At 32.3% G+C, this 144,179-nt stretch overlaps 2 protein-coding genes and 1 long non-coding RNA gene across 4 annotated transcripts; 1 reads left to right on the top strand and 2 right to left on the bottom strand.

Moving 5' to 3' along the window:
* Positions 1-25,495: 25,495 nt before the first annotated feature.
* On the bottom strand, positions 25,496-77,232 carry LOC143074487 (poly(A)-specific ribonuclease PNLDC1-like). Its single transcript, XM_076249926.1, has 21 exons — positions 77,110-77,232; positions 63,980-64,105; positions 63,355-63,394; positions 60,218-60,293; positions 58,649-58,696; positions 57,686-57,780; positions 54,319-54,422; positions 53,873-53,958; positions 52,986-53,068; positions 47,130-47,190; positions 46,343-46,412; positions 45,652-45,737; positions 44,793-44,857; positions 42,526-42,593; positions 41,981-42,034; positions 38,640-38,682; positions 37,678-37,777; positions 36,861-36,950; positions 35,400-35,488; positions 29,930-30,028; positions 25,496-25,629 (listed from the first exon to the last, which is right to left on the bottom strand). Exons 1-21 carry the CDS (start codon positions 77,186-77,188, stop codon positions 25,560-25,562), a joined length of 1,632 nt encoding a protein of 543 aa, XP_076106041.1. The 5' UTR covers positions 77,189-77,232; the 3' UTR covers positions 25,496-25,559.
* On the bottom strand, positions 48,779-52,727 carry LOC143075802 (uncharacterized). Of its 2 annotated transcripts, XR_012978417.1 has the most exons (5): positions 52,096-52,727; positions 51,055-51,260; positions 50,500-50,566; positions 50,114-50,185; positions 48,779-49,145 (listed from the first exon to the last, which is right to left on the bottom strand). It is a non-coding gene; the product is annotated as an uncharacterized LOC143075802 (long non-coding RNA). The 2 variants fall into 2 exon arrangements; XR_012978416.1 differs by lacking the exon at positions 48,779-49,145 and having other exon boundaries at positions 50,103-50,185.
* Positions 77,233-77,335: 103 nt separating the features above from the next.
* LOC143075801 (tectonic-2-like) lies at positions 77,336-116,590 on the top strand. Its single transcript, XM_076251364.1, has 20 exons — positions 77,336-77,484; positions 91,457-91,608; positions 93,075-93,181; positions 93,501-93,590; positions 94,325-94,435; positions 95,899-95,995; positions 96,435-96,528; positions 96,879-96,961; positions 97,512-97,653; positions 99,483-99,547; positions 100,078-100,252; positions 102,390-102,508; positions 105,191-105,438; positions 108,025-108,866; positions 109,914-110,027; positions 111,820-111,937; positions 112,340-112,444; positions 113,868-114,047; positions 114,509-114,646; positions 115,537-116,590. The coding sequence occupies exons 1-20, from the start codon at positions 77,427-77,429 to the stop codon at positions 115,706-115,708; spliced, it is 3,210 nt and encodes a 1,069-aa protein (XP_076107479.1). The 5' UTR covers positions 77,336-77,426; the 3' UTR covers positions 115,709-116,590.
* Positions 116,591-144,179: the final 27,589 nt, after the last annotated feature.

Raw genomic sequence — 144,179 nt, 5'->3', positions numbered from 1 at the left:
TTGTTTAAACTGGTTCCCTCTCATTTTGTTTTGATTTTTTTAACGTTCTTGCATTTGTCATCCATCGTCAATCAGTTAATGAACTAGTATTATTTGTGGTACACATCCTAAAACCCAAGCAGAATTGCTTTTGCTTAAAATGTACATTATATAATTATGTAAATTTTGCGGAACCCGGTGCCTCGCCTACTGTTATTACAAGTCGCAGGCTCAACATAGAATAGAGAGAAAAATATTAAAAAAATGTATCTCTGATCTGACAACAAGAATACGTTTGTTTATCTTTTTTCAGTTTATTTAGTTACATTCGGTCATGTAAATGATTACAAAATATTTTTTTGGGATGTGGTTAGTCATCTTTTTTTATTTTGATTTTATAAAACAGCTGCATGTATGTTACGTATTAACATTAGGACTTCGTAAATTAGTTCATATGCCTATAATTTTAACTTAATTGTATCATGAGTATAACCAGAAAGCTACATTTTGAGTGCTTTAATCTTGTTTATATTTGATTTTGTTTTTATTTTAAACCATTCAATTTCGGATTTTCTATTTTCAATGCTAAATGATGCAATAACCTTATTATGACTGCATTACATTTACTGATTTTTGAAGCATCTTTCTAGAATGAACTTCCAAAATTATGTCAAACATCTTGGAAATTGAAATTAAAAATATAAAATAAGATTGGTGGTAGGCCTCAAACACTTTTGTAAAGCAAAATCAGTAAGATTTCGCAAGGGAACGATCTACCAGGACAGTACAAAACAAAACAGAGAACAAATACATTTAAAGCATACAATAGTCAAAGGGTATATGCTAAAAAGTTATTAAATTTACAGAAGGAAGAAAATTCTTATGTGTTTGATAATACAGCAAATACTGCAAACACATTACATTTTCATGATGTTCCATACAAAATGGATTATTTTTTTAATAAAAATTAATTGATTTTTTTAAGGAAAAACTTAATCGTATAACATCAATGCTAAGTATGATCATATTATTTGTTGACAGGTCACAAAACGCTAACAGTTAGCAAGATAGCAGGATACATAAACTACAAAAGATGGCAGGTTCGGAAAAACTTGGTTTTAAGGTTAAATCAGTTTCTCATTTTTTGAAGCATTTGAAAGAATTAGGAGAAAGATTGTTGCCGGTATTTAAGAAAAAGGTTCGTTATGAAATGAACCAATTTGTTGCTGCTGCTATTGTTTCGCGTAAAGAAATCGAAAATGAAGATATTAGCATTATATACGAAGCAAACCGCAAATTAGATGTCGCCTGCGAATATCTCTCGGATTCTTGTTTTTCATTCAATAGGCTTGTTGTTTTGATGAATACAACAAAACCAGCAAGGCATGGAGAAGCAAGATTATTCGATCCAGATGTGAAAATAAGGAAGGAGATCTTAGGTATACGAGCTATAGGCTTAATGGATGATAACAATACTAACTTCCTTGATAATTTGAAGAGCATGTTTGCCAATGATTTCGAAACCAAACGATTATCATACATAATGTGTATCTTTTCCCATAACATTCCATGCACAGAACAATCACATCAATGTGCACAAATCATAGATGAGTTTGCACGAAAACAGAATACTGAAGTAATCATTGGATATGAAGAGGTATATTTTAAGACCAAAGAAAAAGATGCATTGCAAATAATGAATAGTAATGATAGAATAGTTTGTCTGAAATTGAAAAAGTCAAGTAGCCCGCCTTCGAACACAAAGTCTTCAAGCCAATCTGGTGCATATACTGGAACGAGGAGTAAAATACAAGGGGTGACAGACAGTAGGAGTGCAAAGCAAGCGAGAAAAAGAAGAAAATTACCAAGCCCTTCTATACCCTCTGAGAAGAAAAAACCCAAATCGTATGATAGAGAAAAACCCGAGGAGAATTAATGTGAATGATAAATTTATTTATTCAATTTAAAGGGTACCTAAATAACAATGTTTGGTTTTTTTATTTGAAGTTTTAATGTTTTTGGTATTGAAATATATATATATTGAGTTTTGTAAAATCAATCCGTTATTTATGATTTGCCAGTGAGTCTCATGTGTCTGAAATAACCAAAATAGGTATTCTAATTAAACTTTTTCGTAAAAAGGAATTTTTAGGTTCCTAAATAAAAATATCAGGTTATATTCTTTTATTAAAAATTTTGGCATTTTTGCATTTTAACAACTCAAGGAATATATCCTGCTGGTATCCGTCGTGTTGCTCATGTTATTACAAACCCGGTAAATAGTTTAATTCGGTAGGTCACATTCATGAAAAGGGAAAGAGATTGTAGTTACGACGTAAGGGATATATCCGATATCAAATTACGAAGGGATGATTTTAACTTCACCATTTGGAACTCTTGGTTAAATGGCTTCCTTGTGGGCGGCACCTCTCTACCAAGAAAATCATGATAGAAAGTAAAGCCTGGAGATATCGTATCATTTGGGAGATATATACTCCTCATGCAGGCGCTGTCTGAATATTGCTAGACAGAAATGGAAAGTTCAAAATTGAGAATCTAAAATCATATCTTTATATAGGAAGATGTGGTGTGAGTTCCAATTTCAAATCAAGTAACAATTTATCAAAGTGAACCATTATAGTTCAAGGTACTGCTTTTAACATGAAGCTTTGGCTCACACCTAACAGCAAGCTATAAAGGGCCTTAAAAATTACGAGACGTGCAAAACCATTCAAACGGGAAAACCAATGGTCTAATTTATATAAAAACGAGAAACGAAAAACACTTATGAACTACATAAATAGACGACAACTACTGTACATCAGATTCCTGACTTAGTAAGGATTTTCATATCCCATGAATATTTAACCTTAGCCGTATTTGGAACAACATTTTGGAATTTTCGGTCCTCAATGCTTCTCAACTTTGTACTTGTACAGGTACAAATACTTGCAACTCGAATAAACGTTTAATGGTAACAAATCTATAATCCTCTAGTTCGATGGGATATATGCGTTCAACATAGTCAACGAAATTTGAATTATTTAGTGAGAGAACATCATCTATTTAGCGGCAAGTAAAGTTAAAGGATATTGCTATCTTCTTATCTTTCTTCCTAAGAAGTTCCTGTATGAAACCAGCCTCATAATAATATAGAAAAATGTCGTCAAGTAGAGCGGCATAATTGGTTCCCATTGAAATGGACAGTCTGTTGAAAAACATGTCCTCCGAACTTAACAAATATGTTCTCAATTCAGAAATGAAGCATCTTGCTGATATCAGTTTCAGAGAATTTTTTGTTTGAATCAGAGTGATCCTTTACAAGGTATGATTTATCCCTCCCAAAGAAAAGTATACTTGTATCTACGTTGGCCATTGTTTTTATCAGACAAAGCAATACCACCTCTTTCAATTTATCTTATTGTTTAGAATGGGGGATACGTGTGTAAATTGTAGTAAGTCAAATGTTTTAATACTATTGATATATTAAAGAGTCTTATATTGTATGTACTCTAAACACTGATGACTTGGCTCAAGATATTTCGGACCTTTGGGTAACACATTTCGCATGAAAGTGTTATTAACAATGTTGAGGTCATTGGTAATAGCGTGGCCAGCCGAGTTATATGTGAAGATATATTATATGAGTAAACGCATATTGTGTTGTATGTTTTCCTAGAAGTGCATCCATAAAACACACCAAATTTATATTTGACTTCAAATAACGATAGTGAAGAAAAACAGAAAAAGGTCTAAATCAAAATGTAAACATTTCTACAAATAACCCAGTCTATACAATTTCTGTACGATGTAATATGAATGAGATCATATTTTGTAATTCTTAAAACAATATTGTCGTATAAAAAGATGATAGTATAAAAAAGAAGATGTGGTATAATTACCAATGAGACAACTATCCACAAAAGACCAAAATGACACAAACATTAACAACTATAAGTCACCGTACGGCCTTCAACAATGAGCAAAGCCCATACCGCATATTCAGCTATAAAAGGCCCCAATAAGACAATGTAAAACAATTCAAACGAGAAAACTAACTGCCTTATTTATGTAAAAAAATTAACGGAAAACAAAAATGTAACACTTATACAAACGACAAAGGTTCGTTTGGTTGTAGTGCATGAGTTTGAACAACCACATATGACCGAGTTGTAATAGAAAAGCAGGATTTAATAATCTAAAGAATAGAAAAGCATCACAACATAGAAATACACACTATTTAACATAAATCAAAATTAAAAACCAGTAAAAGATCTATATTTAAAATAAAGTATTTAAAAACATATTAAAATATCAGTTACTATAGCTTTATGATGTATAAATATGAGTTTAAAGCAAAGATCAAAATATAGAACGTCTTATTAACCTATGACCTGGACTTGAATTTCAAGGTCACAAACAAAGGATCTCAAATCAAAATACCCTTGGTCTTTAATATACAATTGAGAAAGGAAATGGGGAATTTGTCAAAGCGACAACAACCCGTTCATAGAGAAAATAACCGCAGAAAGCCACCAATGGGTCTTCAATGTAGCGAGAAACTCCCACACTCGGGTGATAATGGACGTCATACTAAACTCCGAATTATACACTAGAAACTTAAATTAAAAATCATACAAGACTAACAAAGGCCAGAGGGTCCTGATCTGGGACAGGCGCAAAATTGCGGCAGGGTGTAACATGTTTATAATATGTTTGGTTAATGAGTTTTATCATTTTACGCATAATTCTAAATATAAGATGGGGAAAAACTCCAATTTATTGTTTACGCACCGATCCAACCAAAATTTATAAGTAACGACATGTGGCAACTAACAATTTAGTAAAAATAAGTTGTCGATATGTCATAAGTTTTTTTTAAATCAGTGAAAATAAGCCAAAATCAAATTAGAATATGAATTTGACCTTAGATCTTGATCTAGTTTTTATTTTTTGGGACCTAAGATCTCAAATCAAAACACCCTAGGTCTCTATCACTTATGGTTTACCAATCAAAAATGCATATCAGTAAAATGAAATACATAAGGGGAAATAACTTTTATACGGTCTTCAATGTAGCGAGAAATTCCCTCACCCGGCGGCGACTTCAGCTGGCCCCTAAACAAATATATACTAGTTCAGTGATAATGAACGCCATACTAATTTCCAAATTGTACACAAGAAACTAAACTTAAAATAATACAAGACTAACAAAGGCCAGAGGCTGCTGACTTGGGACAGGCGCAAAAATGCGGCGGGGTTAAACATGTTTGTGAGATCTCAACCCTCCCCCTATACCTCTAACCAATGTAGAAAAGTAAACGCATAACAATACGCACATTAAAATTCAGTTCAAGAGAAGTCCGAGTCTGATTTCTGAAGATGTAACCAAAGAAAATAAACAAAATGACAATAATACATAAATATCAACAGATTACTAGCAGTTAACTGACACGCCAGCTCCAGACTTCAATTAAACTGACTGAATGAATATGATTTCATCATATGAACATCAGGCAAAATCCTTCCCGTTAGGGGTTTAGTATCATACCATCATAACATATATGAGAAGAACATAACCCGTGTCATGCCAACAACTGTTTTTAGAATAAATGTGTTTAGTTCCGACGCAAAGACCTTATCAGTGACTCAATGTTAACGCCAAAATATGCAATCTTTAATGACTTGACAACAGTATCGTAATTATATCCCTTCTTAATAAGTCTATTCAAAGGTTTTGTAAGTTTCTGAGTACACATGACACCAGACTTGGGGTCAATTACATTGGAATGTAATTAATTAAATTACACATTACATTGCAAAAATGATGAATTACACTAATTACACATTACACAGTTTTTGAAGTGTAATTAATTAAATTACACATTACATTTCATCATTATACTTTTTAACATACGCATGTATATATAATGCATGTGCAATAAATTAACGGTACCAATTTTCTTGCACTAGACGCGCATTTCGACAATACATGTCTCTTCAGTGATGCTCGTGGCCAAAATATTTGAAATCCAAAGCTTATATAAAAGATGAAGAGCTATAATCCAAAAGGTCCAAAAGGTATAGCCAAATCTGTGAAAGGAATCAGAGCTTTGCAAAATATTCATGTCAGCCTAGTTTAAGCTTTGCATTTGATAATCATTACATGCATTAGTTTTTAATGTTTTGTCATTTAATCTGAATCTGTCTGACCTGAACACTATAACAGCTATTGCAACTATTATAGTCTTTTGACAGGAGAAAATATAGCAGATATTGCTTGATCAGAACATAAAAGTTCCATGATAAGAATATCATCATATTGATAGGAGAGGGAATTGGTTCCTATTAATTTGCCAATACATCAAGGAGTATTTTGACATCTCAGAAATGAACTTTAAATTAAACATATAAAAATATTAAATATGATAAAAATAAAACTATAAATGAATAAAACTTTTTTTTTTACTTTAAAAATAATAAAAAGTGTACTTGTTACAATATTGAAAATATTTTTTAGTATAACAATATATATAATGACTTAATATTAGCAATATTTTGCTAATTAGATAAAAGTCTCATTGCCCCATGACATTTAAATCTGATTGATTGCTATTTGTTTTACAGCCGTTTATTTATATTTCTATAATCCTTTTGTGTATACTAATTTGACAAAATGATTGTGATTTTAAAGTCTAACTGAACTGTCTTAAGAAAGATTTTCACAGTGAAACATTTTTTTGGTTGTTTTTTGTTTAATTATGTGATTAATTACTTATCATTCTATTTAGTTCAAAGATCTTCCTTAAAAACTGAACAGCACTAATATATGATTCTCACATTTTTTTTAAATTATAAGACTACTAAAAAAAAATTATGTCGATTAAATAAATACAAAATATCAGAATCAATTTCAGACTTCATATATTATAAAGTATGTGATAACAATATTTGAAAAAATAAATAAAATTTTACAATTTATATTATTAAACACAAATCCTTATCTTAAACACTATAAAAGTACATGTAATTGAAATGTAATTCAAAAGTAATTGAGCATTACATGCTTTTTTCAATGTAATTAATTAAATTACCATTACATGTAATTACAAAAATGCTCAATTACATATTACATTCAATTACATGGAAAATTGTAATGCATAACACTTAATTACCATTTCATTTTAATTACCCCAATCCTGCATGACACAACATAGAAAACTAGTACGAGAGTAAACAACACGAACCCCAAAACTGTACGATATCATATTCCATATATATAAGAGACATCTTATAAAACAATAGCACAGCGCAAGAGAAACAATTGGCGGAAGAACAAAAAATAATGATTAGAACAAAATCAATAGGTGTCTCTACGGAAAGGTGGAAAGACCTAATTACTTATCTCAATCAAAAGACATATTGATAAAAACACTTAAAAATTGAAAATGGAAATGGGTAATCTGTCTGTTGTGAATTAGTTATAGTTATTTTATACTCTTTTATTTGTTTAACGTTTTACCGCCATTTTACGTAACAATAGGCCCGCAACGTCGTCACTTGCCGACGTCTCTCTTGTATATCATAGACTAGTAAAGCATACGAAACATTGGAGACGCTTTTGTGTTTACTATTATCGATACGTCCAAAACATTGGTGCCGTGACAAAAACAGAAGAATACGAAAGATGAAGACCGCGAAGATGAAGACCAGACGAGCTGGACATCGGGGAGTTCTTAAAAAGTTACTGAAAAAAGTGGAACCGAGTTCCGAGGAACTTTTGCAGGAATATGACGTTAGTGAACTTTCAACCATTCGAGGACTTATTGTGAAGAAGCAGGAAACGATCGATCAACTAAACGAGAAGATTGTGGAGGAACTATTGGATGAGGAAGTGAGCGAGGAAATAGAGGAAGCCGACAAATACACATATGACATAGAAATGAGTGTAACCAAACTTTCAAAAATCATTAAGGAATAGGAAATCACAGCCAAACAGTCAAGTAAGTCACTGCTAAACCCAAATGCACACGAGTTTATTAATTACACAAATCATCAAGAAAGTCAGCCACAGCCCAGTTTCATGCACGCAAATACATCAGCGTCCGTTTTTTCAAACTCCAGCATGTACCACAAACTTCCCAAATTAAATTTACCAACGTTCGGTGAGAATATGTTATAATGGCAACCCTTTTGGGATTCGTTTAGTGCTGCCGTACACGATAACCTGTCTTTAAACGATGTACAGAAATTTAATTACTTGAAATCTCAACTGTTCGGAGAAGCCACCCAATGCATAGCAGGTCTACAAATAATTAACACAAATTACGGACAAGCATTACATGTACTGAAACAAAGATTCGGTCAACCACACAAGATAGTACAAACATACATGCACAGTTTAATCAGCCTTCCTAGTCCAACGTCAAATATTACACATTTGAAAAAATTCTACGACAGTATGGAAAACTACATCCGTGGCCTTGAAAGTATAGGGGAGTCTCACGAGTCGTTCGGCAGCCTTTTAGTGCCCATAATATTAAATAAATTACCTGGCAATATACGAGAAAACATGGTACGTGCCCACGGAGGCGACCACTGGAACTTGCCGTCGTTACGGCAAGCTATTCAACATGAGATAACGATTAAGGAAGCGGGTCAGTCGGTAAACGGTGATGATATAGAGCCAAATTACACACCCACGTCAGCATTCTTTACGGGTACAAATCGCAACTACGTAAATCAGAAAGGGAAAAGAGACATAACCAAGAAGCCGTGCATCTTTTGTCAAGGAGTTCACGCCCCATTAGCTTGTAAAACTGTTACGGAAATTGAAGCTCGAAAACGCATTGTTAAGGAGAAACAGGCATGTTTTAATTGCTTAGGAAATCACAGAGTTGCCGATTGCAAATCCGATAAAACGTGTAAAAATTGTAATAAACGACACCATACTAGCATTTGTTCAAAGAATGAAACACACTTGTATACCAAGTCTAAAGATAGCATTACATCAAAACCAGATACCGATGCCGAAGTCGCAAGCATGCATTCATCAACATCATCAGTTAGATCGCAGGTATTGTTGAAAACTGCGATAGCGCCTATCACGTATGACAAGACACATTTTAACACCGCCAATATACTATTCGACGAAGGAGCCCAGCGAAGCTTTATCACTCAAGAGATGGCCGATTTATTGAACCTGAGACCACACAGGAAAGAAGCGATAACGATATCCGGTTTCGGTGAATCCAACAAGAAGGTTAGAAATTTACAAATTGCTACTATCTATATAAAAGGTCTAACGAATACACTTATCCGTATTGAAGTTCTTATAGTACCACAGATTGCTTATCCGATACATACTTACGCAAGGAACCAGTCGAGTTTTACGCATTTAAATGGATTGAAGTTAGCCCATCCAGCTTTACAAGACGAGGATTTTGAGATATCAATCTTAGTTGGCGCCGATTATTATTGGGATATAGTTGGAGACAGAGTAATTAGAGGTTCTGGACCAACCGCTGTACAGTCCAAAGTTGGATACTTGCTATCAGGACCTACACAAATGAACTCTAACAGTAAAAATCAATAAACGTCATCGATTATGAACATTTTGACCCCACACAGACTAGAAGAATGTGAAATACATAAATTTTGGGAAATCGAATCCATAGGAACAGAAACAGATAGCGAAGTGAAAGCGAAAACGGACTTACAAGAAATGACCACTTACCAAGAGAATAACATACATTTGAAAGACAATAGGTACATCGCCAAGTTCCCATGGAAACCAGAACACCCGGAGTTGCCGAGCAACGAGAGGATCGCCAGAAAGAGAGCATACAACGTGATAAACCGACTTGCTAAAGAACCAGAGATGCTTAAGATATACGGTAACATCATCAACGACCAAGAAAATCGAGGTTTTATAGAGAAGGTTGAGACCCCGGATGAGACTACTAATCGAGTACACTATATTCCGCACCACCCAGTGAAAAAAGATTCATCGACTACACCGATACGTATAGTATATGATTGCAGTTGTCGTCAAGATACAGAATCGCCAAGCTTAAATGATTGCCTTTCTTCTACACCGCCGCAGCTTAATAAGCTAACAGATATACTGACAAGATTCCGCTACGGGAAATACGTCTTAACAACTGATATTGAGAAAGGATTCCTCCAGATTGGACTAGACGAAGAAGACCGCGATTCCACCCGATTTTTCTGGCTTAGAGATCCAAGCAACCCCAAGAGTGAACTTGACACTTACAGATTCAAGGTAATTTTATTCGGAGCGACATGTTCGCCATTTATTCTTAACGCTACATTATTGAAACATTTATCAACGGTTACAAGTACCACAGCTGAAATATTCAAGCGAGATTTGTATGTAGACAACGTACTTACAAGTTTTAATACGGAAGAAGCCGCCCTAAATTTCTTTGAAAAATCTAGAGAACTCATGACAAATGCAGGATTTAATTTGAGAACATGGAAATCAAATAGCAATCAACTTAGCAACGAAGCTACAAAGGCAAACATACTTGATACAGATAGCGAGACGAAAATTCTTGGATTGCGATGGGATGCGACGTCAGACATATTGACATTTGCGAAATTAAATAAAGATCGTAAAGATATTGATAATTCACAAGCGACAAAGAGAGAAATATTGAGTAAATCATCGTCAATTTACGACCCACTCGGAATTCTTGGACCAGTGACCGTAAGAGCTAAGCTACTGGTACAAACATTATGGAAAGAAGGATACGATTGGGACCAGGTGTTGCCTAGCAACATAGTTAAATCATGGTATGAAATTTTAGATGACATCCGAGATGTAACAGTTAATACGAAAATCGCACGACATTATTTCAACGATCAAAATTAGAACGAAAGCAACGAGAAAATCACTTTACATGTCTTTGTTGATGCCAGCCAACGCGCTTATGGAGCCAGTGCCTACTTATGTAAAGGAAACACTTCTTCACTCGTGATTGCAAAAAACCGGATCGCTCCGCTCGCAAAAATGACATTACCAAAGCTAGAATTGATGGCTGCAGTAATAGGAGCTCGAATGGCTAAAAACCTCACGAAAACCCTAAAACCACAACGCACAGTACTATGGAGTGACAGTCAGATCGTTCTGCACTGGATTTCGTCTTTAAAATCATTTGGAAGATTTGTTCAGAATCGTGTGATAGAAATTAAAGAATCGACACAAAATTACGACTGGAAATACGTACCAACAGAATCAAATCCAGCCGACCTTCAAACAAGAGGAATATCATCAACGCAATTCAAAGAATCGACTTTGTGGATGCAAGGACCGTCATGGATATCAGATGAGAACAGTTGGCCTACATGGACCCCACAAATTAAACAAGAGACTCTTTTGTTAACGACAACAGATGACAGCGAAAAGACAAAACCGTGTGCTTTAAATGGAATTTCAAAAATAATCGACCTATCAAGATTCTCGTCATTAAAGAAGTTACTACGAGTTACCTGCTACGTGTTTAAATTTGTGAATATATGTAAAAGTAAGCGACCATATAACTTGAGAAAATATGCTAGACACGGAAAAGATATTACGAAAGATGAAATCGACCGCGCAAATCGTACATGGATTACAGATCTAGATATTCAAAATGTAAAATTCAGTAGTGAAAAGGAGCAACTCGTAAACCCGTCACGTGACAAGAATCTATCGTTAGTAAGACAATTGCGCTTATTCATAGATACAGAAGGTGTTATTCGATGCGCCGGGCGCATACACAATTCACAGTTAGACGACTCCGCTAAGTTTCCAGTGTTACTACCGAAGAAAAATCAATTTACGGACTTAGTTATATTGAACGCGCACCTGCAAATGTTACATTCTGGTGCTGGACAGACAATAACGCAAATCCGCCAATCATATTGGATACCTTCCATTAGACAATGCGTTAACCACATCGTACAGAAATGTGTGAAGTGCCGAAAAGTGACCGGAAAAGCATTTCCACAGCAAATTTCGCCTCCGCTACCAAAAGATAGAGTCACCGATATGATTCCGTTTACGACAACTGGTGTTGATTTCGCTGGACCACTATTCGTTAAAGATAATGGACTTGTTACAAAATCATATATTTGCCTATTCACATGTGCTTGTATTCGTGCCGTACACCTAGAACTTCTTACAGATATGACAATCGAATCATTCAAATTAGCGTTTAGACGATTCGTTAGTAGGAGAGGAATTCCGAGTACTGTGTATTCCGATAATGCACCAAAGTTTGTTTCCGCCTCACATGACATTCCGAAGGAAATGAACATTCAAATTAATTGGAAATTTATTCCGAAAGCAGAACCGTGGTACGGTGGATGGTGGGAGAGACTAGTTGGAATTACGAAAACGACATTAAAAAAAGTGCTCGGAAAATCACAAGTAAATTCTGACCTATTACGAACAACTTTAATAGAAATCGAACGGGTAATCAACGATCTTCCGATTACGTATGTGTCGTCCGACATTCGAGATCCAGAGCCGCTAACGCCGTCACATCTACTGCAGGGAAGAAGATTATCGCAAGACAACAATTCTGATTCAGAGGACAATAATTTAAATTAAGATTTCACAGAAGCAAACAAACGTTACAACCATAAAGTAACTTTAATTGAACACTTTGCAAAACGATGGGGAATGAAATACCTCACCGGATTAAGAGAATTTCATCGCGTCGCCGGAGACCAAAGCGCACATGTGAAAATCGGTTCCGTCGTACAAATCATGGACAATTCACCGAGAATGATGTGGAAACTAGCTGTTATAGAAGATTTGATCACCGGGAAGGATGGAGTCGTAAGAGCAGTCAAACTACGTACACCAAATGGACTGATTACCACGAGACCAATTGTGAAACTGGTGCCACTGGAAATATGAACTTTAATTGTTAATAGTGTTTTTTCAATACCCTTTTTATGACAAATACATGAACAGTAATTGCATTTTGCGGCCCCCAGAATGTTGTGAATTAGTTATAGTTATTTTATACTCTTTTATTTGTTTAACGTTTTATCGCCATTTTACGTAACAATAGGCCCGCAACGTCGTCACTTGCCGACGTCTCTCTTGTATATCATAGACTAGTAAAGCATACGAAACATTGAAGACGCTTTTGTGTTTACTATTATCGATACGTCCAAAACAGTGTCAAAGAGAAAACAATCTGACCAAAGAGCAAACAACAGCCGAAGGCTACCAATGGGTCTTCAATACAGCGAAAAAAACCCGCACCCGGAGGCGTTCTTCAGCTAGCCCCTTAACAAAAATGTTAACTAATTCAGTGATAACGGAAGTCATACTAAACTCCGAAATATACACAAGAAAATAAAATTTAAAATCATACAAGACTACCAAATGCCACAGACTCCTGGCTTGGGACAGGCTTGCATTGCAGCGGTGTCCAACATGTTTTTCTTAAGATCTCAACCCGCCCCTTTACCTCCAGCCAATGTAGAAAAATCAAACGTACATCAGAACACAGTAAATTTTAGAACAAAAAAGCGCTAGTACGATGTCTGAATAGGTAACAAAAGAAACTAAACAAAATGATAAAGATACATTAATAAACAAAAGAATACTAGCAGGTATGGACAAGCCATTTCCAGATACCAACTAAACTTATTGAAATATTATGTCTTCATCATATGCATATCAAGTAAAATTCCTCCCGTTAGGGCTTCAGTATTATACTATCATAAAATGTATGAGAAGAACATAACCTGCATAATGCCAACAACTGGTTTAAGAATAAATGTGTTTATTTCCGATGCAAAGACCCAATGAGTGAAGCAATATTAAAGGCAAAATATGCAATCTTGAATGACTTGACAACAGAATTGCAACTGTACCCCTTCTTAATAAGTTTGTTTAAAGGTTTTGTTTGCTTTTGAGGTGAATGCCAACATTTTTGTGATTTGTAAAGAATAGCGGTATATTACTGTTGCCTTTATTTACTATAACAAATTGGATGGGAAATATCTGATCGTATAGATAAAGGCAACAGTAATATACCGGTGTTCAAAACTCATAAATCGATAGAAAAAAAACAAATCTTGGTCACAAACCAAAACCGAGGGAAACGCATAAAATATAAGAGAATGACAACACAACATTAAAATGTGACCCGTAATAGGAGAACACAATTGACAAAGACACACACGAATAATATATAATAAAAGGCACCAGGTTTAACATTTAATTTGCCAGAAGTGCGTTTTGACCACACAAGACTTACTAGTGACGGCACGCCCAGATACAAAAGTTTGAAAGCCAAAACAAGTACAAAGTTAAACAGCATCGAGGGCCAAAAGTTCAATAAAGTTGTGCAAAAAACGGTACGGGTTTTCTGTTAGGTACCAGAACATCCCTATTACTTTTGCAAACAATAAATTTGATAAAATTACTATATAAAAGATACACATGTTCATAATAAAACTGAAGTATTAACTAATTTCAGAAAACAACCGAATACATTACATAACCCGACAAAATCAAACACAATCCAACATAAAAAAAAATAGACACACCCGAATTAGCCAAGCTCTCAAAGCAAAGTGACGACACATTTGAAATTGTAAAAAAGGACACAAAACTGACGTCACATTTGAATTTGTAAATAAGCACACCAAAAAAGAAAAATGACGTCTCATTTGAATGAATAAAACTATCAGTCAAAAGAAAGATAGAATTACGATTGATTTTATCATATTTGTACTAAATACTGATATTTCATTTAATAAAAAATGAAAATTACAACATAGATTAGTATCAAACTGAGGTTGGAATTAGACAAGATGTCTGCATGTTGAATTATATTTACGAATGATGTAATTTTTCAGTAATACAAAAATTCTCTCGCTAAAATCTGATACGTTAACATACACTGAACGAATAAAAATAATCTAGTACACAATGTATTACATGCAAAATTAATAGAATAGTGGTTGAGATTGTTAACCAAAATCATTTTGTAGCAAAGAGCACACTAAGAATTAAGAAATATGTTGTTCTTAGAACGAAACAGAAGTGAAAATTTATCGTCATAATAAATACTTGTCAAGCGTTTTCACATCAATAATTGTGCAACGAGATATAAAACAAAATAATTACAAATAAGATCACAAATTTCCATTACAAATTGTATCACCTGTCAAAATTAACACAAAAGTACGATTGGAAAACTTGCATAAATCGAAAGCCAGTTAAAAGCCACAAAAAAAACGAAAATAATGCATCATGGATTAACATATATTGAGTTGCATCTGCATATCAATATCTATATTGCTCATATCAGATCAATATCAAAATTGTGTTTATTACTTACTTAAAACTTTAAGAATTATGTCTACTTCGCGCCATCTTTAAAAAGGTGCAGTATTTCGGTAAGAACTTGACCAAGTTAATCGATAGTTTATATAAGATAACAATGCAATCGATGACATGTTGAATGAATTCTTATAAAACAACCGTCCAACAAAGGTGAGGTGGATGCCAGCAGCCATGTCTGCACATGTCTTCAGGTTATGGGCAAAACAAATAATAACAATATTAAATGTAAAAAAGAAGAAAAAACAAACGTTCTTAGTACCTATAGTATGCTATAACTATATGACAAATATACAGATAATACAGACATTTACCAACGACAACAACTGAATTAGAGTTGGCTATGGAATATCGTTCTGTGAAATTTGGTAACAGGAGACGTGACTCATCAAAAAGGCCAGAAACACAATTCACCAAAAAAAATAAAGCTTGATCTAATAGTATCTGCAGTAACTAAAAGCTAATGAAAGACAATTATTAATAATAAATTTATCATTTATTCCTAGACTTACATATCAATTAGTAAACATAAAATACATCGTGTACATGTAAGCATTTTAATTATTTCACTTATTTGCTGCAAAACATTGCAAAACTAATACATAGTCCATAAACTTCGTGGGAGGTGATGCAGCTGTACTAGGGTGCAGCCGAACACGAGGCGGGTATCAAATGACCAAAGAGGTTGTGGCTAATTCCTGTTGCATCTGCATAGCCACCAAGCATTCTTTGAAGGTTTTATAGATCACTGTTGTGTTCGCTATGGAGATTCGGTATATCGTTAGGCTATTGATATTCCCATGGGAACTAACTGTGCACCACTTATTGTGGACCTGTTTCTGTAATGTTATGAGTTACAATTTATGATTAAAATTATCAAAGACCCATTGAAAACACATTTGAATAAAAAATTAAAAATCACTCTTGGATATTTAGATAATAAACTGACTTCAATCTGTACACTAAAGAGATATATGCTGAACTGGCTTCAAATAAAGCTTATACTTACAATTATTACTGTCCTTACCTGGTATGTATGTCTTAAACAGGAAGCTAAAAAGCAAAATGTATGATCAGAGAGATGATTTTTTCTTCATTTTCTGTTGTTCATTATCCATTTTTAGAAAGTGGCGTTCCCTTCTCACCATCTTATAGTGTTGATATTTCATTTATTATTCTATTATCTATTATTTAGCAATATGTTTGCAAATAAATATCATTTATAACTGTAAAATAATAACATCAGGGTTTTCGATCGCACAAACTAATCAGAATATTTACTAAATTTTAGCATTGGTACAAGGATATCATTCATACATAAATGTCAACATGCAGATATCTTAAACGTTCAGGTATATCAGATCCAATACTTTGTGTAAATATTCTTTACAAAGCAGAAACATGTCGTCAATCACTCAATAGAGGTCTGGAGCTGGAATGTCAGGAACTGCTAGTAGTCCTTTGTTAAGTTATGTATCATTGTCATTTTTCTTAGGGTTTTTTGTTACCTATTCTGACATCGGACTCGGACTTCTTATAAACTGAGTTTGTATGTGCGTTTTGCTATGTGCTTCCTTGTCTACATTGGCTAGAGGTATAGGGGAGAGTTGAGATCTCACAAAACATTAAGAAATTATTCATGGCAGCCCTATAACTGTTTAACCATAGGGTGGGCATTTCTTTTTGAATATTTCATCATTAGCGAAAGGGTTAGAATTGAAAAAAAATACAACAAAGGGGTAAATGGATTATTTCAATTCCAATGAAACGGTATTTTTTTTTCAACTGTGATCATCCTATTCACATAATACTATTTTGGCTGTTCCGTCCTATTCTCCTTAGGTAAAACGGTATTTTCATTATCCTGAATATCCACAAAAAGAGAATCAATACCTAAATTATGTATTCTTCTGACGTTTCAGTCTCGTTGAAATATCGTTCTTGAACTATTTGCAAAACAGTGAACATGTGAACCAGTGGAAAATATCAATGAATTTAAGAAATATTGTAATCTAACACAAACTCTGTGAATAAATTGTGTATTTACAATGAACAGTTTAAGAGTTGTCCAGTTTACAAATTTTACGACCAATCAAGTCAGTCTTTTTACTAAAAATTTTGAGAAAATGGGTTAGGGGTACAAAAATGATTTAACATGAATCGTGTACATCCCATTGGTTTATACGAGGGACACATATATGATACTAGTATAAGAGGATTATTTTCCAAACAACACAATGTGTATCATTTTGTGTCGATCATTTCTCATACTGGTTATGAATAACTACGCTCATTTACCACAAATTACCACACTACTAAGTTAATTGACAAAACTATAAACATATCTATTTCAATGACCTGTCCGATTGTTATTCAAGCTTTCTAATGTTGACACATCATCGTATTAACATTTTAAAACGATATGATTTCATGTTAATGATGTCAACGATGTACACAATATATATATAAGGGTTCAAACAATGTAAACGATGTTCACACAATATCGTGTTAGCATTGTAAATATCGCGATGTCTATATATGTACAACATTGAATTATCATCGTGCACAGGATATGAATGAATATTGCTGTCAATTTCTATAATATTTTTTTAAATTGTAATTGGTGTTGTCAGATTTAACCTATTTTTTTTAATAAATAATGTAGCTCTCGTAAAATGATCAACGTATTTCAAAAACTATATAACAATTATGGCTTTAAAGGAGAAGGAAATCAAAATAAATATCTAAATTTATAGCAAAATTATTATATAAATATATTTCCAACATAGTTTGTGTTAAAAAAGTGTACCGTTATGAAATAAATCAATATTTTAAAATTATCAATTTTGAAATCCCCGCCTCTATGTAGGCGGCCATTTTTGTTTTAGTCCTGAAGTCACTGCTACGGTTCCGGTTTATAGTTCCATCATCTGAAACTTTGCAAAACTAATTGTATTAACACACGTACCGCGATGGAAAACGAAAGTATCAAAAATCAGATGGGGGCTGGGGTTGGGGGGGGGGGGGGGGGGGTGGAGGTCCTTCACAAATTTTAATATTGTCATTTCCTATTAAGTACACGTCGATTAATGATGACAGTTTGAACATTGCTTTCTATAAATTTAAATAGTTATCTCACTTTAAGACAACAAAAAAGTGAATTACAAAAAAAATCTAGTATTGGGTTTTTTCGGTTTTCACCAACAAATGAGTCAGAGTAGGTAAACTGTACACACCGAATGTGACTAATGTTTAATGTTAACATAAAATTAATTCTATAGAAAAGAAAAATTAATATTTGCATGTTCACGAAAGAAATTTCACCTATTTTTCGAGTGTCTTTAAGTGGAATGGTAATTTGAATGTCGTAACCACAATCCCTTCTATTTTTCTTCGAATATGACTTCCCGAAAACAACAAATTTGTACTTATACATAAGACATATATATCAAGCGTCACCTCTTGAGCAGGATCAACCATTCCTACCAGAGTTAAGTGGTTTCTGTTCGCAGTCCTTTGTTTTCAATGATTTATTTTGAGGACTGCTGTTTGCCTAGTTGTCAAATACTCAATATTGGGAGACTTTTTCATAATTAATGCTATTGGACAGATGGAATGGCAGATGGAGTAAAGTGGTAACTATACTTTTTCTCATCTTTCGTGACCATGTAAAATAAATGCATTATTGTCAGTTCTTTTGAAATGTTGATATTTCTTATTTCCAAGATCTATCATATATTTGATGCTTTCATTTGCATTTGTATAATTAATTACAGGCAATCCCGTCATGTTGCTTACAGACAATCTATTTGTTTGATGCTCAAAGGAAAAAAAACTTGGAAAAGTAATTCAGCCATCAGATTCCTTTCAAAACAATCTTCTTAAAATGTTCTTCACATACAACTCTGCCTTTACTACACACAAAGTTTCAATTTTCAGTTTAACATTGCGCAAATGATCTATCCAAAGTTTGCAGAGTTAACGTTTATCGCCAGATTTTAACGGATCTGGTATTTCAAAAAAGCTCTTCCCACACTTTCCTCTTTCATTTACACAATTCAAAGCTTGACTAGACGGTATAATAACGTATTATTAAAAGAAAAATTTGATGACTATGGTTGCTTCTGATTAGACCGGAACAGTAGGGATGACGTGGCAGATAACACCTTCTGTACTCTCCAATACAGAAGAGCTTCTGAAAATGTCGACATCCAGTAATTGGCGTGAAATAAAAAAAATAATATTTAAACTAACCGGTTTGACATTTCTGAGCATGATTTTTAATAACTTTAAACAGTAAACCTTATTATTAATAATAATTCTTTCAATTGAGCTTAAACAAATGGGTTTCCTTCTACTTTAATAATTATGTAAAGATATTTGTCATATCTGTCACAAGTTATAATATATATTAACATTAAAATACAAGCCAAATTTTGCAGCGATCAGCTATCTCAGTTAAAACCCGCTCTGCCATTTCCATATACTAATTAAATGATTGACGCAAATCTGTGTTTATGCATCAGTCATTTTCATAGCAAATCCTTTCAGAGCCATGTTCATCATACCAATGTAGGTCTATATATATATTTAATTCAAAATTCTAAATTTAACTATAGTATTTTATAAAAAAAAAATCGGTGATGTTATGACACTTGCATTTTGATAGCAATGCACGACTTATTTCAAAGTCGGCATTATAATCATTCTTTTTTTTTAATTGAAAAAAGATAAGATTTATTATATCTTATAAAAAACCTCCTTAAGTATATGTCATAACTCACAAGTATATTTGCAAAGTATTATTTTAAAAAATATGGTATTAAAATGCCAACAGTTATATGCCAAAAAAAAGCTATTGACAGCCACACAAAAATGTTCAACACTAGATAAACAGAAAATCGTAAATGTCGGTAAAAAGGAGTAGGTTCAGTAAGATCCTTTTTTGGCCCCAAAATATAGCAGTTTTACAAAACAGTTTAAATGTAAACTTTTAGGTTTTTTTTTTAAAGTATAATGCCTCTGCTACATAAATATGGGCTGTTTTTGGCATAACAATACACATATATCGGGTACTTGCATCAGTAAATCATGCTAAATTACTGAAATCTTCAAAATTTCAGCATGTTAGTTAAATTTTAGGCGGTTCGCGTCATAAATGAAAGTGACTGCATTCGTGTTTATTCTTTATATTAAAATGTAAGTTGGGTTTAATGATAATACATAGCATATATAAAGGTCGAGGATGAACACTGATTCGGCCACTTCCATTTTTGACAAAAACCATCTGAAAAGTGACAGTTTTGGCATATTTGATAGATTTTTCATATTTAAGCTAGAATCGGAGCGTTTTTAATGAGTGAATAAGTTTAAAACTGTAGGTATCAACTTTCTTATCGATTCATATACATAACCAAAAGTGTTAGATTTAAGCGAAAGAAATCTATGTATTACTGAAAAATTATTACACCAGGATTTTCGATATCACAAACTAGTCAAAACATTTACGCAATTTCATCATCGGCACACGGACATAATTTGTAAATATAAACCAACATGCAGACATCTTATACGTTCAGGTATTTCACATTCAATCTTTTGGGGTAATATTCTTAACAAAGCACAAAATTAATATGTCCGGTCATTAAAGATGGCATATTTTGGCTTTAATATTGATTCACTTATAGGGTCTTTGCATGGGAAATACACACTTTTATTTTACCAGTTGTTGACATGATACGGGTTATGTTCTTATCATATATTTCATTATGGTATGATACTTCGCCCCTATCAGGAGAGATTGTGCTTGATACTCATATAGTGAAGACATACTCTTCCAATTGGTATAATTGAGGTTTGGAGCTGGCATGTCATGAACTTCTTATATATGTATCATAAAGTTTCTTTTGTAACCTATTCTGACATGAGACTCGGATTTCTATCCGATGAAACTGAGTTTTACTGAATGTTTTTTTCTGCATTCGCTAGAGGTATAAACATGATAAAGGGAGGGTTGAGATCTATAAAAAAATATTTAGAACGTTATTGAGGTAATAATCACTCACACTTGTTTCAATTTACCAACAATAATAACAATTATTATAGAAGTGTTCCAAACATTTTAATCTTACTTCAATATGACGTGAATCTAACCTTTACCCTCTTTGTCATTAATTAAGCATTTGGATCCAATGAAAATTTTAAAATTCTTGGCACTGCCAATGTATCATTATACCTTTAGCTATGATATTATCAAAACATAAAGATTATAAATGGAAATGATATGTCAGTAGTTTCAGAGAAGAAGATTTTTGTAAAAGATCATGGATATTTACGAACTAGAGGCTCTAAAGAGCCTGTGTCGCTCACCCTGGTTTATGTGAATATTAAACAAAGGAAGCAGACGGATTCATGACAAAATTGTGTTTTGGTGATAGTGATGTGTTTGTAAATCTTACTGCAATAAACAGTCTTGCTGCTTACAATTATCTCTATCTATAATAAACTTGGCCCAGTAGTTTCAGTGGAAAATGTTAATAAAAATTTTCAAATTTTATGAAAATTGTTCGAAATTGACTATAAAGGACAATAACTTCTTAGGGGGTCAATTGACCATTTCTGTCAGGTTCACTTATTTGTAAATCTTACTTTGCTGAACATTATTGCTGGTTTACAGTTTATCTTTATCTATAATAATATTCAAGATAATAACCAAAAACAGCAAAATTTCCTTAAAAATTACCGATTCAGGGGCAGCAACCCAACAACAGGTTGTCAGATTCATCTGAAAATTACAGGGCAGATAGATGCAGATCTGATAAACAATTTGTCAGATTTCCCCTAAATGCTTTGGTTTTTGAGTTATAAGCCAAAAACTGCATATTACCCCTATGTTCTATTTTTAGCAGTGGTGGCCATCTTGATTTGATGGCAGGGTCACCGGACACATTTTTTAACAAGATACCCCAAAGATGATTGTTGCCAAGTTTGGTTTAATTTGGCCCAGTAGTTTCAGAGGAGAAGATTTTTGTAAAAGCTAACGACGACGGACGACGACGGACGACGGACGCTGGACGACGACGGACGCCGGACGCCAAGTGATGGGAAAAGCTCACTTGGCCCTTTAGGCCAGGTGAGCTAAAAATCAATTGCTCCTTCCTTTTTTTTGTAAACACCATGAACACTAATGCATATAAACTCATCAAACCAGGACTAAATTTAGTATAAACGCTAGACGCGCGTTTCGTCTACAAAAGACTCATCAGTGACGTTCAAACCCAAAAAAGCTGAAAAGCCTAAATAAAGTACGAAGTTGAAGAGCATTAAGGACCAAAATTCCTAAAAGTTTTGCCAAATACAGCTAAGGTAATCTATGCCTGAGGTAGAAAAGCCTTAGTTTTTCAAAAATCCATTCTCTGAGAAACTGATATTCACATTTGTCTTTGTAGAAAGTACACTAATTCCATTGGTCAGAAACAAACAAAAAAGAAAAATTCTAAAATGATCTGTAACCTGTCATGTGTTTTTTCTAAGTCAAAGGACCATAACTCTGCAAAAAATCATCAGATCGGAACAAAATTCGAACTTGATTTTAACATGATAAAACTATAAACTATATACTAATAATCAAATCGATTTCTTCAAACACAATAAAAAAAGTGTGGGAAACTGATTTGACAGACTGACAGATGGACACACAGACAGACAGACGTACAGACAGAGAGCAAACCTAGTCACCTTCGAATAAGGAGGGGACTAATAAAGCAATGAATCAAATCATTTTTTTAAATACTGAGTATGAATAAATAAAGGAAACAGTAGTATAATGCTGTTCACAAGTCAATACTGGATAGACAGAAAACAAGTCCTGATAACAACCTAACTAGTGTCGCTCACCTTGGTCTAAGTGAATATACAGATGGATTCATGACAAAATGGTGTTTTGGTGATGGTGATATGTTTGTAGATCTTACTTTATTGAACATTCTTGCTGCTTACAATTATCTCCATCTTTAGTGATTGGCCCAGTTTTTTTCAGTGGAAAATGTTAGCAAAAATTTACAAATTATATGAAAATTGTTAAAAATTGACTATAAAGGCGATAACTCCTTAGAGGGTCAATTGAATATGTTGGTCATGTGGAATATTTTTAGGTCTTACTTTGCTGTAAATTATTGCTGTTTACAATTTATCTCTATCTATAATAATATTCATGATAATAACCAAAAACGGCAAAATTTCCTTAAAATATCCAATTCAGGGGCAGCAACCTAACAACCAGTTGTACAATTCGTGTGAAAATATTGTAGCAGATAGATATTGACCTGATAAACCAAATCACCACCTGTCAGATTTGCTCTTAATGCTTTGGTTTTTGAGTTATAAGCCAAAAACTGCATTTTACCCCTCTGTTCTATTTTTAGCCATGGCAGCCATCTTGGTTGGTTGGCAGGGTCGGCGGTCACAATTTTCAATCTAGATACCCCAATGATGATTGTGGAAAAATTTGGTTTAATTTGGCCAAGAGGTTTCTGAGAAGAAGGTTTTTGTAAAAGATTACTAAGATTTATGAACTGGAGGCTCTAAAGAGATGTGTTTGTACATCTTACTTTACTTAACAGTCTTGCTGCTTATAATTATCTTTATCTATAATGAACTTGGCCCAGTAGTTTCAGTAGAATATGTTAATAAAAATTTACAAATTTTATGAAAATTGTTAAAAATTTACTATAAAGGACAATAACTCCTTAGGGGGTCAATTGACCATTTCGGTCATGTTGACTTATTTGTAAATCTTACTTTGCCGAACATTATTGCTGTTTACAGTTTATCTATATCTATAATATTCAAAATAACCAAAAACAGCAAAATTTCCTTAAAATTACCAATTCAGAGGCAACAACCCAACAACAGGTTGTCTGATTTGTCTGAAAATTCCAGGGCAGATAGATCTTGATCTGATAAACATGTTTACCCCATGTTAAAATTACCAATTCAGGGGCAGCAACCTAACAACGAGTTGTACGATTCATCTGAAAATTTAAGGGAAGATAGATCTTCACCTGATCAACAATTTTACCCTATCAATTTGCTCTCAATGCTTTGGTTTTTGAGTTATAAGCCAAAAACTGCATTTTACCCCTCTGTTCTATTTTTAGCCATGACTGCCATCTTGGTTGGTTGGCAAGGTCACCTGACACAATTTTTAATCTAAATACCCTAATGATGATTGTGGCCAAGTCTGTTTAATTTGACCAAGTAGTTTCTGAGAAGAAGATTTTTGTAAAAGATTACTAAGATTTACGAAAAATGGTTAAAAATTGACTATAAAGGGCAATGACTCCTAAACGGGTCAACTGACCATTTTGGACCTGTTGACTTATTTGTAGATCTTACTTTGCTGAACATTTTTGCTGTGTATAGGTTATCTCTATCTATAATAATATTCAAGACAATGACCAAAAACGGCGAAATTTTCTTAAAATTACCAATTCAGGGCAGATAGATCTTGACCTGATCAACAATTTTACCCCCATGTCAGATTTGCTCTAAATGCTTTGGTTTTTGAGTAATAAGCCAAAAACTGCATTTTACCCCTATGTTCTATTTTTAGCCACGGCGGCCATCTTGGTTGGTTGACCGGGTCACCGGACACAATTTTTAAACAAGATACCCCAATGATGATTGTGGCCAAGTTAGGTTAAATTTAGCACAGTAGTTTCAGAGGAGAAGATTTTTGTAAAGTTAACGACGACGGACGCCAAGTGATGAGAAAAGCTCACTTGGCCCTTCGGGCCAGGTAAGCTAAAAACCAAGGAAAACACATCAACTATTAGAGGAAAAGAAAGGAAGAACAAAAACAAATGACAATGCAACATACATAGACACAAGCTTTTTGATAACAACTGCCATATTCTTGACTTTGTAAAAGACATTTTAGGAAAAAATTGTGGGTTGAACCTGTTTTTTTGGCTTTATAACCAAATGCATACACATGCACTATTACAAATTGGCAATCATACCATATTTTCTTACTTAATTAATTTCATGGAGGAATAAATGAATCAGATATACAGTAACCTCCCATTGTTCTTACTACAAAGCTTTTTTGGTTTGTATTAACCAATAAAATGAATGAAAAGATGAACACATTTATTTTATAGTATCACAGACATTTTTGACTACACTTCATATATTGTCTTCATGCTGGTTGTTTTCTACTGGACCATAACACCCAAGCACACAGTCCACCAGATAATAATGTCCCTGCTCTGAAAGTATAAAAAAATAAAATGCCATTTAATGATTTTAGGTCATGCAGATATAATACTCAGTTTTTATAGTATTTTTCATCCAAATTATGGTCATTTGAAAAACACCTGTACTATTCAAATTACACTTTATATATGTTACTAAAATTACACTTCTATGTTACTATTAAAATTGGTAAATAAACATTTGACTTTCACTCAGTCGTTTTGGTCAAGAAAGCAATACTGTGTCCTACATTTTGGTAAAGGTAATGGTATTAAACCACATTATGGTGACTTGAAAAACACCGGTACCACTCAGATTACAATTCTACCTTGACAGGTAAGTTTGTATCTAGCCTATAAAATACTTATTTAGCCTTGAGAATTGAAAGGTCAGTTTATCCCATTCATACAAAAGAAGTTGGTAAAATTGGCTTCATGCCATTTACCTTGTCCAAAATTAAGGTCACTTTATTGTTATTGTGATATTGTTAAAGTACAAAAGAACCCTATATTCTGACCAATGCTTAAACTTTGTGCATCTTGATTCAATTGTTTAAAATATGTAAATGTTGAATTTTAGGGGTTACTTTCTGCCTTTTTTTTTACGTGTTAGTTTTCTTTTCAGATACCAAATTCTTACGGATTATTAAATTTAGTTGCAAAATATTTTAAACGAGAGCTGAAATTTTTTTTTTATCTTTTAATGTGAATTGAAGGTTAAATAATTATATTTTAATGTGAATTAGAATGAAGAAAACATCTTGGTCCCAAAAAAAATCATCAATCAGGATATAAAATTCCAAATATTAATTTATTATACTAAAATAAGTTCATATAGAATAAACTTTCTAAGATTTTATTGATTCCTTTTAAATTGAAATCTCAAGCCACTGTTTTGCATGTTTAGGTCATGTCCCAACAAAAAATCAATAAATATAACAGTACAATGTACTCTAAGCACAAACACATAAGGTAACTGTGAAATAGACATCTAGGGCAGGAGCAAACTGTCAGTTATACCAAAACAGTTTGACTAGATCTCTAGTTTAAAACCAGTTTGACTGGTGTGGCCTTTTGACAATGTAAATAACATGAGGACCTGAATGGTTTTTTTAATACCTGTATTCTTTAAGTTTTAAGGCATTTTCTTTTAATAGCCTTGAAATAACTCATTCTGTAAAATTCTCATGAAAATGATTTTACTATTTAGTCTTTCTGTTACAAGATTATTTATCAATTATGTACATTGATCATGATTATATTATCAATATTGCATTACAGTTACCTAAGTAACCCTTTATTTTGCACAGTTATTCTTTATACTTTTGCAGTGCAGTAAATTATTCTCTTTTCTTTATTTTGATGTTCATTTTCTCTATTCTCTATTATTAGCTCACCTGGCCTAAAAGGCCATGTGAGCTTTTCTCATCACTTGGCGTCCGTCATCGTCGTCGACGTCGTCGTCGTCGTTAACAATTTTTCAAACATCTTCTCCTCTGAAACTACTGAATGGATTTGAATGAAACTTAACATGATTGTTCCTTAGTATATCCTGCACAAAATGTGCGCTTCGATTTTTGATCCGTCAAAAAACATGGCCGCCGTTACTTAAAATAGAACATAGGGGTCAAATGCAGTTTTTGGCTTATATCTCAAAAACGAAAGCATTTAGAGCAAATCTGACATGGGGTAAAAATGTTCATTAGGTCAAGATCTATCAGCCCTGAAATTTTCAGATGAATCAAACAAACCATTGTTGGGTTGCTGCCACTTAATTGGTAATTTTAAGGAAATTTTGCAGTTTTTGGTCATTATCTTGAATATTATTATAGATAAAGATAAACTGTAAACAGCAAAAAAGATCAGCAAAGTAAGATCTACAAATAAGTTAATATGACCAAAATTGTCAATTGACCCCTTAAGGGGTTATTGTCCTTTAATGACAATTTTTCACAATTTGTTCATCATATTTGCTAACTTTAAAAAATCTTCTCCTCTGAAACTACTGAATGGATTTGGTTAAAACTTAGCATGGTTGTTCCTTAGATTATCCTGCACAAAGTGTGTGCTTTGACTTTTGATCCATCAAAAAACATGGCCGCCGTTACTTAAAATAGAACATAGGGGTCAAATGCAGTTTTTGGCTTATATCTCAAAAACGAAAGCATTAAGAGCAAATCTGACATGGAGTAAAAATGTTCATTAGGTCAATATCTATCAGCCCTGAAATTTTCAGATGAATCAAACATCCAATTGTTGGGTTGCTGCCACTTAATTGGTAATTTTAAGGAAATTTTGCAGTTTTTGGTCATTATCTTGAATATTATTATAGATAAAGATAAACTGTAAACAGCAAAAAAGATCAGCAAAGTAAGATCTACAAATAAGTTAATATGACCAAAATTGTCAATTGACCCCTTAAGGGGTTATTGTCCTTTAATGACAATTTTTCACAATTTGTTCATCATATTTGCTAACTTTAAAAAATCTTCTCCTCTGAAACTGTTGAATGGATTTGGATGAAACTTAGCATGATTGTTCCTTAGATTATCCTGCACAAAGTGTGTGCTTCGATTTTTGATCCGTCAAAAAACATGGCCGCCGTTACTTAAAATAGAACATAGGGGTCAAATGCAGTTTTTGGCTTATATCTCAAAAACGAAAGCATTTAGAGCTTATCTGACAGAGATAAAAATGTTCATTAGGTCAAGATCTATCAGCCCTGAAATTTTCAGATGTATCAAACAAACCATTGTTGGGTTGCTGCCACTTAATTGGTAATTTTAAGGAAATTTTGCAGTTTTTGGTCATTATCTTGAATATTATTATAGATACAGATAAACTGTTAAAAGCAAAAATGTTAAGCAAAGTAAGATCTACAAATAAGTCAATTTGACCAAAATTGTCAATTGACCTCTTAAGGAGTTATTGCCCTTTAAAGACTTTTTTCACAATTTGTTCATCATGTTGACTTACTTTAAAAAATCTTCTCCTTTGAAACTGCTGTATCAATTTCAGCCAAACTTAGGCTAAATGAGTTTTAGAGTTTCAGAGTATCTAGTATAAATTTTATATTTCATTTCCTTGTATGTCAAGAAACATAGCTCCTATGGCTAAAATAGAACATAGGAGAAAATGATTTTTTTTTTGCTTTTGAAGAAAATAGGACAATTCAAAGAACATTTAAATAAATTGAAAAGCCAAAATAATCATTGATATGAGATTAAACCAAAAAAATTCAGGTGAGCGATTCAGGCTCTTGAGAGCCTCTTGTTTTTTGTTGCTATTACATGTATTCTCTATTCTGTAAACCCCATTCTGACCCTCATAGGTAAACTTCTTTTGTATGTATGGGATAAACTGACCTTTCAATTCTCAAGGCTAAATAAGTATTTTATAGGCTAGATACAAACTTACCTGTCAAGGTAGAATTGTAATCTGAGTGGTACCGGTGTTTTTCAAGTCACCATAATGACTATTGTCAATGGGATAAACTGACCATTCAATATGCAAGGCTAAATATCTGTTTTCTAAGTTCATATACCAATCTAATAGGCAACATACAATTTTGATTTGAATGGTACAGGTCTTTTATGAGTGACCATAATAATGAGAAATTTTATCATCTTAGATTTGATTTGTGTAAAAATTAATTGTCCATTTCGACTGCATTGCAAAAAACAGGCATGTTGGATATAGGCAAAAATATTGCCTTGCAAAAGGCTACCTACAGACCCTTAAAAGAGTAGTTGCATGCATATGAGGGTATTCATCATGAACAAGATATCACAATAACAGTTGCATGAAAATCATCAAACAGGATATGATTTCCTGGTCAGGTTTAAAATTGTGCACACTGTACAACTCATAAAACTCTTTTTAAAGTTGCAGACCAAAATGTCAAATAATTCCATACAACAGAAACTGAGTAGCATGCATTTAAAGTTACACATTGATGAAGAAACAGACAATGTGAATCCAGTACAGAGCCCATGACACTAGTGAGGATAATTTCAAACAATAAAAGCTCATTCATTTTTCTTTTCCAGTTGCACACCGAACAAATGTTATCAGAATACAAACATTCAAAGATATGTTTACGTGATTATACTTTAACTTAAAATGTCAGATTTTGATTGGTTCATATGAAGGAGACAATTTACTCTATCCTATGGCTCACTTGAAGACAATTTTTTTTAATGTCACCCTCTCGCACAGACCAATCAAAAGTCAATAACTAAGACAATGCAGTGCTTTAATAATCTGCTCTATCAACCTCTTAGCTAGGTTTTATTTATATACTCTCTTTACTTACATAAAAACATTCCTCACAAACGGAGAATGTTTCCACACACTGTATTTGGATACTGCTATTTTTTCATGTCTTTTGAAATTTTTTAAAATATCTCTAGCACTGGAAAAATAAATACAATATAATGTATTCATCGAGATTAATATCAAAAGGCTATGTAGAAATATTAAAATAAGTATATGTTGTTTGATTGCCAATGAGACAAATATTTACCAGAAACTAAATGTTGAGGATATTTTAACAAAGATTTTTCACAGTTATTACAAAAGTTTATCTGTTTATCTATCTAAGTATGAAAAGGTCTTACTATTCACAGAAAATTTTGGTTTACAATATATATTTGGTTTTTTATCGCAAAATTATCAATCATATAAACTAGAGGCTCTAAAGAGCCTGTGTCGCTCACCTTGGTCTATGTGCATATTAAACAAAGGACACAAATGGATTCATGACAAAATTGTATTTTGGTGATGGTGATGTGTTTGAAGTTCTTACTTTACTGAACGATTTTGCTTCTTACAATTATATCTATAATGAACTTTGCCCATTAGTAACAGAGAACTATATTTGGTTAAAATTTACATAAATTTACCAAATTAATGAAAATTGTTAAAAATTGACTATAAAGGGCAATAACTCCTTAAGGGGTCAATTGACCATTTAGGTCATGTTGACTTATTTGTAGATCTTACTTTGCTGAACATTATTGCTGTTTACAGTTTATCGCTATCTATAATAGTATTCAAGATAACCAAAAACGGCAAAATTTCTTTAAAAATTACCAATTGGAGGGCAGCAACCCAACAACCAGTTGTCCAATTCATCTGAAAAATTCAGGGCAGATAGATATTGACTTGATTAACAATTTTACTTCTTGTCAGATTTGCTCTAGATGCTTTGGTTTCATAGTTATAAGCCCAAAACTGCATTTTACCCCTATGTTCTATTTTTAGCCGTGGCGGCCATCTTGGTTGAATGGCCAGGTCATCGGACACATTTTTCAAACTAGATACCCCAAAGATGATTGTGGCCTAGTAGTTTCAGTGGAGATTTTGTAAAAGATTACTTAGATTTATGAAAAATGGTTAAAGATTGACTATAAAGGGCAATAACTCCTAAACGGGTCAACTGACCATTTTGGTCATGTTGACTTATTTGTAGATCTTACTTTGCTGAACATTATTGCTGTTTACAATTTATCTCTATCTATAATAATATTCAAGATAATAACCAAAAACAGCAAAATTTCCTCAAAATTACCAATTCAGGGGCAGCAACCCAACAACCGATTGACCGATTCATCTGAAAATTTCAGGGCAGATAGATCTTGACCTGATAAACATTTTTATCTCATGTCAGATTTCCTCAAAATGCTTTGGTTTTTGAGTTATAAGCCAAAAACTGCATTTTACCCCTATGTTCTATTTTTAGTGGTGGCAGCCATCTTGGTTGGTTGACCAGGTCACGCCACACATTTTTTAAACTAGATACCCCAAAGATGATTGTGGCCAAGTTTGGATTAATTTGGCCCAGTAGTTTCAGAAGAAGATTTTTGTAAAAGATTACTTTAATTTACGAAAAATGGTTAAAAATTGACTATAAAGGGCAATAACTCCTAAACGGGTCAACTGACCATTTTGGTCATGTTGAGTTATTTGTAGATCTTACTTTGCTGAACATTATTGCTGTTTACAATTTATCTCTATCTATAATAATATTCAAGATAATAACCAAAAACTGCAAAATTTCCTCAAAATTACCAATTCAGGGGCAGCAACCCAACAACCGATTGACCGATTCATCTGAAAATTTCAGGGCAGATAGATCTTGACCTGATAAACATTTTTATCCCATGTCAGATTTCCTCAAAATGCTTTGGTTTTTGAGTTATAAGCCAAAAACTGCATTTTACCCCTATGTTCTATTTTTAGCGGTGGCAGCCATCTTGGTAGGTTGACCAGGTCACGCCACAAATTTTTTAAACTAGATACCCCAAAGATGATTGTGGCCAAGTTTGGATTAATTTGGCCCAGTAGTTTCAGAAGAAGATTTTTGTAAAAGATTACTTTAATTTACGAAAAATGGTTAAAAATTGACTATAAAGGGCAATAACTCCTAAACGGGTCAACTGACCATTTTGATCATGTTGACTTATTTGTAGATCTTACTTTGCTGAACATTATTGCTGTTTACAGTTTATCTCTATCTATAATAATATTCAAGATAATAACCAAAAACAGCAAAATTTCCTCAAAATTACCAATTCAGGGGCAGCAACCCAACAACCGATTGACCGATTCATCTGAAAATTTCAGGGCAGATAGATCTTGACCTGATAAACATTTTTATCCCCATGTCAGATTTCCTCAAAATGCTTTGGCTTTTGAGTTATAAGCCAAAAACTGCATTTTACCCCTTTTTTCTATTTTTAGCCATGGCGGGCATCTTGGTTGGTTGACCAGGTCACGCCACACATTTTTTAAACTAGATACCCCAAAGATGATTGTGGCCAAGTTTGGATTAATTTGGCCCAGTAGTTTCAGAGGAGAAGATTTTTGTAAAAGATTACTTTAATTAACGAAAAATGGTTAAAAATTGACTATAAAGGGCAATAACTCCTAAACGGGTCAACTGACCATTTTGGTCATGTCGACTTATTTGTAGATCTTACTTTGTTGAACATTATTGCTGTTTACAGTTTATCTCTATCTATAATAATATTCAAGATAATAACCAAAAACAGCAAAATTTCCTCAAAATTACCAATTCAGGGGCAGCAACCCAACAACCGATTGACCGATTCATCTGAAAATTTCAGGGCAGATAGATCTTGACCTGATAAACATTTTTACCCCACGTCAGATTTGCTCTAAATGCTTTGGTTTTTGAGTTATAAGCCAAAAACTGCATTTTACCCCTATGTTCTATTTTTAGCCGTGGCGGCCATCTTGGTTGGTTGACCGGGTCACGCCACACATTTTTTAAACTAGATACCCCAATGATGATTGTGGCCAAGTTTGGTTTGATTTGGCCCAGTAGTTTCAGAGGAGAAGATTTTTGTAAAAGTTAACGACGACGGACGACGACGACGGACGACGGACGACGACGCCGGACGCCGGACGCAAAGTGATGGGAATAGCTCACTTGGCCCTTCGGGCCAGGTGAGCTAAAAAATCAAATCCAAATTCCAATAGGTAAATGCACTTCTCCTATTGCTGATATTTTTTTTTACTCAAAATTATTATCAGACCCAGATGGCAAGTGAATTTCAGTTAAATTACATGTCAAAGTCTTTTTCACCTGTCTTTTAAAGAGAAATGAATTCAATGCCATTTTGAGAACAAAATAATTATTAAAATATTACAGGTAGTCTAAACATAACTACATTTGAGTTATAGGAAAGGAAGAAGAAACTTAAACAATTGAAGCCAATTAGCATTTTATTGTCATAATATAAGAGGGGTAACTCTTGATTTTCAGTTTTTAAGTGTGTAATGAATGCATGTCATATTTGAAGTAAATTACAGCATAAATATATAGTGAAAAAATTTATAAACAAGCAATTGACATATGCAATGTTCATTTATCATTGAATAAGGTTTTTTTCTTGTTTACTTTTTATTATAAATATACATTCATAAATAAAAGGTCACCAATATCTGCAGGCATAAGTTCTTGACAACAGCTTGATTTCTTGACAGAAGAGCAGACTAGGCTAACACTATATGCCCTCCCCACTAAGAAGTAGGGAGGGCATATAGAAAAAGATAGCATTCATAGTAACCTAGCAGGTTATATTCATTTTATCTTAGGTAGAAACATTTCATCTGTTCTATGGTTAATATTTTTATATCTCAATTGATATGATGTACACATGCATGTTCCCATTACTGTAAACCAACTTATTTTCCCGAGCGATTTATTTTCGCGACTTTCACGAGTAGAAAAATAACGTGAATATAAATTGTCGCGAATATGTGAATCTTCAATCTTTCCTTATTAAAATTCATCAAATAAATCAGAAAATCACGAAATTAAATAGCAACGGAATGGTCAAGAAAGGGTAAAACGCGAAATAGAGTATAAAAAAAAAGTTGGTTTACAGTATATAGACTTCCTTAATAAATTTAATTATTAAGTGTCACATATTGTAAGCCATGAAACATCTACAACAATTATAACATTTACACCTAAAACATCAATATCCAGCCATAAATACTTACTTATGTGACACTTCATTAACAGAAGAATTACAAAAATTGATGCAACAATTTTTTTTATTACAAAAAACAAATTGGTTTACTGATCCAAAATGTCTGTGTCATCACTAATGAGACATGCATACGTGATTCTGGTGCTAAATCTTTTTTCAAAACATCTCAATAGTCTTATAATCTGTACTGATTGATACAAGTCTATTCTATATCCCAAAATGTTTACTAATCATGGCAGATAATGCATGGATAGCAGGAAAAGCTTACCCTGCCAATGCACCCATATCCATTTCAAGTTTATACAATTCTTTTATTTTTGTTGTTGTGATTATATACCATGGATTTGTTTACCTTTTTTTATGAATACCAACTTTCTTTGATTTTTTGGGTTTGAGGAGGTAAAATTTCTGTAGAGTGGGGTGCTCATTTTTGCCATAATTTTTCATGTTTTCTGCAGTTTATGTTCAGATCTTTATTATGTTTTTTTTTTTAGTATACTGATATTTCTACAAGAAGATAACATCAAAAGCAAAGTATTCTTTGCTTGAAACATGTTTCTTTGAAAACTTGTATGCAGACTTTGACAAAACCACTAAATAAAATACTCATGAAAATAAAAGTTCCAATCACTCCACTAAAATTGATACCCAAGAAAGAAATTAATCTACAGTATTGAAAATGGATCATCCATTAGTTTAAACATATTTATTTATAGTGGATTGAGAAACAAGTTTTGCAACTTATATTAATCCCTTTCCACTTTGCGGGTGCGAGTACTGCCTTATAGCGGCATTAGCCTACTCTTTTTTCGAAATCTACAAGGGTGTCTTTAACGTGCAAGAGATATGGCTCTCTCTTAGCACGTGTCAGCCATTTAAAGTCCCCTTCCAACAGACTATCATCGTTTCCTCAAGACCATACTTGCAAATGGTGTCAAGGGAGAGTCGAAAATTGAGTTCCTGAAATTTTCATCCCAAACAGGAATCAAACCAGGAACCTTTGTGTTAGGATCATCAGTTAACAACTACTGTGGATTCATTTATTTTTGTGGGTACCAATTTTCGTGGTTTGAGGAAAACTTACATATTCATGGATATTTAATTTCATGGTTTTGGCAAAGTCTACACTCATTCCTTTACAAAATTTGTATTTCGTTTAACATTTGAATTCGTGGTTCTCCTGTACCCACGAAATCCACGAAAATTGGTATCCAACGAATATTAATGAATCCACAGTATAGCCTCTTATTTACCACCTACCATCCAAAATGAGATGTTGCTACTAGAGCTGAATTTGGTCCTTTCAAACTTATATCTACAGAACCATAAGGTGAAAACCATCGAGCTATCTGTAAATAAGTAAAAAAAACTATTTAAGGTGGTACCTAACACTACAGGGAGATAACTCTGTAAAGTTAGCTAAACGTTTTAATTACGTTGTGTTGTAAAGGGAATATTAAGCTCAATGATCAAAATTGGTGTTTGTCAAACTGCTATATAACCAGTGTAATTTTTCTGACAAAACGGTTGGTTCAAAAATTTTGAAATTTTTATATTTTTGTTAAAGGGTCAAAGTTAGTACTTTGACAAAATTTTATGAAAATTAAACGAGCCAAATTAATTTGAGTGCAAGTGTTGGGTACCACCTTAAATAGAGTAAGGTAGTTTGATTAATGAATGTCAGTGTTACACCAGTTATATCTCCTAAAGCAAAACTAAAATTTGTCAAAAATGAAATTTACCTATTTTTTTTTTAATGAGAAACAAACTTATTTACTTTCAAAAAGTGTTGGTTGAATGAACCACACTCTCAGAAAGAATAAAGCTTCACTTTTAAATTAATCATTTAAGAACTGTTACTTCTTAACTACATTAAGAGTGAAAATCAACACAATGCCCTATTTTGTCATGAATGAATGAATTAATCTTTATTGCAAAGCATAGACATGCTATGGCAAAATTAACAACATATATTACATAATATAAAACATGAAAAGACAACAGAGAACAATAGTATAATACAATAACATATAAATTAAGTTATGAGACTCTATAAGATCGAATAGTCCATGCAGCTTTAACATAATGACATAATTTGATCGTGAGAGACTTACTAAAAGCTTGTAGTTAATTTAATAGTTTGATATTATTAGGCCAATGACAATAGTACTTGTCATGATAAACAACTTATTCTAAATTGACCTCTGTAGATTCCTCTTTCCAATAAATCATGGATCAAGCACTCAATTTACAAAAAAAATCATCATGATGAACATTACCTTTACTTTGTCAAGAGAAACAACACATTATGATTTGAAAAGGATTGGTCTTATACACTTTATCACTAATCCCAGCTGACCTGGCCGCTTGAACCTTTGACGTCAACAACAATCACTTTTCCATTGTGGCGTCAGATATTTTGTTTTATGACGTCAAAATTTTACGGGAACCTGTGTGATTTCCAGCAATGGCGGACAAATAGCGATAAGGTGTATGGTTTGAGTTGCCCATATGCTGTTCTACCATAAATCAATAATGTTAGATCATATTAAAACTTGGTATTTGCTACTTCTTTCTATACCTACACTGCAGCATTGAAAAGTTAAACCAAACTGGAATCAAACGGAAGTCAACAAATCTTTACTTTACCTCTAAACATAACACTTTTAAAAATAGAATTTAAATTCCACAGACAGCATCTAGTGTATACCCATAAATTACCTGTCCTGCTTCTAGCTTATATGATTTTTTCTTTGATCTAACAAATAACATGTCCGGTCTTTCTGAAACTGGATCTTCACAATCTAAACTCTACAATGTAATTCAGTGCATGTTCTATTAACCAAATCTAAAATCTATAAAAGTAATGCTTAGGGCTATTCCATAAAAATGTATGTGGAAGGGTAGGAAGGGAGTTTAATTATTGAATGTGGATCATTGGTCTATATCCATTATGCAAAATTATCTAAAAAAATATTCTTGGTTGTAGTCCCTTCCTACCATCCCACATACATTTTAATGTAATAATTGTGAATATACAATGTAACTGGCATCCAGGACAGAGAAAAGTCCATTTTCACTTATCTATGGTTAAAAGAGTAAACATTTTTCACTAAAAAAAAGTACTAAAAGTGTTTTGTGAACATTTTTTATGAAAGTACTATTAATATTTTTCATATGTTACAATTAAATGTTTACTTTGTTAATTAAAATTAAGATAGTTTATTCTCATAAAACCATGCAAGTACAAAGGTTACAGAGTTTTTTTTCACAAAAGCAATTTAAAGTCAGTTGTCATAATAAATGCCTTTTCAAATTGATCTTGTATTAGTTCTCTTCCAGTTGTGTTTGTTTTCAGTTAGCTTTTAGTGGCTTTTTTATAACATAAGTTAAGAAAGATGTCATAAAAGAGGTGTTTTGAATTGATCCTGCATTAAATCCTCATAGTCATATTGGGTTTTGATCAGCTGTTGCACACTTCTTATCTCCTACAATATCTTTAACTTTTGTTAATGTCATATAGCAAATATTTTCTTACCAGATAATTTAGATTGGCTCTGATAATATTGATTTTATTTGCATACTTGTTTGTAGAATGAAGATACCTCCTAAATGAACATGGCACAACCTCTGTCGATCTATAAATACATGAAGAGAAAAAAAAAGACTGTTATAAATGCTGTAATGATAAGTTTAGTTTAGTTTCAACATATTTATTTATAGCGGATTGGGAAAGAAGGTGTGCAACTTATATTAATCCCTTTCAACTTTGCAGGTGAGAGTGCTGCATTAGCCTGCTCTTTATCGAAATCTACTAGGGTGTCATTTATGTGCAAGAGATATGGTTCTCTCTTAACACCGATCAGCCATTTATCATCCCCTTCTGACAGACTATAATTTCTTCCTCAAGACCATACTCACAAATGGTGTCAAAGGAGAGCAGAAAATTCAGTCCCTGAAATTTTGATCCTGATGATTTTTTTTATGGTTTATCCATCTTTCAATCTCTTCTCTTTCTCACTATTTTATTTAAATTGAAAGAAGTAAACACATAAACTAGGGATGTCAACAAGTTCTCAAGTAATTGAGTTCTGAATACCAAAACTATACAGGAGTAATTGGTTTCCCTTTTTGCATAAAATGATTTTAATTGAGAGCAATTCTCAGGAAATTAAATAGTTATCTTTAATTAATTAATATTTAAATACCTTTCAAATGTTTGCTCTTAATTGCCATGTTTTTTTTATAAATGAATATCATATACTGTTGTTTGATTTGTTTAACTTTACAATCATTTATATGTTCCTTTTTCAAATATTATGATGAAAAATATTTGGTCTCAAAAACCACTGATGAGAAATTTTAAATGCACAATATTTATTCTTTTCAATGAACTCAGAGTTTCAGATAAACAATATTTGTTCTCGATTACAAAAGGAATAAAATTTGACAATGCACAAATTTATAACTCTATGTCTAGCAATGTTGTATTATACTTACAAGATATCCCTAAACGTCTCAATATGAGCAATTCTTAGAAAAACTGGAAAAGAAAAACCATAGTATGACAAAGACAGCTCAAGAAACAAGTGAAACTGCAAGCTACTGCTCACTGATGATACCCCTGCCGCAAGTGGATAATATTAATAGTGTAAAAATATGCAAGTGTTCGGTAAACAGGAAGTTGTCGAGTGATGAATCTGAAAATGCATCACACGGTATAGCTGACTTATATAAATCCTGAAACCAAATTTCAGAAATCCTTGTATTGTAGTACCTGAGAAAAATGTGACGAAAATTTTCAACTTGGCTATCATGTGTAAAATCATACAAGTGTTCGGTAAACAGGAAGTTGTCAAGTGATCAATCTGAAAACGCATCACACGGTATAGCTGACTTAGATAAACCCTGAAACCAAATTTCAGAAATCCTTGTATTGTAGTTCCTGAGAAAAATGCGATGAAAAATATTCATGGGACGGACTGACTGACGGATGGACGGACGGACGGAGGGATAGACAAGAGGTAAAACAGTATACCCCCCCTTTTTTAAAGCGGGGGTATAATTACAACATTATCTCGCAAGGTATTTAAAAATAGACCATTTTTTATAAATTGATATTTGGATGGTGATTTGTCTCATTGGCACTCACACCACATCTTCCTATATCCATTTTGTTGCCCTTTATTCAAATAAATGAAGAATATGAAGAATGTGCCTGTACGACACAGTGATGCACCTGCTTGCCTATAACGTTATAAAGGGTGTTGTGAATGTGACTTTGTCTTCATGTCCGTAATGTCGCAAAACAGTGTTAACGTTGTTTCCCGTATTATTGACGTTGTGTGATAGTGACGTGAGAGAGGGAGATGTGTTGCCAGAGAGACAAGATGGCTGAATGTTTGTACTGTCGGAGTGTATGCCGTGTATTTTGTATTTTATGTAACGTCTGTATATACATATAGTGTGAATAAATTGTGACTGTTATTTTTCTACAAAGATGGTGTTAAGTTATAAATTTATGAACGCTCGGAATTCTACGTTTACAACATTGGTGGCAGCGGTTTATTTGTTTATTTGACAATACGATTGTGACCAAATGTATACATTACAACAGAAGAACGAAGCACTGGAATACGAAGATTCACCATTTTAAAACTGATATAGGAATTAAAACAGATTCGACCACATAATTCACAGAGAAGTATTTAATCGGCAAAAGTGGACGGAAATTAATTAAACATTTTTGTTCGGTGTTAGCATCAAGGATAAATGACAATCTAAGGTGCAAATTTGAAAGAAATCAACATTGTTACGTTTATCTATAGATAATTGTTGTTTTATGTATGTCTATAACTTATATTTGTCAGCATTTTGATATATATTAACCATGAGCTGGTGTGACTTACCAGAGTATGACGGTATTGAACTTTTTGAAGGTTTCTGGATGAAATTTTCTATCTTTGCTGAACGTTTTAATTGGTCATCTAGTGATATGGCTTTTTATTTGGTTACTTCACTGAGAGGTAAAGCTTTAGAATATGTGTCGTATTTACCACACAGAGATCTTTATAATGTATCTGTTTTGTATTCTGCATTGAAAAGTCGATTTGGTGATATTGAGACTGCTCAGATTTGTAGAATGAAATTGAGAAATATAACTATGCTTACAAGTGAAAGCGTTCAAGAGTACGTATGTAGAACTGAGATAAATGTTCGGAAATCGTTCCCTGGTGTGAACGAAGATTTATTAGTGAAGCTGATTACTGAGTATGCTATATATGGATATCCTGATGGTAACATTGGATATAGAGTTCTGACTAAAGAACCGTCAACAGTTAGTGAACTTATCAAAGAAATATTGTGGCAGGAACATTGTAGACAATCTTTAAAGTCCGTAGAAAAATCACGTTGCACTGAAGACAGTAACTTTGAGAAACATTTTGAAATAGGCAATAAGCGTAATATGAATTTCACAGAGCATGATATTCGGAGGAGTAAAGTTTCTGAAAATACTGAAGTTGATATGCAAAACGACATAAGTTTATATAATAGTAACCAGAAATTGGGAAAAGAGAATTATACTATTGGTAAATTAAATGTACGTAATAATTTCGTTTATCCGAGTGAACAGTCTGTTTATTACATCGCTGAGTCATATGAATTGAAACATGTGGAATTTTGTGACGTTATTGAGGCAACTGAATTTGAAGTTGCGAAAGTTTTGGACGAAGAGATAGCTATCTTGGAACTTCCGCGCGTTGAAAAGCAGACAGTGGTTACTGGTGGAACAGAGATTGTTATCGTTAGAAAGGTTGAATTGAAATATGAGGAACTTAATGAAATTGTTGATGCAACTGAGGTTGCAGTTGCAAGAGTTTCTAAGCTAATGACAACTAACTTTGGAAGTCCAAACGTTGAGCAACAGACGATACCCTCTGGTGAGGTAGAGGTAGTTAGCGTCCGAAAATGGACACCCATTGAGCAAAGTGATGTACAGTTTGATTTTTCTAAAAATGATGATGAAAAAAATTATAACGAACCTAGAGTTTCAACATATACTGGATTATCGAGACCAGTATACGGAAAGGACTTCACATATAAAGAACTTGTACGTGGAAATGGGTTCACCCAATTTAGAGATAGTAACATCTATGAAAACAGTTATACACGTGATGTTTGCTCCTGTGGATCGTCAATGTTACCTGAGATGAACTGGAAAACACGAAAACGCAATTTGTCTTATCTTTTATTTCGAGGACGAAATATTCTTGAAAAGAGGGAGTAGTGTTGTGAATGTGACTTTGTCTTCATGTCCATAATGTCGCAAAACAGTGTTAACGTTGTTTCCCGTATTATTGACGTTGTGTGATAGTGACGTGAGAGAGGGAGATGTGTTGCCAGAGAGACAAGATGGCTGAATGTTTGTACTGTCGGAGTGTATGCCGTGTATTTTGTATTTTATGTAACGTCTGTATATACATATAGTGTGAATAAATTGACTGTTATTTTTCTACAAAGATGGTGTTAAGTTATAAATTTATGAACACTAGGAATTCTACGTTTACAACAAAGGGGCATAATCAGCCTACATTGGAAATGACAATTATCTGATCCACAGATAACTTTGAAAAACAGTACTGTACATGAAGTAAATCTCTTAAAATGTTTCTCATACTGATAAATGGTACATTTAATTTTAACGGTGCTATTGAAGTTTCCAAGAACTTTACTGATTAAAAATAAATAGAAATTATTAAACTGTATTTTGTATGAAGTAGTTTGTAAAAACCCCACTATTCTTTTTCAGTTTAACTCTGCTGTTTATAATGAGTACATACCATAACCACACATGTATGAATCAAACCCAGCTTCATGTGGAAACTCTGCTTCCACTGCAATATACAATAAATATAGATATAATTCCACTGAATATAACTTATATAATTTTAAAATAAATAAAGCATACCTTAAATCCTTCAACAATGAACAATAACCCAAACGAAATCTAGAAATGTAAGAATATTCAATTCACATCGATAAAATGCAGATATATCTGACAAACAGAATTAACAGACTAAACTGCATACATTGACAATAACCCTTTATATACAGGGACAGTAATATGATGGTCACTATCTTGATTATGTTTTTTGCTCCAATGGCTCTTCGTACTTTTAAAGACCAACTGTATATGTATGTCAAAATAAAGGCAAGTTCCCTCAAACTAAAGAAATAGAAAGAGAGATCAAAGTTGATATTCTTTACACCAGATGACAACTTAACTTTACATTTTTATTACCAACACAATGTAACCAGATATTAAAATAAACAAACATGGCTATTAATAAGCACAGTCAAAGCTTTTGAAATATTAATAACTTACAATAATGTTCACAACCGGGTCCCAGTGCTATGCTTGGTGTGTGTATCACATATTGTTGTCCTTTCTGGCTATCACAAAAACAAAAACAAATATTGTTTACTCATATTTTTATATAAATAAGGCCGTTAGTTTTCTCATTTGAATTGTTTTACATTGTCTTATCAGGACCTTTTATAGCTGACTATGCGGTATGGGCTTTGCTCATTGTTGCAGGCCGTACAGTGACCTATAGTTGTTTTAATGTCTGTGTCATTTTGGTTTCTTTTGGACAGTTGTCTCATTGGCAATCATAACACATCTATTTTTTTATATTCTCAATGATTTGAAGAGATTCCTAGTTTCTAATACAAGCAAAGAAATGCATGTTTATTGTGTATTCTGTAACCAATATTATGAAATAAAAACCAGGTGCTCCACAGGGCGCAGTTTTATACAACCACAGAAGTCAAACCCTAAACAGTTGGGGCAAGTATGGACCCAATATTCAAGCTTGATACAGCTCTGAATTTGGAATGTGATAAAATTTTTGACATAATATGAGTTTCTGACACAAAACAAATGTCAAGATCTTACAAATCTATTGCACAATATTGTGCAATTGAAGATTTCTTCTTCCAACTTTTCAAAAATTTGGAATTTGAGAAATTAGGGAAAAAAACTGAAAACTTCTGTCGTATAAAAAGTGCTATATACAGTAGACTCCGGCCAATCGGATACCCAAAATGTCAGCTAAAAATATCCGATTGTCCGATATATTCAATTAGCCGATGAACGTATATTCCTCCAATTTTTTTTCAAAATTGACAGACACAACCCTAAGATACCAATAGCTATTATAGCTGCTTAATTAATGGAAATTTTTAACTAATCTCTATGATTTTTTCAGGTACAAGTTCGGATAATTTGGTTGATTGAGTAATAGATCGATCAGATGATTATAATGTATTTTGTTTATCTGTCAGTCTATTGATTTTTTAATCATGTGTTGATTCTCTGAATAAAATATGTACCTCTTAAATAATGAGACTTGTTGTTTTTGTGTGATTTGTTTCATTTGTGTGTTTAAACAGGTAAAAGCTAAAAATAGTTATGAATTCTCGGAAGTAGGCCACAGGTAAATCTATTAATAGCTACGAATACTCAGATCCAATTTTCTACAGTTTTTTATTTATAAAACACATTTCCAATTTCAAGTAATACAACTATTTTTATGATTATAAAAATTGAACATCAAGATGAGTAAAATTATCCTATCTTATCTGTCGTGGTTCAAAATAAAAGGCTGAATATTATGTAAATTAGGAAAATGGCGTACGTGTGTACAAGTTACATAATTCTATTTCACCTGGGATATGCTATTGACACACGATTCCTTATTTTTACACGGGACTTCTATATATATTTTAATAAATTGTTGAGAAAGAGGTACATTTCATTCATATTTAATAAACATTGATGAACATCACGCACAGTTTATCATTTCTGTTGTGTCCTTGTTTGTGAAGTAAATGATAACGATCACATTTGGATAAACACATAACAAACACATCTTAGGCAAAATATATTATCAGATTCATAAAATAAACAAGACAACAAGAAAAATAATGTTTTATTTGACTATAAAAGATCGTTTTTATTAATAAAATGAAACATTTCTGTACTGAAGTTTTCTTAAACTTCGTAATGGCGCAACTTCCAGCTTCATTTCCTGTCAAGAAAAATATGAAATTATTTCAAAATATTCGATTGTACATGGTTTTCACACATTTTTCATGAATGTTCCTATCCAATTAGCCGATATATTCTAATAACCGATATTCGATTATCCGATGTATTTTGACTGAAATGTATAGGGAATGGTTCGGTGTTTTGAAATAATATTACAATAGCCGATATATTCGTTTAACCGATATCCGATTAGGTGGAGTCTACTGTAATACTAAATACATTAATGTAGAAAGTCTTATAACAACAACACTTTTGGGACTGCTGCAAAAAAATAATTTTGATCTACATTTTTCTTCATGGCACCATCATCAGGATAAAAACAATACAGAAAATTAAGCCTGAAGTAGAAAATCAATGCATTTAGTAGGTAAATTTAAAATGTTCTCTTTTTCCCCATTTCTTTTGTCTTTTGTCTCTGATAGTATGATTTTATCTGCTCACGTTTTATCAACTGATATATCTCTATTTTTTTGGTAGTTGTTCAGGAATTGTTGCAAGTATAAGATCAACTGGTAAATATATCAAAATGTTACTGTTACCTGTGAAATGCCTCATACAAGCTGCCTAGTGCTGTTGATTTTAGTAAATCAGTCTTTTCTAATGGCTGTGAAAGAGAATTATATAATAATTATAATTATAAAGCAAAGTATGATTTGAAGTATCAAATGAAAATTTGTTCTAAAATCTAAAAATTTAAATATAGAACATAGGTCTACATGAAACAGATGACATTTTTATTTCAAACAATCAAAAATAATGCATGTACAACATGTTGTCAAGAAAAATTGTTTAAATAGAAAATTTAGGATATGGGGGTATCTGTCCAAGACACAAAATCAATACATTCACAGCAAAAAAAAACACAAAAAACAAAGAAATAGCACTTTTATTGCTGTTCTTTATCTCAACTAATGTCACAATGAGGCCTTGTTCAGAATGTATACTACAGAATTGTGTGGTCTAAAATATCAGAAATTTGCTTTTATAAATTTTCTATATTTCAACAGAAAATTGAAAAAAAAACAATGTAAAGTATAATATAATATTTAATACCAATAATTTTCTTCAAGCTGCAAATATTTATCCACTTTCTTTTGTTCTGTTATCCTTTTTAAGAATGATTTTTCTTTCAACAAGTGCATATTGATACACTTTTTACAGAAAATTATAATATCAGCTTAAGCATAAACATAAATTTGGTAACTGTAAATGTGAAAGACTATTTTTAGCTTCAAAATAATCAATTATTAATAAAAATGATTTTTCATTGGGAGTAAGACACAAAAATATATATAATTAAAACACATATTGTTGCTACAGATCATTTCAGGCAATAAACTATTATAGAGGTACATTTTTAAAGTGTTTACTATAAATAAAATTTATGCAATTACTTACTTTTCTCAGTGAATTTGTAATGTGTTTTGTATCAATTATAACTGGAAATAATTTGTGTATCTCTGATTTAAACTCTTTATAACTACCTGAAAAATAAAAAGATAAAGGGATCTGTAAAGAAAAAAATATTGTGTACAATTGTTATAACTATTTCAATTTGTCCTGTGTTAAAACCCAAAATGACAAAAGGAATAACCAATAATATTGTTCAACCAAGCATCAACAATCTAATCTCGCCTGCTTTTGTACAGGCACATAATGTTCAGGAGTTAAATCAGATTTGTGTGTATACCAACCTCCCTCTTGCCCTAAATAGACATTATGTATGTATGTGACTGTCCCAAGTCAGGAGTCTGTAATTCAGTGGTTGTCAATTGTTTATGTGTTACATATTTGTTTTTCGTTCATTTTTTGTACATAAATAAGGCGGTTAGTTTTCTCGTTTGAATTGTTTTACATTGTCATTTCAGGGCCTTTTATAGCTGACTATGCGGTATGTGCTTTGCTCATTGTTGAAGGACATACAGTGACCTATAGTTGTAAATATTTGTGTCATTTTGGTCTCTTGTGTACAGTTGTCTCATTGGCAATCATACCACATCTTCTTTTTTAAATAATAGTGGTGATACAGTTATTCATCTATGTATATCCAATATCAGTCTGATATTGAATACTATATAACAGAACTTACGTGGTAAGAATTTGTGAAACTTATCATAATAAAGAAGTAAGTCCATCAACATATTGTGTCCTAGTATTGGCTGAAATAAAGAAAATCAATATAAACTTCAAAACATAGAAAAACATAATGGTCAGATTAAAAATTTTAAGGGTAATTTTTTGTTTGTATCTTCATTTTACTTGTAAATAATGCTTAAATTCTCCCTCGCCCTGCTCGTCCAAATTTAAAGTATTTCTACTCTAAATTCAATAGGCTTTAAACAAAACAAACACAGAAATAGAGTTAGTTGCTCGCAGTAACATCATTATCTTCTCTTGCGATACAAATTTTATTTCACTCTATAATACAAGTTTCTTCAATACAAACAACATAAAATAAATACATGTAATAAACATAGCAGCCATTAATGTGACTAACTTCGTACTATACGACCTAACTGCGAGCACCTTCGATACTAATACATTTAAATGCCAAACTTTATATAGTACCCCACCCGTAGAAACCGCCAAAACTTTTCTCGTGCCTTGTACACGTAACATCAGACTTTATAAATAGTACATACTCTTGCAGAACTAGTTCTAAAACTAGTTACACTAGTTCCCATCTATATATAATTACTACAAATACCTAAAGGGAAAACCCCAATTTCAAACGAAATGAAATATATTTAGCATTAGTTGTTGCTAACATGTGAAGAATGTTTTCTTTGGTTTGTCTCCCTTTTTTAATTTTTTTAAAATAACAACATGGTTCATTTCTTTGTACTAAAACAACACTTCAATAACAACAGTCTTACCTTTTTTGCTTCAGTCAGTAATCTGAAAACTCTGGTAAATCCTACTAAACTATTTTTTAATCTGGAAAAAAAACAGATAAAAAAGATAAGCTCAAGCTTTCATACCTACCAACTGTCATTATTTGCAGGGGTTTTCCCCATGAAAGCTCCCAAATGAAAATTTTTAAAGAGCAATTTTATCCACAATTTTAAACAAGACAGTTAATTTTACAATGGTCAAAGGCTTTTAAAGTATGAAGAAGCTAAAAAACAACATTAAAATGCATTTGAAGGCCCTCTTGAAGGATTTTAAGGACTACAAGAGCCATCCTGTACGTAAAACCCCCATGGGGATTTTAAAAAGTTGGCAGGTATGAGCTTTGCAATTTTCCAAAAGTAAAAAGGGACATAACTCTAGAAGAATAAAAGACTTACTGCAAAAATTTGAACTCTTGAGTCTGACTGCAGCACTATGTGAGTATATCAAAATTTGCATTTAATAGGCAAACTTAAGAAATTTTGCGCAAATGAATAAAATTGCAATTTTCCAAGTTATAAATTTTCATGTCTTAAGGTGGATCCCTACAGATATAGCAAATTTTTTTTCACCATTGAATTTTTCTTAAAATTTGCATACATATACTATGCAATGGCCTCTATGAAAATTTGAGTTAAAAATAGTATGTCACCAGACTCGTTTCCATGGTAACGGTCACCAAAGTTGGTACATCACGTGTATGCATAAATACATACCTGATGTAGAAACTCTGGATTTTTTTCAAGCCTTTGAAAGTATTTTGAAGGGTTTGTTCTTCATTTATTACAAAATTATTATTTAAAATGTAAATAAAACACAAATAATGGCAGTTTTATTCATTTTCATTGATTTCGTCTCTAATTTCATCAACACTGCTCCACAAAAAAAAACACAGATTTTGTTAAAAATTTCTATTTTTCTTAAATTTCCAAAAAAATGGTCCAATGAATATTTTTTTAAATTTGACATAAGATGGTCATAACAATGAGCTTTAAAAAGAAATAAAAAAAAATATGGGTCACCAGACTATTTTTTGCACGAAAAATGTTTTTGTGACCCCTAACGAAACAGTGATCAACAGCAGTTTTTTGTATATCTTTCATTATCGGTGATCAAAGTGTGACATATGTTGTCATATCCTTTGTTAAACTAACACAGAATAATACAGTTTCACAAGGCAATCAAATGAGAACAATTTTTTGGTTTCTATGAACAACGGTTACCATGGCAACAGGACATGACGTTGAAAAATTCAAGTTTTTGCATTGTTCTGATGTGCAAGATTAACAACCTAACAGACAATGGCAGATCAAATACCATGATTTCAGACCAACAACACATGGCTTCTATGTAAATGTAAACAAATATTATGATACATTGTAATGCAGCTTATATTAGCATTACTGTGGTCTTAAATGAGCAAAATAAATTACTCAGAAGTTAGCGAAAATCACCAAATATATTTTTTTTGAAATTATCGATTCATAGGTAACAGTCATGCAAGTAAATGGATTAAAAAAGACTTTGTCACCTTTTCCACAATTAATGATTTAAGTTTGATGAAGCATAATGATAATACATTATATATTTCAGTTGTCATAGTAACATAACCAAAAAATGATGAAATTATAACTTTTTCAAAGGTTTTTCAACTTTCTTTATTTTGAATGCCTCAATAATCAAGCAAACATATAACTGTTATATTTACAAATGTGTAAATAGTTTACTCCTCTGATTCAGTCAAGTACTTATTGATAGTCATAGCATTATTAGAGTTCACTGTGTCACTGTGTGACTCTGTCAGTCAAAATTATCAATCCTTCCATATTGAATAGTACATGTTGCTCCCAGTCAGATATAGCATATTACTATTAGTGGCAATTCTTTTCTTTCAAAATCTTTGTTTTCTGGTTATCTGTTTGCCTCTCTAATTTCTTATTCATACTTTCCCAAATTTTCTACGTAAATTTTCCAGGGGAACATTATGTTGCTGCATTTACCTGAAAGTTTAATTTATTTATTTGTAATGAAAAGGTGTAATATATACTAATAAACTACTAAATCTATATAATATTTCAGTGAGTGCAAAATTAATCCAATCATGCATTACAACATCAATTTAAAAAGATTATATTATACCTGACTAACAAAGGTACTCATTAAGAGTTTTATAATATGATATATGGCCAGGTTTTTGAAGTGATTGCAATAATTAGGTCAGCTGATGGGTATGCATTTTATATTGCTTTTGCATATGATGGCCATCCTTTTTAGTGGTTTTTGTTTTGTGAACAATGGCAATTTGGAATGCAATAATTGACAATATAAATGATATAGGGACCATTATAGGGTCCAATGCAAATAAATTCAAGGTATACATGTATATTTAATAGGTGTGACCTTTACCATATATGTGTACCTTAAATCAAAACAGTTGAACTGTTCTTTTTGGTAAAAATTTACATATACAGCATGTGACCAAGTTTGAAATAAACATAAGTTATCTACATCACATAGTTATCTTCATTGTCAGAATTGTGGCACATAAGAACCAGTGGCAGTCTTGATAATATACTTTGTATTTAAATTATAAAATAAAGTACAAATCAATAGTGTAAAATGTGGATCACTGTGACCTTCTTTTACCTGGAAGCTGAGTTCCTTACTGAGACTCTGAGAGTGTATATATAAGTTTGCATGATCTGACACCTTTTAGTTGCTGAGATATACATTTGTTGTATATGAAATTGGATGTTTAATGTAACCAAAGTCAGTGAAGTGGAAAATGTAGGTCAGTGACATCTGTGTACAAGTTTACATGATCCTACATTTTATAGTTGAGTCTACTGAATATATTGTCCAAAAAGAAATGTTATAAATGCCTGCAAAACACCATTATCAGATTAAAAAACCTAAGTTTTTTTTCAAAGGTAACTACATGTAATTATCCTAAAATGTATGTATTTACCATTGACAGTCATCCTTCATTTTTCTACAAAACTGCTGCTAATAACCTGCTGTTAAATGATGACCATGAGACCTACAATTGATAACAAATATAACAAAAATTAAATAAGTAAATTAATATAATCAGATAATATAGGATTCATAAAAAGTGAGTTTTATATTACTTTTTATCAATGTTGGTTGTTCAATATCAAAATAGTGAAAATAATGATAAAAAAAGCCATATTCCATATAATAACAAGAGCATTGCTAAGTATGGCATCCTTTCACCATAGAAGACTGTTGCTTTCACATGGGTGTTTAGAATTTACAATGTCCACTTTCACCTTGACATTTGGGAATATCTTTTCTATTAATAAAGTTAAAGTCTAAATTCTTTAAATTTACCTGTATTACTTTCATAGTTTCAACCAGTACCAAACATTTGCAATTCTGCAACATAACTAGCTTCAACCTAATGAAAAAAAGTGATAACAAATATATATAAATAAAAGTGCATGCAGTGTTCAAATACTATAGCTAAAACATATTACATTTAAAATTAACTGGAACCTCAGGCTGTTAACAATGAAATTTGTAATAATAATATGTATAAAGGCTTTCAAATCCAAATAGGTTTCATTAAATTTGTTGAAATTATACATTAATATAGATTTCATTTAATAAATTATACATATGTAACTAATTCTAGTTCAATTTTTTTGTTGAAACAAATTCTGTCATGTTCTATACATGAAAGTCTTCAAGTATATATAACAATGCTTTACCACAAAATTGATTTGAAATATTGACCCTAAACTTTATTAAAAAATTATTACCAAGATCTGTTAATTCATTTTTATGACTGCTTAAGTGCAAATATGAATATAATTATGGTCCTCATTATATACTTTATATCTACTTAGGAAAATTTATGAATTATATGACTAAAGGTTTAATTACCTTCCAATTATTCATTAAATTAACCATGTTTAAAACTGTTTCTTCTTTTGAATTTATTTACAGGATTCTTTTGCAACTGCAAATATTTTCTTTCCAGTTTAATTCTCCTTTTTCTTTACGTATGGCTGATGAATTCACAGACAGTACATTCAATTCATTAAGGAAATTGTTGAAATGTGTGGCACAAATTCCTGCATGTATCATTCCTGAAAAATATGATATGAAATGTCAGTCTGCACATGTATTGGTTAATTAGATAAACTATAAACTATTTAGACTTGAGTTCATAATTTTATTTGGAATATACAATTGATTTTTTCAATTTATATTTATATAATATGATTGTGAATTCATGTTTACCTTTATTCTTATAGATCACAGACTCACATTTATTTCTAATAATGTGGAATGAGGGTGGGTGCCCCCCTTCTTAATTTTCTTTTTTGCCTTCATGCATTATCCTGCATTCTACACATCATTCTAAATGACTAAATATGTAAGGTTTCCGACCACTTGGTCTCTGATCACATGCAAAAGATGACTTAATATGAAAATTCTGATTATAAAATAAAGAAAACTAATATTTTGAGTTTGTAAAACATTATTTTTGTGAATGAATCATTGTGACTGCAATTGTTTACTTTTTCAATTCTAATTTTATTTATGGTTATATAATTGCTACCAAATAAGTATTTACAAAATAATCCTCTCCTTTTGGATGCAAAACTAAAAAGCCCCTTATGTATAGATGTCTTTGTGTACATTGCAAAAATGATAAATAACTTCCAGGGGCAAAATTCCAGAAAAATTACTAAGTCCAGCTTCATAAAAAATTTGGGCAGCACTTCCCCTCAAAATAAAGCTTTTTACCCTCAAACCACATAAACCCCAGACCATAAAAGAGGGGAATTAAAGAAAGAAAAAGAGAGGTGTGGGGCAGGTTCATTTATTCAAGACATGAAACCATACACCTTCTCCAACCAGTAAAATGTGTAAAGTCTAAATAGAATATATAATAAAGAGAAAATTGAACTCTCTTACCATGTGCAGCTTTTGAATTGATAACAAATCCACCAGTCCCATTTCCCCCCTCGTTTCTACACTGTCACACATGATATGCAGGTTACATGCACTGCAGCTACAACGATATGGTATGGACAAAATGCTCCACGGCCTCCACCTCCTGGTCCAAGCTTTGAAGGTCGTATTTCCGTTCACAGACAGTATCCGCAGGGGACAGTTTTGCATCTTAACAAACATATTCTGCGCTAGGTGATCAACAGAGCTAGCCGTCGACCTTCTTTCCAGGTTCCGTCAAACATAACATCACTGTCTGTGATCGGACGCCGAATTTCTCCAACTCTCAAAAACTTATATCATATGATATTATAAGTTGAGAATCATTTAAGACTGTGTGAACTTTCAGGCTGAAGCTATTCATATTCTTTATTTTTAAAGAACGCATGCATTTATCCTTTATGATAAACCTTCCTTTCTTCTGAGCGATGAGCTGTAACTTGGAAGTTGTTTACACACGTTGACAACAGACGACATCGGAACTGTTACCGTGACCTAGATATACAGGCGATATATCCTAAATTTTTAAACGGGAACCAGTTTTACATCAGTAAAATGTTGTTATCTCCCTTAGTATCGGAAGTCACCTTAAGGTGAGCTAATGTTAAGTTGGATAAGGAAAATTAAAGTTAGAGAATGAAAGCAAAATATATGAAATTTTTCAAGTTATAAATTAAAGGGAATAACTCTACAATGGTATTTAATCACTGCCCAAATTTCAGTCTGCAAGCTATGGTTCTAAGCATTGTGTAAAAGGAGGAATGTCAAGCGGAAATGTAATGTCCCCTTTGCCTACATGAAGGAAATTTGAACAATTTTTTTATAAATCAAGAATTTCCAACCTGAAAACTTACAATGTAGCTTGTTGTTCTTTTGATTGTACTTCCTCTTTCTCTAATGCTGTTCTCTTCTCTTCACCTACTTTCTCAATTGTAATCTTAAATGAAAAGTATGCACAGTTTTTAAATAATCAATCAATAACGTAATTTTAGTAACAACTCTACTGCAAACTCATTCATAGAGTGAATAAAATCCAAAGGACTTCAAAATTACAAGTGAAAGCTCAAGTTTTTATACACTTTACAAAATATAGAATATGTGGTTATGTTTATGAAGGATTTGATTTATAAAAGAATGTATTAATATTTCTTCTATTTAAATTATAGCTGATAAAAAGTAATGTGATCAAAGTTTTCATTCTTAAAGTATTTTATATGAACTATCCTAAAAATCTGTTAATGAATATTTGTTAATCTAAAAATAAATGGATCTTTACAGATTAATCTTATCTACATGTATATTTAAGAATTTGTAGATTTATGCAATGTCACAAACTTTATATTTAATATGAGTAAACAAGAATGTGTCCATAGTACACGGATGCCCCACTCGCACTATCATTTTCTATGTTCAGTGGACCATGAAATTGGGGTCAAAACTATAATTTGGCATTATAATTAGAAAGATCATATCATGGGGAACATGTGTATCAAGTTTCAAGTTGATTGAACTTCAGCTTCATCAAAAACTACCTCGACCAAAAACTTTAACCTGAAGCGAACGGACGCACAGACAGACGGACGCACAGACGGACGCACAGACGGACGAACGAACGGTGGCACAGACCAGAAAACATAATGCCCCTCTACTATCGTAGGTGGGGCATAAAAATGTGTTATATTGACCAATCAATTTCAAGCTTACATACAACCTCAGAATTATTTTCCTCAATTTGTGTTACCTTAGTTTTATCAATAGTTGTCCATATATCTGGAAATCTGTTTCTTAGTTCTGAATGCAATATATAATCTTGTGTATACAATAAATCTGTAAAAAAGAAATGAGAAATACACTTTTTTTATTTTAAAGACCATATTGAAAAAAACATTTCATTTCTTAAAATTTCTTAACTTTATTTTATGTGTTCTATCAAATTTGGTACAAAACTCTACTGTTCCTTCAGTTTAATGTGCAACTTAATTTGAAAAAGGTATTAAAAACTTTTATCATTTTCAAAAATCATCTTTTTATAATTAATCAGTATTCATAGAAGATAAACTGCTCATACGACTTAGTCACTGAGGCCCCAAAGAATAGTGTAATTGATTGATAAGAGTTTGATTTATGAAGAAAAAACAGATGAAGAGAGTCAACTTATATATATATATAAATAATACTGTCCTTCACCTTCGTCATCTTTAACTATTTCTAGCGGTTTATCAGTTTCTGTACCAAACATCCACTCTGCTACAGTAGATAACAACTTCTGTATAGCTGATTCATCAACATCTCTGCAAAACAAAAAAACAAATCATCAATTTCATCAAAAATGAAAAATTTGAGCTCAAAATAAATAAAAGAACAGAGTTCCAATGTCCCCCACGTTGCACTAACTTAATATTTCCAAGGGACATAAATCTTTTTAAAAAAGTCTATCCTCCACCATTTTAGAACTTGTTTGCGATATTGATGATATTAACCTATAGTACAAGTTTTACAAAAATCTGGCAAGAATTATACCTGTGAAAGCACTAAAGGGGCCTTTTCTCATAATTGAATATTTCCAAGGGACTACCTCTTTTAAAAAAGTCTATTGTCTACCATTTACGAACTTGACCCTGATATTGCTAATATTAACCTATAGTAAAAGTTTTATAAAAATCTGGCAAGAATTGTACCTGTGAAAGTGCAAACAAGACTGAATGGACTAAAGCCAGGTATTACCATGTCCCCAAAAACGTGTTACGTGGGACAAAAAAGATTTTCTAATTATAAGAAAAAGGACATCAAAAGGACTGACAATTAAATGTTTTATCCACTACAATCATGACAATATTTGATATATTTTAAAGGTTAAAGAAATACCAAAGTGATATTATGGGCAAATTAAACCTGCCAGAGGAACATCTGAATATTAGTATTAGTGAACTAGTCTAAAAATAAATAATCTCAATACAATGCTTGTTAACCTACAGGAAAGAGATATTTTTTATTGTTCATTGCAATCAGACTGGTATTATCCAAAAATTATTACCATAAGCTTGTCTTCCTTCTAATTGGTCTTAGGAAATTATAACCAGATGCTCCGCAGGGCGTAGCTTTATTTGACCGCAGAGGTTGAACCCTGAACGGTTGGGGCAAGCATGGACACAACATTCAAGCTGGATTCAGCTCTAAATTTGGATTGTGATTAAATAGTTGACACAGCATAGGTTTCTGACACAGAATGAATGTGTTCTAATGAACTTAAAATTTTGTTTTCTCTTAGAGCAATTCACTATGCTGTTGAATATTAATCCTCTCAAAAAAATGTTTGAAGAAATTTTCTTTTTTATTTATGAAATTTCAAATGAGAAAAATTGAACCCAATTTTTTTAATCACATCCCCCTTTCCCTTATTCCAAAACTAATCTCAATTAAAATTTCTAATGGAGTTTGCAACAATAACTACTCATTTAAATACATCATAAAATATTAAGATGTAAAAAAACTGCTTGTTATCACTGATTGGTAAAGATTATTTTAATTTATCAGTTGGTAGTAAAAAGTGAATATACATTGTATATTGTATATAACAAAGATTTAAGTTGATTCTGGACAAAGAAAGATAACTCCAATTAAAAAAAAATCTTGCTATTGCACAATATTTTGCAATTAGATATTTCTTGCTTACTATTCTGGACAAAGAAATATAACTCTAATTAAAAACAAATTTGCTATTTCACAATATTGTGCAATTAGATATTTCTTGCCATTGCGAAATACTGTGCAATTGAAAAGACTTGCTATTGCACAATACTTAATATAATAATTTTAGATCCTGATTTGGACCAACTTGAAAACTGGGCCCATAATAAAAAATCTAAGTACATTTTTGGATTCAGCATATCAAAGAACCCCAAGATTTCAATTTTTGTTAAAATCAGACTAAGTTTAATTTTGGACCCTTTGGACTTTAGTGTAGACCAATTTGAAAACAGGACCAAAAATGAAGAATCTACATACACAGTTAGATTTGGTATATCAAAGAACCCCATTTATTCAATTTTTGATGAAATCAAACAAAGTTTAATTTTGGACCCCGATTTGGACCAACTTGAAAACTGGGCCAATAATCAAGAATCTAAGTACATTTATAGATTCAGCATATCAAAGAACCTAACTGATTCATTTTTTGTCAAAATCAAACTAAGTTTAATTTTGGACCCTTTGGACCTTAATGTAGACCAATTTGAAAACGGGACCAAAAGTTAAGAATCTACATACACAGTCATGACAGTTAGATTCGGCATATATCAAAGAACCCCAATTATTCAATTTTGATGAAATCAAACAAAGTTTAATTTTGGACCCTTTGGGCCCTTATTATGTTGGGACCAAAACTCCCAAAATCAATACCAACCTTCCTTTTATGGTCATAAACCTTGTGTTTAAATTTCATAGATTTCTATTTACTTATACTAACGTTATGGTGCGAAAACCAAGAAAAATGCTTATTTGGGTCCCTTTTTGGCCCTTAATTCCTAGACTGTTGGGACCTAAACTCCCAAAATCAATACCAACCTTCCTTTTGTAGTCATTAACATTGTGTTTAAATTTCATTGATTTCTATTTACTTAAACTAAAGTTATTGTGCAAAAACCAAGAATAATGCTTATTTGGGCCCTTTTTTGGCCCCTAATTCCTAAACTGTTGAAACCAAAACTCCCAAAATCAATCCAAACCGTTCTTTTGTGGTCATAAACCTTGTGTCAAAATTTCATATATTTCTATTAACTTAAACTAAAGTTATAGTGCGAAAACCAAGAAAATGCTTATTTGGGCCCTTTTTGGCCCCTAATTCCTAAAATGTTGGGACCAAAACTCCCAAAATCAATACCAACCTTCCTTTTGTGGTCATAAACCTTGTGTTAAAATTTCATAGATTTCCATTCACTTTTACTAAAGTTAGAGTGCGAAAACTAAAAGTATTCGGACGACGACGACGACGCAGACGACGACGCCAACGTGATAGCAATATACGACGAAAATTTTTTCAAATTTTGCGGTCGTATAAAAACCAAAACAGTTATTAACATGTCAGACAGGAGGATGAGAACCAGTACATTATGTAATATGCCTCCATGGTTTCAATCTAGTCCCTAGACAATTTTATAAAATTTTATACAGCAAATTTATTATAAGGTATCCCAGAAAAATACTTTTTTTGCCCATGAAAAACAACAAGATACTTGCTAAAATATACAAATTATTTTAGTTTTTTGATTGATTGATTATTTGGTGATAAATGCCACTTTAAACACTAGTATGTTTTTATTAGTAGAGAAAGACTAAGGGCCCAGATTTAACTATCAACCCTCCGTTGGAAAACTGACAATCCTACACCGGTAAGATTGTAGTCTAGCGCAAGTGCTACTTTTGGGATTCCAACTCACAATCTTAGTGTTGACAGGCTAGTGATATAGTTCTAGTAGTATGACTACTTTAATAATAGGCCAATCAGACAAAATAATTTTTCAGGGTAATTGATGCAATATGTTATAAACGTGCAAACCTTTCTACACCTTGGAACAAGTCTTTTCTATCCAGATATTGTTGAATCTGTTGTTCTTGCTCAGCATTTAAGTAGGAAATACCATCATAAATAAACTAAAACACACATTTTTTTAAATTATATGATTGTGATATAAAACCCATTTGATAAAATAAGTCAACAACAAACAGAGTTCCGGGAATTTCTCGCTGTATTGAAGACCTGTTGGTGACCTTCTGCTGTTGTCTGTTCTATGACCGGGTTGTTGTCTCTCTGACACATTCCCCATTTTCATTCTCAATTTTATTATACAGTAAAATCATATCAGAAATTTTGCTTCAATCTTATTGCCTACAAGGAATAAAAACTTCTTATTTAAACTACCATAGTTGACCATAAAATTTTTAAATCAGGCTGTTATTTTTCTCATCAGATTTATTTGGCCAAATTTTGTCATCCCTGGACCATTTAAAGCTGACAGATTATGGGTTTTGGTCATTGTTGATGGCCATAGGGTAACCTATTAATGTTCACATCTTTGATCTTTGGTTTTTGATAGACAATAATACCACATAGAGGACCTCAAGCGAAAAAATTAGTAATAGTAAAATTGTAACTAACTGTGTTTACCCACTTTAAATAAGGAATTTATTATCATAATTATATTACATCTTGTTTTTGTATCATTTACATTTAATAGCTTAGGGCTATTCCAGAAAAACTTGTATGGGGGGTTGGGGGGTTGGAAGGCACTTTTTGTCAGCACCCGCCACCCAGACAATTGTTATTGAGACTTATAGTACATTATAGTGTGAAAAGTTGCTCTGATACCCATCACCCATGTATTATTAATATAATGTGCCTTCCAAACCCCCCATACATTTTTTTCTGGAATAGCCCTTATGTGTTTCGCAAATTCAATTTAAAAATATTTATTGTACAAAACTAAACAGATGGCTTCCGTCTACACTTGTTTTAACTTACCTTATTGAAGTCAAAATTGTACTTGCAAAGAAACCTCAAACTGCTAGCCTGTAATGAGAAGAAATAAAGTTAGGTTGAAATATCTCAACCCTATTTCATAAGGCAAACATATCTTTAAAACATTTAAATTGTTTTGGTATTAACATCAATAAAGGCTATTGGTACATATCTATATCCTATTTTCCAATCATATTTTCATTGAAATGGTTTATTATCAATTTTGATATATTGTTACGATTTAGTGATCGTATCATTAAATTAATGGAACTCGTGTTGTCCATATTCTATAGTAGAAATTTTACGAGTCAGCTGTTTTTGTTTACGTTTTAGCATCGCTATTTTTACGATGGAATATTCATAGTTGGTTGGCAGGTATTTTTATGATACATGATGTGGTAATGTGTTTACTTTATTACCTTATTTATTTTCTTAATGTTATAACTTGGGTGTTAGCCGTAATCGTCTAAATGCCAGCAGTGCCATAGTTTATTTACAAGAGGAGCCATATTTATTTGTGTATTGGCGGTCTAATACAAGAAATTGCCTGTGAACATAACAAACGTTTTGATTGGTTAATCCATTGACCGGAAAATTATAAATAGAAGAATGAAGAAACAAACTTTAGATTTAATCTCACCGCCTGCAAGAGCAGTCGGAATTCAGCCGTCTTCATGTCTTTAAAATTTGGTGTGCAGGTTTTAATTAAAAGAAAACTAAACCTTCTTACACATGGTATTTGTTTGTTTTGAAGAAGAAGAAGACGACCTTCGACCTACGGGAAAGTCCCGTCAGCTTTGTTCCACTTAGTCAACTTTCTATAAATACGATAATATGGAGAGAGGTTTTTTTCTGGAAATCTACTTTCATTTTAGCAGAGAGAAACCGTTCTAGACGGTTACGGCACATTGTATATAAATATAAATGTATGTTTTTATGATCTATTGTAAATATTAGATTATAAAGATGTTATATAAAATACATCTGAACTTTATACCTGACTTACTTATTATTTCAACCATATATACCAACTCAAAGGATCCATGCAAATTATTTTCAAACGAGCCTCCTTATTCAATTTAGCTTTCCACTCGGTTTAAGGGGCGAAATCGTTACAATATTCAAACATTTCAATGTTTGTTTTATAGTAATAGTCTATTTGCCAATTCCCGTAGTTGACCCTGTATTTAGAGATCCCTTTTTTAGTTTTCTCTCTTATGAGGGACAATGGAGAGCTAGCAGAAAGAGCAAATTTACCTGTGCGTAATGTGAGTAAACTTTAAGTTTTTTAAATCTTTTAATTACAATAATTTGTTGTTCAGCTAAATACTTTTGACATCAGAAATGTTTTTGAAAAATTTGTCAAACAGCCACATCACTTTCAATTGATCATGCTTTTCATTTGAAAAAGCCAATTTTGTCCAAAATAGAACCAGTCTACGATTGACAAAGGGAAGTAATTTGTTTAAAATGTGTGTAATAACAGGATAAAATTGATAATTAGCAAATCGACTATTGACATGGTCATAAGTGGAGAAAACAAAGGGGCAATTTTCAATAGTGCATTCTTACCTGACAAGTGAACCTAACATCTACAGGTCCAAATACTGGTGGGTACAGGTAAAAATTAAAGGTGTGTGCTATATATCTAAATAATAAAGATCAAATCAGTATTAAATACAATTCAATATTAAATTCCAGTCTATAATAGGCAAGAAAAAATTACATAGTAAGGTCAACCATGTTTGTGCTGAGGTTATTTTTTCAACTAATTAGTCTAAAAACTGAAAATGTGTACATACTTGTGAATTATCTAAGTAGATTAACATTCACTGTGCTTAAACGGCTTAAGTTACCCACAGCCCAAGATGGCGGACTCTAAACTCGTTGATATTTAATTCATACAAAATGTACCTTTTGCGACGTTTTTCATGCAGAATGTAAATATTTATAGGATTATTGAATAAAGAAATGACTAACAATTACCATAAATTTGTTAATATAGAGTTCACTAAAGCGCAAGGTCAACTTTAAAAAATGCATAAAATGTCCGTAACTTTTTGATCGAAACTAAGAAGACTGTCTGTAACTTTATTTTTAGATGTGGGTAACTTTTGATTTAAAATTTTAAGAATTATAATTTCAACAATTAGAAGACAATTAACATCATATTTGTAACCTTCGCGGCCGTTTATACTACTCATTCACCACCAAATGGGATTTTATTAACGCATCATACTTACAACACAGACGTTTTATGTGGGGTTTGTGGTACTCCATCCTGGTTATGGTTTTAAACTTTTATTTACTGATGTGCGTCTTATCGACGTTTTTCGCTTGTTGTCAGACCAAGGCTTTTCCATACTCTTAAAAGTTTTGAGTTTAATTATATGTTTGCGGTTTACCTTCACCTCTGTTTCTTTCTATGTGTATTTTGATGAATACTCTTTGACGTGGCTCGGTATTTATACATCCCACCAGTTAGTTATAGTGTTATGATTTTTTGAATAGTTTCCTAGTATGTTTTTTTTTCTCTCTTTGTATGTTATCAGGGGTTGTTAGACTATTAAATTACCCTGTTGTCCTACGTAGTTATTCATATTTTTATATACTATGTCGAATTGTTACACTATGTTGACTGGTCTTTTCCTTTTATTGTCACTGACTTTTACCTATTGTGTCTTTTAGTTTTATTCAGTTTAATGAGATTTAATGCAACTTGCATACAAAAGAAATATGCAGCTAGCTGTGAAACTAGGTTTATTCATTTATACAAAATGTCCTTTTTTTTAGTTTTCCCATTTACTGTAAATCTTGGCCAGGGTGCCGCAATATCACCGTGCCCAACGTCCCAGTGTGTCCAGATTGACACCCCTTTTATTTTACTGTCAATGCTGATGGGATTTGTTTTTGTGGGGATGAGAGAAAAGTGTTTTTGGCGTTTTCAAAAAGACGAAAAAAGTTTGTGCACTTGAGTCTCGTATAGTCTATCCACTGCATGCCTGGGCAATTTGGGTTCCCCTCCAAAATCCTGGATTCACGCTACCCTTGTCGTTGCTGGCAGAAAATCAGTAAGTGTATACATGCTACATGTATGTGTAAAAAATACTTGTGTAGTCTACTTGTTCAAAAATAAAAACGAACAATGATGTTTCAACAGTTTATCTGCTATGATCGGAAACAACCTTCCGAACTAGGCGATTCGGGTACCCCAACATTATACAAAATGATACCCGAGTTTTTGCGGATTAATCGTGATTTTTTTCATATTTTTCCCAATTTTGTCTTCCATCGATACAATGAATTATATCATACTAGACATCTACTTCGTTTTGTGAATATGTATTTGATGCAATCTCTATCATCAGTTTAAACATTACATCCGCGTATGTCGATTCTTTGAAAGTTACGGACATCTCTATTGGTATGATGAAAAAAGTTACGGACAAGTTGTTTTGAAGTTACGGACAGCCTAAGTGTTTTTTTAAAATCGTGCTTTGATCGTTTATTTTGTAGAATTTAATCACCTTTCCAGTTTATGGGTTTCCCTAAACGATTAATACAACTTTTAAATTCAGTTGTTTAATTGATGTTTTCGTGGTATTGTTATTCTATAGAAGAAAAGTATCTAAACGATACAAGGCGGCTCCATCTTGGGCTGTGGGTAACTTAAGTTACCCACAGCCGTTTAAGCACAGTGAACATTGACAATTTTTAAATTGTTTAAATTTGAATTTCATTTTTTTTGTTACATTTTTTTTTTATCATTTATTGTACAAATGATAATTCTTATTCATACTTTGGAACAAGCAACAAATATTCATTTTTTCAAAATTGGCTGCATTCAAGAAAAGCTTCAACATATCTAGTTGAGAGGTTTGACCTCTTTCCTATAGGAAGTATCTTTCTCCAACAAGATATGTAATATACACATATGGTTTTTTTTTATTATTTGGCTTGGAACTTATAGCTGTCAGTACTCCTGTGTCTTTCTTGTTGTTATGGATATGTATAAATAAATACCCTGCCATGTCTGGTCTGTGTTTTGGTTAAATGTTTTTCTTCTTTGAAGCAATCTGATACTTTCAGCCCTTTTCCACTGATTTCATAGGGTGTTTTATTTTTTTATTTTGTGCTGTTACACAACTGTCCCAGGTTAGGGGAGGTTGAGCACTCACAATAATGTTTAATCTGGCGACATTCTGCATGGGTCTTTACAATAAGGAGCCTGTAGTTCAATTGTTGTAGTTGGTTCATGTCAGCTATATTTGTTTTTTATCAATTGTTTTGTTATAAATTGAGCTGCTGTTTAGCTGTTACTTTCTCTCAATTGAATTGTTTCATATTTAACATCTCTGGGTCTTTTATCAGCTGAAAATACTGTATGGGTTTTTTCTCATTGTTGAAGTGAATACAGTTGAGATTAATAGCTGTTATCCACTTCATTTGAACTATGGTGGATAGTTGTCTTATTGGCAATCATACCATACCACCATATCTGTATATACATGCATATTACAATCTGCAGTTAAAATGGCAATCAACAAAATAGTTTTTCATATCCTCTTCCCATAGTTAACAGGATAAAAAGTTAAATACAATTTTGAAATCTTTCTTTCTATGATATTTTTATAGGGTATACAGCTTTGACAACTACATAATAAAATATAGCATACACATGATACTTGTACAGTACTAGAAATACCTACTTGTTTTCTGAGTCAGGATCTTTCACAAATGCAGAGACACCTGAAATATAAAAAATCATAGGAATTTACAATCTTCTATAAATTATTTTCTAATGTTTGTTTTTTTTATAACCAAAATTGATGATATAAGCATTACAAGTGAACAGAGCACATAGCATGATGATTGAATAATCCTTTTTTAAATACAATTGATCAATTTAATTGTTAAAAAAGATTTAGAAAACTCTTATTGATACAAAATATTTCTGTATATTTTTTTATTTACTCTCTTAGTCATGTGCTTTTTATATCATTAAATTCAGGGATAGAAATACAAATTTTGCTTCACAAGATATATATACTTATCTTTGTGAACATCAGATGTCAACTGTCTATTCTGTCTTATTTCTTATGAAATAAATATCTCTTGAATACTTAATACATGTATTTATGTAAATAATGTATATATGAAATTGAATATTTTAAATACTTTTTCTTAATTTTGGGATCCATGTACAAACTGACAAGAGTAACACTTTTAATAATGCCCCATCTATTATAGAAGGGACATCAAAAAAATATCTTAATACTTATTTCTTCATTACTTCAAGATTTCAAATTGAAAATATAAGAATTCATCCCATACCTATCTGACATATTGTGATGTTGGATATGGTTCTTCTTAGTTTTGAATATCTTTCTTCACTTGTATCAAATAAAGTACTTTTAGTCTGTTTGTTTAATTGTAATCCAGTAAATTCTGCATCTAAAGCTGAAAAAGAAAGACAAAAGTTTTAGCTTTCAAATTCATTTACAATCATACTATAAAACATTATAACATATTTATACAATGTCTGCTTTCCCGTGAATGTGATATAATTATGAATTTCAAATATCACTGGGTTTGTACTTTCAGGATCAACAGGACGTATTCCACATGACCAGGATCTTCTTACCATTCCAGACACAATCAACCCCAGTTGTAGATTATGTTTGTGATGCACAGTTTTCAGTTTTCTATGTTGTTGTTTTGCAAACTGTTTTCTGTCGTTTTTAGTTTTTTGCAATGGCATTGTCATTTTCTTTTCGACTTATGAGTGATTGTCCATGGAAATCTTTCAATGTTTTGATTTGGTCAACAGGTGTATATGAAAATATACTGAATTGGACACTTAAAAATACAAAAACTAGAGGCTCTCAAGAGCCTGTATCGCTCACCTGATTCTACTTGGGTTTTTGAAATCATATGAAAAAATATAAAATTTGGCTAAAAGTGACAACACAACCTCATTGATAAGGAAAGGAACATGTTTAATTTCATTCAAAAGTCCCCCACTGGCGGCCATCTTGGATGGCGGATCGGCTACAAAGTAACAACACTTGGTCAGCACCTCATAAGGAACATTCATGCCATGTTTGGTTTTATTCCATTCAGTGGTTCTCTAAAAGAAGTCATTTGTATGCATTTCCCATAGGGTCCTATGTTAAACTAAGTCCCCTGCTGGCGGCCATCTTGGATGATGGATCTGCTACAAAGTAACAACACTTGGTCAGCACCTCATAAGGAACATTCATGCAATGTTTAGTTTTATTCCATTCAGTGGTTCTCTAAAAGAAGTCATTTGTATGCATTTCCAATAGGGTCCTATGTTAAACTAAGTCCCTGCTGGCAGCCATCTTGGATAATGGATCGGCTACAAAGTAACAACACTTGGTCAGCATCACATTAGGAACATTCATGCCATGTTTGATTTCATTCCATTCAGTGGTTCTCTAAAAGAAGTCATTTGTATGCATTTCCCATAGGGTCCTATGTTAAACTAAGTCCCATGCTGGCGGCCATCGTGGATGATGGATGGGCTACAAAGAAACAACACATGGTCAGCACGGCATAAGGAACATTCATGCAATGTTTGGTTTCATTCCATTCAGTTGTTCTCTAAAAGAAGTCATTTGTATGCATTTCCCATAGGGTCCTATGTTAAACTAAGTCCCCCGCTGGCGTCCATCTTGGATAATGGATCGGCTACAAAGTAACAACACTTGGTCAGCACCACATTAGGAACATTCATGCCATGTTTGATTTCATTCCATTCAGTGGTTCTCTAAAAGAAGTCATTTGTATGCATTTCCCATAGGGTCCTATGTTAAACTAAGTCCCCCGCTGGCGGCAATCTTGGATGATGGATTGGCTACAAAGTAACAACACTTGGTCAGCACTCCATAAGGAACATTCATGCTATGTTTGGTTTCATTCCATTTAGTGGTTCTCTAGAAGAAGTCATTTGTATGCATTTCCCATAGGGTCCTAAGTTAAACTAAGTCCCCCGCTGGCGGCCATCTTGGATGATGGATCGGCTACAAAGTAACAACACTTGGTCAGCACCCCATAAGGAACATTCATGCTATGTTTGGTTTTATTCCATTCAGTGGTTCTCTAAAAGAAGTCATTTGTATGCATTTCCCATAGGGTCCTATGTTAAACTAAGTTCCCGGCTGGCGGCCATCTTGGATGATGGATCGGCAACAAAGTAACAACACTTGGTTAGCACCTCATAAGGAACATTCATGCCATGTTTGGTTTCATTCCATTCAGTGGTTCTCTAGAGGAAGTCATTTGTATGCATTTCCCATAGGGTCCTATGTTAAACTAAGTCCCCCGCTGGCGGCCATCTTGGATGATGGATCGGCTACAAAGTAACAACACTTGGTCAGCACCCCATAAGGAACATTCATGCTATGTTTGGTTTTATTCCATTCAGTGGTTCTCTAAAAGAAGTCATTTGTATGCATTTCCCATAGGGTCCTATGTTAAACTAAGTTCCCGGCTGGCGGCCATCTTGGATGATGGATCGGCAACAAAGTAACAACACTTGGTTAGCACCTCATAAGGAACATTCATGCCATGTTTGGTTTCATTCCATTCAGTGGTTCTCTAGAGGAAGTCATTTGTATGCATTTCCCATAGGGTCCTATGTTAAACTAAGTCCCCCGCTGGCGGCCATCTTGGATGATGGATCGGCAACAAAGTAACAACACTTGGTCAGCACCTCATAAGGAACATTCATGCCATGTTTGGTTTCATTCAATTCAGTGGTTCTCTAAAAGAAGTCATTTGTATGCATTTCCCATAGGGTCCTATGTTAAACTAAGCCCCCTGCTGGCGGCCATCTTGGATGATGGATCGGCTACAAAGTAACAACACTTGGTCAGCACCCCATAAGGAACACTCATGCTATGTTTGGTTTTATTCCATTCAGTGGTTCTCTAAAAGAAGTCATTTGTATGCATTTCCCATAGGGTCCTATGTTAAACTAAGTCCCCGGCTAGCAGCCATCTTGGATGATGGATCGGCAACAAAGTAACAACACTTGGTCAGTACCTCATAAGGAACATTCATGCCATGTTTGGTTTCATTCCATTCAGTGGTTCTCTAAAAGAAGTCATTTGTATGCATTTCCCATAGGGTCCTATGTTAAACTAAGTCCCCCGCTGGCGGCCATCTTGGATGATGGATCGGCTACAAAGTAACAACACTTGGTCAGCACCTCATAAGGAACATTCATGCCATGTTTGGTTCCATTCCATTCAGTGGTTCTCTAGAAGAAGTTCAAAATGTAAATTGTTAAACGACGACGACGACGGACGACGACGGACGACGACGGACGACGGACGACGACGACGGACGACGGACGCCAAGTGGTGAGAAAAGCTCACTTGGCCCTTCGGGCCAGGTGAGCTAAAAATGATACCACACGAATAAAATTACTTTCATAGTGTATAAATGTTTATCAGGTTTATATTATAGTGCGGTGACAGAAGTGTAAAAAGTCGTCTAGATCGCGAGTTTAATCTCCCCAAATAACACACGGCTAAAAATGGTCTTAACTTAAAGACAAATATGTCTTCTTTAGTTTTTGCCCTGTCGTCAGAATTTCGTACGGTCACATTTTTCTAAAAAGTCGTTTTAATGACTAGTAGTATATAGGAGAGTTTCAACCCCCCTTTTTCAAAATGAAAAATTGTGTATGTTTGCTTACATTTAACTGAAATAGTTTTTCCTGACGCTATTTTCAGATATCGAAATATTCTATTTAGTATTTCATTTTCTTATAATCTATAAAATTTGCGAAGTTTAGACTGTTAAAAATTTAGGTAATTTTAATCGCAAATTCAGACACAAACTTTAGTTTCTTCTTCATCGTAGTAAAACAAATTATCCCGTAATATTTTTAGCATATAGTATTTCATAAAACTAATCAGTGATAAAAAATTCGGAACCAAAATATGAAAAAAACCTTAAGAAATCAATGGAAAAAGAATGGAATAAAAAACTTCAATTTCAACACGGAACTTAATCACTTGCCTTCCGTCACATTTTGTGTATTAGTCAATAATTTGGTCTCAACTGATATATGACATTACTACCTTTTCGCTATTATATACACATATTTGCACTGATATATGCTACAATCTTTGTGTGTATGTGTTTATATTCTATGTTTTTTTGTTATAAAACATTAAATATACTTTGTCAGAAAAGTTTAATTGTAAAATCCAAATAATTTACGGATAGTTTCAGTAAATATTCCGTGATACGTCAAGTCCGTTGCAACTTGCCCCATTAAGTCCAAAGAAAAGACAAACGTTGTTAAATTTTATGCAGTGTTTAATATGCAAAGAAAAGAAAAAATGGACTGACATTTTGAGTCAATTTACCAGTATTGGAAAGTCGATTTTTGTATCTGCATTGAATAAAAGATTAGACGAGGTGAACATCAAGATGTTTCATGCGGAAGCTGTTAATTTACAGAAGTCCGTGCCGGCTGTTTATCGTTGTTCATGCTACAAAAGTTACACAAGTAAACATATTTGTTCCCCCTTTTAGAGCGAGGAAGCTTCTAATCTGATATTTAATGACGACATACAATTTTCGGACTGTTGTCCCTCTGTTTCGGTATGTGTACGCGTTCTAGAATGCAGTCGTTCAACTGGAGCGCTTGTATATTTTGTTGCAACCAAACATTTTAGAAAGATCAAGAACTACTCAAGTTTGAATCAGATGAGCGTATTAAAAATGTTTTAACCGTGTCAGATAAAGTTAAAGTTAAAATAGTTTCCCGTCCCTCTTTTAAACTTCAAGCACTCTGTCATTTTGGTTGCATTACAAATTATTTGCTAAAAACGAAAAAAAAGCAGATATCTCAGATCACGATACTGCTTTTACTAATTTTATTTTGGCTATTGACAACGATGTTATGGTCATTCCTCATGACACCGTTACTAGATAAATATATTACTTAGTAGTAGATCTTTTCTTCCAGCTGATTCTAATTTAAAATATTCTACTTGTAAAATGCAGTCTAAATTCATTGATTTCTATAGAAATTCAGTTGTCAAACAACTTCAACAAGTTCAAGGCAAATATAACAATATTTTGTAGCAAAATAACTATTTAAGATGCCATATCAGCTGCAAGTCAATGGAAAACTGAACTCAAAATTTTAATGTCAAATGTAATAGACAAAAATAACGGACAGATATGTCATTCCGCTGCAAGTATACAATAGAAAAGACATATCTACAAACTGTACAGAAGTATACCCAACTTCGGAAGAATTGTCTTGTTCTTCTTCAATTCAGTCAATGCCTTCGTCTTTATTGCAACTAATTTTATGGTAACTCAATGAAACTGCATAGCCAAAACTATTCTCAGGAAATAGCATCACAGAAATTTCTTAATTGCTAAGCAGTTTTTGCGTCAACCGTTTGTGTTGCCATTTGTTTTTACTGCTTTTCATTTCATATTGGCTTTACAAATGTACAACGAGTTTGGTTCGAAACACCTTGTTGAAATATTGAATGCCAATGGATTTTATGCTTCTAAATAGAGTGCGACGCTATCTAATGTGTTGCCAACCATGAAATTGAGCGAAATGAAGACAGTGTGTACGTCTCATGCATAATGTTTCCCCCATCATCTTTGCAGACAAGCATATGGATGTCATCTCCCCATTTAAGATCTCTGTTAAATCTTGGATGAATTGAAAGGGATGGTTTGAAGCTGGTATTTCTTTGGGAACGAATGTCTTCGGACTTCCTACAATACCTTGTCTGTACTTATAAGAAAATCTCAAAATAACGTGTTTGCTTTGAACAGTACCTTTCATGTGCATACCTGTGGCCATGAGTGAAATGTATAGAAATATTAAAAACATGTCTTGTGACGGTTGGTGAAAATGAAGATGATGGAGATAACGGTTGATTAGGTATATAGCTTGTTGAACTGATACACACGGTCCCACCCCCGGGTTTGGGGAGTGTTGGCGTGCCCTTGAAAAAGTCAACCCCGCCACATTTTGTTTGTGTCTGTTTCAAGTCACGAGACGGTAATGCAGTGTTTGTCGTATGTTTCTTTATAATATATTTTTTTGTTTCTTATTCATTTTGTACATTAATCAGGTCGATAGATTTTTCGTTTGTTTTACAATATTCATTTCGTGAATTGAAGACTATGCAGTATAAATTTTACTCATTGTTGAAGCCCGTACAGGACATATTGTTAATTTATGTCTCATTTGGATGGTTGCCTCATTTGCAATCATATCACATCTTCTTTTTTTTTATATGGAATACTTTTGAAGTTTGTGGTACGTTGCAAGGATAAAAAGGGGGGATATAGGTACAAAACTTATAATGTAATAGATATTAACCAGAGTAAAATACGCAACAACAGATACTACTATATATGGAAGCAGTAATAATTGTGAAAAAAAAACCAAAAGCAACAAATAGTCTATAATAAAACGTAAAGTATCCGCAATTCAATTTGAGGTCATATTTGACTGTAGGGTTCTATTGCTTTGATTTGATACCTCACCCAATATGATAGTTTAAAAAATAATTTTAAAGTATTGTCCTGCATGACACTTGATTTTTACCTGAAATTAAATTTTTTCAAAAGGTTAAGGTGCTCTAAACATTGTATAGGTTAAAAACTTAATTTTTGAGGTTTTGTATATAAAACGTCGTTTTAGGATTTTTTTGATAAAATAAATCTTAATGATTAAGGTTTATGTATAATAACAAACATTAATAAAGCCAAAACAGTATCGTTTGTATTTATGTAGAGTTTAGAAATAGAAAAAAATGTCAAAATTGAAACCCTCCCAAATTTTCACAGATTTTCACGTATGACCTTTGACCTCAATTTAAAAAAATTGTGACCATACCAAATCCTGACGACAGGCATATTATTATAGTACACGATTTCCTCTTTCCAATGATATATTATATCTATGTGTGTGTTCGGTGGGGAGATTAAATTCAAAAAAATCTACCTTCAGTCACCGCACTATTAGAAATATAGGCAATATCATTTTTGAAAATAACCTTAAAACATTTCCATTTGATTGTGGGGTAGAAGCTGGGGGTTATCTAGCAGTAGATGAGGACATGTAACATGTGACCTACCCAATTAGACTTATCACTAAGATGAGTAACATGACAGGTGCTACTTGTAGAGCAGGATCTGCTTACCATTCCAAAGCACCTGAGATCACCCCCAATTTATGGAGGGGTAAGTGTTACTTATTTTTAAGTCCAAATAGTTATGACGTCTTCAAAAGCTATTATAATATCTTTTTGCTTTGACGTCTTACAGCGACGACACATAACGCTGAAGCAATCTTTTTTTGTTGGATTTTGAGAAGGAATTTGTTTTTAACTTTGAGACCCAATTTAGCCATAAAGCTTTTTTTGAAGGCTAGACACTTTTTGCAATATACAAATTCTTACCTTTTCTGTGTTTGTGCAAAATATTTCCAATTATTCTCTAAAGAAATGAGTTACAATGCTATCTTTGGAGGACGATTATCTACTGCTTTTTAAAAATGTTTATCTGATTTCTTTTAGGAGAGTATAAAATAAATTATTGCAACAAACTCAGTAAAACTTGACAGACCTGAATATCCAGAATGTATGTTTTTATATTATTAGGAAATTCAGGTCTGTCAAATTTTATCAAGTTTGGTGCATAGATATATATTTTATACTCCGTAAGCATGGTAAGTAAGGTGTCTTAAGGAGAAAATCAGCTAAATGTTTTAATAATGGACTTGCACCATTTTTTAATTTGGCTAAATACTGTGTCTTCTTTAATTTGATGCTGGGGTACTTGTATTTGGTGATAACATACAGTTTGCATTATGTCAAATTATAAGACAAACACTTATTTAGGTATTCCATTGGACAAGATAGAAGACAAGCCAAAAATATCATATTTGAGTTGATTTTATTGTCTTTGAGGTTCAGTATAAGCTAAGTCTGTTCCATGTTTTCAACAGCATCAAAATTTATTAAAGTAGATGTTTGTACAACTGTTCCATTGTCAGTATCACTTTTAATCATCCGGACATGTTTATTTAACTAGCTAGTTGATAACTAGGTAAATGCCAATCATCTTTTAATGTTGTATATACAGTCTAGTCATTAACACCTTCATTGATTACTCGAGGCTATTTTCCTATTTACCTTTTTGACACAAATTCCATTACAGGAAAGATCCGATTTTCTTGGACTTTTCCCATATCAATTTAGAGTTTCTCAGACTTTTTCACTGTCTGCAGTCTGTATCTATTTTGTAAACAGAAATGTCTACTGAAAATTTTTCGAGATTGGCATTTTCAAAAAGCGGAAGATTTCAAATTTTAACGGGAGGGACGGAAGAGGGTCTGAAAAGCAGGAGATTTTAACTCCCGCTGGAAGAATCACATGTATGATAGATGGACAAACTACCTGTGACTAAACTGTATCTAGAATTAAATTTCTCTCTTTGAATAAAGTACACAATAATAAACTTACTTTTTTAAATTTTGTAACATTATCTTCAGATGTCATTAACCATATTAATTTTGATTTATTTGGGAGGCTTTTAAAGTTTTTGTTAACCTTAAGTAATTTATATACTCAGATCTTTTATTTTCTAAAACAGGACACCAGGGACTTTCTATACTAACGGGACTGGTCACTTATATAACGATGTCTATACAAATTATTAGACTAATCTCGGCGTATATATAGCTGATGTCACGTGACTTTATAGCAAATCATTTTACATTCTCGTGTTTTCTTCATAACTATATATGTTCAAGTTTAACAAAAAATCATTCATATGAAATTTACATTTATCATTGCAAAATGCTGTTTTTCAAAAGATTTCTCGGATCGTTTTTTAAATATTGACCTCTGAACTTTCAGGTATTTGTTCGTTGAATTTCAGTAACCGCTGGCATCTTGTTTGATATGTAAACCATTTTACACAACTGGGACGTTCTTCAAAACGATACGTCTAAGTTTAATAGTTCATCATTCTGTCAAAATCTTATTTTTTTGTCATTGTAAATGGCTATTACTCAGATTTTATATTAACAAATATACTGGTTTAACCCCATTTCGGTGGTCATAATGTTATTCTTCAAATCCAACTGGTGGTCGAGCTAGACAGAACAAATATGATTCAAATAAATAAAATTCAGATATTTAGCTTTACAATGATGCATAATATGCTACCCAATTGTCTAGTTTATTCAGTTCAATAAATGATTGAAAATCGGCGATCACCATCCACCATTGTTTTGTTTATTAACCTCTTTCCAGTGCAAAGATAAAATATAGTATGGGAGACAACTAGAACACTAATGCACCCTATTTTGTGCATCAAATAACCTTAATATTCCAGTAAAGAAGCACAAATGAGCAAAACATTGTTTTATTCAGGACAACTTACATTTGCAAGATGAAAAGTGTTTACAGAGTCAAATGTGCAAGAATTAAAAAAAAAAAATATTGTAAGAATTTTTTATTTTATTTTTTTACTTTTATTGTGAAAAATCCATAAAGATAAATTTATTTGGATGTCTATAAGGAAACAAGGATTTCACAAATTTTCAATATTTGAAAAATTACCTGAATACATAAAAAAAAAGATAATTTTTAAAACAGTTTTAAAACTATTGTGTGTTTGTTTGAATCAGAATAATGGAAAAAATATTGTTCTGTGTTCATGGTGTTGCAGTTTACGTTCGTAAAGAACTATTCCCTCCTCTCAAAACACTAATGTACATAATTATCACTGCATATAATAAAAATTAACACTCATAAACACTTAAAACATGAAAAAATTACCAGTAAAAACTAAAATCTGTTTTGAATCAAATTGTTAGCAAAATGCTGCTTTTCAAAAGATTTCTCGGATCGTTTTTTAAATATTGACCTCTGAACTTTCAGGTATTTGTTCGTTGAATTTCAGTAACCGCTGGCATCTTGTTTGATATGTAAACCATTTTACACAACTGGGACGTTCTTCAAAACGATACGTCTAAGTTTAATAGTTCATCATTCTGTCAAAATCTTATTTTTTTGTCATTGTAAATGGCTATTACTCAGATTTTATATTAACAAATATACTGGTTTAACCCCATTTCGGTGGTCATAATGTTATTCTTCAAATCCAACTGGTGGTCGAGCTAGACAGAACAAATATGATTCAAATAAATAAAATTCAGATATTTAGCTTTACAATGATGCATAATATGCTACCCAATTGTCTAGTTTATTCAGTTCAATAAATGATTGAAAATCGGCGATCACCATCCACCATTGTTTTGTTTATTAACCTCTTTCCAGTGCAAAGATAAAATATAGTATGGGAGACAACTAGAACACTAATGCACCCTATTTTGTGCATCAAATAACCTTAATATTCCAGTAAAGAAGCACAAATGAGCAAAACATTGTTTTATTCAGGACAACTTACATTTGCAAGATGAAAAGTGTTTACAGAGTCAAATGTGCAAGAATTAAAAAAAAAAAATATTGTAAGAATTTTTTATTTTATTTTTTTACTTTTATTGTGAAAAATCCATAAAGATAAATTTATTTGGATGTCTATAAGGAAACAAGGATTTCACAAATTTTCAATATTTGAAAAATTACCTGAATACATAAAAAAAAAGATAATTTTTAAAACAGTTTTAAAACTATTGTGTGTTTGTTTGAATCAGAATAATGGAAAAAATATTGTTCTGTGTTCATGGTGTTGCAGTTTACGTTCGTAAAGAACTATTCCCTCCTCTCAAAACACTAATGTTCATAATTATCACTGCATATAATAAAAATTAACACTCATAAACACTTAAAACATGAAAAAATTACCAGTAAAAACTAAAATCTGTTTTGAATCAAATTGTTAGCAAAATGTTTTTTTTCTTCTCATATATATATCTCAGGTCATAACGCTTACAAACTTTTTCGAGCTGAATTTCAGTATTTATGGTACATTTTCTTATAATGTATATCAAAGATACCAAAACATCAATGCATGTTCACTTTGTTAAGTCATTTTAAATCTTATTAAATATCATTTCATTGCACTTTTAAAGATTTTTATAAATTTGTGTTACTCAGTCTTATGTGCTTTACTTTTTGAGAGAAAATACTACAATCTTAAAACACTAGAATTTAATGTAATTCTTTAAAGTTTGAGACTATGTAGCCTTTAACCATACTATTCTTCATTACAAGGAAATTAAGACTATGATAAAATATAGTAATACAGTTAAAGGAAGTATAAATGTAAAAAATAATTTTCAACTTTTTTTTATAAAATTGTATAAAGGTATAAAAATAATGAAAAGTTATTTTTCAATATGTATTTGAATTTTATATTTTTATGATTTTTAAAATCTTTTTCACCCATAAAACGTAAATATAAGGAATAATTTTGAATGGTGACAAATAAGGAGAAGTAACTCTAGTACAGTTTGTAAACCAATTATGGTGCAATTTATTTACGACCTAAAGCTAAGGTAATTGGTGTTTATTAACAGTGTGTTTGACACCAAAGCTGTCAAGTGTCGTTGAAGTGAAGCCATGCACTTAATGGGTCACTTAATTTGACAGTTTACATAGCTAGAAGAACTTCCTGTTCATGGAAGAATTACGAATTTGCCGGTATTTCAAAGGAATATTCTCGAGGGAATATTACTAATGAAATCAATCTCAAGGCAAGAAATACGGGTGAAATCAGGTCATTTTCGGAATTCCCTGGTTATTTCAATGACCCGGCGGGTGTTCCAGGTGATCCCTCAGAATTGTGAAAATCTCGGGTCACACCCGCAGAATACGGGTCAGTTGACAGGTATGAATTACACCGGAATCAGGTATACACCGGAAAGAGGAGAAGGCAGTATAATAATAATAAATTTACAACAATGTACTGTGATATACGCAAATAACTACTAGCATCATAGATCAGAGATACAAAACTAAGTTTATTGTTGGGTGCTAGCTATAGAGGGGCGGCGTTGTGAATTAATTAAAATCAACAGAGACGAGTCCCTTGAGTGTAGTCTATAGAAAGTCTCTGACGACACTGAAGTCTTCCATCCTCAACTTCGGTGTTGCATAATTTATATATTTTATCCTCCACTCATGTACAAGAAGGTAAATGCTTATCTAAAGGTATTTCAATATATTTTAAAATGTCATTTTACCACATGTAAAAATAATTGTTGGCTGACCAGTGCACAGGTATTTGGGGCATGGACCCCCCTTTTTTGGACCTCACTAAAAAAAATATTGTTTAGTGTTTTTTTTTATTTATTTACAATATTCTACAATGTATAAACATATATCAAGTCTCAACAATCCATTGCTAGTCGATTACAATAACTTTTTTTACTATCCATACGAGCCCAAGTGAAAAAAGAAGAAGGTAATTACCTTCGATGACTGACTTACTTTCACTTTGGAGGATCAGGTCAGGAAATCGATAAAAATTTCATATAAAAACTCACTTACTTTTCATAAAAAGTACATCCTTAGATTCCTGAGATATTTTTCTCGACGTTTAAATAGGTCACATGGTGATCTGCGGAGGTTTTGTGTCTTGTTTTACTTATTTTGTTCTATAATTGTCGTCCGTTTGAACCTCGATGCACGGAAGTGAAAATACAGCGCCATCTGCGTGGTCTTTCGCTATGTTTCTATAACTCCGTTTGACTAAACTGCTTTCCTGTTAAACTGTTTTTTTGAATTTTTAAAAGACCGGCAAAAATACTTTTTTCGAATATCTCTTACCTTTTCATATAGCTACATTGCATTCGGAACCCATCTGTAAAACTGGTAAGCAAAAACAGGAAAGCAGTTTAGTCAAACGGAGTTATAGAAACATAGCGAAAGACCACGCAGATGGCGCTGTATTTTCACTTCCGTGCATCGAGGTTCAAACGGACGACAATTATAGAACAAAATAAGTAAAACAAGACACAAAACCTCCGCAGATCACCATGTGACCTATTTAAACGTCGAGAAAAATATCTCAGGAATCTAAGGATGTACTTTTTATGAAAAGTAAGTGAGTTTTTATATGAAATTTTTATCGATTTCCTGACCTGATCCTCCAAAGTGAAAGTAAGTCAGTCATCGAAGGTAATTACCTTCTTCTTTTTTCACTTGGGCTCGTATGGATAGTAAAAAAAGTTATTGTAATCGACTAGCAATGGATTGTTGAGACTTGATATATGTTTATACATTGTAGAATATTGTAAATAAATAAAAAAAACACTAAACAATATTTTTTTTAGTGAGGTCCAAAAAAGGGGGGTCCATGCCCCAAATACCTGTGGACCAGTGTGATCAAGTTTTGAAATCATTTTGTACTAATTTTTTGGTTGCTACGTGCTATTTCCCAGTGAATCATGTCTCTTTGTATACCTATAAATTCAGCCTTTCTGATAGCAGTTTCTACAGTTGGAAAAACATCCTCAAAGTTTGCTTTTGTAATTCCAACCATGCTGTCTGCTAAAAAAGTTATTCCTTAAAAATATGAGTTTTCTCCCCTTGGAATATTTTTTAATGTTACAAAATTTTTCATTGGTAGATACAAAACTTTAAACCAATCAAAATCAGTCTTATAGAATATCGTTAGTTTCACTTTAGGCATCAACAATGGCGGACAATTTGACAAGAAGATTCTGCTAAACTAAAAATAACAGTCAATCTATCCCCAAGACGAAGCTTACTTCTCTGAAATGTCTTGCGTTAATTACATTTTGATATCATTACTTTTTCAAGTAATTTCAAGTCAGGGTTAGTCTTTACTCCACAGTTATTCACATGTTTCAAAACTAATCCTGTTGCAGCATGTTCAAGTTGCAAGCAATTCAGCTGTCAGAAGGAAACTAGCTCATTTTAAGTAATCATTTAGTTGTTAATATAAAATGAAATAAACCTGGTATTGCCTACAAACTAAAAATCTAAATATTTTATCAATCTAAAATCCTATTTGCAAATTGACAAATTAATATAAAGCTCTAATGTCATGAACATCACAATTGTTTACATAAAACGCTAATCAAAACATTTCAGTCAAATATGAATAGAACTAGAATGAATATAAAATTTTTAAAAAACTTCGCAGCAGGCAGATAGGCAAAGTTTAAAATACTGATCCATTATAAGTCAGTACATATATATCAGTATTTTAAACCTTGCTTTTCTGCCTGCTAAATTTTAGATATTTAACCTGTTTGTAAATAAAGGTTACTTTTTGTGATGCGTTAACATATTGCCATCAATGTGCTGATGGATCATCATAGGATGTAGATTATATGGCAGTTTCTGTTTGTGATGCGTTGTTCTAACATGACATGCTTCTTTCGCTTTGTGAACAAACTCAGTCTCGAAATCCAATAAAATTTGTTTGCACATCCGTATATTGACTTCTTCATAATAATGAATTTTATCAAATTATCATGCACTTAATATAATTCCTTTAACTTTAAAACACTTTCAAACTCTTAAATGGTGCACATGATGTTACTAATTCTTTTATTATGACTGTAATGTGTTGCATTCCGAAATTGACATATTTGACCTAGATACGACAACCGTTCATGCTGGCTGTTCAAACTCCTCCCCCTGAAAATACAAACAAAAAAAGGAGGTTCACGGAAGAGCCTACACCAACGCTTTTAAGCCTTTTACACTTATACTTATCGGACATAGAAATTACCTTAATTGTCCTATTCAGAATCGAAATAATTGATGCAAGCTATACTTTATTGTAGTTTTAACATGGGTAGACATTATATTCGTGTTATTTAGCCCTCACTATCGCTCGGGCTAAAATAATCACGAATATAATGCCTACCCATGCAGTGTTCTCCCCAGAAATTTTGGATAGCATCACATTTTGCGTAAATAAAAATAACTGTATTTTTTTTAATTTCGTTTGTCGCGTCGCGTTGATGCTCTATTTCTTTATATGTTTTAGTTTATATTGTTCAATTCATAACTGAGAATACAATTAAACTATAACCACAAAAACAGTTGTTTCAATTTATGTTTTCTTTATTCATTTATAGTTACAGAATTATTTTTTTCCTCTTGTGCCAAATAAAAATAAATAATTATGTGGTTTCAGTTACCCAACAATAAGTCAAATGAATGAATGGTTCATTATAGATCAACCTGTATATATACAAAACTAAATGTCTAGTACACAAAATTAACTTTTTTTTTTATAGTATATCAAGTAAAGATAAAGTAGCAAAAGTAGCAAAAAAAAAGTCAATTTAAAAACTTTTTTTTATCATGTTTATGAAATTCATTGTTTCATGGCACTTAATGAATTAGTTCCAGTTGTTTCTTTATTTTTACATTAAAATGATATGTATTTTTAACAAAGTTATCTAACAAATAGTCTGTTAAGAGTAGTTTTCTCTCTTGGTTAGTATATTTTTTCTGTCTACTGTCCATCTGTTGTCATTATCGTGAAAATGCGGATTTTTGTTATATCTGGTCCGCTTCCAATCCGTAGTTAACACAAAAATGTGCAATGGCGGCCGTAGAAAAATTTACGAAAATGAGTCCGAGAATAAACATTGTTTGACAAGAGATTGTGAATGAATAAGACGCTTTTAATGCATTAAATGGATTAAACATAAATTTAAGCCAATTATGATAACTTTTTAAAGACGTATTAAACTTATTTTAAACCAAAATTCTCGCTCTCGTATTACCGGAAGAGAAAGAAAGTAATTTTTGGAGAGATGCACAAATAAACGACCTTTTTTAAAAAAAAAAAAATAGTTTCAATCTTTGAAGTTTCGAAATACAAAACTTAGATTTCGAATTGTTTTGTGATTGCATTTTTCCATGTCGAAATTGGTTATTGCAGACACGTGGTATTAGTCGTGTCTCAAGTGTCAGCTTGGGATATTCGCATCCAAACAGTTATCACCTTGAGGGCAATTAACACCTATAGCTATTTAATCTCTTAATTGCCTTTAGTGTCCGACTTAAAGGGATTACAATTAAAGGTGATATAATTTTTATGATCATAATCGATAATAGATGAAAGTTCAAAATTGAGGACAAGTAAAATAGCATCTTCAAAATAATTATACCGTTGCGGGAATAATTATAGCGTCGCGGGAATTATTATAGCATCACGGTGAAAAAATATAGCGTCGCGGTACCGCGACGCTAAAACGGCCTGGGGAGAACACTGCCATGTTAAAACGGTATAGCTTGCATCAATTATTTCTTAAACATATTGCCATCAATGTGCTGGTGGATCATCATACCATGTAGATGTTTATGGCAGTTTCTGTTTGTGATGCGTTAACATACATGTATTGCCAATTTGAGACCAATGACAATGTGGAATATCAAACATCTAACATTCTTGTTGTATAATGAAGCAGATGTATCATGTCAGGGGTACTACTTGTACAAGTAATCTTTATTTACATGACAAGTAGTAATCCTAACTGCCTGTGGAAGAAAGTATTTAGAAGATGTAAAAAATACTCTGTGAATACTTAATTTTTTGGCAAAATTATGGTGACTTGAGTAACACCAGTATCACTCAGATTACAATTCTACCTTGACAGGTAAGTTTGTATCACTGGCAGACCTATTTGGAAAATCACCGTGATTTTTGTAAAAAAATCGGTGTTTTTTGGACAATCTGCGCGGAACGGATAATAAATAGAGGTTCATCGTAAATGTTCCGTTTTACAGAATATTTTGCGGTTCTCCAGAGATTTTCCGTGTCTCAGGGAATTATCCGTTTGTCCGTTAAAACGGGTGTGTATTGAGTCATTGATAGAACCAGTGATGCGTGAGCGACGGTTATTAAAAGGTCGGTTGTATAATCCGTTATGCGTGAGCGACGTTCAATCATTAATTGATCGTTGTATAATCCGTTAAGTGTGAGGGACGGTTGTATTGAGGTACAGATTGTGTTATATGTAGAAGTTTACAGAACTACTAGTATCATTAATTGATTGAGATATAAGGAATTTTAAAAAATTTATCACATAATGTTTTGTAAATTTAGAGAGAAACAGATTATATATTTCTCGGGGTGAAAGGTTTACTTTTATGGTGGAAAAATACATGTGTATTTCTGAGGCCGCAGATCATTTAAACTTCATTGGCAAATAGGAATTTTTAAAACGGTCTTGATCACCTGCTGATCCATTAATCGTTCAGAATGAAATGCACATTTATACCTCTTGGGGTTGAAGGCATATATTAGCAAAATTAACAATATGCTACGATGAGATAATAACAAGTTGCGAATTTTAGTCCGAATGTGTATATATATATGAGCATATGGACATACATTCATCTTTATAATTAATCAGTTCATCTGTCATTTGTTTTATTAAATTACTTTTCAATTGTGGTATAAATACAATTTTATCATTGTGTAAGACGATTTGAGAATAATGCTTTCATCGTAAATACTTCAGAAATTATAATTGATTCAAGAACCGTTTATTGGAACAAAAATAAAATGAACGGCCTGGAGGAAGTTCTAACCTTAGTTGATATCATGGGTTAATTGGTATAGCAGTATGTTACGTAATACAACGATCGTCCATGCATAATATGCATATGTATGTATATAGTATGCATGCAACTGGATTTCGACAACTCGTGGGTTGTCTTTTAGACAAAGAAGTTCCATTTTAAAGATATGAAAGTACGTCAATGCACGTCTTGTAAACTAATCTGTTACTTTTTGAAATATAAATAAGTTATATTTAAAAGATTGGATGGTTATTTCACACGTATCAAAGTTCTTCTGTCATCATTACTGTTTTTCAATTATATTTTGAGAGTTCGATCTTAAAACTAAGTTCGTCCTGACATTTATGGAATATTTGCCACTGGAAGTTAAACAACCAACAATCAATCATCTTATTACAAAATTTAAAATATGCCTGAGCGATAATATTCTTTTAAATTTTAATGTGAAAGACAGTTTCTCCATTTATAAGAAGGCACTTCCAGGTCTAATGTTAAGTGTATCTACATCCCGGGATTGAGATTTATTTACTATACTAGCAAAAAAAAAAAAGAAAAGAAAAGAAATGATGATACGTTTTTTTTTAATAATTAAATAATTAACGTTAAAAATATATGTAATTAACTTGATCTAAAACTTGACCTCGCTCATAATAGAGAATGTTAAAAATCAATTGTGTCGACTGCACGGGATTGTCCAACGGCGGGAAATACCCTGTAACTATAAACACAGGTGATGTTACTGACCGATTGTGGAATGTCAACTCAGGGTTAAAGTGATGTGTAATGATTGTGCACTTGAAAGTTGAGGCTCTAGTCATGCTAGTAGGTTCATTTCAATTGATAATCGATAATCTAAAATCATTTTTTTTCCAAATCAACGATGAAGTTTTGGATATTATGGAAGGGATTTTTTTTAAGGACAACGGAGGTACCTTAAAAGTCTATAGGAAAATATACAAATAAAATAATATAAAATAATTTCGAAGGTCACAACTTGTATCTTATAAATCAATGATAAAGCGACTTCATCAGTATTAACAGTTCAGATGACTTTTAATTTTGTTTGTGTTTCAGGAGTGGGAGTGTATAAGATTACCTTATATTACAATGTTTGTTTATATTGCTTGACCCTTATGGGTGTAATTTTGCAATAAAGATTAAAAATATATACTTTGGATGTTCCATTCTCAGCATTGTTTCTGGTCTGTCTGTTCGTTTGTTCGTTCGTCCGTCTGTCCCGCTTCAGGTTGAAGTTTTTGGTCGAGGTAGTGTTTGATGAAGTTGATATCCAATCAATTTTAAACTTAGTACACATGTTCACAATGATATGATCTTTCTAAAGGAGTAGGTCCGGTAAGGCCTGATTTCGGCCTCAATTTTCAAGTTCATCTAACGAAAAATTTTAGACGCTTTTTAAACACTTAAGTGTCTATTTCAATTGATTCAATTAGTTTATGGGAAAGATTTTAACTGATTACGTCATTAAAAACGCTCCGATTCAAGCTTAAATATGAAAAATCTATCAAATATGCCAAAAATCGTCACTTTTCAGATGGTTTTTGTCAAAAATGAATGTGGCCGCATCCGTGTTCATCCTCAACCTTTATATATATTATGTATTATCATAAAATACAACTTACATTTCAATATTATGGATGAACACGAATGCGGCCACTTTCATTTCAGACGGAAACCGTCTAAAATTTAACTAATATGATCAAATTGTGAAGATTTCAGTAACTTAGCACGACTTAATGATGCTAGTACTCCATATATGTGCATTGTATTGTAAAAAACAGCCCATATTTATGTAGCAGAAGCATTCTACTTTTCAATAAATATCTTAACGATTACATATTCACAATTTTCTAAAACTGCTATATTTTGGGGCCAAAAATGGGTCTTACTGAACCTACTCCTTTAATGCCAAATTAGAATTACCTCATTTCCTCAGTCCACTCAGGGACTTTCTATACTAAGTAAAGAAAGTCCCTGGTCTGTTAAACATAGAAAATGATAGTGCGGATTGGGCATCCGTGTATACTAGTGACACATTCTTTTTTTTAATTTATTTAACTTGTTCTCAGTGGCAGATCCAGATTTTTTTTATATATAAGGAGAGGGGAGACTAACTGATAATGTCATGAGAGGACCAGCTCCAGTCATTCTCAAGTGATTCCCTATATAATACATATTTATTTTTTAACAAAAGGGGGCGGACACCGTGTCATTCCCCCTTTATAGCCGACTGAGAAACTCAAAGGGCTGTTTAGGCAGTCAATGTCGTCAAAAACTTCTATGTGTTGTATAGCCAGTCATTGAGTCAGTGTCGTTAAAAACTTCCATGTATATCAATCAATCAAATCAAGACTTAAAAACTCCCATCAACGCCATTCCCCACTAAATCCGGCTCTGGTTCTATTAATTTCATTACTTCTTCAACATACTAGTATCGGGAGCATGTGAGTATGGTAGCACTCCGTAGATAGGTCTGTAGTTTTGCATGTATGACACTAACAGTTGGCCTAACGTATTAGAAGGCCAGGGTTGGAAGGTTATTCAACATTCTGTGGCTCAATTGTAACTATATTTTCTGTGAAGTGCTACCTAAGCCGTGTCCTGGTGAACCCTACCCATTTTTTTCAAAGGATTTTCCAATAGCACATCGAAACACTTCCAGCATTCTATATTTTTTTCACCAAAAAAATTGTACCTCAGCATAATACAGGTCATGAGGTACATTTGTTTGAGGAGGGGGTTTCAATTACTGTTTAATTTCCTGTTACTACGAATTTTCGGGATTTTTTTTTCATCAGATTTGCCCTGTTGTCTTTTCTTTTAACTCCGTGTAAACCCTCACATGCGATGTTTACAGAATTATTTGTTTGAAAAATTAAATTTGTTGTATTACTTCTTTTATCGAAATAATATTTAGTTAGCTTTATTAGCGCCTTTTCAAAGTCCAAGCATTGAACATTGCAAACACATATAGATATTTTCAAATGAATTAGAAAATATCTTCCCAAATCGACAGAACGAACAGAGAGATATTTGCCACTGGTCTTTACCCAGTTAACGATTCACTCTTAAATGCATTTCTCAAAAAACGATGGGAAACAGAAAAAAACCAGACTATATCTTTTGGATAAACAGCCAAGGACATTTCCAGACATGAATATAACTGCATGGACCATCGCTTACAAGTTTTGTGACAGAACAGGCTTACAACTTTACTATAGTACATGTACAGTGCTTAGAACTCTCATAATGGTTTTATGATAACTGATTTCTGAGGAATATGTTTAACTTGATAATGTAAACTTTATTTAAAGATACGTTTTTTCCAATTGGCGCTAAAGAAAAGCACCATATGAATATTCATGAACCTACAACGATTGCTCAAAATCGTTATTTAAAAATCCTGTTTGTGAGATACAGATTCATTTCAATACCGAAATTTCGTCTATATATTAAGTTTCACAAGTGTATAACACGGAGAAGCTATCAGAAGGTACATTACTCCCATTTTGTTTGGGTGTGAACCATCGATGTTTACAGCAATATCAAAGAATAAGATGATGATGGTAGAAAGAACTATGGGCGTCATGTGGCAAATATTATATGCATATCGGACCATGAGTTGTCAATCTGTATGAAAAGATTTCCAATACAACCATATTATTGAGAAGGAATGTTCACATGCTCTCGTACTAGTATTACAGGGTTCTTGTGTCGTTCACCTTAGACACACATCTTTTTAACGATGTTTAAAAAAAAAGACAGAACCAATTTAATGTCATATATCTCTATTTTTTAATATAACTATAACAAGAATACCCCTATTTAGCGGACAAGCAGTTTATTCTTTTTTCTGTTATTGAATATTGAATACCAAGAAGGAAAATAAATCCCGAAATTAATTTGAAACTTTGATACTCAATAGTTTTCCAGCAAAATATTCACATCCCTTGGGGATAATTAGTGTTTGTCAAGTGGCATATATAACATGCATGTCGGAACAGGAAATTTTGCATAATGTACTTTCAGAACCATGTTCACATCATTATACATTATAGCCAACAATTGTGATGACAACTCCTTCCTTTGTTCGAGAACAATCTTGTTGAAATAGAAATCTGTGATTTTACTATGTCCATAACTTCGATGAACCCAAAGCAAGTTAAATATCGACCTGTATTTAATTCAAATAAGTTCTCTTCTTCTTCTTCGTCCATCGACATCCCATGATAACATACTGTTGTCATACGAGGACTAGTTTATTTACAAAACTTTTAACCCAAATAAACAAAATGTATGTTTCTTTCTTATGTTCAATGTAAAAATGTATATAATTTTGAATTGCAACTATCTATAGTTCCGTAACTTTCTATCAAGGCGTATAAAAGAATGGTCGATAAGTGCGTATATTTTTGTTAAATCAATATTTCTTGTACGTTTCAAACTGTCCTTCACTTTTGAGAACGAGTTCTTACATTTCCCCAAATTTACCCTTGGAAAAAATGTGAAAACAGATTTTTATTTTATCAAATCTTTTTTTTTGGAATTATTTAGATTTTTATAAATAATATTCTTTACAACAGAAATGTAATTTATAAACAAGCTTATGCGTTTAGTAATGACTAGTATATCGGACACGCAAGACAGAGATTTATACTATACACCTGATAGTTCAAAATGGAAAGTTTCAAGTTATCGGTCATATACACTGATCAATACCCTTAGAAGTGAAGCGATGCATGAACTTGCAAGTCCGACAGGAAATCGCTTGAATACCTGAACGGGTCACCTCACAATACATTTGGGAGTAATACCTTTAGCCATGCTGGTGGTCAGACAAGGGAAGGTACAAATTTATTTAAATAAGTTTATTACATAAAAGAATTATGAACAAATTAAATTTTCACGGAACACTTATTTACGCTCATTTATGACTTTGAACTATGACTTTTTCACCAATTCCCATATAAACAGTTAAAAACGACAGACCTTGGTTACCACGGTATAGCCGACTTATATTAACCCTTAAACCAAATTTCAGAAATCCTTGTATTGTAGTTCCTTAGAAAAATGTGACGAAAAATTTTCAACTTGGCTATCATGTGTAAAATCAAACAAGTGTTCGGTAAACAGGAAGTTGTTGAGTGATGAATCTGAAAACGCATCAGCTGACTTATATTAACCCTTAGGAGGAAATTTGAAAAAAATAGGCAGGACAGGAGTTTTGAGTAAAAAAAAGGCAGGATGAGACACTTGCAAAAAAAGAAGTCAGGACGACAATTTAGGTAAAAAAAAGTCAGGATAAACTAAAAAAAAAAAAAGGCAGGACCGCACTGAGTGAAAAATAAAAAGGCAGGACAGAGATCACAGCTAAAAAAAAAATGCAGGACAAAATTTTTCATCCTAGCCCCCCCCCCCCCCCCCCATAAAAATCAAATGGTAGCTCCCTAAACAGGAAGTTGTTGAGTGATGAATCTGAAAACGCATCAAGTTCCAAGTATAGCTGACTTATATCAAGCCTGAAACCAAATTTCAGAAATCCTGGTAGTGTAGTTCCTGACAAAAAATGTGACGAAAAATATTCATGGGACGGACGGACTGACTGACAGACGGATGGACTGACGGACTGACGGAAGGACAGACAGAGGTAAAACAGTATACCCCCCTTTTTTTCAAAGCGGGGGTATAATTAAATATCTTGCAATGCAGTTGTTTGCGATGTGCGATGATGCGTAGCTGCATGGTAGATTACCACGTGAATTAGATCATTTTGATTATCTTTGAATTCACCACAGTCGCTTGAATTTTAGTGATATATGTATGAATTTTTTTTTTTTAAATACTGTTATATGTACAATATATATAACAGTATTTTTTTAATTTTTTTTTTCATACATATATCACTAAAATTCAAGCGACTGTGAATTCACTAACACGTGGCTGTTGACACATTACACACAATATACTTAAAATACCTGGGGCAATTTACACTTCTGGTTTATTGTCCCTTTAACCAGCCAGTGTATCTGTGTATGATGTATTTATCTACCGTGCAAGGGTTGTGTAGCTAGTCAAGGTCGTTAAATGTATCTCTAACTCCATTGACAGACTCCCATAATATATTCGAAAGCGGATCCCGAATGTGGAAGGACGTAAAGACAATTTTACAAATTGGACTAGTGTACATGCAACATTCAATCTATTTCTTGTGTGACAGTTTACTGACTGTCAAACCCGTGTTCAATTTATTATTTTGATATGGTTCCATCATTCGAAAATAAGTTATCAAAATCTCAGTAGGCTAAAAAAAAACTACTGGATTTTACCCACAGAGTGCAACAAGGTCACGGAAATGGTCTCTATACTACTTCAAACTTTGGCAATCTAAAATGAAATCTAATCAGTCAATTTCACAGTATCACAATTTCATGTAACAGACGAAGATGGTGCCTTGAAGATAGCTGAGTAAAATAAATATTTTTTTAAACAAGATATATGTAGGGAGCTCTATTTTTAACCAACCTGCGCATGAACAGATTCATTTTTTCTTGTATTTACTTCCTGAATGACACGACTCTAGAAATGTTTGCCACTGGACATCAATTTAAAAATTAAATAGAATCAGACAGTCATGCTCGAGCAAATAACATTGAGAACGGAACTTTATAGCAAGATATATACTATAGTGTATACAGATTGTATTTGAACACATACGAGGGTCTTGAATATTGTCTTATAGTTGTAAGTAATTTTTCTGTAGTCTTCATATTTTCCCCCATTATTCTATATTCTTTGTTTTCTTGGTGTCTATTTTATTTACTTTTTTGGCCCTTTGTTGTGCACTTTTTGTCCATATATATTCTCTCTTCTTCTATATAAATCCTATTCAAACCCTTATAAACATACACAATCAAAATGTTCAACTCAAAACCCCAGTTGACTTGTCATCCATGGAGTTTTTCTCAACCGTTGAGAATATAACAAATGCTAAATGAGTCCGTTTAAAAAAAAGATGTGGTGTGATTGCCAATGAGAAAACTCTCGTTAAGAGACCATATGCCACAGAAATTAACAACTATACATGTAAGTCACCGTACGGCCTTCAACAATGAGCACAGCCCATACTGCATAGTCGGCTATAAAAGGAGAAAAAGTCTAGGAGTCCATTACTGATATTACATATATATATATGATTAATGTATCACGTATACGTCTGATGCTTAATTGTTGGCTCTGCTGGAAGGCAAAATATTTAGCTCTTTACTGACTAGTATTTAACAACTGAAACTAGATAAGTTATGAAAATCAAGGAATCTATACATGCTATAACAGCAAATTTGAACGGAACCAAAACGCAAATTAGTAAAATAATAAGTATTCTACTTGCATTCCAGCATTTTAATATTGGTAATTATTAATGATGTAATGCGTAAATAAGTTATCCTACACAGTGGAACAAATGGGAAGCCAAAGTACGTTAATGTCTGGATTAATCTTCTGCAAAAACCATGTCATTTTGTTTATTTTATCTGGTTAAATCTTCTGACATCAGACTCGGACTTCTTTAGAACTGAATTTTAAATGTGCGTATTGTTATGCGTTTACTTTTCTACATTGGCTAGAGGTATAGGGGGAGGGTTAAGATCTCATAAACATGTTTAACCCCGCCGCATTTTTCCGCCTGTCCCAAGTCAGGAGCCTCTGGCCTTTGTTAGTCTTGTATTATTTTAATTTTAGTCTCTTGTGTACAATTTGGAAATTAGTATGGCGTTCATTATCACTGAACTAGTATATATTTGTTTAGGGGCCAGCTGAAGGACGCCTTCGGGTGCGGGAGTTTCTCGCTACATTGAAGACCTGTTGGTGACCTTCTGCTGCTGTTTTTCTATGGTCGGGTTGCTATCTCTTTGACACATTCCCCATTTCCATTTTCAATTTTATTTCAATAAACTGACTTAAATAAAATTTAAGCAAGTTAAACTGTAAGCTTGCCGCCGTTGATACCCCCACCGAAATATTTCGGTTCACAGGAAGTTGTTGAGAAATGAATCTGAAAACGCACCACACGGTACAACTTACTTGCATAAACCCTGTAACCAAATTGATAGATACGAAAAAGATAGATACGAAAAAAATTTACTTAAATAAATGTTTAATTTACATGTAATGTATGACGTACTTAAAATCATCTTTGTGTAAAGAAACGTTTGAATTGGCTGATCTTTTTGTAAAGCATGCTATTTTGACGGTTACGGATTCAGACTCATTAAAGATGCATTTCTTTCTAACACAAACGATGCAAACGGCTAAGCTCGCACATGTTTTGATCATTTCTTTCAAACACATACGTTTGCAAAGTTTACATAAACTTTGACAAACTATGCAAACGCTAAAAATGCGTATGCAGTTTGTCGTTTGTTAGTACAAACGCTGCATTTGTTTCTAACTTCAACCTGATTAAACGAAGTATTTGTTTCTACGTTTGTAAAAAAGTCTGATTACCAACAACATGTGCATGCATTATTGAAAATTCAAACAGGGTCATTAAAGATTTATCAAACGATGTATTTGTTTCTACTCGTGTATCGTTTAGAAAACAGTAACACACGCGACACAACGTTTACAAAATTCTTGTAAGAAAGAAATGCGGCCTAAGAAAAATCTTCTTAGAATCACAAGAAGTTCTGATAGGTCGTAAAATAAACTTCCCATCACTTTATTCTTTTCACATGTCAATTTAAAAAAAAAAAAAATCGCAACGATGTCATAATTGAAAGCACGAGGAAGGCTGACCAAAATGTTCAACGTGCGGCTAGTGATTGACAGGTATGATTATATCTTGGGGCTCTTGTGGGGAGCGTGGTGTCGGACGGAAAAAAGATTTCCAGTATTCATATATATATAAATGTCGATCTGATGTGGAAAATTGTGAGTTTTTTTTTAATAGCACAAAGAAAAAGACGTTAGAAGAGTAACAATATGTAACTATAAACGAATTACTCGTTTATAATCTACGAGACTGATCAGATCGAAGTTTGATAAAAAAAAAAAAAAAAAAAAAAAAAAAGCATTCAATATCAAACCTTCTTGGTTGGAGAAAACATGTTCAATGTATACCTGCAAATATGTCTTAATAAATTATATTGTGTATTTAAATTATCTCCATTGAATACAATACAATTTATTAAATGTATCTATGATATCCTCCATAAATAAATATCTGTACAGGTAAAGTTAAATTCGGATCAACAGATTGATTTACGACCTTCCGCTTGTCCATGTTGTATTGCAAAAATATCACAGCAGGTGTTACTCACACTAGACAAGTGTCAAATCAGTATGACATTATGTCGGATTACGGCATCTGCAGTAATTAAGACTCTGCTTTTACTGTTTTTACAGGAACTGATTTATCTTAACATGACAATAAAGAAGAATTTTGTAAGGTGAACATATTTGTAGTATTGCAAAGTTACCACGTGCACTTTTCCTGTTCATTGGTCACATTTAAATAGATTATTCTTTATTGAACTAAATTCGATATTTAAATTGCAAGTAACTTTAATATCAAAACCACCGCTTTTTATTTCTCGACTGAAAAGGGTAATAAGACGGTTATTTTTATCTGACTGTAAACATTGTATATAATCACAACGATCTATTAATAACCGTTGCTCACAGATAACGGATTATACAACGATCTATTAATAACCGTCGCTCACGCATCACTGGTTCTATCACTGACTCAATACACACCAGTTTAATCGGACAAACGGATAATTCCCTGAGACACGCGGATAAATCCCTGAGACACGGAAAATCTCCGGAGAACCGCAAAATATTCTGTAAAACAGAAAATTTACGATGAACCTCTATTTATTATCCGTTCCGCGGAGATTTGCCAAAAATCGCGGTCATTTGCCAAATAGGTCTACCAGTGTATTTAGCCTATAAAATACTTATTTAGCCTTGAGAATTAATACCCCAAAAAAAATGAAATACAGCTTACAACATGTACAATGTACAGAAAGTTAATACATGATGCTGTTCCTGTTATAAGAATTAATTTTTGATGTCCATTTAAAATGTACAGAATAAAGGGAAAAAATAAAGGAACACCCTCCTCCCCAACCCACCCAGCTTTAATACATGTATATAGACAATGATGAACAGAATCTTTTTTCTTAAAATTACTAATCTCTTATTTCTTTTACAGGTATTGGAAAAGTCTATATTGGAACATTGCCAAATAACACTGTGTCATCTCTTTCCTATAATGAGAATTCAGCATTAGCATCTCTTGTGATACCTGTATTCATAGAAAACAAAAATCCTGTGGATAATGCTGATGTTCCAATAACAGGAAATGTATGTATTGACTGTGGTTTCTTTTTTGTGGATTGAGGAAACATTGTATAAGTTATTTTTATGCCCCACCTACGATAGTAGAGGGGCATTATGTTTTCTGGTCTGTGCGTCCGTTCGTCCGTCTGTCTGTCTGTCTGTCTGTCTGTTATTTTTATGCCACACCTACGATAGTAGAGGGGCATTATGTTTTCTGGTCTGTGAGTCCGTTCGTCCGTCTGTCTGTCTGTCTGTTTGTTCGTTCGTCCGTCTGTCCCGCTTCAGGTTAAAGTTTTTGGTCAAGGTAGTTTTTGATGAAGTTGAAGTCCAATCAACTTGAAACTTAGTATACATGTGCCCTATGATATGATCTTTCTAATTTAAATGTCAAATTATAGTTTTGACCCCAATTTTATGGTTCACTGAACATAGAAAATGATAGTGCAAATTTCAGGTTAAAGTTTTTGGTCAAGGTAGTTTTTGATAAAGTAGAAGTCCAATCAACTTGAAACTTAGTATACATTTGCCCTATGATATGATCTTTCTAATTTAAATGCCAAATTATAGTTTTGACCCCAATTTTATGGTTCACTGAACATAGAAAATGATAGTGCAAATTTCAGGTTAAAGTTTTTGGTCAAGGTAGTTTTTTATAAAGTAGAAGTCCAATCAACTTGAAACTTAGTATACATGTTCCCTTTGATTAGATCATTCTAATTTTAATGCCAAATTAGAAAATTTATTCCAATTTCACGGTCCACTAAACATAGAAAATGATAGTGCGAGTGGGGCATCCGTGTACTGTGGACACATTCTTGTTTTAATGAATATTTAATGTTATTTTGCCAAAGTCTGCATACAATATAAAAATAAGGAGATGTTGTATGATTGCCAATGAGACAATTATCCACCATCTCAGTCTGTGCCAAACTGTTTTAGGGTTTGTCTGACTCAAAAGAAATTTGATGTTTTTCTACTCTATACATAATCAACTGAAAAATTCTGTTTGACATTATGACTTTTTGTCTAACATTTTGTCTGTCAGACAGAGTTTGGAATACACTGACATCTACCTCTCAAATTTGTTTCTCTAAAGAATTTAAGACAATTATGTGTAGGTAAACTTGATATTACTGGTTTAATGATCTTTAATAAGATTTTGTTCTACATGTAGAGATTTATTATATCTATGTGACATCATAAGGGATGGTCTCTTGTTTTCCTTAATTCAGATGATAGCTAGAAGACATCGTAATTGAATTTTGACCAATGTAACCAGCCATGCTGTTCTATGGTCAGGTTGTTGTCACATTGACACATTCCCCATTTCCATTCTCAATATTATTGATAATAAAAAAATAATCAATATTCATGAAAATTAAAATTTGCAAAGACTTACACACAAAAAATATTGTTTTTTCACACACTTCACTCGCTAATACATGCATATAGATAAACATAATTCATTTATTTGTGTGATATCATTTCAGATAGTTGTTGGGTGTGAGTTGAGTACAAGTGGAAGTGGATTTAGTTCAGCCACTATACTAACAGTAACTTTAACTCAGGCAAATCGTGGTGGCAATGTTCAATTTAGGTAATATCTCTTAGACTGTTAAAAAAGAAGCATGAAAAAATTTACAGTATAATGTCAAAATTAAAGCTGGTCACAGCAGATTTTTATAGTCTTGAATAAAAATAAATTGCTTTTAATAAATGCTTCAAATTCATTTTTATATGCTTAGCCTATTATCATGAGTAGAGAGATTTTTAAATATTTTTAAAAACAGTTTTAGGAATTTTTATGATGTTAGCCCAGTTTACTTTTCTTTTTTATCATTTAATCCAATTGAATCCACCTGAAAAAAGGAGAGGTTTATATTAATAGATTATCATATAAACTATTTTTGTTTCAGTGCTCCAGTTAAAGGACAGGCAGTAGACATCAGATGTTTTAGTGATTCTGGTCTTCAGTTCAACAAAACAGAATCTATAAGTTCACCATCGTATGTATAAATTAATTATTAGATGACAGTCTTTTTAAAATACTATATCTTTTTTTTATTGCCAAACTTAAAAAACTTTGTGATCAGAACAGAGTAGGACTGAATGTTTATTTCAAAATTGTGTTGCCAATTAATTTTATCCCCAAAATGTGTGGCAATTCTCTTTTTTTTATCAATCAAGATAGACATGAGCTGAAAGCCGTAAAATTTGAAAATTTGGATCGGTTACATGGTGCTTAAGTTTCCTGAAAGGACATTATAGACAAAGTAAAACCACTTGTTATTGCTATTGGTTTGGTAAATTACTGTTACCATTGAGAAAAGGTAATCTATAGAGACTTTAGAGGTAATGTTTTGACGTTAAATTTTCTTGATTTCTTCTAAATTTCTTATTGTAACACCCTAAAAAAAAAGACCATGTCTGATGAAAAATCATTAAATAAACAGATTCCTCCATTATAACTGGAGTATTATGATATTTCTCTAATCTCAACAGTTAAATTTTAATTATTTAAAAGCTCAGCAAGCCTCATGCGTTAAATATATTATAAGAATTTAACACTCTCGAGTGGAGAAATATTGTAACACACTTGTTGAAGTGATGGAATCTACATATATATGTTTAATACAGCTTTAAAAATTACACAATTTATGACTCAAATTTACCTCTGCTGTGTTGTTAAGCTTGCATATAAGTAAGGCTTTAGATTTTATAATATTTTTGTTCATTTCAGATCATTTACCATTGTAAGTGGTCCTACAGTCAGTATTTGTCCTACCGGTACTAAAGATGTAGTGACTATCAACAATCAAAATACTCCACAGCCCTTTAATGTTAGACTAAGGTTTGTTTTTTATATGTAAATAAGATACTGTGTCTTCATTTATCTGCATGTGTAACCAGGGTTCTCACGAAGGCAAGTCCATAAGTCCTTGACTCATAAAATTCTGTCTGGACTTTTTGTTTTTATTTTCATTCTCACTCTGTTGAGTCCAAAGATGCACTAAAAATGTAAAATGTGTTATTAACTGAGCACATAGTAACACATATCATTATTTCAATCACACTTTTTCCTGGTATTACGCAACCTTAAAAAAAAAGATAAAGTGCATTAAATCATGTAAATAGAGATTAATACATGACCTTTTCCATATCAGCCTGGGTATCAGATGATACCCAGGCTAATATGGAAAAGGCCATGTATTAATTGCTTTATCATATACTTCCGACAATAGTTTTATGTAAGGCAAATAAACAAATGCAATAACTCAAACAGTCAAAAACTTTATAAAGAAGTTAAATTAAGAATCAAGTATACTATAATTGTCCAACAACAGCATCACTACCTCCATATATATGTATGGTAACATTTCCTATAGAGGCATTTTGAAACATGGAAAATTTGGAGGAGTTTTATGATCATTATTACTCCATGTTGTACTATAAAATGATTCATAATTGTCAATGGCATTTGTTAGCAAGTACTAAACTATCCCCACAAAAGTTCCCGTAAATTTTGACTTCGTCATAAAAAACATCTGACGTCACAATGGAAAAGTAAACAACCGATACCGGATATACCAGAAGTAACTTGCACGAGAGGCACTCTTATGAGTTTTGTGCACGAGATGCCCTGATATTGGTTATCAACCCGGGTGGGAAATTATGGCTTGTGTACTTCCGCTCATTACACATATACAAAATCTATCATATCAATGCTAAGTATATGATAAACACATGTAAAATACAATATAGTACATGTCACTTTGATATATTTGATTTTACATTAAAAAATAATTTTGAATACTTGACATTCTCAGTCAGATAAAACCCAATAATTTCACTTAAGAATTGAATGCTTCTTTTTGTAAATTCATTGGTGTGGAAAGGCGTGGACCGAAATTCTAAAAATGTGTGTGCACTGTCAACACTTTTACAACCCTATGAACAGCAAGCTATAAACGGCCCCTAAAATGACTAGTGTAAAACCATTCAAACTGGAAAACCAAAAGTCTAATCTAAATTATAATCCTGGTACCTTTGATAACTACTTTATACAAAAAACAGAAATGAAAAACATATATGAACCACATCAACAAACGATAACCACTGAACTTCAAGCTTTATATAGAAAATTTGTAATTTGTTAAACATTTTGTTTATGGTATATATCTGCACAAACAAATTTCAGGAAAATACTTTTTTTTTATGTCTATACTATACAATTTAGTTAAGATAATTCTTGAATTAAGATATAGAGTAATCCTCTGTATTTTTTTACTACATGATTCAATGATATTTTTATAGTGATGTTGTTGCTGTAAGCCCTGTTACCATTACATGTAGTGGAACAGGTTTAACATTCCTTACGGCTACAGCTGTTATTGGCGCCAGAGAAGTAGAGGTTAGTATATAGACATTAATATTAGGTTTTACAATTATTGAGTGAATCAGGTTTTCAGAGTGGTACCAGATACTGTTCACTCTCGAAAAGTATCTGGGCTCTGTATGTTATCTAAAAAGGCTGATTTATAAGTAAAATAGGTCATTTTATATTTTATATCAAAAATTTCAATCCGAGGGAGGGGGTATTTTTGTGAAGGTTCAAATTGATTGATTTATTTGGCTTTAATTGAGGAATTAAATGGTTTGAAGGTTTATTTCGGGAATTATAAATTTTAATGTTTTTATAAAAGAAAATAACTTCAATTACTAAAATTTTTTATTTGATAATGAATATTTTTGTGATGTTTCCCTCTATGAATAACAATTCAGTAAATAGTAATTTAGATAAATCTGGATTAATTAGTGGATCTGAATGATTTTATTTTATTTCTTTGTAGGTAACAGTTACCTTGACAGTAAATACACCTGCCATAGGTACATGTAGAGGACAGTCACAGACAGGTCGTCAGTATCTAACAGGCAATTCAATAGGTAAACATTTTTTTTAATTATATTATATTTACCATCTTTTGGAGTGTATAAAACATATTGAAGAATAACAAACACCCCCTTTTTGACCCATAGACATGTTTTGTTTGTTGGAAATACCAAGTCAGTCAGTCAACAGACAACTGACAGAAACTGTAAAAAACAATTTTAGCATCGTTGGCAAAATATCATGTATATCCAGTGTTTTTATGGTGGAGGAAGCCAATAGCTGGAATTCCGTTAAAGATTGGAGTTTAAAACCATTGGTTGTTTTCAGACTCAAATTCTCAGTCTTGCCTTGCTAGTGATACAGTATGTACATATGTAATGAAAATATCAAATTGTATTTACAGGACCTGCAGTCACATTCCAACTTTTACAACCAGTTTTAGCATTATACCCTCAAAGTCTATCAGTAGCAACTACTTCATTTGCAGTAAGTATCACAGGATTTAAAATAAAATTGAAAATTGTGGACAGATATTTGTGACTTCTTTGATTCTTAATTTATTTACTTATTTTAGTTGCATTGTTCAAGTCAGTATGGGGGTAATGAAAAATAGAACTCTTAAGTTTTATCCATAGACCGATTTCAACTTCTTTTTTTTCTTAATGAGTTAAGCCAATTTCTCCTAGTTTTATTGTTGTAAATAATGTCATGGGACAATTGGTTGGTTGTTACTGTGAGTTAAAAACATAAGCATTGGGACATTCAAAATGTATTGGAAAATACTCAAATTTGAAATTTGTCTTTTGTAAGTTTTTACCACTAGATATATATATATATATATATATATATATATATATATATATATGTAAACTTCTGAAAAAATGGAGGTCTAAAAGATTTGACCATCGAAATTTTGCAAAGGACAGCATTAATTTTGTACTTTGCAATAGAAATGATAGTTAGAGCCATCAGAAAATCAAGGACCACCAGGGAAAAAAGATTTCAAGAACTCTGAAAAGTTTTTGTTTAATTTCAGACAATATTACTTCTGACATCAGCCCCAGGGAGTGCAACAACATTCCGTTGTAGAGCAGATCTCCTGCCTTTGGCAAGTGTTCAGGATGCTTTACAGAATCCCTTGTGTAGGGATGCTACTCCCACCCCCGGTCCCACTGCAGGTCAGTATCATATTATTTATTTGTTTTATATGTAATGGTTTAAAAGCTGGTTAGGTGTATAATTTTGTGGGTTGCTTAATTTATTTTTTTAATTAAAGATTCAAAACAATTCATTAAAATTATATGATTTGTTTGCAACAGTACACAAAAGCAAAACAGCAAAAACAACAATACTTTTATAACATTTTTTTTTGCATTATTGTAGAAATATTGAAATTTATCCCAGTTATGACGATTTTACATCCATATTACTACATGATTGTCTTGCAATTTTAGTCTCACATGTATTTTACATGTATTTGGCAATGAAATTGGAAACTAGTGTTGGAGTGCTCAAAGTATTTAACTAACTACATGAACTAGTAACTCAGTCCTGACTCCTCATGGCCAAAAAATCAAACCCTGCTTTTTCACAATAGATTTAAATAAACATTATATTACATACATGTACATTGTATTTCTTTCTTAAAAAGGAATATTAATAGAATAACTAATTCAAGAATTGAAATAAAGAAAAGTATTCAATGAATGACGGAACAACACATTAATTCACAAATGCGAGTAGCGCATGAGTTAATTATCAGTGTTGTTTGGTCACAAGTTGAATATTTTTCAATATTTCAATTCTTTTACTAGTTTTTCTTTTTATTACATTTGTAAATGGCTTTTTTTATGAAATATAAAGTAGAAAATGTAAGGGACTATATCTTTTTCTACACATTCACAATTTGTTTTGATCTGATGTTATTGATGTCTTGACAAGCCTATTGTTGTATGTCGTCAGAGGAGTGAAATAACTACGTTTATATCTCATGTGGAATTATCATTTTCTTTCATTTCATTGGGAAATCAATGTTGTTCATTGCAACCAATGTCAGAAAAATATTTAACCCTACTGATGAAATCTTATTATTTTTTTACTTTCCTTTATGGATTTTCCTGATGATACTTGTCAATATTGGTGAGTTCTTGCACTGTTAATGATTTTATATTGTCAATACTTTCCTTCCCTTATATTGCATTGTATTGCCAAATGGAAAGAACTGAATTCTAGTGAAAAGCTATTTATATTTGTGCTTATGTTGTTTGTAGTGAATTATTGATATCATTGTAGCAGACACATTTCTAGAATTAAAAAAAATAAATTGATATCTGTAAACATGGTCTAATATATGAAAGTGTGCAATCCTGATGAATGTTCCTGCATAATCTGAATACTAGTACATGTACTGTAAATAGATTAATTATATAGTATTTGCATTTGCTTATTTATGAAGAAGACTTCCTCTTCACAGATTGCAGTCCATTCCAATTCTTTCAAAAAAACTAATCAAGAACAATATGAATAAGTTTTTGGAACAATAGTCATGTCATTAAGTGCTAAGTGGTAAAAAGGAAATTGTTCTATTGTTAAATTTCTAATAAGTGTGCAGTTTTGATGAAATTTGCTTCAGTAGTGCATTGCATGCTTTTGTTAGGTTATATTTAAAATATTTTTATCCAGAAGTTGATTTGCAAAATGCAAGTTTAAATATTTTTTTAAAGTTAGAATGTGTGGATTATTTGTGAAAATAGCCAATAGTCAATCATTTGAAAACTTACAAAATAATCAGAGATTTGAAATAACTTTGGGTGTCATATTGTATAATGGTATTTTATAAAATATTGCAAAAGTAGTTATTTGTATAGTATTTGTAAACATCTCTTTTCATTGTATCGACAAAAGTATGATTTTTCATTTTTTATGCTTAGTGTGTATAACTGATTCCTTTATGTATATCTTGAGAGCTTGTTCCAGTTGATTGATGATATTATCATTTTATTGACAGATAATGCTACAGATACAGTCACGCCTGAGTGGGGAATATTAACTCCTGAGGTCAATCTGGATAACGTAAGTTGGATTCATTTGCTTCAGACTTATTTAAATTACAGCATAAGGATATCAATGGATTGAGAGCAAAAATAATTGAGGATATTTGATGTCATGGTTTTGTCAAAAATGATTAACAAGCCTATAAAAAATTTATACTTAGTTGAACATTTCAAACTATGAATAAAATCAACAAAACAATTCACAGAAAGAAATGGTCAGTTGTTACAATATGACAATGTTTATGTAGAATCATAACTTTGGTATTATAAAGGAAAATACACTTTGGCATTTTCAGTGGAGGAAAAAATTTGAATATAACTTCACTAATTTATACAGATATTGTAAAATCAGATATTTTTGCAAGGTTGTTATTATTAAGAATGTTGTAACTCTGCGAGTATATAATAATAGCTTGCATTTCAATATTTAATACTCATAACATATGCAGATTTTCCAGACTCACCATTTTTAATCATGCTTTTTGGCCCTTTTATTAAATTGCAATAATAATTTCTGAATTTATAGTTTCTATTTATTTTATTTAACAGAGTGTTCACCATGCGTTGTTGAAAGCTACACGTAATGTTGGTGTGAGTGCATCTGTCCAAGAGAATGTAGTTGTTAGTTGTTGTAATACAACAGGCCCCTTTACATTAGAAACTGCAATATTAGCCCATGTCTCATTAACTCCTAATGCTACTGTTGACTGGGAGAAATCTACAGGTATTTATAGAAAAAAATTACATTGTTGTACTGTGGCACAGCTTCAATAAACTATTTTCATATTAACTACATTAACTCTGGATTATATCATTTTTTCGACAGGTAATATTTCGATGCTGGGACGTCCTGGTATACTTGGTCAAATAAGCATTACCAAAACAAGTAAAATCAAACATATAATTGGTGTAATTTTAGGGGAAAGTTTATTATTTTCCGATGATTTTGTTGTGTGAAGATAATATAAAGCAGTTAATTTCCCCAAACATTGTACTGATTGACAGCTTTATTTTACTTCTTTACATTGCTGTTACTTGACTAAGTACAGTGGCGGATCCAGGGGGGGGGGGGGGGTTCCGGGGGTGCGCACCCCCCCTTTATTTTTGTCGATCAATGCATTTGTATCGGGACATATGTTTTGCACCCCTTTTCACCCCCCCTTTGCCCTGGGTTAGCACCCCCCCTTTCGAAAATTCCTGCATCCGCCCCTGAAGTACCAGGATGTTCTAACACAGAATAGATATAAACCTGTCGAAAAAATTTTAATTTCAGAGTCAAAAATTGGTTATATAGAAATGGTCTTAATGAAAACCTATGCTAATGCCGTAGTTATTATAGATTTTTTTAAATGTAAAAAGAAAGAGAACAGACTACACGAATGAATTTTATTTTTACAGGACATTCGGTCTGGTAAGCATCCTAGCTTTACCAGACCCAATATAATTTTACCAGACCAATTTTTTTTTACATCTAATTGTATATTATCCGACAAAAAACAACAAACATATGACTTTGTTGTGCCCTACTCCTCCCCAAAATGCACAAATTAAAACATATATTGTTCATTATCACTGAACTAGTATATATTTGTTTAGGGGCCAGTTGAAGGACGCCTCCGGGTGCGGGAATTTCTCGCTACATTGAAGGCCTGTTGGTGACCTTCTGCTGTTGTTTTTTTCTATGGTCAGGTTGTTGTCTCTTTGGCACATTCCCCATTTCCATTCTCAATTTTATTATGAAAGTTGTGCACAATTGCTTGAATACATTTCAGTGAAGAGTAATGTCCCATTTTATTGGATTTTGACAATGTTTGTGAACTAAACATAATTTAGAGTTTCTGTATAAAATATTATTTCCTGTTTTTTCTTTCTTTTTCATGTATCTTTTGGTTTTCAATTCTAGTGTTTATATTTCATAGCTAAATGTGATCTGCTTGGATTTTTATTCATTTAATGTATTTAATCGGCAAACCCGGAATTATCCTTATCCGTTCCCAGAATCTTATCAGGTTTTATTTACATTTCCGGTTGTGCCAATGATGGCATCCATTGTTGTTTTTGACAGTCAGATATGTTTTTACCCAGATTTACACATTACTGGTTGGCGATGTTCGGCATAAAGCTAGCGGTTGAATAAAATAAACATCGCTGTGATGAATAATAAAGATGAAAATGAATTTGAGATCGTTTGGCAATTGTGCTAGTATGTTAGAAAAATCCATGAAAAAAAACACCGGACATACGGACCGGAATTCAACAAAATTTTACCAGACCGATCCATTATTTACCGGATTTGTCCGACGGTCCGACGTATTTCGTGTAGTCTGAGAGAAAAAAAAACAACAACTGAACTTCACCTTATAATGTTTTAAACAGCTTTGTCTGAATGCAGCAGACTCTCACCAGATGTATAATTCATATTGATTTTTAAGGAACATAAAACCAAATATAACACACAATCTAAACATTGCTAAACTTTCCTTCAAACCCTTCCACATTCATTTCAATGAAATAGCTTTTATTGATATCTTGATAAATACTTATCTCAAAACTATTTACAAGTAATTTAAAATACTGTAAACCAAGTTATACAGATACTTTATTACAAATTAGATCTTTCCTGTAAACTTTGCTGCAATTTGTCATGATTATCTAATTAGTGTTGATCTATTTACATAAAGGATTACCCAAATTTTGAATATTCATGACAATTTCTTTTTCTATTTGCAAAAGTCATAAAAAAGAATTGTTTACAATAATTACAGTGGTTTAAGGGAACAATCTAAACAGAATCTAAAAATGTATATGATCTAATTTTATTTTAACTATTTCTATCAGTTTGACTGTGGGTTTTTTTTCAGACATCAATATAAACTTTACAACACCCAGAACAATACAGAATGTAGCCTTTGTAGAGGTCGCCCCATGTCCTTGTGATTTGACAGGAGGAGTATGTGATATTAATTGCTGTTGTGATACAGTAAGTTGAATTTTATACTGTAGATTCATTTAATTTCGTTGGCACCAATTTTTGTGGATGACAGAAAACTTGTGTGTTCATAGACATTTAATTTCATGGTTTTGTCAAAGTCATATAACAAGCCTTTAGAAAATTTGTCATTCATTGAACGTTTAATTAAGTGGTTCACTTATACCCATGAAAATTAATATCCAATGAATAATGAATCCACAGTATATTAAGGTGGTACCTAACACTACAGTGAGATAACTCTGTAAAATCAGCTAAACGTTTTAATTATGTTGTGTTGGAATATTAAGCTTCTCAATGATTAAAATAAGTGCTTGTCAAACTGCTATATAACAAGTGTAATTTTTCTGATAAAACGGTTGGTTCAAATTTTTTGAAATTTTTGGGGTAAGACGGCTTCAAGCCGTCAATTCCCTATGGGGTTGACCAGAGTGACATTCCCTCACATCATTCATTTTGTTTTTATAGTGTGGAAAACCCAACAACAAATCTTACTTAGATTGAAGAGAAGGAGACCCAGAAATGAATAGTTTGACTTTAAACACTTTTTTACACATTTCCCTTCTGTTTCTAACAAAATTATCGTATCTTGAGCTCTCCTTTACACTATTTACGTTTCTTTTACAATCCGGAAAAATCAGTATGACGAGATATTCTAAATATATCCAACCTACATTGTATTTTATAGTGACGTCATTCTTGGAATGCCACCAGAAGCAGGGATATCCTTCACTGGTTATTTAAATCATTCCCAGAGATATTGTTTACTGTAGATGATTCAAACATCAACATGCAATACTTTAATTTGTAGGTCAGCAACTTTCAAAGTAAACAAAGATCGTGGGGTTACATGAGATAGGGGAGAGAAACGATTTTATTGATTTTTTTCTGTAAAAATTCTGTTTTGAGAATCTTCCTCCAATTCAGGAGCACCTCAACTGATTAGTAATTATCCACTAAAATAAAAGTTAATGTATTTAAACACTTAAAATGTGACATTTCATTGGATTAGTAGTCTTCCATTAAAACTAAATTTTTGTGTACCAACATAATCATTGTAATGGTAAAAAAAAAAAAAAAATTAAAAATGTTGCATTTTGTAGTTTCAACCTATTTATTCATGAAATTTACAAATATTTCAAATTTAGGATTTGGAAACAAGCTTCACACAGTTTACATCAATCATATTGTTTTTTATTAGTACCTGTTTCCCTGTGATGAGAGTTGTAACTGGGAACTTTATCAATGGAAATTTAAAACTGAATAGATTTTTTAGTCCACACTTTCTTAAGAAAAAAATAAAAAAATCCAAGAGTACTGTCACAAAAAATGGAAAATGGCCCTAGCCTCCAGTTCAGTGGTAAACAATCAAGATTTCAAAAAATATTGTAGTTGTTGTGAAATGACAGAATTCAGTTGAATTTTAGATAATTAACTATCAACTTTAATCAAATGTTTAGATTTAGAAGATGCAGATCTCTTCCATTGGTTCAAATTGAATCCTAAACTAAGGAAATGAAATTACATAAACAACAATTGATTTCAATATTGTCAACCTTTCTGCATGTTCTAGCTGTTCTCTTTTATCATTCTTTATATGAAAACTATCAAAAGATACCCCCCCCCCCTTTCCAAAAAAAAATAATTAAATAGAAACAAGGGCCGTCTTTCCCCTCAGAGCTATTCAGCTCTTTGATTATATTTTTGTCAAAGGGTCAAAGTAAATACCTTGTCAAAATTTTATGAAAATTAAACGAGCCAAATTAATTTAAGTTAAAGTGTTGGATACCACCTTAAGTGCATTATACTACAATTTCTCAGGTGTTTCAAAGATTATACAATTTGTACATATTTTAACCTTGGTGTATGAAAGAAACTGCTTTCAGAATTAAAAACGATTATAATCATGAAAATCATATAACTAGATTGAGAAAAAAAAATGAATTCTCCAAAATTAACAGTTGAACTTTCCTTTTAGTTATTTATGCATTATTAACATTGCTGGTATTGTTTGGCTGATAAGGTGAAATATTTTTTTATTTATTTGTTATAATGTCAGATTTGGCTTATTGTATATTTTTTGTAAGTTAAATATTGTAATAGTATAACAAGTAACCAGTTCAGTTCACATTGGTTTTTAGAATCATATTTTCATGGTGCCTTTAAATATTTGAAATCTTGATTATTTTTTTCTCAAAGTTTTTAGTTGGTAAAAAAATAAATATATATAGATTTGTATTACACTCCTAAATATATAGGTTCTATGAATGCAACAATATATTAACAAAATCTTAAAAAACTGAATTTTTAACTAAAAGAGGCTTGACAAATTAATATAGATTTACAGTGTCATGGGGTAAAAATTGTCCCTACAAAATTAATTATAATCACATTTTCATCTGAAAAAAGTATTTACTGTATTTGGTCATGTAAAGTCTGTACTTTTTTACCAAGTTGGGACATGGGTTGCAAATAATACACAACTATAGATGGTTTTTGATTTGTATATTTTTTTTTAAATTTTTTTTTTAAATCGATTTTTCTTCACTACTGTATATATATATTTAAGTTATTTGTTATATTTTATCCATTTATTATTTTCTTCATAATCTAATAATCAAAGTAAGGTGTGACATCCTGCATTCATGAGAAATTTATAAATATTTTGTACAGGACTGTACATCGTCAGAACAAGAGACTTTCAGTAGATGTATACCCTATCTGGATGGTGGACAGGAAGCTGCCTTACCAGAATATATGTGTGATTCTAAACATTTCCACAAAGAAGACTGGTTTCCATTGATGTGTGTTACTAATGAATACAATTCATTACTGGGTTTCTTCTATCAGAATGAAAATAATTTACGAACAACACAAAGTTTATTGACGAAGGTTAATGGTAGAGAAAGCTTTACTTATAAGTAAGTATCTTCTGTTGGAAAAAAAATGCTTTCACATATTCAGTGAAGATAAACCTTTTATTTACTTTTTTTTCTAACTTTAATAGAAACATTAATATAGTTACTTACTCTCATCTATAAGTCTGTTACCTCAAACACAATCTTTTATCTAAGCCATACCTTAGCCATACTTAAACTTAACACAGTGACTTTAATCCTAATTAAAACTATACTGGTATATAGAAAAAAAAAGCTTCTTGAACTGGTATGCATACTTTAGATTCCCTCTGGAGCTATTTAAAAAGATATTTATTAGGAAAATTGATTTTCCTCCAATTTAAAAATTGCTTTCAGATAATTTTAACTTCAATTTTCTTGAGCTACTGAAGCAGTTTTTTATTGGTCAAAATTCACTTATGAAGTCAAATTTCCAAGATATTCTCTGAAATTCCTATGGTGACATTTTGAAAAAAGGCGACCATGTCTCAACATGTTTAAAAAAAAAAAAAACATATCTGTTCTCCACTTTATGCAGTGGTAGAAGCTATATACACAATGTAAATATAAAATTCCCTCAAAAAAATCAATGAAATATTTAATAGCATTATTAGCTCACCTTGCCTAAAAGGCCATGTGAGCTTTTCTCATCACTTGGCGTCCGTCGTCGTCGTCGTCGTCGTCGTCGTCGTCGTCGTCGTCGTCGTCGTCGTTAACAATTTTTCAAACATCTTCTCCTCTGAAACTACTGAATGGATTTGAATGAAACTTAACATGATTGTTCCTTAGTATATCCTGCACAAAATGTGCGCTTCGATTTTTGATCCGTCAAAAAACATGGCCGCCGTTACTTAAAATAGAACATAGGGGTCAAATGCAGTTTTTGGCTTATATCTCAAAAACGAAAGCATTTAGAGCAAATCTGACATGGGGTAAAAATGTTCATTAGGTCAAGATCTATCAGCCCTGAAATTTTCAGATGAATCAAACAAACCATTGTTGGGTTGCTGCCACTTAATTGGTAATTTTAAGGAAATTTTGCAGTTTTTGGTCATTATCTTGAATATTATTATAGATAAAGATAAACTGTAAACAGCAAAAAAGATCAGCAAAGTAAAATCTACAAATAAGTTAATATGACCAAAATTGTCAATTGACCCCTTAAGGGGTTATTGTCCTTTAATGACAATTTTTCACAATTTGTTCATCATATTTGCTAACTTTAAAAAATCTTCTCCTCTGAAACTACTGAATGGATTTGGTTAAAACTTAGCATGATTGTTCCTTAGATTATCCTGCACAAAGTGTGTGCTTTGATTTTTGATCCGTCAAAAAACATGGCCGCCGTTACTTAAAATAGAACATAGGGGTCAAATGCAGTTTTTGGCTTATATCTCAAAAACGAAAGCATTTAGAGCAAATCTGACATGGAGTAAAAATGTTCATTAGGTCAAGATCTATCAGCCCTGAAATTTTCAGATGAATCAAACAAACCATTGTTGGGTTGCTGCCAGTTAATTGGTAATTTTAAGGAAATTTTGCAGTTTTTGGTCATTATCTTGAATATTATTATAGATAAAGATAAACTGTAAACAGCAAAAAAGATCAGCAAAGTAAGATCTACAAATAAGTTAATATGACCAAAATTGTCAATTGACCCCTTAAGGGGTTATTGTCCTTTAATGACAATTTTTCACAATTTGTTCATCATATTTGCTAACTTTAAAAAATCTTCTCCTCTGAAACTACTGATTGGATTTGGTTAAAACTTAGCATGGTTGTTCCTTAGATTATCCTGCACAAAGTGTGTGCTTTGATTTTTGATCCGTCAAAAAACATGGCCGCCGTTACTTAAAATAGAACATAGGGGTCAAATGCAGTTTTTGGCTTATATCTCAAAAACGAAACCATTTAGAGCAAATCTGACATGGAGTAAAAATGTTCATTAGGTCAATATCTATCAGCCCTGAAATTTTCAGATGAATCAAACATCCAATTGTTGGGTTGCTGCCACTTAATTGGTAATTTTAAGGAAATTTTGCAGTTTTTGGTCATTATCTTGAATATTATTATAGATAAAGATAAACTGTAAACAGCAAATATGATCAGCAAAGTAAGATCTACAAATAAGTCAATTTGACCAAAATTGTTAATTGACCTCTTTAGGAGTTATTGCCCTTTAAAGACTTTTTTCACAATTTGTTCATCATGTTGACTTACTTTAAAAAATCTTCTCTTATGAAACTGCTGTATCAATTTCAGCCAAACTTAGGCTAAATGAGTTTCAGAGTTTCAGAGTATCTAGTATAAATTTTATATTTCATTTCCTTGTATGTCAAGAAACATAGCTCCTATGGCTAAAATAGAACATAGGAGAAAATGATTTTTTTTTTGCTTTTGAAGAAAATAGGACGATTCAAAGAACATTTAAATAAATTGAAAAGCCAAAATAATCATTGATGAGAGATTAAACCAAAAAAATTCAGGTGAGCGATTCAGGCTCTTGAGAGCCTCTTGTTTATTGAAGCATAGAGGCATAGACTATTTTCATTATGTTCATTTGAGTGATATATTGTACAGTTTTATATCAGGTATTTTTGTTATTAACAGGGAAGATGAAGAAAGAGTTGAGCCTCCAGCACCAGCCGCAACAACAGGTTATCGTCAGAATGAGAAAGTACTATCTGTCAAAACCAATGCTGCTGGTACAGCTGATAGGAGAGGAGTTGTCTCCCTTCCACAGCGTATCCTGTCTGGTGAATGTTCTACAACTGCACCATTACAGTATCTAAATGATATAGACAGTGATTGTTCATTTCAACTAACAAATGCCATGTGTTCTGGTGATAGTGTGTTTAATGCTTTGTCTTACATACAGTCATCTACAACACGGGATCCCTCCTGTCCAAGTGCTTTTTCAATAATGGGAAATCCTAATACCGGTACACAGAATATTGCAGAAACAATTGTTAATTATTACTGTGTAACAGATGCAACGTCTTATATCAAATCAACAACAACTGCAGCGCCACCTTCAACAAGGTCACTATTCAACTATACTTACCCAGCCGGATGCCCATTGGATAACTGTGGCAGGGAGACGACCAATGAGCCACCATGTACTGGTTATGTTGATGGCACTACTCAGGAAACTCTTCCTCCACGATGTGGGTTCAATGATCACTACACTCAACCACCATCACCTAATATCAATGGTGTTACTTGTGAAAATGCTGTTTTAGATGTAAGGTACAACTTTTATTGGTCTGGTCCCAATATATTGAAACTCAATGCAACAGTATTTCTTGCCAATATAGGGCTTTCTACGCCAACAAATCCAGTGTTAGTTACACAGAAATATAAAGCATCTTTTGTGAACAGTTTTGCAGGAACGCCAGCTGAGGATAACTTCTATAATGTCACTACACCTTTCTCAAGGTCGGGTAAACCAGGTAAGCTTAAATCCAAGGTCATTTCTAAATATAGCTACATATATGATAATTCCATTGAATATTGTTTTTATACACATATGTGCTGCTTGAGATAGGAGTAGGGCAATACATTTTTTAGACTTGTATATTAAATGAAATTTTTCTGATAAAGTGTGTGGTATCATCTACATGTATCACACATAGTGTTAGGGTGGTACTAAACACCTTGACTAAAACTTATTTGGCAAATTATTTACTCTGACCCTTTGACAAAACTATCAAAATTTCAAAAACTTGAACAACACACTTTATCAGAAAAATTTCGTCAGATATATAGCAGTTTCACAAACACTAATTTTGATCATTGAGAAGCTTAGCATTTCCTTAACCAATAAATTGATTAAAACATGCAGCTGAATTTCACACTAGATATCTCTCTTTAGTGTTATGTACCACCTTAAAGTTTTAGTGGAAGTAGTTTATCATGAAATTGTGATCAACTATAACTAACTACTCATGATGTGAACTGTTGAATTGTATTGTTGGTTAAAAAAATGTTTATTTTTAGAAATTATGTCAATTTAAGATATCAAACTAGTTTCAGCAACAGTCTGTTTACTGTATGGACATAAAACAGATCCATGCACTGTAAAACATCCTCACATACATTATACTTGATCAAAACCCTTATTGATTTTTGTCCACAATTTATGAATTAATCAAGTACTGGTAATATTCTACAATTTTTTGACTTCACATGTACATGATGTAGAAAAAAGAACATCTGATGCAACAAAGCGAAACATGACTTCAGTAGTTCAAACTATCAGTTTCTGTTTTCTGTTGTTTTCTGCTCCACAAACTCATTGTACTGAAAATTCATGAAACATTTCCCACTGGATTATGAGCAACCAACAATCAATCACACACTCTCTGTTTAAGTAGCTTGGGCGCTTTTTCAACAAAAATTATCATATGTGATACTAATATGTTCTTGAATTTGCAGTATAATGTTCAGTGATACATGATTTAATACTCCTAATTGTAGAATCAAAATTATATTTATAGGTTATGACATAGATAAACCAATGATCAGTGGTATGGTGATTAGAAATGAAACCGACAATGCCTTTTTATACATGAACTCTAACGCTAGTAGACAGATGGCTCTGTGGAATACAGGTAATTCTTATATGACATGCTTCATTTGCTTTGTGAATAAACCCATGCTCTAAATCAAATCAAATTAGTTTGCACTTGCATATATTGACTTCTGCAAAATAATGAATTTTATCAAATTAGCATGCATTTAATATATTTGATTAACTTAAAACACTTTTAACTTCTAAAATGATGCACATGTTGTTATTAATTCATTTATTATGACTTTAACGTGTTGCAATTCAAAATTGACATACTGTGAAAGTACTTTTATTCGTGGGGTACCAATTTTCATGGTTTTCGTGGATGACTTTATCCACGAATTTAAGTGTCCAACGAAATAAAATAACCATTGTCTAAATCAAGACCTGGAAAGATCCTAATCAGTAGGTTTGACTACTGATATGACATGTATGATCTAGTCTAAGAGAAGATATTGAATAGCACCAACTCTGAGAATACTTTAATAGCAGTCACAGAACTACAACCGCATGCAGGATTATACCCATTTAATCTTTAATAACCTAAAATGTACAACTTTTGTTTTTGATCAATGAAAGTCAGATTTCCGGTATTGATATGCTAGTATGATAAAGTGTTCATTTTATATCCTCATAGTTTTCGTACATATAAGAAATAAAAAAATTATGTTGGTCTTGATTTTGATAAGAATTATTTGGCAATTCATAGCATTTGTTTATGTTACTGTTTTCTTTAGGTGACATGTTAATGGCCTAATTAACACCTTTGATGGTCTTTAATCTGTTGATCACTTTATCATGGGTTAATTAGTGTTATCACTACGATTTACACGGGTCAAATTGAATGTTAACTTTGCAATTTCCTTCAATCTAGACTATTTGTAACCCTAGTTTCTAAAGGCTTCAATTTTTTTATTTTATTTTTTTTAGAAAACTAAAATCCACGAATTTAAAAACCCACGAACATGTAAATATTGCTCAAACCACGAAAACTGATATCCACGAATTAAAGTACTTTCACAGTATTTGACCTAGATACGACCACCGTTCATGCTGGCTGTTCCAAACTCCTCCCTCTGAAAAATCACATTGCCAGTTGTTTGCTTGTTTACAAACAAGAAAGGGAGGTTCATGGAAGAGCCTACAAAAACTCTCTACACTTATACACATTGGACGAAGAAATAACCTTATTTCCTTAATGTTTAGTAGAACATGATAGTCCTAATCAGAATCGAAATAATTGATGCAAACTATACTTTATTGTAGTTTTCACATGGGTAGGCATTATATTCATGTTATTTTAGCCCTCACTATTGCTCGAGCAAAAATAATTACGAATATAATGCCTACCCATGTTAAAACTACAATAAAGTATAGCTTGCATCAATTATTTCTTAAACATTTAAGGTCAATGAATAGTAAATAGGCAATGTCACAGATTTTGCTAAAATATTCCATATAACTTTGACTCGATAAATTATATCTGATAATTCAAAAAATAGAACCTATATCTCTTTCTTTTTTTTTAAATTTCAGTGATGAAAAAAAGGTCCTTCTGATTTTTAAGTCCTAATTATAAACAATTACCAAAATAGCAAGAGAACAACTTGGAAAATTCAAAGACAGTTCAAGGTCAATCATGACTAAAGAAGAGTCATGCAGGCTTGAGTCATTAGAATTGTTACAATTGACAATTAATGAAAATATTGGTTATTTTATAATGACTATACAGTCTGTTCACAATTCCTTACATAGAATTAAATGAATACAATCAGATCATTTTAAAGAATGAGCTTTTGATAAAATTTAACTTCTAAAATATATATCTGTAGGTTTTGATGGTTTGTGTAGTAATGCTGGAAGAAGAGAGATTCTATTTGGTAAAGATACTTTTACCATTTGCAACATTTATATTGGTACATCTGATCTAGAGAATTGTACAGACCTCAGGTATGTTTAGTTATGTAGGGGAGATAATTAACATTGGAAGTACTTTAATTTCTTTCTCCTAAGGAATTCTGTGATTAAAGATTGATGCTGCTTTTTGTTACAATTCAAGTTATAGAATTCATATATCACATTTCAGATATAAAAAAAGAAAAAAAAAGAGGCAAACACACTAAAATGAGATTGAGTTAAGCAAATTTTACTCAGCTAAGATTAACATGCTACTAATAATTTTAAAAAGGTTGATATTACTCTCTTGAAACACATTAATAAAGTTTTCAATGCACTATAATTTTACCTATTCTTCATTTAACACAGATATGTAGCAATTTTTGAGACCAATTTAAATCAATAATGAAATCAAAATTAAATGAAAATAAAAGAGTGTATGAAATTGAATTTCAGCAAACTGATAATAAATCGTCTTGATAACTTGATGCCAGCTGAGAGAATAGGTCGTTATGGTAACAACAATCCATATGGACCTGCACAATGGATAGAAGTCCTGAGGTAAGTAGAATACTGTGGATTCATCTATTTTTGTGAATTAATAATATATTGAATTTTCAAATGTACTTGATTTCAAGATTTTCACAAATTTTTATGTTATAACCTCATAGATGCCAACCATTACGATTTTCCCGTAGTTTTTCCGATTTTGCGATAAAAACTACGCTAATACGGTCAAAGTCGAATAGTTACGGATTCCCAATCATCGACGTTCAATTTTGTAAAACGCGGATTTTTATCATTACTTTTCCGCCCTGGTCCAGTATTTAGGAAACGCAAATGTAATACTTCCGGTTTCTCGAGAGTTATCAACCTATAGTTGGGTAACTAACTGACTTCCGAAGAGGCAAACTTGCATTTTATTAAGTAGCTTTCCCCCTTTCTCTACTTCTCCTTGACAAAACAAAAATGTTTGAGTCGAGAACATCTGGACAATTAATGAATAGAATACATACTACAGACAACAGGTTAAACGACAAATTTTAGTGCACATCACTTTGCAACCACTCGTCAGTAATTTTTATTGGTAAATGCACGTTTATGAATGATTACTGCAAACTTTTCAAAAATACGGAAAATTTGATAGTTTGTTACTGATTGTGTCAAAAGGGGGTTGGCATCTATGTAACCTTTATAAACACTGAATAATGTTCCTCATTTTGCTCTAGTGATATGGTAACTAGAATATATTTTCAGATCTGATTGGACTACTTGAAATACCCCAAAAATGTATTTATTTATTTATTGAAATTCTGCAAAGAGTCATTGCTACCTACATAAAAAAGACTGGATAAGCTTTATTTGGTTGAAACATTAATATCCTTGAATAACACCGACTTTAAACAAATTTTCTGATATTTAAGGAGGTAGACCTAGGTTAAGGGAAATAACTCTTAAAATCATCAGTATGTTTGTGTCAACCATTTTCAAAAATATATTCTAAGCTTCTAGGTTACATAGATTATTTTCAATCTGTTTCAGGTAAATGCTTAAAATACATTGATGAATTGGACTTTTACCAATGCTTAACTGATTTAAAGAGTTATCTCCCTGAACCAAGGTCTACCCCCTTAATTCAAGGAATAACAAAATTTGTAATGGGGAATTTTATATAAAAAAAAATAACGGTTAAAAACTTTTAAACAAAATATCACAGTAGCTTTTGAAGTTTGGATAAAGACAATAATGTGTTTCTAACTGTAAATGCGAACTTCGCCCTTAAGTCTTGGAGTTATTATTGTAATCATTTTTAGTAGACAGTAATAATGTTACAACATAAAAAAGAAAATATTGTGACTTGGGACTTAGGGATAGTCCTGAAGGTCTGCTTGTAATCCATTGCTTATTAATTTGATTAACAATTGTTGAATGATAGGTTAAAACTGTAATTTTTTGTATATTTATGTCACTTTGTTTTTGGTAGAGAGGATTTGACCTCAACTTGTACCAACAGCTTAGAGGCTAACAACCAGACTGTGCTGTCATGGCGATTTTCTGGGTTTTGTACAGATATAATCAGTGGTATCAATTTAGATGTGATGTATGGAGAATCTGGCAAAGCCAATGGTGTGCCTACAAAAGAAATTATAGGAGCATACATCAGGTGAGTGTTTAGGGCTATCCCATTAAAATGTGTTAGGGCTATCCCAATAAAATGGATGTGGGGTGTAGAAAAGGGAAAAAAAGGATCATTACTTGTAATGACCACTTGCTACTATAGATTATCTTTATCCGGTACTCTGTTGTGGTTGTACTACTGCTGTCTGTCTAACATTTACCTCCAAATCAGCTTGTTTCTGTATATAGATTATATGATGTAATTTTGATTGTTATAAAAAAAATTGACTTGTTTTCAATTTTTTTTGACATGCTGTATTCTGTTATGGTTGTGTATAATACAAACATTTTTTTACCCTAGACATTTTGTTGGTAGGGGTATGTATTTCATATATAACTTCAGAAGGTTTTTGATTTTAGATAAAAAAATTTGAATTGTAATGTGGATAAAATGATAATAATGACTGCCGTACATGATCATTCAACATTGTATGTTTTGTTTTACAGCTATTCAAAATCAACATGGCAACTAACATGTGGATCAGGATCACTGTGTACTGATCCATCTTATGTAGAACCATTCCCCATCACAGCCTCTGTCAGGTTTATCAAAGTACCAGCGAATACACCAGAGCCTAAAATAAGGTATGTAAAAACTACAATGGCTCAAAAATGACATCAGTAGATACAGTAATTGGCCTCAACACTCACAATATTCACACAGTCCTTTTTCAAATTAAGTCAAAGTAAGAAAGATCACCATCAATTCATATTGATTTCTTGGGTTCTAATTTTAGTGATTTTTTGGGGGGATATAGGTAAATGTAACAAAAAATTTAGTGTTATACTTTTTTCCTAAAACTATAGTTAGCTTGAATACATAATTTGTCGTAACCACAAAATCAGAAGACTAAGAGCATTCAAAATTCCTCAATCCAGAAAATAATAAAAAGTCAAAAATGGGAGATAACTCTTGATTTAAAAAAAATTGCACATCAGACTAAAAAAATAAAAATTAGAAAACTGAAAATTTTTGTTCAAATTGTCAATGTTATATACAACCCCGCCGCATTTTTGCACAACCGCGCCGCATTTTTGCGCCTGTCCCCAGTCAGGAGCCTCGTGCCTTTGTTAGTCTTGTATTATTTTAATTTTAGTTTCTTGTGTACAATTTGGAAATTAGTATGGCGTTCATTATCACTGGACTAGTATATATTTGTTTAGGGGCCAGCTGAAGGACGCCTCCGGGTGGGGGAATTTCTCGCTACATTGAAGACCTGTTGTTGACCCTCTGCTGTTGTTTTTTATTTGGTCGGGTTGTTGTCTCTTTGACACATTCCCCATTTCCATTCTCAATTTTAAGATTGATTTATTCTCAATTTGTAGCAAGTATTTCTTTATAAGCTAGTATTGTTCACAAGACAAGACAATTTATTACAACTTAGGCACACGGATGGTGCTACAAGAGGATAACAATTATACATTAACAATTACATAATTACACAATTTTACTCTTTGTAAATTTTGTTTTCTAGATGGGAAGAAGAACATCCAGATATATGTTACCAAGATGTATGCTGGGATAACTTTATTTATCCACTAGTACGGGGTTACACTGCCGAACCAAGAAAATATGTCCTAGCTATGTCGCTAATTCTAATTTTATTTTTGTTTGGATTTTTATTCATCACAAGACCATGGTGGTGAAAGAAATGGTAGAGTGGAATTATTATAATGAATTGACACATTTAAAGTCATTGAAAGATTTTAAAAAGTTAAGAATTGTTAAAGAGGTGAATGACATGTTAAAGAAGTATGAGGTTAATTTTAGAAGGTAATGTTGTCTATCAATAACTACAGCACAAAAAGTGGCTACTGTAAACTAACTAATTTTTTGCAAGCAATTTATTTGATCAATTTGTGGAAAAAGAACATTAATGTGAATATAAATGCCAAAATGGATCCTCCCTTATATGTATGAATCACCAAGACAATTAGACCAAGACATTCCAGCTATGTTGACTAGAAATGGCTGAAGCATAAAAAAAGTTTTTTGAAATAGGTTGGGTTACACCTTATTATTTAAGATCATTTGAAATCTGTAGTAGCTGGCTGATTCATGAGTTTTAGAGTTAGCATTATTTATTTGAGTTTTTTGCATTTTTTTCATTAACCACTGACCAATGTAAAGTTGAGGCTTTAGAAAAATTAATGAGAAAGCTTAAAAGTTGTATGGAAATATCTGCCATGGTTAACGAAAATAAGGAGAACTAGAAACATGAGTTTATAGTTTCAATAATTAATCCTTCTGGAGCCTGTTTTTTATATTTTTTTAGTATGAATAGTTGTTCCGTCCATAAGTATGTGTGAAAGTGATGAGCGGTTTTATTAATGTGTACGTTTGATTGGTATGATTTCAGTAGTGAAATTTACAGGATGTTGAGTGAATATTTTTTTAGCTATACCTTATATGGTATATCAGAACTTATCTGAAAAATAATGTTAGTGATCATTTGTCAAGTTATAGTGATATTTTTATATACATTTAATATTTATATATGAATTTTTATAATAAAATTTGTAAAAATTTGTTTTATTATTTATGGAAACCTGAGCCAATGTGACATTTGACATCCATCATTTAAATATACTGTGGATTCATTATTTTTCGTTGGATACAAATTTTCGTGGGTTTCGTGGGTTCAGGTGAATGAAATCAAATGTTCAACGAAATGCATATTTTAAATAGGCTTTGTATACAGAGAAGGTCACAACCACGAAATCAAATATCCACAAATATGCAAGTTTTCAGCAATTCCACAAAATTGATACCCACCAAAATAAATGAATCCACAGTATACATAAAAAATTAAGAATGGAAATGGGTATCCTAATGTTATCGGTTAGTATAACAAACTTTTGCTCTGTAGGGCCAGTTCTTCAAATAAATGTGGTCAAAGCTGATTGTGTTAATTTAGTAGATACTTTTATTCAATTCCTATTATCCTCACGATTTTCTCTTGCGTAAATCAAGAAATATCAAAACATCTGTTGTTGTGCTCAATTTTGACATTGTGTGCAATACGTCATCAGTTCTCGATAGTTGTGAAAAGTATAGTATGGTAAGCATGTTTGATATTAATAGTAGATTAAAAATTACGCAAATTGAAGAAAAGTATCAATTTACTATTATTTGTCTCTAGAAAACATATTTTTTTTTATGAATTTTGGCCTTATCGACCAAAAATATGCATTAAATATTAATTCTAGATGATTTTAAATTATTGAACCAATCCTTATATGTTATAAGATGTTGTAACAGCTGTTAATAATATTTTTCTTGTCACAGTAACAATATTTAAGGGCATTACTTTTCCAATAATTGAATTGAATTAAATTTTATAGTTGATAAGATATGGTCCAAACTGTGTTCCATATATTTTTTTCCACAGCGACGTCACACCACATCTTACAACTGTGTATTACGTATGTGGACTTGACCTTCTTTTCAAGCTGAGTTTTGTTTACATTTGAAAACGTGCTATTTATGAACCGAGGGGATGAAGTTTTGGGTTGTTTTGGGAATAAGCAAAAGTAGGCTAAAATCGAAAAATATTATTTATACTTTTGTAAAATGTCTGAAAACTTGAAATGTTGAAATTAATGCTTGCTTGAAGCGAGTTTTTATTCTGTCCTTGAAATACCGACAAATAGAAAACAGGTGCGATTTCGCAAACTACTTTTATTTTAACCACGCGCATTGCTATCGAGAACTGATTACTATCGAGAACAGATGACTACACGTTAATGTGCCAAAGAGACAACAACCTGACCAAAGATCAGATAACAGACATAGGACACCAATAGGTCTTCAACACAGCAAAAAAATCCCTTAACAAAAGTGTGTACTAGTTCAGTAATACTTATTTAGGTCGCTTAAGAAGTCAGTATTTGGCATTGCAAAATTTCTGCCTCTTTCCACCATGCCCTTGTTTTATGACCCTCTACTTTATAAAGGGGGCAGTATATAGTTCGTTCTTCCTTATTACTAAATTTTGCATCAGTAAATGCTCTTGAACTGCTAGACAACATATTGTGAATCTTTCGCAGAATCTTATTCACATGATGTACTTTTGCACTTACTATTTTATTTCTTCATCTTTATGAGTTTTTGGGTTAATTTTGGAGGGTGACAGGGACATTGTCATACTGCTCACTTTAGTAGTTTTGCAGCTGTTAGGTGTCTGGCAGAAGGTTCCAACTCTTATAGAGCGTGGGAAAAAGGAGTTGTAAACTTCCTTAGTGGCTCTAACCTGTCTAATTCTATGGCAATCCCTTGTTCCTTAGGTGGTAGATAGCTGGTTGTATCTCCACTAGTTTGTTCTGGATCTTGTAGCAAAGGGCAAGTCGCTAGTTTATACGTCTGCTGTAGGGTATCCCACTTGAGTTGGTCTAGTAGTCCAGTGAAACATCCTGGGGAAGTGTCTATGTACTGGTTGTTAACGAATCGTGTGCCCGTTCTAGGTCTTTGATGAAGGTGGTGTGAGGGGAGTTCCACGATGTTGAAGCATACTTGATCATTGCATAGGCTGTGGGTTTTTTTAAATGGCTTACAACGGCCAAGGTTCATGAGGAAAATCCTGGGTCCTGGTTGCTTTTCCAGTGGTGTTGATAATGTGTTTATTCCACTGTAGGTCTTGACTTATGGTTACTCCAAGGTACTTTCCGCTATTAACAACTGCTAGTTGGTGTTCGTGCAATGTGTAAGTTATTTGCAGGGTGTTACGCTTGTTGGATATCCTCATGACAGTGCACTTTTCTGGATGGAAACACATCTGCCACTTGTGTTCCCACTCTTCCATGGCAATGAGGTCTCTGAAGCGTTGCTGCATCATCAGGGTTTCTAATTTTGCAGCAGACCAATCTGGCATCTGAAGATGTACAATTTGATGTCCGGAATAGACTGTACCTTGTGGAACTCCAGATAGAACATCTAAAGGATGTATGTATGTCCTTCTAGGACAACTAACTGGGTTCTACTGCTTTGGAAGTTCTTTATCCAGCTCAATATTGTTCTTTTCATCCCATAGTGTGAAATTTTAAAAGGCAAGCGTTGGTGTGGTACCTTGTCAAAGGCTTTTGACAAATTCAGTAGAATGATGCCAGTCTGGTGCCACTGGTCCATGTTTTTGGCAAACTGGTTTAATAATACTAAAAGTACCACTAATTGGGTATCACAGGATCGGTGACTTCTGAATATACGTTGCTCGTCACAAAGAATTGGGTGTTGATCAAAGTGATCCATTACTGCGCTGTGTATGACATCTACCATCAGTTTGCATGCTATTGATGTCAATGAGACGGGCCTGTAATTTGAGGTTTGGTGTTTCTCTCCTTTCTTGAAGATTAGCACGATGTTCGCTTTGGGCTATTCATATGGAAACTTAACCTGGTCCAGGGAAATCTGAAACTTCCGGGTAAGATATAGACCTTGTGATTCTGCTGCCTGTTTGAAAATGCTTGCTGGAACTTCATCTAGGCCTCTTGCTTTGAATAGTTGGAGTTCCTGTAAGAGTTTGTAGACGCCTCTTTCATGAATGATAATATTGTTCACGATGGAATGTGAATTACCTAGGTCAGGTAACATACTGATATCTTCCTTGGTGTACACTGACTGTAATTGCTGGTTCAGTATAGATGCCTTAGTAACTGTGTCACTATAGAGGAAGTCATCTTTTGACTTCAATGTCACAATCCGTGATGCATCCTGTTTCCGGCTCTCACATGTAACCAGAATCTCTTGGGGTTTTTTTTTCGCTGCTTATGAAATCTTCCATGTAAGTAACATGTGCTTGTCTAGACTCCTTCTGTAGTTGTGCTTTCAGAGTTTTGTATCTCTTCTTGTCTCGTGTTTTACCACTGTTTTTGGTCAGGGTATAAGAAAGTTAAATGCTTAGGGGAGGGTTAGTTCTTTCAAACGTATTTAACCCTGTCACATTCTTTATGTGTCTGTTCCAAGTATAGAACCTGTAGTTTAGAGGTTGTCTTAGGTGCATGTTTGTCATATTTGATTTTCATAAATTGTTTTGTTATTAATTAGACTTTTACTTTCTGTTTTGAATTATTTCATATTTTTCTTGTTAAGGTTTTTCTAACTGACTATACGGTATGGGTGTTTATCATTGTTGACGGATTTACAGTTGTCATAATAACTTTCATCCACTTCTTTTGCATTTTGGTTGATATTTGTTTCGTTTGCAATTATACCACATCTCGTTATTTTCATATTTTCAACTATTGACAAACAGGAATTAAGTTGCTGCACGGTAGATATAGAAATATCTTAAAGTAACAACTCAACAGTATTTAGACCAAATATAAAATTGTTGGCTGCAATAGAAGCCAAGAAATGTTTGATGAAAAGTCTCCCTGTACAATGAGTATTGAAAATGTCACATTGTCTGCCTCCAGAAAGCAGAAAAACAGCATAACTAAAAATTGCTTAAACGTTACAAATCAAAATTATCAAGCTGCTGACTAATTATCAATTCAATGTTTCAGAGAAGAATTGAAAACATAAAAATAAACATTAAACTCTATTCTTTCTGAAGCAGGGACAACATGACATAGCAGCTTAGATTGACTTCTATAGACCTGAAAAACAGTTAATAAATCAGAATCTGTGGTTTCATCTGCCTCAATGGTTATGGTTAAGTATGTCATCGACTTATATTTGTTGATAGCACGTACATAGTATCGACAGGTTGTAGTACCGTTTGGTTTCATATCTATAATTTAAAATTAATACATCTAGAAATGTTTTAATTGATCGAAAACAAAAGGAATGTCATCTTCGTTACCTAAGAGTTACGATCCACCCCGATGCTCTCCGCCCATGGCAGATTAAGCCAATATTTGTGATAACAGTGTTTCGCAAAACTTTTATTAGTTGATTAAGAACGTTTAAATTGTCACTAAATGTCGTCGTATATTTTTTGGGTTAGATACTTGCTGCACAATCAGCGCGTGTCAATTGTTTACCTATTTTATTTTACATTAACACGTGATAAAGTTATAGGCGCCTTCTGACTTGATGCAGCCAGTTAAGACTGCAACCAATGAAAATCATTCCCTCATGGGTCCGAAATTCTCTCTTAGCTAACAAAGATGAAGCAATGCAAGTCCTGATAAAAAATATTCAAGATCTTATGACGTGCTACATTGATATCTTTAAAGAATATGTATTCATCGAGGCAATGGGTTAAGATAGATTGTATATAATTAATAAAATATAAAATAGACAGGCATATGTGTGTTATCAAATGAACACTATAGGAATATACACAGTTTATTGATGATTAGCTGTTGAAACGTACATCTAAAGGATTGGAAATGCAGCATTAATAATCTCATCACAGTTTTAGTAAGTATATCCATCATTTTCTACATTTGAAAATGCCTGTACCAAGTCAGGAATATGACAGTTCTTGTCCATTCGTTTTTGATGCGTTTTGTTATTTGATTTGGCCATGTGATTATGAACTTTCCGAATTGATTTTCCTCTAAGTTCAGTATTTTTGTGATTTTACTTTTTACCGGAACTGTGTTATCCCTCGAATAAATTGCAACTTTTAACAATAAAGAGAAGAACCGAAGTTGAAACATTTTTATCACAACCCACCTTTAAACGGAGATAAGATGCATGCAAGTAAGGTATACAAAGTGTTTAGGGGCATACGATACAGTTTTGAACCTGTATTTACAAGTTGCTGAAAATTTGCATATAGGCTATTTTTTACCTGATTAAATCAAATATGTAATAAAAAATATACCTTCATGTGCTACTTTTTGAGTAAAATGAGGTCGAAATTTTGTATATTTGCTCAAAATTCAGATTTGAGTCTGTATTTTCTTTTTCGAAAGAAAGACATACCTTTTTTGTTTTAAAAGATAAACACAAATTGTTTCTGTTAAATAATCGGTAATTTCTGTATTTTATAAGTATCATTAAACATTATGCAATTTTTATTCCGAAATAACTCTATATTTATCAAATGTTCATGAATAGAGGGAAAAACGTCATTTTTTGCTGCATGTTTATCAAAATTAAAAACATTGCGCTATTTACAGTTTTATAAAATTTGGGTCACATAATCTCCTTGCAAAATGAAACAAATTGCTGTTTTAAAAAATAGGGGTCCATGCACTCGTTTTCAAATTAAATCAGTTTGAATGATAAAAAACAGTCGAAAAATGCATTTTTCCCGATATGTCATAGTTTGACATCGCGAAAATAACATTTTACGTTAGCAACGTCATTACCTTCCCTGTAACTGTATCGTATGCCCTTAACATCAAGTAACAGAGGTACACAAAAAATAGGATCTTAAACCTGGGTTATTGAGGAGTAGTAATCAAGGACTGTGAAATAATAATGTCGATTTTATTAATTATATACAATCTATCTTAACCCATTGCCTCGATGAATACATATTTAGTCTTAGATGCATGATTTTTTTTATTAGTTGTTAGTGGCTTTGAACAAGCTGTCAGGTAATAGCTACACGAGTACTCTCAGATCTGTTCATTGTGTCTTTTTGTGTCGGGATGTATAAGTATCCGGCCACGTCCACCTGTATTTGTGTCCATCTGATGAGTTAAGCCTTTTTCAACTGATTTTTTTAGTTCGTTCTTATGTTTTACTGTTATCCCACTGTCCAAGGTTAGAGGGAGCGTTGGGATCCCGCTAACATGTTTAACCCCGCCACATTATTTATGTATGTGCCTGTCCCAAGTCAGGAGCCTGTAATTCAGTGGTTGTCGTTTGTTTTAATGAACTGATCCATTCAAGTATATAAAACATATTTAACTTTTTATTTAAATTATAATATCACATCTCTACCACTTTTATCATTCATTTTTATTATTTCATCTTAATTTGACAAATAAAAGGAGCAAATGTATTGAGGATGGTATCACATAGCATAACACAAAATAAAACTAAAATGAATAACAAAGTTATAATGAAACGGTAAACGGTTACGACATGTCATCTTAATTTTTTTTCTGGTTTCATTTTGTATATCTGTGCTGCTATCGCTGATGTATATTCCCGATAGAGTTTAAATATTAATATGAATATCTAATTTTCATTAGATCAAATAGTTTGAAAATATGATAAATATTTTTAAAAGAATATGTTCTGTAACTTTTCGATCTATTTTTGACATTGAGTCTAAAACGAACATATTAAGACCTTTGGCTATATTGCTTTTGAATGAACGAAATTTTATGATTTGGAAAGTGCCCTATTAAAGTATTAACGAAAAAGAATTTAACTGCACGATTCCGATCTCATAGAAAAATAAACACAATTGAAAGTAAAATAATTTGCAGGTGAAACGTTGTATTAAAGATGCTGGCAAATATTAAAAATAAACTCCTCATAGATACCAGGATTGACATTTTGTATTTTCCACCATTTTCTACATTAGAAAATGTCTGTACTAAGTAAGAAATATGACAGTTGTTATCCATTCGTTTAATGTGTATGAGCTTTTGAATTTGCCATTTGATAAGGTACTTTCCCTTTTGAATTTTCCTCGGAGTTTAATTGTTTTGTGATTTTATTGATCGTGTCGCAGATGAAAACACAATCGCTGTCAAAACATAGATAATAGCAATAATTTATATTCTCGATTTGGTTATTTTTGTGCAACGTTTGAGGTCATTAGATGAGTCAAAATGTTTTCGTTGGTACAAAAATATATGAAGTAACTGTAAAAATGTCATAACATTTCAGTTTATCTCTCTTCATTATTTTTTCAATATATAAAAAAAACTTTTCTTTTGTATTGTGTGGTCGTGAGACCACAAAACAAAATCATTGTACCCCAACACATTTTGATAAAGTAAGAACACTTCTATATGTATATATACATTTTTTAATTAATCAAATTTTTATTGCACTTTTGCTGTTCACAATGTCCTCAATCTACAGCTTCAATTAAGTATCCCTTAGATTAGTTATTAAATATCTAGGGGAAAATATTCAACACTTTTATACATGTTATATATTAACAGAGAACCATGATGTGATCATTATCTTTAATTATAAACATCAAAGTATATATATAGGGTGAAAACGTGATCAACGATACCAGCCTCACAATTTTGTACGCCAGACGCGGATGCCGTTTTCAAAAGACCCATCAAGGACGCGCGAGAAAATATGGTGTAATTGCTAGTAATGGTGACAATAACGTCGTGCTTAGCTTGGCGAGTTTTCCCCATCACTAAAGAAGGACTTTTCAGATAAAAAGGAGGCGTACAAAGTATACGCCACCCTTAATACGCGACTGACAAAAGACTACTAGTTTTTTTAAATGAGTCCTTATATAGGACCGAACAATAACAATTCAACCGATGTTAAAAATCCTGTTGAGAATTTATTTCTATAAAGAGCAAACGAAAGAATACAAAGAACGTATTATTTCTTTGTACTTATGGAATATACTAAAATATAGCTTTTGCAACGTTTCCTTTGTAAAACAAACATTGACATTAAAAGCTGGTGCATTAAGGAAGATGCTCTTAAAATATCTTAAAAGATCATAAGGTCTGTAATTTGATCAAAAATACAACCTCAAAATAAGAAAGCCAGTTTCTGCATACATTTACTTTAATAATTCCTTCATTAACAATAATACACAAAATGTAGAGTGACAATTACAATGAATATGCCCCATCCGTACCTGACCATTGTAGAAGATTTTATGAGTCTATGTTGTCAACAGTTATCAAAGGTACCAGGATTATAATTTAGTACGTCAGACGCGCGTTTCGTCTTCATAAGACTCATCAGTGACGCTCATATCAAAATAGTTATAAAGCCAAACAAATACAAAGAAGAAGAGCATTGAGGATAAAAAATTCCAAATAAGGCTAAGGTAATCTATGCCTGGGATGAGAAAATCCTTAGTTTTTCGAAAAATTCAAAGTTTTGTAAACAGGAAATTTATAAAAACATAATGACCACATACTTGATTTGACGTGTAATACATTGTAGTATATTTTATGAGTGTATTTTGTCACATTTGACGTGTTACATATTACCATCGTTGTCGAGTACTTGAGTTTTGGTATGTGTCTGGTTTGCAGTTACAGTAGCATAGTTTCCAATCTTATTTGAAGTTTTGGTATTAGTCAGGTTTGCAGTTACAGTAGCACAGTTTCCAATCTTATTTGAAGTTTTGGTATTAGTCTGGTTTGCAGTTACAGTAGCAAAGTTTCCAATCTTATTTGATTTGAAGCATTTAAATTTGAGTCGACTTCGAAATTCCTGTATTCTGAAAACGTACACAAAAGGATCAAATAATGGATTAAGTAGTAGCAGAGTGTTCGTTAAATTTATTACATCTAACGATGGTTCTTTAATACTCTGGGAGTACAGTCCATAAATTGTTCGAGGTAAAATTCCACAAATTGTGAACACAATAATGATGCTCAGAGTAATCACATTCTTGCGCATTTTCAATATGGCCTTTCTTCTTTGTTTGATCTGTGTTTCTGATAATGTACGAAAAGAAATCAAATGATTTCGATGTTTCTTCATTCTTACTATTACCATAACATAGCAAATGGTAATAAGACAAACTAAAATTCCACTCGGAACATCAAACAACAAGTAAGTGGTGTTTTGCATAGTGAATTGGGGATGGCATCCGTTGTGTTTATGTTGATTATCCGCAGTCACTTCGGAAAAAACAAATACTGATATTGGACATAAATGCGCAAGTAAAAAGCATACGCCAACGGGAACGTTATTAGTAATTATTGTTAAAAATTTGTTCGGAATTGCAAAGGTGGCATTTAATCTTTCTAAACAGATTAAAAATGTTTGCATCAATGAAAACACAATTGTTCCCGCCATTAAATGTACCATTAATCCGCAAAGGTGTTGGAATATGTCTTCGTCAAACTGTGTAGACATTTGTGCAAGGAATTCATTAAGTATTCGTTCAAACATCATGGTTCCATCACTTATGCTTAGAAACAATGCCAAGCGTACAAACTTATTTTTCGATAGCTCTTTAGTCTTAGCTAAGATTAAAATTGCCAAAATATGAATGCAACAAAGCACAGAACAGATAACTACGATTACAATCCAAAGCATGGTGTTAAATTGCTAGTATTGTAATCGGTGGAATAATTTTATATATATATTTTAATGACGCTGATGACGCAAACATATTTGTCATTGTTTATGTATATATATATCTGTTTCATGACGACAACTTCCATCTGCTTTTATCGATCTTGAAGTTATATCTGTTTACCTTTAAGATTTTGAAGGAAAACGATATTTTAATGGTCCCAAGAGACCAACCTTTGACCAAGAAGCGTCGATATCAAAGATAAGTGCGTCAGAAAAGCAATTAGTGTTTCAGAATGATGAGATTTTATATTTCATGGGAAAAATAACCAGATGACTGTAAAAATTTGTTAAAACTAGTAAAATTGGTATAATTGGTCACCTATAAAAATAATATTTAGAAAGGTTACTTATATAAGCAATTTTTAAAAAAGCCTCGTTTTCAACATTACTTATATAGGTAATTTTAAAAGTTACTTGTTTAAGTGATGCACCTGACTGTATAGCATATGATATATTTTTACTAAATGGACCTCTAATTATTCACACTTACTTCGTACATAGTTCGTACACACTGAGGTAAATGCACGTTAGGTGAATATCCAGTCATATTCTAATTTGAATTTAATAAATTAATCACAGAAAAAAGTAGATCTACGGAAATTTCCAAAGACACAACATCCGCAATACTACAGGCAATGAAAGGAGCAACTATAGAAGTTAAAGGGTCCATACCATGATACGGTGTTAATCCCAAAGTGTAGAAAAGTTTGAACTTCAACCGACATTATTTGTTGAAATTTTGTTTGAACAGTACTTCAGCGACACGCTATTTATCCATATCTTTTGCACACTATGTTTCATGCAACTGATAAAGATTAAAAGAAAATGACATTTTATTCAGGTGTAAAAGTAGTTGACAACTATCAAAATTCAAGACATTTTATAATTATTTTAAATTTTTTTTTCAGGTACATATAATGTTAGATAAATATATTTCGTGACATAATTATTTTTAAAACATACGATAAAACATCTTATTCACAATTACCTATTTCAGCTAATTTAACTACTTTATTTAAGTTTATTTATACAGTTGTGCATCTTTCATTTAATTTCCTTTACTATTAAAATGACCCAAGATTGAAATAGAACTCAAAATGAAATTGTTTGAAAATTTATCTATCGAACAAAGCACACGAAGCAGATATCAGCCAATTGATATAATATTTTTCTGCATTTTGTACATGCATGTATATATATGCATCTTTCTTTCAGTTGCTACCTTGATGTTTCTCACAATAAGCTTCCTTGGCAGCAGATTTTGTATTTTGTACTGACTTCCCCTTTATGAATTTGCCTTGGAGTATTTTTAATGGTTTTTCTAATGAAATCAAATTGGACGAACTATTTTTGTTCTGTTTTCCTTATCTCAAACCACGGAATGCAATTCAGCCACACACTTAAATTCTTCTCTGTGACGTGAAGTTGTATTATTGCATATTGTATTTGTTTTCAGTCGATCAAGTAGGTCTAGTTCGTATATAAGATTGCAAGTTTAAAGTTACTATACATTGCCATGTACACATGATTTATTTGTTTTACACAGTCTTGATTTGGAAGAAAAATACAAATAATAACTCTAATTAATAGAATTCTATATCAAATTCTTGTAATGGTTAGAAAATACATCAAATAACCGCATTAAAATGTAGTCTATTTTATGAAATATGAATGTGACGTCAGATCATGTGGCGTTGATACATTCGTTTGACGCATAGTCCTTTATTCTTTTGTGGTGTGCTGGTGTACTGTTGTAAATTTATGTAAGGTGTAGTCTGTTATCTACATGTTTTAATGTACTATTATATTATTTATTTAAGGTTGCATTTCTGTAAATAATGACAATGCAATTTCCCATAGGAACTCCTTTTACGGCTAAAACTGTACTATTTGTACTATGAAGTTTTGAAAAAAAATCTTATCCTAGAATTGAAAGTTCATATGCACTAAAAAAAAAATTCAAAGGTCAAAATATAGGGCTGTGCGGCATATTTTCAACGTTTATATGCCCTGAACTTTTCAGAGTTTAAACGAACACTAATTTTCTTAACTACCCCTACCTCGAATAGAGGGTTACCACAGATTTCAATGTAAACAATATGTATATTTACTGGTAACATTCCCAAGTTATGTCTTTATGAGAACACAGAGAGCATAACTGGGAACCAGTATGTAAACAAAATTAATTTTCTATGAATATTCTAAATTTCCCCAAAAGAGGGGTGGTTTGAAAAACAGCTGTATTTACAAAGTGCAACCTTAAGTATACCTCTGTCCCGAGTATTGCGTTTATTTGAACTGTATACCTGTCACGTTATGTTGTCATTTTAGCGTTGTTCTGTTAACACTGCCATACTAACGGGAGGTTTGGCGAACCATCAAACAAGGTTCAATCCACCATTTTGTCCTAAAATATCCTGTACCAAGTCTCGAATGTGGCATTTGTTATTAAATAGTCCGTTTCTTATGTTGGCATTTGAAGCAGTTTAGTGTTTTTAGTGTTTCTATTGTTTCTCTAATAATTGATGTGTTTCCTCGGTTTTGATTTGTGACCCGGATTTGTTTTCGCTAAATTGATTTATGGCTTTTGAACTACACTACTGTTGTCTTTATGTTATATTTGTGATACCCAGAGATATATAAACCCAAAACTAAGTTTAATATGATTTTTTATCATTTTGTTCGTGTTTTTTAATTTATCCCTTTGAACATTGTAGTCGCAATTTTAGATTGATAAACTGGATTTTCACAAAATTTGGACAGAAGCTTCTTACAATCAAAAGATAATATTGAGTGGAATATTTAAATATTTTTTTCCCCTCATATTTGTTGAGCCTGCGAATAACTGCAAAAGTAAGCGAGACACTGGGTTCCGAGGAACCCTTACGAATTTGTATAATGAAAATCATATGTACAATTTTCAAAAAGAACTTTGTACTTTGGAAGGTATTGTATTTTATTTTCTTCGACAGAAAGAAAGAAATTGAAATTGAATACAACGTAAAGGAATTATTTCAGAATTCGTTTTACTTTCGCGTGATAACAGCAATTTTATCACTACAAACCCTTATTACAATGGTGTACTTCTTAGTCATTACTCTCTCTCAAGAAAATCCTGATATTATAGGAGGTCCTTTGAATTAGTCCTGGAGATATATATAATATGCATGAGCTACAGGAATACACTTACATAAAGACGGTAAGTCTACAATGGAGAAACTTGTATTTTATTTAACAATGGATGATTCAGACAAAAGGTCAATGACAACGGACATATGCCAGACAGTTACTCAAGCCTTAAATGCATCTGTATATAAGATTTGAAATCTACTCTTAATTCTGATATATTATGTTTGTTCATTAACATTATTATCTAATCATCAATCCGAATAAGATTTATTTCAATCAAGTCAGGGAAGGAATATCCATATTATTGTCCGAAAACCATCGGATGATTTTATTACCCCACAAACGGTCGGGCGGACAAGTGATTACTCCATGCTCTTGATATTTTTTTCAGAAATGAAAAATTAGATGAAAAGACAATCAATATTCCATAAAAATCTATATAGAAAGCTAAAGACTGATCAACCCACAATCCATAGGTATAACAATAAGCTATATCTGATTTCACTAATTAAGAATCGTTTCTGTGCATGTAGAGAATATATTCTGATGTTTTGGATTTATTTACAAAGCAAACACCTACTTAAATGAGGATAATAGTTGACACCTTTTTTGTGCGAATCACGTACATATCAAGCAATTGCACATGTTACAGTATCGACTGCTGTATGACGTGCATAATCGATCAAACTCTTATTATGATAAACTTGTGGTAATGCGCATATTGATAAATCATCTTTCATTTATCATAATTGTAATGATAGAATAGTTCTATGACGTTTAACATGATTTGAAATTCTGACCTGTAACAGAAATCCACCAGTTGAGAAGATAATCTAATTATCAGTTAAAATTAAATGTACAATGGGAGACAGAACAGTTTTAATATAGATATAAATTAATTAATTTATTGATTTTTAACAATAGAGGATATATTTTTTTTTTTATCAAAAATGAAAACAACATTTTTTTAAACTTCATTCGTCAGAATCGGTATTCCACACCAGAAACGTTCAAAACTAAATGAAGAACCGAACCGTTGAAGAGCTTCATGACTACAAATAATATAATTAATGAATGTCATGTATCTGAAGGGCTTCCCTTCACCACGAATGTATTTTTTTTTAAACGAAGGATATAAAGACATCGAAACGAATAAAGAGTGGTATATTTGCTGAAAAAATAGTAACACAAATAATATCCAAATCAAATCAAAGTCAATATTGACTGAGGGAATTGGAATCATAGTTTTTATACTTTTTAAATTAATAAACTCACAATTTGGACATGTTTGTTATAAATGATGTCGATACGAAGCACCAATAACTGAGATCACTGTTACCCGAAGACTAAAAGCACATTAGCAACGGTATCGAATACAATACTTTAAAGAAGTAAATATAACACTTTATTAATTGTTAATGTCCGAAGTTCTTTTCTGGATTATACCTTCTTCAGTTACCCTCGAAGCTAAATATTGGAAACCAACAATTTAGACTGTTAAAACCAATGAAGAGCTATATGATCAACGGTATCATAAAAATAAAAGCCCAATTGACCTAAGATGAACTTTGAATCAATGCGATTTTTCTTGATAATTCTTTAATTTATATTCGGAGATTAGTGATTTACGTTTCACCATCAGTGTTAATATATTTCTGTAACATTGTGTAATTAGATTTTTGTAACTTTGCCGTATCAGCGGTAGATTTGGATAGCCATAAAACCAGATTCAATCAACTATTTTTCTTATGGTATGTCATGTCCCAACTGAGGAGTACGGTATCTATTAATATAAAGTCAGTTTCTCTGTATGTTGGTGTTTGTTTGTGTTGCAGTTCAGTGTTTTTATTATTCTGTTTTCCTCTTTAATATAGTTGATGTGTTTTCCTCGGTTTTAGCTTGTAACCCGGATTTGCGCGTAATCAATTTATGACTACAAGTATTAGACTGCAGTACACTACTGTTGCATTTATTTATAAGAAGTTTATATGAAACCTAGACACAAAAACGTTCTGCAGCTCTACATTTTTAATGAAGAAAGCATAGTAAATAACTGTTGTCATTGTTCCAGTTGTGCTATACAGCTCTCGTTGTCAATATCTTGTTTTTGTATTTTATTTGTGCTGATTTGCCGATATGTTAGGCGTTTCAACATTGAAGCTCCTCATATCATTTTAATTCAAGTACATGTATTTAAATTTTAATCGGTTTCGTGTAATCTTATTTGAACACACAAGGACGAAACAAAAGATTAGGGAGCTGCATAGTGTTAGCTGTTGGTTACACATATGATTGTTCTCCAATTTATTTAAAGAAAATGCCAAAAATCTACAATGGAATAAACATGATAAAGGGAATCACATGTTTTGTTCATTTTCTGTTTGACGAATCTAAGTAAAGTAAATAAATAGAAAAATACCAATTTGAACTTCATTACATCAGTGTTAAACAATTATTACACACTGAAACAGGTACTGAAGTGATTAGCCGTAACCACGCACCTGTTAATAGTGTATAGCTATTAAATAAGGCTTTGTTCATTAACTACGATTCGTTTATGTGGATAATGATCTAACATGTGGATAATAGCCTAATATTTTATACGAGGGCATTTATACAAATAGCGAGAATCGTCCACACGTTTCCGCGTTCATTAAACGTATACAAAACACACAACTGTTAAATGGTATCCCCTGTTGTATTGTCAACATTTCACACATTTGTTCAAATGTGGGAACGTGCAGAACAACACATTGCAAAGTCGCGCTAGGGTATTTTAAAAACACCATCTTAAGCTGGGGTCACATATTCTCGATATTTACTGCCGTCCTTGACAGGACCATTCCCGATTAGAATTTGTCAAAAGTCTGATCAAGATCCTGTGAATCGTGGATGGACATTCAAACTCAAAATCAAAATTTGTAAAAAAAAAAAAAAATAACCACGAAAACAATCAGATATTGTTCATCCGTTTCCAAGCGAACTTGTCCCGATAATTCCGTTCTAAATCCGAATTTAATTCGATTTGTATCTTTCGCATGATAAAAAGACAATAACAATCAGAACCAAGGAGTAAACAAAGACTAAAAAAACCAAAGGACATTTACATCAACAGTTATAAATAATAATTAAGAAACAACACGAACGAGTGAAATCAGGTGCTCCGGAAGAATAAGCATTTCCTGCACCCTATACGACACCCGTCGTGTTATTTCTTTGTTTAGTTCGGTAATGATGGAAGGTTATTATGACTGAGGAAGAATATCAGATATGATTTCTGACACACTTTTGTCATAATGGCCAATCAGCACATGAAAGTGTCTTGAGTGATGACCTTAATTTGATTGATTCATAGCCCTATCTTAGCAACTGTTGAGAAAGCAGTACTCCTCGTTCAACAAAATCAACGTACTTTGAGCTAGCTCTAGAGTAACGTATCAATTGAGACACATAAACTCCATATGCTGGTGCCGCTGGGATGTTGCTACACAGAAATGGAAAATTCGACCGAGTCTGTCACGACTGCGTCCCGATTCTACCGAATGTAATCCGACATAGATTAGACAGTGACCAGACAGTGAACCGACGCTGATGGAAGTTATCCGTTAGAAAACTGTCGCCATATTCGGGATGATCAGGTACTGTCGGAACGTAATCATATCACGGTCTGCTATGGCTTTGTCTTTTCTCAGTCGTGATGTATTCTGTAATTGTTGGGACTCTGACGTGGGTATCGTTGACGAATTTCGTATTAATAATGGGACTGTTCCGGAAAGGGTTCGGCAAAGACGGTTCGCAATTGAAAAGATCTGGATACAATCTGGACTCAATCGGCAGAAAAACAGCAATGAAAAATGACTCCAGATCAATCCCGTTCCACAGGACACCGGTCAGAACACACAGGACATTGTTAGGACTTTGATCCGATACAGCAGATACTGTCACAACATAGTCATGCTTGAAATTACCAAATGATAATATCACATCTCTACCACTTTTATCATTCATTTTTTTTTATTATTTCATCTTAATTTGACAAATAAAAGGAGCAAGTGTATTGAGGATGGTATCACATAGCATCACACGAAATAAAACCAAAATGGATAACGCGTACTTTCAAAGTTGAAATGAAACGGTAAACGGTTACGACATGTCATGTTAATGGTTTCATTTTGTTTATCCGTGCTGCTATCGCTAACGTATATTCCCGATAGAGTTTTAATATTGATGATTATTATTTTCATGAGAACACATAGTTTGGAAATATGATAAATGTTTAAAAAAAATATTCTATAACCTTTCGATCTTTTTTTTTTACATTGGGGATAGTACGATCATATTTCGACCTTTGGCTTTATACATGTAGCTTTCGCATTAACGAAGTTTTATGATTTGGAAAGTGCCCTATTAAAATTTGAAATAAAAGTTTTCTTTCATTTGGGAGGTAACGAAAAATAAAATGAATGACTCCGATCTCATAGAAAAAATAAACACAATTGGAAATACAAAATTCCCTTTTTTAACAACATTATAATTTTATTCATCAAATATTGCTTCATACAAAAACTATCAAGAATCCAAACTTCTCTTAACGTACCCTGTTAGTTACACTCCACTGACTATCAAGGGATAAATCAGCTGATTAGATTCATTGACCTATAATACATTTTGTTAAGTTAACAATAGAATAACAATACTATAAAATTATTGATTTGTTATGGTTTTTTTTTTAATCTTTAATAACATTGGACTTGTTATCTTATCTCTATTTGTGTCTATAAAGTAAAATAATTCTTACAAGAAACGTTGTATTAGATATGCTCCCAAATATTAAAAATAAACTCAACATAGATATCCGGATTGCACCAGACTCTTGTTTCAACTTTAAAAGTCTCATCAGTGACGCTCGAATAAAAAGTTTAAAAATCCAAATAAAATGCAAAGTTGAAGATCAGCGAGGACCACAATTCAAAAATAAGGTAACAGTAGTATACCGCTGTTTGAAATTTTTGTTTACCAAATTTTACTCAAAGTATCAACTATGTTGCTATAGGAATCATGTTTTCTTATAATACTTAAATGACGACCATTGACGTAGATTCGTGCAAGAAGCGTCCAAATTACATAAACAAAACATGAATAGTACGTGACTGTGGAAACAGAGGTTCGAAAAGAACTATATACAAGCTGCTAAACTTGGTAATATTGTTATATTTTCACAATTTGTAATCCTTTTGGTTGACCGTTACGGAATATCTGTTATAAAGGTGACATTGGATATGTTCCTTATGACGAAAATACATTCCTGTTCCCTTTTCATGAATGTGACCTACCGAATTAAGACTTTTTACCTTTATTTGTGACATTTTTACCTATTGTGTCTGTTTGTTTTGTTCACGCATTATTATCATTATTATCAAATTTGATGCGACTGTTGTACAAGTGAGAGGTTTAGCGCTATAAAACCAGATTCAATCCACCATTTTCTACATTTGAAAATGCCTGTACCAAGTCAGGAATATAACAGTTCTTGTCCAATCGTTTTTAATGTGTTTTGTCATTTGATTTTGCCATGTGATTATGGACTTTCCGATTGGATTTTCCTCTGAGTTCAGTATTTTTGTGATTTTACTTTTTACATGCATTTCTAAAATCCCGCCAATAACCCTTTGTACTTTCCCCTTTTTTCACAGAAATAAAAACTACGGAAAAAGATGTGTAATTGATGCGACTCTCATACAAGTGAGAAGTTTAAATAGCTATAAAACTAGGTGTTACTAAACCATTTTCTACATAAGAAAATGTCTGTACCAAGTCAAAAATATGACAGTTGTTAACCATTTGTTTGATGTGTTTGGTTTTTGATTTAACCATTTGATTAGGGCTTTCCGTTTTCAATTTTTCTTGGAGACCCATCAGGTACGCACAAATCAAAACGTTATAGGTCAAATACATTACGAAGTTGAAAATAATCATACACGATTATCATTTTGGTTTGACTTTTTAACTGTTTTGATATGAGCGTCACTGATGAGTCTTATGTAGACGAAACGCGCGTCAAGCGTATTTAATTATAATCCTGGTACCCTTAACTATCATATTCTACTAAGAAAGGAAAACCACATACCAAAGTAAACGATCTAGTGGTCGAAGAACTATGGTGTAATTGCCAGTAATGGTGAAAATTACGTCGTACTTAGCGAAGCGATTTTATCCCTCCTCTAAAGAAGGATTATTTGAGATAAAAAAAAAAGAGGCATACAAAATCTACACCACCCTAAGTACGCCACTGACAAGAGACTTCTACTTCTTTCAGTGAGGTACGTACAATAACAATTCAACCGATGTTAGAAATCCTGCTGAGGTTTTATTTCTATAAAGAACAAAGGAAAAAAGACGAAGAACGTATTATTTCTTTGAACGTGTTGAAAGCTTTCATAACGTTTCCTTTGTAAAACAAACATTGACATTGAAAGCTGGTTCATTAAGGAAGTCGATCTTAATTTATCGTAAAAGATCATAAGCTCTGTAATGTGATCAAAAGTACAACTTCAATAAAAGACATACAGTTTCTGCATACAGTTTCTGTATACATTTTCTTTAATTTTTCATTCATTAACAAAAATACACAAAATGTAGAGTGACAATAGACCATTTTCGAGTATGTTTTTCGCCGGAAAAAGCTCGTCCATTATGCGCGCCTTTATGACGTCTTTTACCAGATAGAGGGGATAGCCTTATCCTTGCACAATTAACGTACATCAAGCGTCTTAGTGATCGTCATTGTTCAGGATCAACTAGAAATACTCCTTGTTCTGTAGGTACTTTATCACAATTGCCTAATGACAGCAGTGCTGATTGTCAATTATGAGAAATTCAATTTGCCGAATAATTCGTACAATATAGCATTATAGTTTTCCAACCACTCGCACAACATTGGAACTATATTCAAAAATAACTGTCTCTGACTTACTGTAACATGTATGACATTAACTACAGTGTTCGCTTTTACATACAGCACGAAAATAATCATCAAATATAGTATGCGTCTTTTTTATATACGTTTTGATGACGTGTATGACGCAAACATAATTGCCATTGTTTATGTATATGTATATATTTATGTCATGTTGGCAACTTTCATCTGCCTTAATCAATCTATAAGTTAAATCATAATTACCTACATAATTAAATTTTGATCCTATTACATGTTATAGCTTATATAATGAACCTCTAATTATTCACACTTATTAAAGAACTTAGTTCGCACGTACTTAGGTAAATGCGCTTTAGGTTAATGTTCAGTCATTTTTTAATTACAAGGTTAATCGATTGGTCAATCAACAAAAAGTAGATCTACGGAAATTTTCAACGACACATCATCCGCAATATTACAGGCAATGAAAGGAGCAACATTGTAAATTAAAGGGTCCATACCATGATACACTCTCAACAACCAAATGTAGAAAGGTTTGGGAATGAATTTCAACACATATTTTTTGGTCCAAATTTTGTTTGAACAATACTTCAGCGCCACAATATTTATCAACATCTTTTGCACAATATGTGTATGTGTCATGCAACTGATAAGGATTTGAAAAAAAAATGTGTATTCAAGTGAAAAAATAGTACACAATTATCAAAATTGTTTAAATTTTTTTTTTATGTACTTATAATGATTTATTTTTAAAGCATACGATAACACATCCCATTCAAAACTACCTATTTTAGCTAATATAACTTTTTTATATCAGTTTTTACAGTTGTGCGTCTTTCATTTGATTTCCTTTATTAATAAAATGACCTAAGATTTAAATACAACTAAAATTGAAATTTTTAAAAATTTCACTTATCGAGTAGAGGAGAAATAATATACATCAATTTTTACCAGATTCTTTCTTCATTGTTTACATGTATATAAATATCATTCTTTAATTGCTACCTTGATGCTTCTCACGATACGCCTCAATGGTAGCTGATTTTGAAAGTTTTAATTTGGTTCCTCTTTTTGAATTTGCCTTTGAATTCAGTATTTTTGTTACGGTTTATCTCAATTGGGTCAAATTGGACTAACTATTTTGTTCTGTTTCCATCTTCACTTTCAAAACCACAGAATGCAATTCAGCGACACATGTCGATTCTCCTCTGTGAAGTAGTGTTGTATTATTGCATTTAGTATATTTTAACACTCATTCCCCCAAAACGTGTCCGATTACCCCAAACGTGTCCACATGACGTAAACGCCTAAACGAATCCATTTTTTTTTAATAAACACCCGAACGTGCCCAATCACCTCAAACGTAGAAACTATATTTATGAAACAGTAAGAATCTATAAACAAGGAAAGCAGATACATACTGAAATCAGTCATTTCCAATGCTGTATGTTGTAATGTCTAATTAGTGAAGGGAAGCTGATATAATACACTAACCCAGTGACTTTGTCAGGTTTAACCGTGCTTGTTTTAGTCAGTTTTTTCTATATAAAAAGCCTTTTTTTATTCAAAATCATATGAACAATTTTTCAAAAAGATTACTTTGTTCTTTGAAGGTATCGTGTTTTATTTCGTATGACAGAAAGAAAGAACTTGAAATTGATTACAACGTTAGTGAACTATTTCAGCATTCATTTTACATTCCACGGGATAACAGCAACTTTACCATTACGAACCATTATTGCAATGCATTACTTCTGAGTAAATTCTGATATGATAGAAAGTCCTGTTATATTGTACCAAGCAGAGATCTATAATACTAAAATTACGAGGTCCAATTTGTTAGCCGTCATCACGTAAAAACGACGAATCAAAAAATTCAACTTTATATATAACTAATATATATATAGTACAAAGGTGTAGATTAAAAATTACACCACTCCAGGCCCTTTTGTTTTCCACGTAATTAATATTGCCAATAATTAAGAAGTTCCTGGTCGAGTCCGATACCGATACCAATAGTATATTCACCTGTTACCTATTACCTTATCTGTACGTTCCGCATCTGACAGGCGCACCAACACACGGTGTATTCAGGATTAATATACTATATACATGGGTCATAATCACAGGGTTGACACTACTAAATTGTCAAATTGTTACCTATTGTAGTATTTTAATCAGTAAGACTTTCTAAGATAACAATACGAATACTAAAAATCTGGACTAAAAATAAGGCGTATAGGTACAGTTTTCAATTTGTTAGCGGGCATGACGTAAAACAGCGAATCAAAGAATTCAACTTTATTTATAACTAATATAGGACAATGCTGTTGATTAAAAAATACTCAATTCCAGGACCTTTTGTTTTCCAAATAATTAATATTACCAATAATTGATAAGTTCCAGTTCGACGGGCTCAAACAGAAAGATTTGGAAGCAGAGAAATATGTGTATCTTATAATCGGCATGACTTTATCAGATGACAATACTAATACTAAAATAAGGCTTGTGCATAGTTATATACTTTAATTTAGTCACGGACCCGCGATATCACGGGTGTGTTCTAGTATATACTAAATATGCATGAGCTACAGGAATACATTTACATAAAAATGGTAAATCAACAAGGAAGAATTTTTAAAGCAATTGTTGAACCATACAAAAGGTTAATACCATCGGATATATGCCAGACAGTAACTAAAGCCTGTAATACATTTGTACATCTGTATATCAGAGTTGAATTAACAAGGTACTCTAAATTTTGGTATGAAAAGCTGTATACAAATATTCATTGCCGTCTTTTCCCATCTCTATGTTTTTAATTTAAACATCATGATTTAATCTTCAATCTGTATAAGTATCATTCCAATCAAGTCAGTTAGGAATATCCATGTAATAGACTATTTTAACATTATCGACTTTTGACTCTGGATTACATATTTTCCAACAGGTCACCTTATGTGTGGTAGGACATACTAGTACTCTGTCTAGTTAGAGCACCTCAAAAAAGTAAAATCAAACACATAATCGGCGGAATTAGGGGTGAAAGCTTACTGTTTTCCGAATGATTTTTGTCGTGTACCGAAAACGTACAACAGTACATTTCCCCTCTAAATTGTACCGGTTGTAAGCTTTTCTTAAAGTTGCGCTTAATTGACCGAATACGAGGATGTCCTACCACAGAAAAGGATAGATGTAGAAAAATATAAATTCCGGAGTCAAAAGTCGGTAATATGAAAATAGTCTAGTGTCCGAAAACCATCGAGGGCCATTAAATCACAAACGGGCTAGTGATTACTCGATGCTCTCGATAATTTATTCAAGAAAATAGAAACAAACAAAAGTCAACAAAAAACTACATAGACAACTTAAAACTGAGCAATCCATGATCCGTACAAAACGAAGGATAGCCAAAGTGATTACTACGTACCTTCGATAATATTTTCAGGGAGGATAGAAATACAATAGATGAAAAGACAATAGTAAACAAAATCTACATAAACAGCTGAAGACTGAGCAACCCACGATTCTTTAGTATAACAATAAGCTAGATATGACTACTCTAATTACGAACCGTTTCTGTATGTAGAGAATTTATTCAGAAGTTTCGGAATCATTTACAAAGCGCACACCTACTAAACATGCTAAAATGACGATAATAGATGACACCTGTTTGGTGCGAATCACGTCCATAATTGACGGCTGTATGACGTGAATATTCTATCAAACTATTATTATGAATAAACTCATCATCGATACCAGGATTGAAATTCTGTATTTGAGTCAGACGCGCGTTTATTGTAATATACTTGTGTAAATGAGCAAATTAATAAATTATATCTTTCATGTGTCATAATTGTAATGATAGAACAGTTCTAGGACGTTTAATAGAGCTTTCTTAAAAATTGACGAAAGGTACGTATGATTGACGAATCATACGTAAGACTCGTTTTAGGGATCCTTTATTTTGACATATTTAAATAATAGTCGTAGAACTTCGGACAATTATCGTGCATGCAACTAAACTTATTAAATTGGATTTTTCTTGAGATATATTTAGGATTTCGGGACGTACGATAAGTTAGAATATGATTATTGATACCACCAGGTCGGAGGAGATAACACTACAAAATATTCTAAGTATAGAGTAGTCAGACGAAAAAAATGCCCCTAGAAGACTAAAAACCGGCCCCTCCCCCACTCTTCAATATTACAATGTTGCGCTGTTTAACTAATAAAATGTCAAAGCAAATACATTGTCTTCTTCCCTAACAGAAACACAAATACTTCCTTGATTCAAAATTTGCAACGCTCAAAATAATAAAACGAAAATGAAGAAAAAAAGATGACCTTCATACTATGCCATATGCTGGTGCCCGTTTCATGACTTTTGAATCATCGCCTCTCCCCTGGTAATATTCATTGCCCCCCTAAATGTGTATATATGATACACCGGAGCAATGGAACGGTTATTTTAGCGTATAATTGCGTTTTGCCTATAGTCCTGAACATTCATGAAATATTAGCCACTGGACGATAAGTGACAACTTCGCGTCTATCTTCCAAACATGTGTACTGTTAAATCGTGATTATAAAATTCACATTATATATGGTGAAAAATTGTAGATTTATTTTTTTGATAAACAAAGTCTTTTTTTCTAGATTTATTCAACATTACTTTTTTAAAAACATTGTAGCTTCATTTTTTAGCAAATCTCGATATTCCACTTTGACAATTTGCTGAAAGTGTACTGTAACAAATAAAAATAAATGTGAATCTTGTCGTTAAATTTAGACTAACTTACTTCAATAGTGTCATTGAAATGTTAATCGTGAAACTCGTGCTTAAAAAATTCCCGCGGAAATGTGTGTACTCGTGGTTTACGTAAGTAACGTATCGGACGTAAGTGTATTTGACACTATTTTTATCTGTTAGATTTTATTAAAATCGTGTATTATTTGCGATATTATTATTTTTTTTAAATAAACTTGATTTAGAAAAGAATGCTGTTTTACTGGATAAAACAAAGACTCTTTTAACTGTTATTGTAGAAATGAAATACGTGCTCCCTTTACGTTCGTTCGTACCTTTCGTCAATTTGTAAGAAAGCTCTAATATGATTTGCAATTCTGAACTATTATAGAAAAACACCAGTTGAGAAAATAATACAATCTCTCTTGAAATTAAATGTACAATGAGGAATAAAACAGTTTAGATATAAATATACATTAATTAATTTATTGATTTCTAACAGTTAAGGATGTATTTATTTTATTAGAAAGTTAAATCAACACCTTATAAACTTCTAGGATGGCCAAAGCGGTTTTCTGGATAACTAGGCATCAGAAATGTTTAAATTAATATTTGAAAGCCCAGAATGTATAAGAACCGAAACTGTTGAAGAGCTAATTTTAACATCATCCCATAATAATAAAACTAATTACTGTAAACCAACTTATTTTCCCGAGCGATTTATTTTCGCGACTTTCGCGAGTAGAAAAATAACGCGAATATAAATCGTCGCGAATATGTAAAACTTGGACCTTTCAATATTAAGCTACGGCATTTAAATGAAAAAAATCGCGAAGTTGACCAGTAAGGGTAAAACGCGAAATAAAGTATCCGCGAAATTAAGTTGGTTTACAGTACACACTGAAACAGATAGTGAAGTGATTAGCCGTTACCACGCACCCGTTAATGGTATTTTGCTAATTATTCGCACATCATTTTAAAATATTAAATACAAATTAAATGTATCTATTTAAATAAGTCTTTTTTCATCAACTGAGTCGTTTATGAAGATAATGATCTTACATGTGGATAATGGCTATTGTTATATAAGAAGGCATTTATACAAATAGCGAGAATCGTCCACACGTTTCCGCGTTCATTAAAAGTATACAGTACACATTACTGTTAAATGATATCCCCTGTTGTATGGCCAATATTTTACACATTCGTTCAAATATGGGAACGTGCAGAACAACAGGTTGCAAAATCGCGTAGTAAGTCTAGGATATTTAACACTATTCCTCGGAGTTCATCATTTTTTTGTGATTTTGTGAATCTTAAAGGTTATTTATACATTTTGTGGGTGCTATATATTTATACGTTTGATTGCAATTGTTGATACCTACATAATCTTACATTTCTATAAAAAAAATATATATATATTGTGTTAGTTGCTGTCATTGTTCTTTTCCCTTTCGATCATTGTCTTCTTATTTCTTTCTTTCTTCTGTTTTTTCTTTTTTTTTCATTTGTAATATCATTAAGATTATACTAATAACTAGTGCTATTTGTAGAAGAATAATTATTTGATTGAATGGTAAAAAAATGTATGAACATTGATTCAATGTTTCAATGTTCATGCTGTGAAATTGACACTTTCTTTTTTGGGAATATAAGAAAATTTTAACAAACGGTTTATAGTCAAGACAAGTATAAAAATACTTTCAGATGTTTTATATATGGTATGTTTGATTCACATCTTTCTATAAAATAAGTATTACATTTGTGATCGTCACAAAAGTAGGGAATGACTTGTTTACGATTTGAGAAATATCCCGTATGTCAAACTTATTAATCATATGCAAATCACCTTGTCCCACCGTGATAATTGCGATTGACAAAAAAGTTGTTTTGACATCGAACTCAATAAGTCAGGTCAATATTGGCCAAACGAGATAATGACACAAGGTTATGGCATTCAATGTTTCACAATGTTGTTTTATGCATGAATTGCAAATTATTTAAGAACTGGTGCTGTGTTATTCAATCTGATCGTGATATAAGACTGTTTATTGGAAGGGCAGAAAGGGATTTGGTGCTTTGAATGGTTTAACAAAAGTTTCCAGATTTTTATTGTACAACATATAATCAAGAACTATTTTAATAACTGTCGTAAAAGACCTAAATTGAAATAAAACTATGTTTTATATGTAGAAGTTGCATGGGAAATATAGGGAGAATTTGGGTAATTAAATAAACTAAACTGTACCGTGATTAGGAAATGACAAAATGTATAGTTTTTCCCGTATAACCGATGTACAGTAACAACACACTATTATTAGAAATGGTTATTCATTCGCACGCATCAGGTGTCGCATATAAACTGAAATCGATTTAAATGTTATTTTTATCCAGGTGTTCACCGGTATGGGGCCCACAGACGATAAATAGATTTATTAGACCAAACTGTTTAACAGATTTCTTAAAATGACCTTTTTTTAAATTCAAACTGAAAGCAAAATATTATGATTTACTCTTTTGAAAGTAAATGCTTTGCATTAAAAAAAGGCTCACTTCTGGATCAAAAGTCATCTTTTATATGACCCCAATAATCATTAATATCGTCATAAGTTAAACTTTTCAGGTTCAGATCACTTTCGGTTAGAAATAAAACTGGTTGTATTCGTTTCTGTGAGTGTTGCATTGTCGTTTGTTTTTTTTTTGTTGCACATCAGTGTGTCAATTATTTCGTTGTTTTCCTCTTATAATTGATGTGTTTCCCTCGGTTTAAGTTTATAACTCAGATTTGTTTTCTCCTAATCGATTTATGACTTTTGAACAGCGGTATACTACTGTTGCCTTCATATATATATATATATATATATTGTAAGTGACAGAGAAAACAATGGCAAGTATTTTTTAAATCACTTACATTAACTGTGTTTACTAGAGGACAGCAAAGAAGGCACAACAATGCATACATATACATATATAGGGTTCTTGTTGCTTATTCCTTAGTTTTCTATGTTTTGTCATGTGTACTATTTTTTGTCTGTTTGTCCTTTTCATTTTTAGCCATGGCGTTGTCAGTTTATTTTACATTTATGAGTTTGACCGTCCCTGTGGTTTCTTTCGTCCCTCCTTTTTTATACGTATCTCTGGA

This window comes from Mytilus galloprovincialis, chromosome 5 (assembly GCF_965363235.1).
Source record: "Mytilus galloprovincialis chromosome 5, xbMytGall1.hap1.1, whole genome shotgun sequence".
Classification (NCBI taxonomy): Eukaryota; Metazoa; Mollusca; class Bivalvia; order Mytilida; family Mytilidae; genus Mytilus; species Mytilus galloprovincialis.
The sequence above is the reverse complement of the archived record's forward strand: the minus strand, read 5'-3'. Positions and strand labels throughout refer to the sequence as shown.

Coding starts and splice junctions, on each gene's coding strand:
- LOC143075801 (XM_076251364.1), top strand. CDS start 77,427: ATGTCTTGCGTTAATTACATTTTGATATCATTACTTTTTCAAGTAATT. Junction 77,485..91,456: donor TCAAGTAATTTCAAGTCAGG/GTTAGTCTTTAC, acceptor TTTCTTTTACAG/GTATTGGAAAAGTCTATATT. Junction 94,436..95,898: donor CCCTTTAATGTTAGACTAAG/GTTTGTTTTTTA, acceptor ATATTTTTATAG/TGATGTTGTTGCTGTAAGCC.
- LOC143074487 (XM_076249926.1), bottom strand. CDS start 77,188: ATGGTTGGAATTACAAAAGCAAACTTTGAGGATGTTTTTCCAACTGTA. Junction 47,191..52,985: donor AAAGAACAACAAGCTACATT/GTAAGTTTTCAG, acceptor TTTTTTTTCCAG/ATTAAAAAATAGTTTAGTAG. Junction 37,778..38,639: donor GAGACGTTTAGGGATATCTT/GTAAGTATAATA, acceptor ATGTATTTATAG/ATCGACAGAGGTTGTGCCAT.